This window comes from Penicillium canescens (assembly GCF_028828765.1).
Source record: "Penicillium canescens strain IBT 15451 chromosome Unknown utg000009l_segment0_segment0, whole genome shotgun sequence".
Lineage (NCBI taxonomy): Eukaryota > Fungi > Ascomycota > Eurotiomycetes > Eurotiales > Aspergillaceae > Penicillium > Penicillium canescens.
In genome coordinates, this window is record NW_026703971.1 from 920,542 (window position 1) to 1,060,709 (window position 140,168).

A 140,168-nucleotide genomic window follows, 5' to 3' on the forward strand; every position below is an offset into this window, starting at 1 on the left:
TTTTCCTTCGGCCGGGTTGTGAGGTGTAATCTGGTGAGATGTTGAAAGGAAGTACCTCAGAACTCCGGAGCTCATCAGTTCTGAAAAGGTCGCCCGCATGTTCTAGCCCTAGATACGTCAAGGGTTATTGGGCAAGCATCAAGTTGTCTTAGCTGGCCTAAACTGATCTAACCGATTCCTGACCGCATAGTGAGCCTCAATAACCGACCATACTTGTCAAAGTGTTAATCTCCCATGCACCTCAACTTTGGTCAGCCGACTGACATTTTTAATTCAATATGTGCCCCCTACAGGCGATCTGAAGGCTCTCAGAAATCTCGGTAATCCTATAAAAGCCTCTGTCATCCTTCCTCGTTTTGTTCCACTACACACAACGCTAAATCAATCGGTTAAGAAATACAGGACACGAGACGCAGCACAAAAGATATTTTCGAATTTTAAGCTCCTATAATTCGCCAGAAGACAAGGAAAATGCGCTTCTCCATTGTTATGATTCTCGCCAGTGCCTATGCAAGCGGATCTCTCGGCGGCACCCTTGAGATCATTGATATTGATGGTCAATGCGCGATATGGTCCTATGACAACCATGGCTGCACGGGATCTTCAGCATTCTTTGGCCAGCTTGAGGGAGAAAAATGCTCAAGTAAGTGGACTTCTGGCATAAGAGTCAACAAAAAGAGTTACTAACAAACTCGCAGCGGTGAACGAAGTCGGAGACCGCACCCATCGCTACCCTGTGCACGGGGTGGAGGCTTGTGGCACGGAAGACAATTCGTCAGCTGCATGGATTCAGGTGAAGGATACGGGGGTGGTCACCTTCTCCAATCACGAGGGAGAAACGTCGTCATGTACATTAGACAACGGGCTCAAGCATGGCAGCCGATGTATTGCTTCTGACTCGGGATCTTCCACCAAGGCGTCCTCCGCTTTGACGACACCGAGGTCTTCGTCATCAGTGTCGGAGTCATCCTTGACTACCTCCCAGACCGCACCTTCTTCTGATTGTTCCGCGGATTGAGGAAATATGAAGAACAAGTGCAACTCTCGGGATGTACCAAACATACCCTTCACTACTTTGCAGGTGGATGGAATTTTAGGCTTTCTATTAGTCATGTTATTCAATGTCTGGTTTTGTTTCCTTTTGAACATTATATGTAGGCAAATTAGACGGAATCGTGGACAGCAACGCAATTGAGTTAAACTGGATGGGTGTTCTGATAGATTTATGCTGATTCATAGGTTGTGATTCGATTCTGCATTTTGTTCTTGAGGTTCAGTTGGGAGAGTAGTAATAGCTTGTACTGTAGCTACGCTTTGCTTTCCAATTTGGGCGCTTCTCTTGAAGACTTCCATCGATATGATAGTATTCGAGACCTTGTCCCAATCTGAGGAAAAGTAAATAAGGAAACTCCTATATTCGGAAGACTGGGCCATGGTGATTGAATACGCCCTTTGTTGTTGCGGGTTGGTTTGTGCGTTATATTGTCGTTCCAGGGATTGAATATACATATAATATGACACTTCTTGAGTTTTCCGACGGTCTTCGAGCTCGACGACAAACAGCTCGCCGATCACGGGAGCACGGGTAATGCAAATACCAATGGCAGGCTCAAGGGGTATTTTATTACCCTAGGAATCTGCTAGAATCAGTTCCGAATTCGGATAATTTGCTCCGAGTGTCTGCCTGCTTGTCCTAGCGCATTTTTTTGTCTTTCGATATTCTTTGTTATCATTTGGACCGAGAAATCTCATACAACGGATCGCCCTGTTGGGACTTAGGAGTAAAAAGCTATGTCGATGTAGCAACCGTGCTTGAGATTGCAAGTTGGTGTTTGGTTGTATGCAACTCCCTGCAGTGGTGTTCGACTTCTCACCCGCACGTAAAGTGGTGCTCTAACAGGCGTCGTCCCATTGGAGTTCTGCCTCCCGAATAAAGCGAAAAATTATTCTCTCTAGGGGTACTTTGGTCTAAAATCATTTTTATATGGCCTTCAACGCCGGAACTTAGATAAATCTTTCCTTGTTTTATGCACACTTTCTGTCTCTGTCCGTATAACCAGCAACTAGATATCCATAGCGGTATCCAGATACAAACATGCACATTTTCTTCATCACCATTAAGAAACAGGTCACGCCCCTGTAGATGGTTTCATTGGTGCTAGGAACTTATCTCTTGACCCTGGGAGTTCTCTTGCTCCCGGAAGCCTCTGAGACGTTCCTGGGAGCAAAGAAGCAGCTTCTAGGAGCCACATATCCCCCAGGAAACCCGATGTAGCTTCTGGGGTCTGGTATCCCCACCTCGGGAATCAAAGCCGCGTTCCTGTTGACGATTCTTTTGATTCCTGGGGCTATAATTTGACCCTCTAGGAGTGACTGAATGACGCAGAATTGTGCGCAGGTCCGGTGAAGGTTTTTTGTGAGGGCTGTCGGCGATCTCGGAAGGCAAGATAGTGACTCTAGGACCCTAAAGTAAGCTCCCAGGGGCTCCACAGCTCCCAGATCTGGTCAATGTATTCCCAGAGCCAGTTCCGTATTCATTCAGGAACGTAAAGTGAAGATCCCAGGGGTAGATCTCGTTTTCCTAGAATTAGAAACAGCCCCAGGATCTCAAGAGTATTTCCTAGGGGATCTATTCTAACCATTGCTACACTGGCACAAATGGAGACGGATGAGATATTTTGGCCCGCACGGGGCACCTGCGGTCTGAACACTGGCGATGTAGGCCTCGTTGACGGAGGGCTACAGCGCCGTGAGGGCTGCAGGCGGGCCCAAATGACCCGGTGGGCCAAAAGAGGATGGTGGAGGGGCTGGTGGTATGGAAGATGAGACCGGCGTTGGATGACCGGTCGGGAATTGACGGTTCCAGGCGTACAGTGTTGTCGTAGGTGTTGTGAAGTAAAGGCGGAAGGCTTCGGATGACCATCTCCCGAGGGCTTGGATGTGGTCATTTCTTAAGCCTGCGTTGTGGGCGTGCTGTGCTGCCCCTTTTCTGAAACTGTGACCCTTAAGTCCCGTGGTATCTTCCCCGGCGCGGTTGAGCTTAGAGATAACCGCACGTTGGAAGGCGGATGAGGTGAAGGGGCCAGAGGAGAGCGTAAACAAGGGGGCAGACATAGGCTGTGAGTCGTGGAGGAATAGCTTAGAAAGGCCTTCGACGGGGCAGGCTGCGTCGTTTGTTGCTGCAAGGACAACATTGACACCTTCGTGGTTTCGGTCGGTCTTGCTTCTCTTCAAGGTAAGGAGGACGTGGTCCATGGTGGGGGAGAACCTGATATCCGCCCGGGTTAACTTAGTAGCAGCGAAGACTTGAGTGTTTCTAAGGTCGGCAGCTGAGTATGTAAATTCCCCGACCCGAAGGAATCCAGCGAAGGCAACGCGGGCGGCCACGGCAAGATTAAGGTCATTTTTCTGGGCCGCTGAGAGCCCCAGCGGTTGGGCAGGGATATGTGAGATATTCCCTGAAACGGTTATGACTGAGGCGCGTGAGATTGGGTTGCGAATCCGCTTTTGGCGGGGCGGTTGCAGCCGACGAGCGCCATCGATCATGCGACGAAAATGCTTTGCGTGGAGGTCAAAAATTGTGTCAGGTAGACCGTTATCGATGTGATACGCGCGGAGAGCCGAGAGCTCAGACATAGCTGAATCGGGCTTCACAGGTGGGGAACTACCCGCGCCCAGCAGGCGTTCCGTAAGCCAAGTGCAGATCGACGGGGCAGTGGCTGGCCAGGGCTGCACTCCGATAATAGCGCAGCTACGGGTGTACGAGCGCTGCGCAGAGCGATAGCCTCTTCTGGTTCCCTCTGCAAGGCCATTCCAGACCAACTTTGCATGGCCAGCATTCACGAAAATAGGCTGTCGAGAGAACCAGGCTGGCGGAGCAAGGGAAAGGAGCTCGTCAACTGTGGGCAAATATCAGCGATGATCCTATAATCGGAACGGGACAGTGCATCAGCTAGTAGGTTCTCCGATGAAGGAAGCCAGTGTGGCTGGACTTCGATGTCAAGGGCGGCTGCTATGCTGAAAAGCATGAGCAGAGAGCGATGAGCCGGCCCACGGAGTGCCTGCTTAGACAGGCCATGAAACGCGACGGCGCTGTCCGTGAAAGCGAGGACACGATGATGAGCCCAATGGGGGCTGTGTATGAGGAAGGCCTGCAGGATCGCAGAGACCTCCTTAATGTTAATGTGGGCCACGTCGCCGCAGGCGGAGGAGGCGTCCACAATAGCCGCATGGGTGGAAGGCAGGTGAGGCGCTGCAGACATCCAGTCCCTGGCGGAGTCCCATGAGGGCGCATAGAAGAAGAAGAGGCCCAGACCTGAGTCGCACGCGTCTGTGTAGAGGGCAACTAGGGGGCGGCTCTTCTCGAAGAAATGGATGCCGTTAAATAACGGGAGAGTGTCCCTCCACCACGCGAGATCCCCGCGGCTATCATGGGATAGGCGGCGGACGGAGCGCTGGTGAGGCGGGAAGGATGCGAGATCGCTGTAGAGCGACTGAAGGCGGGCTCTGCCGAGACGGATAACTATTGAGCAGTGTTGGAGGAAACCGACTACACGTTGCAAAGCTTTATGCGAGACACGATCTAGCTGTAGTAGCGACGCGGCTTCGGAAGATGCGCGTGCTAGCTTATCGCGAGGCATACGGGCCTGCAGAAGTGTCGTGTCGATTTCGACCCCAAGGACACTGACCACGGTACCCGCGGCGTCTTTCGAGTCATTCCGTGGGATGCCTAACGCATCCGTGAGAGGAATATATGCGCTATTGAAAGCGGTAAGGGCTTTAGAGAGACCTCCCACGGAGGAAGGAAAAATAACGATGAAATCGTCAAGGTAATGAGCGATAGAGGCCAAAGGCAAGTAAGCGGTTAGGAGCCAGTTAAGGCCCTCAGCAAAAAGGTTAAAGATGAAGGGTGCCGTTGAAAGGCCGAATGGGAGGCAGCACTCCATGTATGTCTTGCTATCCCATGAGAAGGCTAGGAGGGGCCGGTCAGCGGGGGCGACTGGGATATTACGGAAGGCATCCTTGATGTCGCGTTTGATGATATAGCATCCTCGTCCAGACGTGCGTATGAGATCGAAGATGTTACCCATAGATATGTATTGTATAGTAGAAGCAGCGTCGGGGATGGACTCGTTGACACTGCGACCCGGCGGGTAGGAAAGATCATGGATACGGCGCCAGCTCCCGTCGTGTTTAGGCACCAGCCCTAGTGGGGAAACAACGACGGGGCCAGTAGATGGTTGCACCCGACGACATAATAGGTCATCAGAGAGCTTCTGGGTGATAAGAGAGTGTTCCTCGATGCGGTGATTAGGAGTTCGACGGTATCTTGGCTGGATCGTACAACCGAGGCGGCAGCCGAATGTAAGGATGCCGCTCCAGATAGTCCCTAGGTTGCCAGGATAGCGTTCGAGGAGGGTTTTCCACGCCGAAGCAATGAAGGGAGAAGCGGAATCACGCAGAGGCGGGAGGGAAGGGTCGAAGACCTCAAACTGAATAGAAGTGTTGGGACGCGGGGCTGGCCAGCTAGTTGGTGGCGACAAGGTTTGACCTATACCAGGGCCGACCCCGGCGTGCTCCTAACTCACTGGTTTTACTTTGCAGCTTGTCACGGAATGGTCGTTGCCGCACTTAGAGCAGACGTGTCTTCGGTGGCATGTTCGCCAGTGGCAGCCAGCAGAAGAGTTGAATTTTTCACAAATGACAGTGTCATTATTTGGGGCAGCGGTAGAGCGCGTTGACCGTGTGGTTGGGGTAGCCGGCGCTGTCTTTGCTGGGAGCACGTTGTCCGGGCGAAGGTAGGAGCTTTCGAGGGCTTTCCCAATTTCCCAATCGCTAAGAGAAACGGTGAGGTCGCCTTTATCGACGACCATCTGGTGGTGGTCCAGGGCCATTTGCAGGATACAGTCCTGCCATTTATATGCCCAAGCAAGGTCACAAATGCGGCGGTGGAAGAGAACCATTCCACTGATGCATAACGGGTGCTTAGCAGCGAAGAAATCACACCAGACAGCGACGTAATTGCTAAAGCAATGGGCCCAGAGGGATGCGTCATTTCCCCAGTCCTTAATTGAGACTACCTTGCGGAATTGCAGGCCAGATGATGTGGATTTTAAGTCGAAAGACTCGCCATCCGGTGCCGAGGCTTTGAACTCAGGGCTACGGAGTTTTATGAGGTCCTTCTTTGGTCGGAAGGTGTGCTCGAAAACGGCTATAATAGCAGCACGGTCGAGGCCGGGGAAACGGGGAAGGACTGGCAAAACAAGAGACGGGACCCTACCGTCGTCAGCATCCTCTTCCGCAGTGAGGTCTAAACGTGGGCGCTTGCGCTGCCCGTCGCCCGCAACAAGGGACGCGGACACAGTAGAGATGAATGAGTCCTGCTGGGAGTCGGAGAGGGAATTCCATATGTACTCTGGTGGATAGATCGAGGAGCCCAGGGTGGTCTGTCCCCCAGGGGTTAGACTGGGGGCCACCGAACTATGACGCACCATTGTAAAAGGAACTATTGAAGAAACCGTCGCGGAGAGAGCCCGGCTCTCCCTCGAAACGGCGATGTTCTTTTCGAGGGAGGGGAAGGCCAGGCGATATTTGTGTGCGATGTCCAGCACGGGATATCGTGGGCCCGACGCAAGGGGCTCTCACGCAACAGTCCCGAATAGAGCCTATCATAAACAGCCCCTAGGAATGCTGTGAGGGTCTCACGTATACATAGAGGTGGATAGTGTCTCAAGATGAACAATCGATATTAAGAACAACTATAGTTGACTCTAGATACAAGACGTAGCGCGAGGAAGCAAAAGAAAGGTAGCTTCGTCACGTTCAGGGGAACCCATGTACACCATGTGGGTCCCGTGCGGATCATATCTCCATCCGTTCCGCATGCTTCATCTATATCCTTGACAAATGCGTTTGAGGTTCCCAGGGCCAACATATTGGTTCCCAGAGTAGGTTAACAAGCACGAGAGTTTGTCAGTCTCTTGCCTGTGGCTTTTCTGCCAACAATCCCCGCCTTCACGCGACACGGCTCCACTGAGACGAATCCTTCTCTGTGTTTCTTTGGTCACCGCCGTTACTGTAGGTATCATGAAAACAGAACTTTTATCTACCACTACAGTTTCGAGCTCAGACATTTTCGGAATCACCGAAGCAGTCAATAGCTACTGGCTATGGTGTATTGGTGTCCAGCACTTACGAGATGAAACGGTCGCGTTGTACTTCGGAGTTTAACCATCGGTATTTCATTTCTTGCTAATTTGCTTCAAAATTCTATATCACGGCTATAACGGCTGTAACCTGTGATCACCTACGCTGAGTGGAATTGAGTCGTGCCGATCGGCGAAGCGGTGCAGCGGTGGAAGGTTGTCGCGGTAGATGAGTTCCTGCTAGTCTGGCTGAGCGACGGGGCCCACCAGTGGGAGATGGATCGCTTGCCGTGTGGACGGAATATGTCTCGGCATCCGACGAGGGGATTCGTAAGGGGCGAATGATGGCATCTAGGGCTCCTTCGTTTCGGCTGCGGTCATCAGTATCTTGGTCGTCTCAGAAATAAGGTCATCCACACTTACCACACACAGCATGACGTGCCAAACCCTGTATCTCGCTTTTCCAACCATTCTTCGGCGCATGACAGATGACAGAGCGATGTGCACTGACCGCAGTGCAAGATCACGCTCTCGTCCGCATGGTCTTCATCCTCAGTCTGGCAGAACACACAGTAGATGCTGTCGACGTGGATGCTGTCGACCGCTTGGCTCGGCCTGAGACTCTGCAGCGTCAAGTCTTGGACACCCACCCGGATATTAGTTGCCGATGAGAGGATGGCTGGTCGGGTCGGCGAAACGCGCCATGGAACACTGTTCGTCCGCAGCATTGCAGAAGTCACAAATGGATTGAATGGCTGCATTGGCTCGGGGTTGGTTGACAGGGGCACCGGTGGTGGGGATGACCGGGTGTTGTCTGATGCAGGGCGTCGCCTGGAGGCTGACGATGTCTGACGCTGGCCCCGATGTACAATGACTGACGGAGAAGCCATTCTGGAGCCATGTGGTACTCGCGCCTGGTTGCAGACGGCGGCTTCATACCACTGCTGGCCAACTTGGTCGGCCTGCCGTTGCCGGTGCCATCTCGCGCAGAGGAAGTCTCTGGCGACATCACAGAGCTTGGACTGCAACGATGACAAGTCAAATGGCTCTCTGGCGAGAGTGGTCAACTTTTGATGGCCGATCTTGGTGTCTTCAACTTTGATCGAGTTTTTGCACGGCTCGCCTTTTTTCGTCATGCCGCAACCAAGGAACTCCTCCTGTCAGAGCTCAATCATCTAGATAATGCCGGTTGCTCCTAGGACGAAGGAACTCCTTCCTAGGAACTTATCCGGAATCAGCGGACTGTAATCATCAAACCTGGCTACATATCTTGAGTTACTGTATACAGTCTCTGAAACCAACAGACACTATAAGTTCCGGTTTTCCTCTTCTATGGACTCTTTGACTTCTACCCGTATAGCTTCAGTTTACCTTGAACGTGTTGTGCTACAACAATCGCCCCTACATACTGGATTCTTCTGCGTCGCAGTACCACTCGCCCTGAGCTGAAACCGCCTTTCAGAAATACACCTTCCGCTTCTGCGCCTGCTGAGAAGAGCGTTTGACATATCCTATTGCAGTGCATCGGGAGTGACAGTCTATCACCAATTGTTATGTCCACGCGTCCTATAGCTATCACACGTCTTGCTTAAACAGTTGGAATGCAACGGTGGTACAGTAGCTTGCAATATTGACCAGTCTAACCACAATGCCTCTTCATTCCTGCCAATCATGCCGCAGTTTGAAAATTCGATGCAATCGTGAAGTCCCCCATTGTCAAGCTTGTGTCAGGCGTGGTAAATTGTGTGTTTATGCAATGAAAGGGCCAGACCGGAGACCTGCTCTCTCAGAGCTACGGCCAAATCAGCAAAAGCAAGTGCAAGAGGGTGAATTTGGTGATTACCAAACTACATGGAAAGTACAAGAACCGCCAACCGAACAGGCTTTGCAACACGGAACGAGTACAGCTGAGGCTATGCACCACGTCGTAGGGTGTGCAGATGATGAACATATTCAGCACTTGAAGAAGAAGGGTTTCAAGCAAGATCAAAATCCGCCTTACGAGATACTACCAAAGATTGTTGCGGCTACGGTGGCGGAGTCGCTTTCCCAAACAAATGGCCCTACAGCCGCTGAAGATATTATGGAACGGGGTCGAAGCTTGTCAACCTCTCAAACGACAAAGCCGTTTGTGCAGATGACCCCTCCGGTGATAATCACAATTTATGAGGCTTTGAGACCCACGACTGACTGTCAACCAGACCTCTTTGCCTCCACGGCCGAATTTTGATTTTACCATAGCTGGGAAAAGCATTTACGGTCCACCCACAATCCACCAACTCTTGTTGGTTCTAAGTTACCTTTTCATTTCTTCAATGCTTCCTATGGATATAGGAGCTCTGTGGAAGGTCATATGTCGCCGCGGCCGTGACTGGGAAGAGAGCTTCGTCTTGCTGCATGGTCATCTTCAAGGATGGCTAATCAGTGCCCGCGAAGCTTTGACTAAGTCCGACGGGCTGCACACAGTAACATTGGAAGACATAGGACTCCAAACAAGGTATTTATTGTTCCTTATCGGGCAAAATGCATCCCCTCACTCGAGCTTTCTAGCTGAAACCTTGCAAACCGAACACGCTCCGTACCGGCCGTTTGGAGTGAGGGCAAGCGTCGCATTGATTTGTCATGTTTTTCAAGGCATACAGGCTGGTGAACTTGAGGGATATGAATCCAAGGAAATCTGGACTCGCGACCAAACCTTTCTGTCAACGATGGCATGCCGGCTCAAAGAGTCGCCACTGTTTGGTGCCGAGGTCTCAATGTATCATTTGCAGTCTATGATACTAAGCCTACAGAGAGCTTTTCAGTGTGAAGAAATCCGTGTTTCCAGCATGGAACCCCGGATCCTGAGAATTAATAGCCAATTAGAAGTGGCGGGATATTACCGAAGGGCATTTCTAGCTTTGAATCCGATGTTGTTGCCAAAGATATTGGACTCTTTGGGTGAAGCTATTAATATCCCTACCCTGTCTGGTCCGCACCAACTTTGCAATATGGAGAGAGGACTTGAAAGAAGTAAGTAAATTGATATCCAGACTGATACGGCCTTTGACATGGGTATAGCCAACCTGGCCTTACGTCTCGCCGACATTTTCAGGTCACTTACATCACAGCGCCTGGACGTTGCTTTCAAGACCACGCATGAGATCCAGCGGTCCAAGGCGGATAAAGTCGTTGCCATTGAGATGTTTCATGTCAAATTATACGAAGAAACATACATGTTGGACAAAAGCTGTAAGTCACGGCATTACAAATTTTGCCAAAAAGACTTCTAACAGTTGCAGATCCCACGACTGTTCGGATTTTTCATGTTTGACCGTGAAATTATCGGATGAATTGGAACCTCAATATAACCCTTTTGAACCCTATATACCAAGATGATGTGGAAGCTGAGATTGTTGTACTGAAACGTTTTAGACGTGAAGATTAGCGGAGAATGAGATGAAATGTCCATAATTTCGATTTGTAAACTCATGGGAAAACACACCAGTAGAAATAAAAGGTGATGCACCAGGCATCGCGTCATATTGTGGTTGAACTTGACTGACTCCATCTCGGGTTCTGAGAGACCCGTACCTGTTGATGGCTCAATCAGCCTTGGGAACGCACATATTTGCCCTAGGAGTTATCTTGCCCCCGGGGTTTCGTGCGACTATTCCCAGGAGCAACATGGCCGCCAGATCATAGTTGGTTATTAATTGGAACGTGTGGAAGGGAGTTGCATTTCCGGTCCCTCGGCAGTTGTTATTGCGTCTTGATTTGGGTGCCCGAAAGCTACAAAAAGAAACATTCAACCAGCGGAGTCTCTTTGCCGTTCCACGAGCGCTGGGGCCTTTAGGTTTATCGGTTCACAGTCCGCTATTATTGTGCTGATATGAAAATATCAGTTGAGTGTTCTCATTCCAGCACCTTTGGGATGTACGGGTGGTGAATGGTGTCATGTCCATATCAACGTTAAAACATGAAACAACAATGAACACCAAAACATGTGAATCCTCCGCCCATGGAAGATATCTATCTGAGCCGTGTTGCTCACATCTTTGATAGTGGGACTTGGTTTAATTTGATCAGTGCAAACTCGTTCTTGATCGGCCGCGTTGATTCACCAAACAGTGGCAGTTGTCGCACGGTTGGAAACAGATCCTAACATTGTTGGCAAAACAAGCTCAACAGAGGAGACAAAAAATTGGTGGCTACATTTTCCTGAGGAACGGTTCGGGAGTTTGTCAACCAACAGCAAAGCATAGCTTCCTCGTCTCACGATTTCACCGAAATTGATATGGCCTATGTACAACCTGTCACAATCTTGGAGATGTTGAAAGTATTCTTGCCCCGTTCTACAGGACAGTAAACCTGGGAACGCATGGGATGATTCCAGGGCTTGCGTTACTCCCTGTCAGAGATCGAGCATATATAGTAGCTTGGGTGTTTGGTCGCTGACCAAACATTGTGCCTTTTTGGCCAGATGGCGTAGTGGAAAACCCAAGCATCCATGAACCGTCACACTCCCAAGAGATTGGACACGTTTTCCGAAGCCGTCAACCTTTACTGTAAGAGTGCTCCAACTCGGAACATTCTCATCCGGTAAATCCTTATAAGGATTGCCAAGAAGGCAGCAGGTGATTAAAAGGCGTCTGTGGCGGCTCGATATCGGCTGTGCTGCTCTTTGAAAAGGCAGCCTTTGTGTGAAGAGCATATAGCACATATAAACTTCACGCCGCCCGAAGATATTGACCTGCTTCATCTTTCTCCCTCTCACTCCATATTTTGTTCAACTGTTCCCTTAAAACGAGACCTGCATCACCTTCTTGCATTCGATAAATCTGCGCCTGTGTACTCAAAATGCCTCTGAATACTGTTGGGGCCGTGATACGGCTACGTCTCCTGATTTTCTTCCTTACCACCACCTGGCTGGCCCTTGCCAGTCTCAGTTCGGCCATTGTACGCTTTGCAGTCGTCCTGAGGGACTGCGCAAAATCTGACCTCATCACCCCGAGCGACTCTATTTTGGACATCACATTCCAAAACCTCATGAACAACGTCGTCGAGGGCATGGTGATTGTGGCCCTTATCTCAGCCTTGTTTTCCATCTTTGGGTTTGTCCTTGTGATCTACCCAAAGTGGCTACAAGAGAACTGCAACGCTCGAGTTTACTACGGTTGCGTTCAAATCATCGTGAGCTTGGCCGTTCTCTCCCTAGGGGGTTATGTTGCCAGCCACGTCCACGGGTTTCAGACATCCTTCGATTTTTTTGACACTGAGGGCCACTTTCCATACTACAAGATTATGTATTATGGGGCCGTTGGCCAGGCCGCTTTTGGGTCTCTAGTGGTCATCTTGTCTCTTGTCGTTTTGTCGTACGTGACTTGTATGGTCTCTAGTTGAATACGCACACTGAGCCGACAAAACAGTGAAAGTGGCGGTCCGAAGTGCTCCAACAAGTAGGGCTGCGAAGGAAGTAGGTAGCGAGCATTTCGAATGAATACTGTCGCAAATGGTCATGATGAATTTTCGATGGATGAGTGAAGAAGATATGGAACTCGAAAATATTAGAGAAATACGACGGTCAAAGTCATGCAAAGGAATAGATTTACTCCAGAGTTGCTAAAATAATTTAGCAATTGGATTTGATAATTGGAATTAAACCGTGTTCATCTCTTGATCTGACTAGCGGGTCCATCGTGGCCGGTCATGGAGCAGTGCTCTGAGCGGCTTAATTTAAAACACAGATAATAGTTGGCCACCCTTTTGGTAAGTATTCACTAGCATTAGTGTTTTTAAAGACTTCAAAAGCTGACCATGGAAACATGTGAGTAGCCCGGGAATCACAGAGCCCCAGGAAATCAAACGTACAGTAGCTTGTAGGTCTGTCCATGCCCACTATGATCAGTCACGTTTCTGTTGACAGCTCTATCAGTGCTAGGAACACTCATCATGGGCCTGGGAGCTCTCCTGCTCCCAGAGGCTTGTGTGCGGTTTCGGGGAACATATAAACAGCTTCTGGGAGCCATGTAGCCTCCAGGAAACACGACGTAAATTCTGGGGTCCTGTACTTCCGCCTCGAGGAATCGAAAGTCTTGTTCCTGTTGACAGCTTCACTAACTCCTGGGACCACAGCTTGGCCTTCTGGGAATAATTAAATGGCGCGGATTTGTGCGCAGGTCTGGCGAGGGGATCTTGTGAGGACTCCACTTGACCCTCGGAGACAGAAAATTAGCTCTAGGAACCAGAAACAAGGGCCCAGGAGTGCAAGAGCTCCTAGATCCAGCCGAAATGTTCCCAAAGCCATTTCTTATTTATTCAGGAACTGTGTCAGAGATCGAGCATATATAGTAGCTTGGGTGTTTGGTCGCTGACCAAACATTGTGCCTTTTTGGCCAGATGGCGTAGTGGTAAAACCCAAGCATCCATGAACCGTCACAAATTCCCAGAGTCCAATCAAAACTGACAAGAGGATTTGTCAAAGATTATCCCGCCGACCCCAAAGTTGGGTGTCTTCACACTCAACAAGGTTGCACTTAGCTGAAACCCCAGACAAGGTACCAGCGCGTTAGAACTATATTGGGACTAGGTTTCGTTCTGGAAATGAAGCGATACTCCCAACAGCTTTTGGTTCGAATGTGAAAGTATCACGTATACATAGAGGCTGGTATTGTCTAGAGGTGAATTATCAATATTAAGAACAACTATAGTTGACTCGAAGTACAAGACGTGGCGCGAAAGCCGCTTCTGCTTCCTCGCGTTCAAGGGAGCCTGGATGCATGTCCCGCATATCATTTCTCCACGCATCGCGTATGCTTCATATATAACTTTGAACAATGCGACTAGAGCTCCCAGGAATTTATACTGTTTTTCAGGAATGAGACGAGAAATTTCGGTTGCTAAATAAGCCCAGACTTCATCCTCAGGCATGTAAGAGCCCAGCGAGAAGGTAAAGGCCCACTACGTGCTTTCTCAAGCATCTATATATTGCACTCTTCCTACTTGATCACAGATACCACTCGAGAATAGAACTCTCCAAGCGGAAGACTACACCCCAGATCTCACAATCACCCCGAGGCATTTACAGCTATTCCTCATCATGGCCTGGAATCCTACTCATCTCCAACGGGTAGTGGGCCAAGCATTGGGCGATCCCCTGCACCGTGAGCGGTGCATATGGGATCACTGTCAAAACACCGTGCCGATTGATTCCCGGATAAATGGACTATTGTGCTTTCAGCTCTCCCATAACTCTTCTTTCGCATATCCTTTAGCACAGAGATTATCTTTGGCGCAAAGCAATTTCTTTGTTTCGAGTGCAGACGCCATAGCTCTCGACGAAAGGTGTGGGCCAACCGAATTTTGCGTTTGTTAGATGCTCGCCTGGATCAAGCCAAAGATGTCATGGGTCAATCGGAAACTCATGATTCGCCTCTATTGGTACATGCGTGGCCAAGCAGCATGCCCTACAGCGTTGACATGGCCGTGTTCCCCAATGAGGCATTCTCAAAAACAAGGAAAGACTGCCCGAAGAGGCAAATCGAGCGGTGCTTAGGTTGGCCGGAGCCCTGAAAATCCGTCGTCCAATCTTCTCCACACGAGAAACCCCTTCGGTTGAGCTGTATCCGTTACAACCTCCAGTGATAAGCACGGTGTTCTCCGATAAAGAAAGTTGATTGACGTTCTCTGGCAAATGTCACATGTTTCCCACGGAAGTGGCCACCCGAAAGCTTTTGCTTTTTCACAACCCACCCGCCCAGCCTACTACTCTCCTCGCGGGATCTGAGTCAGATGATGAGTTGAGCTTGACTCTGTTTTGTGACGCTCTGTGGTGATGGATTGCAAGTCAATCGAGGTGTCTGTTGTTTCTTTTTCATGGTTTTTTATGTTTGTTGGGGACACCTCTGGGGATGGGGCAGCTGATCGCCGCGTGCGTTCGGATTCAGAAGCGGTGGCAGGGGTATCTGGGAGATATTTTGATCGACAGGGAGAAAAGACTTTGAATGAATTTTGAAGCTTTCGCTTAAGCTTTGGGAAACAAGAAGTTAACATTTTTTTTGATAAGTCCCAATTGTATTTGCGCTTGTAGTGTGTAGAAGACTGACAAAATGGTAGTTTGAGGAGATCTTAGAGTTGGGAAGTGACTATTACATCCGAAGGATTATTGGGAACCGGATAGAAGACGATAACTCCGGTCAAACGATTTTGGCGCCGTTGCCAGGGAGACACATGGGCCGTGGACTGTAAAAGCGAGTGATATTTAATTTAGGTAACTCTCGTGATATGGAGCGCTATCTGAAATCGAAATCTGCATCACCGTCGTTCAGATGGTTCGCAGTCACAATAACGTTACAATTAACTTCAACGAACTCTACTCGATTTAGGATCCAATGCATCAGGAATACACTTGCAGGCCACCATTAGGGATATCATCTGCGATGTGTGTTGTAAGGCTTCACCTGTAGCCCAATTCTTCATATAACTGAGTATTTGGGTGAACAACAGGTGAGATCGAGCATCAACAGTTGAGTAACTGTTTACTGAACTATTCAACGCTGTTGGAAACAGACCTGAGGGGATACGAGTGCAATCACAGCAGCCTTGGCTCACTTTGCCGGTCTATAAAAGGCTCTCGAGTAAACTTTTCCTCCATTTCATTTCTACAGCCACGATGGACCATCCCAGTTCGCCTTCTCCAACTGATCGGCCAGCCAAGAGACAGCGTCTGGTATCCCAAGATGGAGAAGATGAGTCCAAGTTGGAAAACCACGCACAAGAATCTTCAAAGGGCACAATCGTCGAACCCAAGGTCAGTCATACCTCTCCGGCAGGAAATGAACAGAAACACTAATACTCTGCAGATCCCAGTGACACCCGGTGCCCTGACAGCGGAGTTTATGAAAATTCTACAATACAATGACACCCTCGCTACGCCAGCCCTGAAACTGCTCGACTTGTACTTTTGCCTATGGGAATGCTACGTGGTCAAATCTGCCGAGAAGATGCGACTTGAGGATGAGCAGCGACAGCTTCAAGAGTTGAATGAGTGGCTAGCAAGCGACAGTGACATCCTTCTGCAGCTTTGCGAGGAACAGAAACTGGTATTGTGGGATCGAAAACGAGCAGTTCAGGCCCTTTGTAACGGCGTGGTTTCAGCCTTGCAAGCGAGCGATCCTCAAGCCTATCATGTTGATGGGAATTGATAAGGTCTCAGTATTGTTTGACGCGCTTGGGTAAGGACACGTTTGGATATTTCTGCTATGTATTGGTGCTCTCTACCAGTTATTTTCGCTGATTATAGAGAATGCGAATGCAATTGCGGATGAAATTAATTGGGTTCTGTGACGAAGTGTCAACGTTCCACAGCTGTTGATATTTCAAGCGCTTGGTTTTCGAGGCCTTAGGATCTGGCCGTAAAGCCCTCCTAACGTGCCCTGGTCTTCTATAATTGAAGATAAATAAGATCTCTGCTCAGCTTGCGGCATCTTGTCCCTCCCAACCCGTCAAATGCTACTTTAGACACTTCTGTAATTTCCCACTAGCAGATCCTGAATCGAAATGGACGAAATGAGCGAGTATTGTCCGTACATGTTTCTTCAATGCATGTTTTGTGCTAAAATTAGTGACTGTGATTTCGATCTTGACCTTCAGGCTATCTGGCAGAAGTCTTCTGGTATATCGACAACGCCCTCATGTCTTGCCATGGATCTGGATCCGCGACATATTATCTAGGATAAAACCGAGCCTGCAGAATATGGGACCGGGGGTCTCCCTTGAATGAATGTTTTTTAACCCCAATGACGACAATCTCTCCGGCTTCAAGTGGACGGGTCCAGGTTCTCCGTTCATTTCTACTCAGGCTAGCGATAATTTCTACATGTCAGCGTTCGCTTTTTTTCCGAAGAGGTGTAATAGATAGAGGGTCAACTAGCTCGGTTTGGTTCGACATCTGGCGAGACTATAGGAGAGCATATTTTTTCCCTGGGTTGAAACGGCCCTGGGGAATCTGTGTCGGGTACGCAGGCAGGCAGTTGCTAGACACAGTCGCCCGACATAGGATTGGTGTAATAGCCATCAGGCTCCGCATGACCCTATGGCCTCGTATGGAGCCTCTACCGCATTCCACGAAGGCTAGTCTATGCTCTTCTTACTGTAAATACGTGCCAAATATAGAATGCTTCCAAGCGGTAATTCTCTTTCAATTGCGGCTCTGTCGTATCTCCAAGTTGTTAAAGTAAGACATAGGACAGATATAAACATGCAATGCTTCACTCTTCTCTTGCGTTGTCCAAAAGCCCTGGTAGATTGAGTCTGCAAGGGTGATCCCAGTCATTGAGGATCCTAGTCAGTCGACCCCGAGATGATTCCAGTGCCTGCTCAAAGAAGCGCAGCCGAGACAACTGCTTGTCGTGGCGCAGCTGAAGTCCATCCCTCTCTTTAGTCAGGTGTCTGCTAGCCTCCTTCAAGATCTGATTGCTCTGCTCTAGCTTCTGGCCATCGATGTGTTTGGACACGCACGACTCCCATAGGCGTCGATAGAGTCCGACAATTCGACCTGCTGGAAAGGCGAACTTGGGATCGTCGCGTTCGAGGTCTGTTAGCACCTTCAAAATAGGTTGAAAGGGCTCTGTCGCCAAGGTATGTCTTGTTTCTGCTTCCTGTTGCGAGGGAGAGAGCTGCGACGGTCAGCAAGAGCATTGGAAGCTGAGCCGCTTTACTTACCAGTGGAGGGACATGATCAGAAGCCTCCTGCGAATTTTCTTCAGAAACGATTGGCAATGCAGTGGGCTGTTGTTCTCCTTCTTTTTCCTGGTCTGGCGTACTGTTAGGGGCATCCATCTTGGTCGCAGGGGAAGGTCGACTATCTGGGCAATAGTATGTCCACTAATTCTTGGAGCTTTTTATAGACTAGAAGACATCGGGGGGCTAGGTACTCAGTCTCATTTCACCATGAAAGTTAATCAGCGTAGTCAGCATTTCAATCTCAGCACTCTGTTAGCAGTCCGTTTAATGATGGTGCTGGTGATCAGTCTCGTGGTGTTGATGGTTGGTGAATGTGCCTCATATTAGTGGCTTCTGGTGATGAACGGACCGGGAGATATATATTCAATCACAACGCATTTTCCACATTTGTTTGAGAGCTCAGAAATTCCAAAAGTAAATAGAGTAAAACCTAGAGGGCTGAAAAAGAAAATCGAAAAAACAAGGTATCCATCTCAACCATGATCACAAGTTCAAAAGTTGACTCTCGTCAACAAGGACGGCCAAGCTTCAACGGGTTGACGGGTCAAGTACGTACCCGCGCCCGCGCACGACCATGGCCTGACGCTTTCCGCAGCCTAGACGAACAGAACCACACACAGCTCAGACAATCAACACTCGAGCGAGGCCAGAAAATTTCCATCTTCCTTAGATGAAAATGTGAGCGCTCTTGGTAAAATCAAAGAACGCACAGCTTCCGTTGCCTCAATATTAAGACCGTGATTCAACAGTCCCAACGTTTCTTAACCGACTCACTTTGACTCATTTTCAACATGATTTTAGCATGTTTTCTCGATGAGCATCTAAGATCGCACCACGAATTTCGCTGCTAATAGTTGCGGTAGAATGAAGGCATGGGTTGCAACAGGCCTCACTTAGGATAGACATCCTGTTCAATGTTTGCTCTCTGGTAGAGCCCGCGTGCTACAGGAGCCGAGAACCTATAAATACGTCCTCTTCCCCCAGCAATTTGTTCTCCATTACCATCACTTGGCTATGCAGAGTCGAGCAGGTCTTCGATTCCTGATAAGTTCTTCCCTTTGACCTACTGGAATTTCACTGTATTGACATCTACAGTTACATCGTGGACCGACAAGCTAGAAAGTGCTTGTGAGACGCGACGACCACCAGGTCCACTATGTCACTCATGCCAGCCGATCAAAGAAGCAGATTTGGGTTAGCTAGTCAAAGTACCTATGCGAACATCTGTCCACCATAGCAGCCGACCACTGTCCGCTCCTGAATATATCGATGCAAAAGAGCGGTCGAGGTAAGTCTGTCTCAGCGCGACCCTATCCGAGACTAGACTGACTTCAAAGACGATGCGAAACAAAGATCCATCCGTCCAATGCACGCGCAAAGCCACGGAACCCTTTCCGGTGTCTTCTTTCAGAACATGTAAGTCACTTATTGTTTCGCCGACCGAAAAGCTAATGATGGACAGGAAACCGTTGACAGCGCGCCAAAGTGAGCCCGAACCAGCACTCCGTCAGTGCTCCACGCAGTCATGGCTTACACACCATTTCTGGCCCTGTCACTTCAAATCATGCAGCATGTCCTGAAATTCCGCAAACCAGGGCTGTGGGTCAACGACAGGACGCATAAGCCCCAGGCGTTCGTTGTGCACGATGAGGTGAGTGGAATATCGCGCATCCTGCTGCGCCGGTTTTGATTTTGCGCCAAGTCTGTGCCCCAGACACGAACCCCACTGACATCTTCATGCTGTTGTAGGAGCAGCCCATCACCAACCTCGAAAAGTGCTGTGGCGAGTAACCTATTCCCGCCGAGTCAGATAAGACCAAGGGGCCGACGCGCTCCCATCGCGTCTTACCCCCTCCACCTCACCGCCTTCACATCCTCAACAACAGAGTGCCTCTACACGGAGCAGTCTCCCAATAGGGGACTCTGCAATTTCTTGTCACAAGTGGGCTCGTCACGCGCCTTTGCCGTCCTGTGAACTTGCCCGGTGCATCCAGCGCAACTTCTCGAAGCGACAGCCGGAGAGTGCGACGAGCCTGGATACAACATGGCATATTGGCGACTGCATTGCAGAACAGAATTGGCAGTGAACTAGTTGGTAAGCTGGTATGATGACGATCCTAATTGATCATCTGTCTCAACCGTACACTCGGGGAATTCTCCATGAACAACGTAAAGCACAACACCTCGTCCAACTGGATCAACACTTGCTGACTCGGATCTCACCACAGGAAAGACACTCTCAGATTCTCACACTCGTATGCGAAGCGAGCAAATGTCTGGGCTGCTCAACCTCCCCTGCACCAACACCATCGCATGCTCTGTTTCTTCCACATGAATACCGATGGCATCGATGATCGCAACCTCGACCTTCTCGCAGTGGATTTTGTTCATCAGATCATGCGCTGGTATGCCTACCTGATGGAAGACCCAATGGAGCGTATAGCAGTGTCTGCCTCTCGGCATTCGAACAACCTCATAGGATAGCTTGCTTGCGGCTCGGATCCCCGGCGTCCAGTTGGTGACCATCGTTGTCCTCAGATGGCGTCTGCGTCTCTCGAGCCCGAGGAGCCGATGTTTCGCCTTGCTTGAGCCGTACTTTCGCAGACGGCAAGCATAATTTCAAGTTCGCAGTTCAGAATAACCACATTCGAAATCCTCGGTCCTGTCTCTTCTAATAGTCTTAACTCCTGAGGCCTTCGCGAATCCTCATGAGTCATCTGTGATGTAACACCCTCTCATGCTCTGTTGTGTTTCTCTCCGATATCTTGCAGGTTTCGGACTGTAGGATTCCGTCGGTGATGTGTTGTTTTCTTCCAGGAGATTCTTCTTCGTATGGTCCTGAGAGACCATAAGAGGATGATGCTTCAACTATAGGGCCTACAACTCCAGTTTCATTCGGGATAGATTGGGAGTTCGCTATAATACCGCAAAATTTCCTTATGCTTACTGGATTATTGGCCGTAATAATGTCTGAGACTAGTGGCTGTTAAGCAGCGCCACGGTGAACGATGGCAGGGTGTGACTAGAATGTCTCACTGCCCCTTTGTCCTTGTCTCGGGAGTCAATAACACAGCAGAGATGTATGAGAACTAAATGAGACAAAAGCTACCAGGCAGTTTACATGATTATTGTGAGCATAGATGGGCCTTTCTACGCCTCTCTGACTCCCCCGGAACCTACCCAAGCCTATCGCAAAACCGCGCCCACTCGACCTCAAGTGCCTCTGACGTACCTCGAGGAGCGCCTCACATGGTGGCTTGCTGTAGCGGTACCCACGGTACCCCCCGATTATACAAAAAGGCAAAGCGCGAACGTTCCTGTGATAGCCTAGGCAGGGCACATGTTCTTTGCTTTGTCAATCATATATGGAACTCCGAGCGCCCCTGGGGTTTTATACAAATTGTAGATCTGCCCGACCCTGCAGATCCAAGCCATAGTTTGAAGTCCTGTGCAAACTTGTCGGTTGAACAAAGAATCTCCCAGCCGTTTGATCATCCAGATCATTATCTCCTTGTTGCAGGTATGTGCCATCCAATGTATCCTAGAGTACTGCGCAAAGTACCAGGGTATTCACCGCTATCTCTTGCTCGTTGTATTTGTAGATTGCAGTTGTTTCAACTTCACTTCTTTCAGCTCAGACTGAGTAGCACTTCTCGGATGGCTGGGGTATTATTTATTCCCCGGCAACCCTACTTGATTTCCCTCTCCATCGTTCTCAGTCGCAACAATCTACCGTGAAATCGGAATATATTGTTCAACATGCCAGACGTTATAATCGTAAACGACAATGCTTCATTCACCTCGAGCACTACTTTCTCTACACAAGACTCGGAGCAATCGCCACGTCCACTCCGTCGAAGAAACACAGTGACGCAGCTGACGAGGCGCGTTTTTAAGAGGATATCGCAATCAATCCTCAGGGCCGGGGTACAGGAACATCAACTCAGCGAAAAGAACCTTAAGGATCTCAACGAAGCAACACATGTGGGCGCGCTGGGCTCGCCTGGCTCATACCTACCAGATCAATCACACGAGCCAATGGTCTACGAGCCTATCCACGAAGACATCGAGGAGGAAATCCATAGTGTAGATGTGGAAGCAGCAAGAGAAATGCGCCTTCAAGAGTCCTACGCTGCCTTCTGTCGCGACTTCACAATGTCAGGGAAACCAACAGTGAACCGAAAATTCGACTTGAACATGAGAATGGAAGAGGTTTCAGAAGTGCACCAGCAGCCGCGTGCAAACTCGACGCACAGCAACGACAGATCTGGATTGGATTTGCCGCATGACCTTTCTGATCATAGAATGAATATTACAGGGTCACAACCCAGACCCAGACCGAATTCTGTCGCATACCCAGTATCATGTACATCTATGCATCAGGACATGTACATGCAAACGCCTCAGTCAGCAACTACCAGAGAGCCACCTCTCCGATGGCCAGAACTAGCCCCATCAAAATTCGAGCCAGACCACAACAGATACGGATCAGGTTTCCAAATCCCTCACAACCCCAACCCCAACTATCCACAACCACCACCGCGAATTATCACCCCTACTGTGTGGATGGACATGCAACAAACCGAGCGGGAGCGCAAAGAAGCTCAGCGATCCAGACTTCTAGCGCCCTTTCGGTCTTGGTTTATGACGAGTCCGCCCTGGTGGGGGCGGAGATAGGAAGTTGTCCAATAGCGGGTTGATGCAGGTTGGAGCGTTGGGAATTCACTTTACTGGCTGTATTTTAAATCTACAGTGGTGTAATAAAAGTATTTGACCTCGAGTACCTACAATAAAACTGTGCCCTGAAACGAAGGAACGTAGTGAAAGGGTTTACAACCCTGCGCGAGCTGCCCGCCAACCTGCCCTGAAACGAAGGAACGTAGTGAAAGGGTTTACAACCCTGCGCGAGCTGCCCGCCAACCTTTGCTGGCCTCTCACTGCCAAACTCTTCGTTTTTTTCGTTGCTAATTGGTGCTTTCTCGTGCCAAGGAATGCTCCTATTGACTGCCAATACGCTCCTTCTCGTTTGCTGCTGCGACTCTCCAGGCTCTCCTCCGATTGCTGCTCTGTCTCTCCGCGCTCTCTTCTGATTGCTGCTCACCTACTTTCCTTTCCTTCCTCCTTAGGCTTCGTGCTTCCCGAATTCGTATTCGGCCTCTGTTGCTTTTTCTCCGTGTCTAGGGATCCCGGTGTTCCCGCTCGTCTTGGAGTCGGTGTTCCGGCCTTCTCGCCTTTCTATTATGATTCCACCCTTGTTTGTCCTGAGCATCCTGCAGATAGTACTATTATGCACTCATGCGCACGGTGACGTGTTCGACTTCTACTATATGAATGATCAACACGGATCTTTCTCGCTGGCCCCAACTTTTTCCTGTCGCTCCTCTCCTAGTGCGCCTTGGAACGGATGCCGTTTGCTGGTTTCAAGCCATCTCTTCTCTAATGACATCTCTTCCTGCGCAACGTTCTTTCTGCCCTGGTTGCGCCAGACCATGGCGCTCTACACAGTTTCGGTCCTGCGACAATTGCCGCAGGACGGCTTCTCAACGGGCGGTCAGAGCCCGACAGCTTTCAGCTACTGTAGGCACGAGTAATATTTTAACTGGGCCACCTCCGCCTCTAACTTCCCCTACTGTTCCTGCCTTTTCGACGCTACATTTTTCGTGCTCTACATGTGCACGCCCCTGCCGGTCGTTGTATCATAGGACGTGTAATCGCTGCCGCCAGGCAGCTACACGGAGGACGGTAGCATCGTACCAGGTACTGGGAGTGGTCCGTCCTTCTTATCTGCTGCATTGTTGACCCTGTTCAGCACACACTGCAGCCCGTTCGAGACCCTGGAACGTTTTTGCCTGCAGGAGGTTCTACTCTAAGGCCTCTGGCCCCAGTTCCACACACGCCACATCCTGTTCGTGATCCTAGAGCATCCTTGCCCGCAAGGGCATCTCCTTTGAGGCCTCTAGCACCAGCTCTCCGCATACCGAGTCCTGTTAATGACAATTCTGTACATGATACTGTAGCATACTTGCCAGAAAGGAGATCCCGTTTGCGGCCTCTGGCACCAGTTCCGCAAGCGCCGATGGCTCCGCCTCCATCGTTCGATATTCTAAACGCTGCGCTTCGGCCCGTCCCTGTGCCATTATATTCGAGAACCGGGCCGGGACCCCAGAGAGTGCTACTTCCTGCAGGTCCTTTGCCGGTGTCCTCCCCACAGTCGCCACGGATCTCACAGGCATCTCCCATCAATATAGAGACAAGATGCTATCCGAATCCTTTACAGGCCACGGTCAACAGGGAGAGAACGGTAGATTTGGAGAGGTCGCTGGCCAATTTAAATCGAGCGGTAGGTTTCCTGCGTGCTGAGCTAGAGGCTCGTGCCGTCGCCTCCGATGCTTTTCCCCCGGATATCTCCTGTTCGCATATACGAGCATCCATAGCCAGATACGAGGATGAGATTTCTGCGGCTGCGAAGAGATGCGTCTGTTGTTCGTGCGGGGAACTTGTCTCCGACACAGATATCTACCGCGCACATAATGAGGATCCTTTGCTGCTGTCACTGTTGGGGAGTCTTGATCCCTGCGGCCGACATGGTAACACTTGGAATCTGTGCTCGTCGTGCCATGCTTCGCTCAATCGAAATATGATCCCCAAGTTCTCTGCGAAGAACCTTGTGAATGTGACTCGGTGCCAGGACTATCCGTCTGCTCTGGAAGGCCTCACTCTGACAGAAGAATGTCTCATTGCAAAGTGCCATCCTCTCGGTGTCGTTTTGAAACTGCGACCAGGTGGCCGCTCCTCGCCAATCAACTACCGTGCTCTCCGTGGCCATTTCATTGTCATCCCACAGGACCCAGAACCACTTCTCGAGATCCTACCGAGCCCGGAGTTGACATTACATAGTCTGATCAAGGTGTTCTGGTTGGGTCGTCGACCTCCCGTAGATTCGGACCTGATCCAATTCCTACTCGTGCGGAAGGCGAAGGTTCTGGCAGCCTTGGAGTACCTTGTCCAACAGAACCACCTCTACCGTAACACCATAATTAACCGTCCCATGATCGATGACTGGGGCGATGACTTTATCCCGCCGGACCTGCGGGATACCATCATCTATCTCGACGAGCCGGATCACCACGAGCGCGAAGGTTACACCGTAAATCTACAGACAGGGAACTACGAGAACGATCTTCAGGCTGCCCAGGATAGTGCATTCGACGCGAGTGGCGGTAGCCCTTTCAATACCGGCTCTGTCGCCACGGACATAAACGGAGAACGTCAAGACCTGGATCGCCGCGTTTTGGACGCATTGTTCACCGTCCTTACGAACCAACCGGCCCCATCGAGTGAGAGTACCTCAGCCAGAGAACGTGCAAGAGGCACACGGCCCCTTGGTCATCGAAAGATACCATTAATTTCTTACACAATCCGTGGCCAAACCACCCTGGTAAATCACTGGACGGACCCTCGTTACTTTACTGCCGCGTTTCCAACCTTGTTTCCGAGAGGCATTGGGGGCCATCTCGATGAACGAACTGTCCCGGTGTCAATTGGAGCGTTTGCCGAGTGGGCTTTGCGTCACCACAGTAGAAGGTGCGTGGCTTTCTTTGGAAAAAAAAAAAAAATTCTATAGATACTGATCTTTGTCTCTCCTTATTCCTGTAGGTTCGCACGCCACAAAACGTTCATGTACCTGCTGTATGATGTGATCCAACTCCGAAAGTCCTCGCTAGGGAACGCATTCATCATTAAACGGCAGAACTGGCAGTCGGCAGTGGACGACATCGCCTCTCTAACAGTGACCCAACTCCAGAATGCAGCGAAGACCATCGAAAGCGGCCAGAAGATTGAGGATCCGGTCATCCGACGACTGCTGCGAAATATCGAGACTGTCGGGATGCAAGTCCCGGGATCCTTCGCCCAGAAACTAAGAATGCGTTCTGAAATTCGAGGACTGATTACACGGTACGGTATGCCAGCTTTCTGGATCACTATCAACCCCTCTGACCTACGTAATCCTTTGGTCCTGATCCTGGCCGGCGTAGAGTACTCTGGGAACAACTTGGCTTGCGGCAAATGCCGCTATCCGTGAGGCCGCCGTTACCTCTAATCCGGTGGCAGTCGCTGAGTTTTTCCATCAAGTCTGTAAAGCCGTTCTGGACGGCCTTTTCGCTACTAATACTGACCGGATCGGTGTCCTTGGCAATCTCTCGAACCATTTCGCTGTGGTCGAGACGAATGGTCGAGGCATGTTACATCTCCACGGATTAGCATGGGCGCGAGGAAACCTGGCTTTCACTACTTTGCGAGATCGGCTCCTCCAGGACAGCGACTTTGCGGCTCGCATGATTCGCTACTTAGAGTCAATCATTACCCAAGGCGTTGATGAGAGTATTTTACAAGACCCTGAAGTGAACCTTCCCGGCATGCCACCATCGGCCAAAGATTTTGAATCCGATGACGACTTCCATCTTCGACTATCGTATGACAGCAATTGTGTCGCTCGTAAAACACAAGTCCATTCGAAACACCATCTCGCCACATGCTTCAAGTACCGGCAAACAGGTCCCGGAAAGAATGTTTGTCGATTTGGCATGCCTCGAGATCTGGTCCCTGCCTCTAAGGTAGATGATTTTGGACTGATTCACCTCGCTCGAAACCATGCCTGGATAAACCCGTGGAACCCCGCCATTGCTAGTTGTGTTCGTTCTAATCAAGACATCTCCTGGATTCCGACAGTCTCCAAGTCTTTGTCGCTGATCTATTACATCACCAACTACGCCACGAAAGATGACGTCTCTCCCTGGCAGATGGTTGCCAAGGCGGCTTTGTTGAAGCAATCTATTGAGAATGCAAAGGTTGCTGAGCCACCAACAGCGACAGATCTCCGACTTCGAGAAAAAGGTGTCAATAATTTTGCACTACGCTGCTTTAATGCCCTCTCTCATGACCGAGAGATCAGTGGTGTGCAGGTCGCTAGCGTCTTGCTTCAGCTACCAACCTATTACACGATCAGCTACAACTTCGTCCGTATCAACCTCTGGTGGCTAAGGCGTTATATTCGGGCAATCATTCAGCCAGATAACCTTGAAAGCGGCCCCTCTTCTGATCCCATGGCAGAAGAACCTTGCACATATGAAACGGGCGACACCGGCCCCGTAAGCATCTTTGACAATTATAAGTGGCGTGGACCGCACCTGGCTCCTCTTTCATTATTTGAATACTGCATGCTTGTAAAGACTAAGAATATACGCGACGCTGTTGCGAATGACGTGGACTTCGAACCAACCCATCCTAGATATGGCACGCATGTACAGCACTTGGCGCGCACAACGTCCCAGGTGGCCGCCGTGACTTTCAACGGACAGCTAACGGAGTTCCAGGCCGCAGAAGACGCGATTCCCGGAGGCCATCCGAAAACGACTGCGATTATAAATGACATGGCTGAGATATTACTGGGCCTTTTTGTTCCCTGGGATCACTTGGTTGATCTCTTCCGCCGGCATGCGACAAAGCGGGACGCCCATGTTCAAGTATGGGCGGCCGTTGAACCAACCCTCCCATTTCACAATCGGGGATTTGCAAGAAACATCGAGTTGCTGCGGAAGTCTAAGGAAGACTGCCAAGCCGATGCAAGTTTGTGGAAGTCGGCGAATGGCGCAGCTGATTCATTTCACCATGACGTTGACGGATTTGAGCCGCCAAATTTTGCTTCTGATGGCGACGAGGACGATGAATGCTTTCAACTGCAGGATGAGACTTTTAACACCGAGACGTTGGTCGCCGCCTATCACTCCATCAGGAAAGCATGGCATCGAGAGACGCTGGTCACTGGACGCCGGATTCCTCCCTTGCTCCGCGCCATAACCCCAGTGCGAAGCTTGCTACTACAGAACCTCCGGCCGCTGGATATCTTTCATACTCCTGCATACGAAACATCTGGCCTAAAGTACCTCCCACCATCCACTTTACAAGCGTGGGAGGTTCACCTGAAAAGTTTCGCCAATCTTGATCATGGGCAAAGCACAGATCGTAATGCCACCAGCTCTAACTTCGCACTCGACGATTTCGACATCCAGATTGAAGATGGCATCTTGGAACCTACACTGGTTGGCTCATACACGGTCCCTGCTATGGATGACCTCCAGTCCCGGGTTGACCAGAGTCCCACTGGCGCCTCTCTGGCGTCCCTGGTCGTTGAAGTGATTCCCCTAAATCAGAAACAGCTAATGGTCGTGGAGAGGGTGCTATCTGAAGCTTTGGCCTGGGCGGACCATCCTTATGACTCAGCGCAACGCAAACAGACCCTCCTGTATGTCGGAGGTGAAGGGGGCACGGGTAAGAGCCAGATCATCAAGGCAATTGATGCCGGTATGAACCTTATCGGACGAAAACACGAGGTAATCCTCATGGCCCCAACGGGTGCAGCGGCCGATAACATTGGCGGGAATACGTACCACACATCTTTAGGGATCTCTATCGACCGCTCACGGGGAACTGCGATGACATCTCGAGTTAGACGACTCTGGTCTCGCAAGACCATCATGTTCGTGGACGAAGTAAGCATGATGGATCTGACCATGATCAAAGTCATTGATAATCACTGCAAGATCGCCAAATCCCTCGATAGATCCTCCACTGATCTTTTCGGTGGGCTTCCTGTCGTCATCTTCATCGGTGACTTTTTCCAGTTTCCACCTGTTCGGGGACCGGCCCTATGGAAGGAGCCTAGAAGGGGAAGAGATGAGGATGAGAACGGTCGGCTCCTCTGGCATCAGTTCAAACAGGTAATCATCTTGGATGAGCAAATGAGACAATCAGAAGATGCTCCGTTTCGTGATCTCCTTTCACGAGCGAGGGCTGGAACTTTGACAGAAGCCGATCGAGCCTTTCTTAACAGCAAAACCATCACGTCCCTGGTCAGCCCGCTGTTGGAAGACGCCACCACTGTCGTGAAGTTAAACTCTCTGCGTCACCAGGTAAACCGCGTTCGAATTGAGCAATTCGCGCGGACCCGGTGTCAGAATGTATATGTCTTTCCTGCGCATCATACGCGGACCAGGTCCACTGGCCCAATAAACCTGCGACTCCGTGCAGACGACTTGCTGCAACAGCCGGACCAAGGCACCAAGATCCCTTTCCCCGGGCTCTTTTTGTACACGCCGAATATGCCTGCCGCCATACTGACGAACATCTGCACCCTGCTCGGCCTTGTCAATGGAGCAGCGGGGACTGCTATAGGCATCGTGGTAGATCCTACTGGTGGGTTTGTCTTCACGTAGATAGTCGCGAACCTGACCCTCTGACACCTCCCTATAAGCCGAATTCTTTGAGATTGACGACCTCTATATCATGTGCACCAAACCACCTGCCTGCATTTTATTCAAACCGGACAAAGCAAAAGTCACTGGATTTCAGGACCTTGAACCTTCAGTCCTGCCAGTCTTTCCATTAGAGCGATCTATCACCCTGAAAGGCTATTCGGTCCGTAGGAAGCAAGTTCCCATGTGCCCAGCTTTATGCCTCACTGACTATAAAGTGCAAGGCTCGACCCTTGTGGCTGCTGTCCTCGACCTTAAAGATGACCCCACGATCCGGGGACAGGATCGTCACCGGAAGTATTGCTCGATGTATGTGCAGCTATCCCGACTGCGTTCCTCTAAAGGCCTTCATCTCCTGCAGAAACTCGACATGCAAGATCTTCGATTCAGACCTGATCCCCGACTACTAACTGAAATGCAAAGACTTCAGGACCTCGAGAAGGAGACGATTGCTGCTTGGCGTGAAGCTTCAAATAAATGAGACCGTGCTCCACCATAACAGAATAGTCCTTGCGATGAATCAACGTAAAGGTACTCGTTTTAGACCTCAAACTTTTGGTAGACGAACACTCGTAGCAATATATACTAAGGGGCCCCATCCCGTGATAAATACAGTCAACTCTCGCTTATACCACGGTGGGATATTGCACATTCTTGATAATAACACATCCCTTGCTTGGATGGCCCCTTCATTCCAGTTTTTTCCATATAAATTGACAGAATATAACACATTTTGTTTTACCACACTTTCTTCCTCTCAAATCTGCTTAGTCAGCGCAATCAACCAATCAGAATGCCTCAATCTACAAGCTCTCCTACCCTCCCGACCCCACCCAAGCGCGTCAGAATGGGACCAAAGCGTACCAAATTGGGTATATCAGACGCGCAGAAACAGGCACTACGGGCATTTTGGTCTAATACTAGCCCAAAGCCCACGCAGACTGCATGTGCTAAGTGGTTTGAGGACCAATTCAAACAAGTGATTGACCGGTCAACCATATCAAGGATCCTTTCATCCAAATACAATTATCTTGATACGGGCCCTGCAGGGGCAAACAAACGATCTTCATCCTCTCATTGGCCATTATTGGACCAAAAGCTATATGACTGGGCAGATAACCATATTGGCAATGGAATACCAATAAATGGCCCTTTGATCCAAACTAAAGCAGCTGAGCTTTGGAGACAAATACCGGAATACAAAGATCGGACCAAACCTCAATTCTCTGAGGGTTGGTTAACTCGCTTCAAACAACGCCACTCTCTTCAATATCATACTTTCCACGGAGAAGCTGCCTCAGTCCCATCCTCGGTACATGATCAGATCAAAAGCACCAAATCGATTTGCAATCAATTCAAACCGTCCGAAATCTACAATATGGATGAAACTGGCCTATTTTGGCGACGTATGCCAAATGGTGGTCTTTCAAAGGGAAAAATTGCTGGCAAAAAGCTTGATAAAACACGAATCACTATTGTTGTTGCATCAAATGCGGATGGTTCCGATCGAGTCCCTTTATGGTTGATTGGCACAGCAAAAACCCCTCGCGCACTCCGGGGGGTTAATTTCCGAGCTCTGGGATGTGTTTGGCGTCACAACAAGGCAGCATGGATGCGTCATGACATTATGGAGGACTGGTTGCGATCTTTCTATGGGCGTATTCCCTTAGATAAGAAAGCTTTGCTCCTTTTAGACAATGCTTCACCACATGTTATTGGACTCCAGCGAGCGCCACCACCACCCCGGATTACGGTTGTTTTTTTGCCAGCAAACGCAACTTCAATTTATCAACCCTTGGACCAAGGTATTATCCAAAACTTGAAGCACCATTATCGGAAGAAATGGATGCGCTATATGATTGCTTTTCTTGATCGTGGGATAGACCCAAAACAAAGAATGAGCATTTATTATACTGTTACCTGGGTAACGCAAGTTTGGAGAACAAGTGTATCAGACCAAACGATTATCAATTGCTTTAAACAAAGTACTTTGATTAGTCCAAAGTCTATACCTATGCCTGAGTCCGCGCCCGAGTCCGCACCTGAGTCTGCACTATTTTCCGAGCCCGGATTGAGTGATGAGATTGAAAGTCTATATAATCAAGCAATTGATAAGCTTGGTGATAAAGATATTGTGCCATTTGACGAGTTTTTGAACCCTTCGGACGAAGACATGTTAGAAGATGGGACTGAAGGGCGAGATGAGACCAATGAGCAAGATATATATATTGCCCCAACAACCTCAGAAATTCAGGATATTGACATTGATGGGCCCCCACCTGAGCTTCTGTCTAATTCTGCTATATTGGACAGCCTCCAGGATATCCTACTATGGGTTTGTAGCAAAGAAAAGGGTACCTCGGACCATATTAGACAAATTGAGAGCTTAATCAGCGACTTTGGCAGGATTCAGATTGATGAGAAACGTCAGGTGACTTTGGATCAGATGATGGGATGGAAGACTAAATAGGTATTAGGGCTTAGAGTTAGCTTGTCAAATATTATGTCATCCTCTCACCAAAACACAACTCAATTATACCACGTAATTTGGCTTGGATAGTATGCTGTGGTATAAGCGAGAGTTGACTGTAGTCTCAAGTTTCCCACCGAATAATAGAGAATCAATCTTCCTTTGAATTACAACAGTAATGGCCAAGATGGCATTGTCCTTTCCCGAATTTTTCAGGGTTCAACAGGTGCCACTATATTTGAGGATTTCATTGAGCAGCTCCTCCATCATTGTGGGAAATGGCCGGCACAAAAGTCTGTTCTTAAATCGAAAGGAGATAGCTAGCCTAGATTTCTGCAGGAGGAAAAAGGAAGCTGGTCAGGCAAAGGGACGGTTACAAGATAACTAAGAGTAAGAATCATTTTGTTGTTGAGAAGTAAGGGAATCGAGTGTGAGACGAATGGTACACTCATTTGCCATGTAACTATCTCGGATTGCGCAGTAACTGAATCTTGAAGAGATTCAGAATTGACCCTTCGAACCCAGGGTCTTTTTTATGGACAACGCATCTTTCCATCATTCAGAAAGAGATGAATCCCTCATGAACCATCAATTCAACAACCAAATTCTATAAGCCTAGTAGCTCGAGCTAATGTGAGGGCTGGGTATGTCGGCGGTTTCTCAAATGAAGCAGGAACCTGATGCCTGAATGCCGAAATACAAAGGAAATCCAAAATAAAAACGAATGAAATTATACACAACATGGAAGAGTATAGAAAAAGTCAAAAAGTGTGCAAATCCAATCAAACCCTCACGCGTTGCATCCCCGATGAACTATTCAGCGTCGTTGATATGGGAAGACTCTTTTGTTTCTAGCTTGACATGGCGATACCACCAAGGCAGTTTGCCTTACAGGCCAGGAGATCACAGAGCGTAACAAAAGAAGGCCAAGGCACCCAGAATGAGTGCAGTTTTGGAGCTCGCAATTGTGCTAGCAGCACCAGTGTGAGAAGGGCTTGACGCTACAGCGGTGGAAGTTGACCCTGGTCCCCCTGTACTGGAACTGGCGGTGTTACTCGGTAACGCCCCATTGTCAGTGGTATCAACACCCAAGTTTGAGCCGCAGATGTTGCCAACATTTTGTGCCAACTTTGAATAGTCCAGGTTGCTAATGTCCAGGTTACACCCAGAGATACACGTTCCAAACCGTGTCATATCGACATCAGAGAAAATATTGACGTAATTCTTGCAGAAACAGGCGTTTGATGCGGAGCTGCTCGGGTCTCCACAGTCAGCCTTGCTGTCTTTGAACTCGGTAGAAGCACAAGCGCCTCCGCAGTCGCCATAGATCTCACCCAAGATGTCATTGAAGTCATTAGGGGAGGCTAGCGTGGAGACGAGGAGGACAGAGAGGGGTATGAGGAAACGCATGTTGAAGAGAATGTGGATTAACAAAGGTCTTGGAAAGTCGCTGCAAGGAGGGTATGGGTGGCAGAGTGGAGGAGAGATTGAAATGAGAAAAAAAAGTGGGGGGAAGACAGAGGAAGAAAGAGGGTTATGTAGGAAGGGAGTGTACCCATCCATCACTTGGATACAGGATCAATCTAGCCTCAAGTGCCATTTTCCAGGCCTTATCACTCTTCAACCAAGCTGACAATTGGTTGTCGATACGAGAATAAAATTAAGAACCCCACCATGATGATCCTTGACCTCTGGGGAAGAGAGTGAAGAAAAGTTGAAAGCTTATTCGACTGTTGGTTTGATGAATACGAGCATCCCCATTATTCCGGGAAGAATACGATGAGGGTACAGAAAACTGGAAGCCCCTCAAGCCACAGTTATCATTGTGACGAATATCCTGGAATGAGCACTATCCAAACGCCCGGGCAAGCGGCCTTCTGACTCATTTTCTAGCATACCACCCTGTCAAAGGACCTCAAGATGTTCATGTCAGCGCCACCACTGCCGCTCAAGTTTTTCGTATTATCACGCATCCTGCAGGAACATGTTCCGACCCAAATACGGACGCAGACTGGATCATCACTGACTTGGATCTGCGCTAAGGAAGTAACTTAGATCGTAGACTTCAAACAGCTGTTGATATTGTTAAGATATAAGGTCGTAAAAAGCTGAGTTTAAATTGAAGTAGCTGGCTAGGGCTTGTGGCCGACTTGGTAGTGAATCACGTTCCCTGACTTTGGTGTGGTTGTGCAAATTGCATTTGGCCACCAACCGAGAATTAAAACCAGACACCACGAGAACGTACGAATCCATTGTTTGAACAGCTGGGCGAGAGCTGTTGCCTAGCGTCAGATTACAAGGGGCCGAAGTCGTACAAAATGAATTGAAATTCTTTAACCCCTGTTATCACAAAGTCTCTTCCACGAACTCTATTATGACACGTATCATTCTATTTTTGGTTTTAGCACCTTTCAGTGGGTGAACTGGTGCAATACGGTGGGGCAAGACACGCAGCGCCGAAGTAACTGGATGGGTTTCACAAAGCACATAGGTGTTTGAGGCTCTGGGAGTGAAGCAAATTGACTTTTGTCCTCGGCCGTTCCGTCCAATGCCTACGGAGGTTAATAGGGATCACGAGTGCAATAACCCAGAATCCAATATAATTGGGCAATCTGTATACCGCCTCCTTTTCCGCCCGTATTTTATATCCTGTTCGCCCTACCTTAATTAGGTTAGCCACTATGGCGAGGAACAGACTTACAGTGACTGGACATAAGTTTCTACACTGTCTGGCCCCATCCCCTGATTATATAATATACTGCCAGTCAAAAACCTCCATGAATTCATACTATGGAATCTAATACGGTGTATACCGCCTCTGGCTCCCAATAATAGCTTCCATCCGCTGCGGAATCGTCTCAAGGAAATGCTCCCATCCTAGGTTTGCGTCGCTTACTATTTTTAGCATGGTTCTATACTACGCGCTTTAGGTAGGCGGTATAAATCAATAGAGACGGTGAGCTGGCCGGGGTGTAGAAACTTATGTCCAGTCACTGTAGTTCTAGGTCGGAATAACGTAATCCACGGGCGAGTGAAACACACGGGCGTGTGAAATACCCCAAAACTCCATACTAAATGCGATAAATAACAACTTCATATCTCCAAAAATATAGCTCTTTCGGATAGCATATAAAGCTCGTATAACCTAAATAGCATTTGTGACCCAGTGGTGCAGCATAGAAAGTTTAAGAAATAGGAGATATATATATATTGATGTCTCAATATCAAAACTACGCTGTATTTTATGGTAAAGTGTCGAAATAATGGTCTGACTAGCTCAAAATCTAGATATATTATTGCTCTTGCTTGGAAAACTGTTGTTTCAAATTTTAACAAGAATAAACCGCTAGTGGTTGAGATATAGAGGAATCAAAATATGGCATTCAATATGGTATTTTGCGGTGTTTCACTCGCCCGTAGATTACGTTACTAAATCTCCGACTCAGTAGTTACGCTAGTGTAGTGTGTATATAAGACCGTATGACCAGGTAGCCGGCAATCCTTTCTATTGATTTTAACACAGTATAATTCCTACTATTTTGGGCTCGTATGAATAACCTCTATTTTTACCATGCCACGCCCTCCAATTAACCTAGAGTCTTATAGGGAGGAGATTACTCTCTTATATTCTCAGAATACACCTATTGCCAATATCCAGACCATCATACAAAGCTACGGCGTCAATATCTCACTTCGCACGCTCAAAACTCGTCTTTCTTCCTGGGGCCTGCGACGCGAACTACCCAGCCAAAATGAAGCTTTGCACGCTCGCCTTCTCACGCTAGTTACCGAAGCCGGTTTATCTCCTAAAGAGATACTCGAAGTGCTACAAAAGGAGGGATTCCAGGTCTCTGAACCTACACTTAAAAGGTTACGAAAACAGCTTGGAATTCAGCTTCGTACAGACTGCCCGCTTCAGAGGCAGCAGCAGCGGCTCGAAATCGAGGTTATCTTGACCGAGGAGCTTGGGATTGGCGATGCCGAAGGTTATGGGCGTCGCGTTCTCTATCACCACCTTCGCCGTCATGGTTTTCTTTTCCCACAGCACCGAGTATTCGAAGTCTACCGCTCCCTTCGCCCTGACTCACTCCTCCGCCGATCATACGATCTCCAGCGCTCCCGCGGCGAGTATTGGTGCCCTGGGCCGAATTTCGTGTGGCATGTGGATGGTTATATGAAGCTAGCGCAGTTCGGAGTTGAGGTTTATGCCGCTATTGATGGGTACTCTCGGTATATTCTCTGGATATACGTGGGAATTAGTTCTCGTACAGCAGTGAGCGTTCTCTCTCAGTTTCTTGACACCATCGCCGACCTCTGCTACCAACCGGAGATTATTCGGTCTGACCTCGGCTCGGAGACATCCCTAATTGGGGATGCACAATGGGCGCTGCGGCAGGTTTTCGATCCAGAGGCTGCCCATGGAGACTGTTTCTGGCTAGGACGAAGTACAGATAACCAGAGAATAGAGGCTTGGTGGGCGCAGTTATCTAAGTCATGTACTTTCCTCTATTACCAGTATTTCCGGGAGCTCCAGGAACAAGGTAAGTTATCCTGCCCACTATCCGCTGCTGCCGCTAATCCTCTATAGGTCTCTTCTCCGGCTCTATCCCTGAGCAAGTCGCCCTTCTTGCGGTCTATATGCCTACACTCCGCCGGGTTATTAGCGAGTACGCTAAGACCTGGAATATTCATAATATCCGAAAGCAAAAGTCACGGCCGAACGCTGTTACCGGGAAGCCCTTTATGAATTATTTTAATGCATCTAAGCCCGATTACCAGCGTGCAGTTGATCCTATGCTGCTTCGCGAGCTACAGGAGGACGTCCGGGACTGGGATAAAGATGAATATTTACCCCTTGACGTCCTGGCTTGGTGCCACCAGCAGCTTCAGGAGATTGGAGCCGAGCTTTATGGGCCTGGGAATGACTTCAATCCTGAGGACCCCCGTCTCGTGCGCCAGTGGAAGTTAGTCATCCTTACCGTGCAGAATATCTCGAACTCCGCCGCCGTGCCCTTCTCCATGACCAATTGGATGAGTATCCAGTGCTCCGCCTCACTACAAAACCCCTCGGCGCGTGGGATTGGGAGCCTGGAGAGGCACAGGAAAGCTAATTTTCAGCGCCGCTATACAGCATCTCGGCCCAATATCCAAACACAGGCCGATCAGCGAGTGCCATAGCGCTCTTAGGATTTTAGGATAGCCAATTAGTATCTAGGAAGAAGGGGATCGACGGAGGTAATTCGATATATAAACTTTCTTACGTATATATGTCTCAACGCCAAAACACGAGGTTATCACGGCGCTATACTTCCGGCTCTATCCGGATTACCATACGAAACTAATAGGGGAAGGCGCCGACGCTAAATAAGCCTATCCGTGGATTCGTTGTGGTAAGATATCCATGCCTCAGTTCGTCATAAAGTCTTAACTGAGTACTAATTTTACTAGGGGATTTCGTTCTGTTCCAAGCTGACTCGGCTCCCTCCTATGTTCACATTATTTTTGTACCTGATATTCTTCCTCGAAAAACATCCTATTTGTGTTTTTATGGCGCACTACCGCGATACTCAGTCCCACGATACTGGGGAAGATGTTTTTACTTATCCTCCTGTCTCCACTGCCCAGATTACTTCCCCTACGTATAGCACGAGAACTCCTATACAGAATTTATCCTCTTCGGCTAGGGCGACCCTTTACGAGAGAAGCCTAATTACCCCTGAACCACGCTTCCAGGCCTTATCGGGGACGACAAATGAGATCCGGCAGCGCCAGATCCAACAGCGATCGATTCAGCGCCAATTTATTGGTGGGAGAAGCTCCGGAGGTGGCCGCCTCGGCCGAGGGCGACTTCAAGTCCCTACAGCGCCAGCGACAGTCTCATTAATCGTCCACTGCTATCTCTATTGGTGCTTAGCATCGGGAAAGCCAGATAGGCTTGAAAAGCTAAGTATGGAGAGATCCCGCAGCTAAGAGAGATATACTAACTTGTCTCGTTATGAGTAGCTACAGTTACTCCAATCCTTACGCCGGGTACTATTAGTAGCTTCGTCGATTTCATCGAAAACGAGCTTCTAGTAGAGCTCGACCCTGAGGATTACACACGTGAGGAGGGAGATACATTTCGATTTGCAACTGCAGTTAAAAATAAAAAGGAGCCTTGGTTCCTAGGCATGCGGGAAGATCATGAACAGCTCCTCACAGACTTCTGTACGAAATTTACCAAGATCAAGGATAGTTATGAGGTCTTCCTGATTATCAAGAGGAAAAGACCGGAACCGGTGACGATAAAGCTTGAAGCTGAAGCTCCTGTGGCAGCAGGAGCTCCAGCGCCATCTCCTCCGCCGTCAGAGGCATCTATCCCATCATCTCTCCCATCACTAGGAGCAATTATCAGGTCATTATCACCGCAGAGAGCTGTGGAGGCCACTCCGCCACCAGCACCACCGGCACCGCTGCCGCAGCGGCGAAAGCGAGCTCGTGTGCCGCCAGGGATCTCTCCACCACGTACCCGGCGGAGATACCAGCTGCGAGAGTCGGATATGGAGAGAATGACTGAGTCAGGGCCTGTTTCGGAGATCTGGAGGGCAAGCAGGGGGTAATTAGCATAAGACAGAGATGGCGGAGTGGAAGGACTTGGAGAGTATATGTCATTTCGCGTTATTTTTCGATTTTGAGACTCAATCAACTTCAATTTGCGTGTCTTGACTAGTCAGAAAGAGGAGACAGGTGCTTGTTTAGCGAAAACATGTTATTTGGAAGAATTCAGCTTGTTTTAGTGCCTTATAGGCAGGGAAGGGTAGGAAGACGAGTTGGCCGACGTTAGGTCTATTTGTGAGCGCTGGATAGACTAAAGCCTAATTGGGCATAGACGACGTTACTTCGTATTACGCTAGGTTTAATAAGGCTAGACTGGTACCAGCATAACTATTTGTCAGGATGAGGAATTAATGTACTGGCTAGTACTGCACATGTCCAATAGAATCTGATGATTGATTGAAGGTGTGTAGATCGGTTCAGCGATCTCTGGAGTCTACTGTCCGTGCTCTGGCGTGTTATGACACCGTATCCGAATTTAGCCCGAATACCATACAAATACTAGGGGAAATTGGGTGAACGATGAACAAGCCTATCCCAAAAGGCCATAGCGGTATTTGACCGCTCCTTTAGTTTGTCACACCCCCCAGCGTTCGCACAATTCCAACCTCTTCTTGTTAATCTAGCAGATTTCCAATATCCTCAATGCCCATCATTTGAACGAATTCTGCATGCTTCTGACGTGGCAATAGCTTGGTGAGTCCGTCCGCAGCCATACCCTTCGTCTCAGTCCATTTGATGAGAATCCTGCCTGCCTGGACCTCCTGACGAAGCCAGAGGTGGTGTATATCAACATGACGTAGCTTCGTCCGCAGCTGAGGAGCTTCCTTGGTGAGAAGCCGAATTGTCTGTTGATTATCACATCGGATAGCAAGCTCGTGCTTTGGATCAAAGCGAACAGCCTCAAAGAGGCGTTTCCACATGCTCATAGTCCTCGCAGCCTCAGAGATCGCTAGCAGCTCCGCTTCGGTTGTGCTAGTAGTCACCGTGCGCTGTTTGCCAGCTCTCCAGTCAACAGGTCCTCCAAAGATCTTGCAGATATATCCCTCCGAGCTCTTCCGGTCAGGGTTATCGGCGAACGAGGCATCACTAAAGAGAGTAACGGCTTCATCCTCCTCGGATTGGCGTGGGCGATAAGTGAGGGCGTGGAAGCGTGTGTGATAGAGGTATGATATCACGCGGTTGATGGCTTCTAGATGGTCCGGACCCGGATTCGTGAGGAATTGAGCTAATGTGGAGGTTGCTTTGGCTGCATCTGGCCGTGTGATGGTGGTTGCATATTGAGCGGAGCCGACCTTCTCCTGATACTCCTTAATCCGTTCACTTGTGGCTTGCCCAGTATACGGCTTTAATGTAGCTGGCGCAAGGGGTGTATCAAAGCGACGATGGGTGGTAAGGTGATATCTGCTTGCCATAGAGGAGATGTATGAGTCCTGACAGAGCCAGAGGGCCATCTGCTGTCTATCACGGACTATACGAATCCCAAGGAACCATGAAGCTTCACCCATGTGTCTCAATTCCCATGCGGTGTTAAGCTTTTCTCTGATCTCAGCCGCGCGCTGGCGCTGAGATGGGTGATTGACGACAATTATGTCGTCTACATAGAAGAACACAATGATACCGTCTGCTGCGAAGAGACAGAGGTCTTCTTGAACGACTTTGAGACCTAGTTGGGTCAAGATCCTTGAGGCCTCGCGCTGCCAGAGCCTCGGAGATTTCCGTAGGCCATAGAGAGCTCTCAGTAGCTTCCAGCAATAGCCAGACTGCCTAAAACCCTCGGGCATCTCTGTTATCACCGTTTCGTCTAGCAAGCTATTTAGGAAGGCGTTGACAGCATCAAATTGATGTGTATCAAGGTCAAACGCAGGGACCAAGGCGAGGACGGCGCGGGCCGTCCGTGCGGCGAGTGTAGCTGAATACTTCTCTTCTGTAGAGAGTTTCTGGAGGTCTCCTCGCACACAGATTCTCGCCTTTAATTTCACGAGATATCCGTCACTATCGAATTTATAGTTGAAGACCCACTTCAATGGGAGGACCTGCACGCCACGGTCGTTCGGACGCCGTATAACCTCAAAAGTGCCCTTCCGTTCGATGGTTTTGACCTCAAGTCCAGCAGCTGCTAGGAAGCCTTCGTTAAACGGGTGATTCAACATCTCTCTCCAAGATTGAGGCTCTGGGGGTAGATCATCGCGGTGTGTTCTCGTGTGTGAGTAGGATCCGTTGAGGCCAGTTGCGAAGGCAGCGAGTACACCCTCTTCGTCGTCGTCCACTGAGAAGGCTAGATTACTAGTGTCTCTGGAACTTCGCCTGCGTGAGCCAGACACAATGTTGCGAGATGAGATATCTCCCACGATGTCTCTAGGTGCCGTACGAGGCTCTGAGGCTTGCGCTGGCTGAACGGGAGGCGTGGGTGACGGTGACATCATTTGTTGAGTCTCCACTAGTTGCGAAGTAGCTTCTTTCTCCTGGGAAGGCGTATCCAAGCTCTGTGGCTCCGTCACCTGCGAGCCCGCGTTGACTGGTTGAGGAATATCCAGGTTTATTCCGGAGGCAAAGGTGCCGTGGTCGATATCCTCATTTTCTTCAACAACCCATGGCATAGACTCTAGGATGTCACTGATAGACTCCTTCTCTAGCTCTCGAGCGTTGAAGAACACATTTTCATCAAAGACAACATCTCGCACTGATCGTACGGATCCTCTACGTGGAAACCATACCCTCCAGATATTCGATGCTTCATAGCCGACGAGGTAGCCTATCTCGGCACGTGGCTCCATCTTCGCGGCGTTCGGAATACCTTGCTTCCGCACATACGCTCGGCAACCGAAGATCCTTAGATTCGCGAGATTCACACGCTGTTGTGGTTGATTAAGGAAAGCCTCTTGATAAGGGACTATCCACTGGCCGTTTGGTAGCTTTGTGGGCGATCTGTTGATGATCCATACAGCGGCTTTGACAGCTTCAGGCCAAAGACTCTTCGGGAGGCCTGCATCGGCTATAAGAGCGCGAGCCATGGTGATTATCACCCCCCAGATCGCTCTGCGAAGCCGTTCTGCTCTGGAGTGCCCACAACACTATGTTCAATGATGAATCCTTCATTCAACAGAAAGTCCTCTACTGTGCGACCAGCAGATCGTTCGTTATCATATCGGAATGCACGTATGGGAAGATTCCACTGCTTCTTAGCTAGTGCAACAAACTGACTAACCGCGTCTTGGCAGCCATTCTTCTTCTCATGTGTATAGGCCGCGTGGAGACGAACACCTTCAAGGTAAAAGTGCGTCAACCAGCGGTCTCCGTTGTAGCCTGGGTCGATTTGAACAAGGTCGAAGTGGATACGTCCGTATTTTCCATACGGCGTGCCTGTTGCCCGCCGAGAGATCTGACGCTTAGCCTTGGTCAATTGACAGACCTCGCATCTCTCAGGGTTATCGTGTTGATTATCCTCGCATATTCCGTCGATTTTGACCCCATCAACCATCTCCGGTAGCTTCTCTAACTTTTGATCAAAGGCGTGGCCCAACCGACGATGCCAGCGCCTCGCTGAAGCCACTGAGAGGTGAGGCTTCTCCGAATGCCGTCCGGCAAAAGCTGATTGGCGGTTCGGGCTGTAGATGACTGTGTAGAGGCCGTGATATCTCTCGACCTCAAGAACAGCTTCATTGCCTTTGAAGACTGCTTTTTCATCAGATTTGAAGCAGAAGCCCTTGTCCTCGATTACAGAGAGTGAGATCAAGTTTGTATGGAAGCCGGGTGAGTACCACACGTCATCTAGGATGACAGGCACCGCAGCACCTGTATGAGGGTGTCTTCCGGTGATTCTGACTTGCCCATAGCCTATCATCGGTGTCTCGGTTTTACCCGTCTTAACAGTGCTTTTTCGCGGCGCATATGTCAAGAATTGCTCGCGATCGTTGCAGATGTGAACAGTGGATCCAGAATCCAGAATCCAGCTATCTTTGAGAAGGTCTTCGTCCATCGCTGATGATGCGATAGCTTGAGTATCATTGGCGAAGAACACTAGGGGCTGACCCTCTTGTGGAGCCGTACCGGCTAGGTGAGCTGATTCGGCCTTCTTCTGCTGTATTTTCACGATTTTCTCTTGATCTTGAGGACTCATCTGCTTGATGTTTTCAGATATCCGTTCAATAGTGCCCTCTTTCGGTTTCCATCCTTCTGGTCGAATAGATTCATTAAGATAGAAGCACTTAGAGAAGTGATGTTGGGGATGAGTGTTACCACACGGACATTTCTTCCGGTAGGTCTTCTCCACAGGCTTAGCCTCAGGTTCACCGTTCAAAGAAGCAAGAGCTATCTTTGGCTGCTTCCGTCCGCTAGAGATCGCTAGATCCCCCCGGCGGCTACGGTAGCTAGCAATAACCTCATGAAACGTGACAGATTTCTCTTGATCTGCGAGCCTTTCGCGCCAGGCTGTGCACCAAGTGTCATCAACTGATTGAATGGCGTCCAAGAAATCTCGAATCGCGAAGTGATCTCCGTTGGAGCAGTCGGGTATGCCTGCGATCTTGCCCTCTTCAAATAGGCTAACCCACTGAGTTAACCAGTGGTTAGTGTCGCCTTGAGGCTTCTGTCTAATCATTTCTCTCCAAGCTCGGCGAAGTTGTTGCTGGCGGCTTTGAGGCTTTGGTTTAAACGTTTCAGATAACTTTATTAGCTTCTTCCGCGGTGAGTCCTCTCCCACAACAAGATAGTGGTGTTCCGTAGCTAACGAGCGGGTGATGAGGTTATTCAACCGTGACATAGTCTTCAATAGCCTCTGCCGGCGCTGGTCGCGGCGATCATACGCTTGAACGGCGAACGTATATCTCTTGAGTTCGGCATCATCTAGCTCCATGATATCTCTCTCCCGTTGGCGGTTATCCCGTGGTATCGAGGGCTCTTCCTGAGCCTTAGGCACCTGCAGGACCTCGTCATCCGCCTTCTCCGGATCAAGGTAGTCCCATACATCTTCTGCAACAGCCGCTGACTTGATATGGCCTATCCAGACCCTCCACTGCGCTTCTGATTGAAGCTTTTGGTCAAGCGGGACCTGCATCAGATCTTCCCTCGTGATATCGGACATCTTCGCACAAGATGTAGCTCAGATACTCAGATTCTCCTCTTATGTCGATTCCAAAGGCGGCTTTTCTTTGGTGCGGATCTTCGTGCGCTGAACGTAAGAGCTCACAAGAGGTGACTGTCGTTCAGGGGTATCCGACCGAGCGCTTCAGGGGGTTCGTAGACTGCAAGATACAGTGCAAGGTCGTCTAATATCTCTCAGACAGTCTGGCAACCGGGCTCATAACTGTCAGGATGAGGAATTAATGTACTGGCTAGTACTGCACATGTCCAATAGAATCTGATGATTGATTGAAGGTGTGTAGATCGGTTCAGCGATCTCTGGAGTCTACTGTCCGTGCTCTGGCGTGTTATGACACCGTATCCGAATTTAGCCCGAATACCATACAAATACTAGGGGAAATTGGGTGAACGATGAACAAGCCTATCCCAAAAGGCCATAGCGGTATTTGACCGCTCCTTTAGTTTGTCACTATTCTCACTACCTCTTAAGTCGGCCAAGCGGGAATTCTGCCCGACAAAAGCCACCATTTGTCATTCTTGCACTCGTGATCCCTATTAACCTCCGTACAATGCCTGCTGGTCCCACCACCAAGCATGCGTAACTCGGGCAGCGAGATTGTTCGATTCGTTGGGCCACGGCTGATCTTTCCACGAGGTTCCAGCCCTACAAAGGCTTCGAGAAAGCTTGTCAATTCTGCACGAAGAAAAAGAAAGGTCCGCTGCAGGCGTTTCACCTGCACTCTCGCAGAGAGGACTCTGACAAGGCCGACAAGCTCAAGCAGAGCCCGCCCCTAAGTACGTTATCACCAGCCCCAAGTTTCTCCGTATCTGTGATCTAGAGAAACTGGAATGGAGGAGATATCTAGGATGAGCAGGAATACAACCGTGTGACAAAATCGAATGCCCCGAACCTCTGCTGACAACCACTTTCTTCCTCAAACAGCTCTCAAAGCTGACGACATCTCCAAGCGTGGCAAGAAGAAGGCTCTGCAAGGCCACACAACCGGAGCACTGCAGGTTTTTAATATCTTTTGGCATCCCTTATACGCTAGAAGATGAGAACGCCTAAAGATCGTGCTTATCTCCCGAGTGAGATCATTCTCCCTCGCGGCGGAGAATCTCAACCCTCGTGACCAACTATCACTCTTACGTGCCGTTCCTGACCTCGTCCGACTCGTGACATTCCGACACACTTCTATTCAGGATGAAGAAGGGAATTCAATCTTACACCTTCTCTCAATAGAAGCTGAGGGCAGACTAAAAGAGCTGCTACTGGCGAAGAATAGTACTCAAGCGGACCCGAAGAACAAGAATGGTCGAACGCCACTGTCTTACGCAGCTATGTGTGGACATGAAGAATTGGTGAGGCTGCTCCTGGAGCGGGATGATGTGGAGGCAGACTCGGTGGACTACCATGGTCGGACACCACTGTCATTCGCAGCTGAGCGTGGAATTGAAGCGGTGGTGAGGCCGCTTCTGGGGCGAGATGATGTGGAGGCGGACTCGAAGAATAAGTACGGTCGGACACCGCTGTCGTACACAGCCGTGGGTGGACACGAAGAAGCGGTGAAGCTGCTGGTTGAGCGAGATGATGTAGAGGAGGACTTGATGGCCAAGGATGGTGGGACACAACAGTATTATGTTGGTTTTTATGAATATGAAGCGGTGGAGGGGCTTCCGTTATAAATCCCAGCAGAAATCCAAGCACATATGCGAGACGATGATCAGGCTCAAGAATACTGGTGTCATAACAAGCCAATTCTAGGAGGCTATCAGACGCGACATCGATATCCTAGTTGGTTCTGTATTCAGCCCATTCAGTTAGTTCCCTCTACTAGCATGTAAGAGAATTGTGCGACCCGGATACTTTGTCTTTGAAGGCAATAAGCTTCCCCAGTGCTTCCCGAAGCGTTTGGAGAACCAGCGTCAGCAATCAGCATGAGACGTAATGAACGACACCCCCGCTTTTACCTAAAGGTCAATTTCAATTTTGAGCAAATGCAGGCCCATGTTCAGGAAAGCGAATTTATCATATTGAAACGGCTCTGGATGACTCGGATTGAGTTACTGTATAGCCGGGAAAAATCTTGAATGACGAGCAGATGAGAAGACCACAACATTATTTTACCCAAATGTTTAGCAGTACCAACGCTATTTTGAATGAATTGGATTGCGATCTGACAGCCAAGCGCTGTTTCAAATCTTCCGGGATACACTTCGCCACAGCCAGGATTGCACTTATCACCGACTTGTACTTTGGGAACCGCTGTGCAACTTTTCCGAGAACCTGGTCTTGGGTAACATGCGTTGATTGATCAATCTGTTCAGTGAGAAGGTGCAATAGTTGAATGCACTCTGTGAGAGAGGACCTTATTGCTCTTCGACCCAGTGCCATAGTTCCATGATCTGTAGCTTGAACTTGGGCTGCAATTGAGCGAATCCCTTCCCTGGCCAGTTTGCGAAGTAGGCGACGTGCTGGTTTCCTGCAAAAGCGTAGAGCATTCCGAGGATTGAGTTTCCGTTTTGGCTGCCACTGCATTCTGACATGTTGGTAGCCGAACGAAGGAAGGGCTTGTCGTGGAACTCGGAGGGATGGGATTTTTATCGCAGTGCAAGGCTGCTTTGTAAACTCTCCCTTGTCAGAAGCTTCACGCCGCCTGAGGCTCATCAGGACCAGGTATTCTCAAGTGAGGAAGGGTTACAGTATAAAAATCTAGAGTTGACAGATCAAATGTTCCTTGCTGCCTTTTCTAGCAACCTAAGATGGACGACGGACTATTATAATGTGGCAAGATTTACCGACGTACCATACGAAATGGCGAGAACAAGTGCATGCCACTTCAAGAGAATCTTGTTGACTAAAAGCGACTGAAGCGGCCCATGGTTATTGCTGAGCTTGAATGTTGGGTCAGTAGAGCTAACATGCCTTCCCATCATTTTTGTGGTAAATAAACAACATACGTTGATCAATTTCTTTTAGTTTTAATGTGTGGCCTTGTATCAGGACTGAGTGGTAAAGCGCAAATAAGGACACTCGGAGAAGGCATACCAGCTTAGTAAATATTCAGCATCCGTGGCGGTTTTTGAGACCATAGTCTGGCAAAACAGAACGAAATGATACGAAGGAGAGTATGAAAGCAAATGCAATGAGATATCGTTTAATCAGACTGAACCGCTGGGTAAAACCGTCTTCAAAGCCTGCCACATGAATGTTCAAACTGGAGCATACATTTTCCCGATCGACTGGCTTCCCGTATCTGTCCTGACTGAAACAGCCGTGACTTAAATGCCTGCTACAAGTATTGAAAGTGTGACTCTTTGACAGCATCTTGGTTATTCCCGAATTCCTGGAGGAACTGACAGGAGAATAGCCTCTTGGGGTGCATCGACACATCTCGTAAATCAACCGAGTTTCGCGGTATTGTTCGCCCAATTGCGATATTAGGCCTGTACTTGTGTTCCTCACGGGGGCATCACCTACAACGCAGAGCAGCCCCCATCTCTCCAAAGACCAAAGGCGGATTCTGCCTTTTCATGCCCATCACATATGGATGACCAGGCGCCCCAAGTCCCGGTTATACGACACTCAGCATTTGAAGTATCGTGGCCAATGGTGGATCTGGAGTTTAGCCGACAAAGTGAGGATGGAAATTTATTGACTGACACCAACACGTTTCCTGCGACACAAAACTGCAACCACGAATCCTACGATGATATCCCAGTATCCTGGAAATTTTTCTCAAGACATGAAGATACGGGGTCAGCCACTATGCAACTCCTACGGGACAGCTGGAAAATATTCAAAAATATGAGTCTCCAGGATTGGGCTGATGACGCGTTGGATATGCCATCGACCAGGGTCAGGGTTTTCAGGCTATATTACAGCAGACTAGCATTTTCACTGTTTTCTTTCCTCCGCCAAGTTCCTAAGGAGATCGCCAAGTACGATTCTATGGCATCGGTACGGACTCTCTCTCTGTCTCCGGCCCATCCAGACTAAATACAATAGGCTGTTCGAACCCACGACCGTTTCCTTTACGCTACTCTCCGGCATAGTCTCACCTACGCTAAGTGTGGCAACCCGTACCGGGCCTTGACACTTGATACATCGCCTATCACGACACCAGTTAAGGATTTACTGTCAAACCCCGCGAAGGATATCATCTGTCAGTTCGCAGTACTCGAAACTCGCTACAAGCGTTATTGCCGAGGCTCTGACCTTGCGGATGGGCGCTATTTCCAAATTGCCACCCCGCTACTGACTCTTGTCACCGATCAGTGTCCAGTCAATGGCTCGAGAATAATCACTCGCGAAATACTACAATCCTTTCGCCAAATCAGTCTTGAAGGCGTCTGGAATGATGACTGTCATCTGAAAGCCATCGCACGTCGATGGAGCTGTCTCTGTCACGAGGCAGAGGAGATTGCATCTTCAGGACGCCTGAATACCAAACTACTGGAGCTCGCCCAGGTAGGTTACAGCATCATACAGGACCAGCCAATAACTCACACCACCTCCGAGACTTTTTCTCGCTTACGGCAATTTTGAATGGGCTGTCAAACGGAGGCATCAAGCTTGAACCAGTGTTGGCTGGATTCCTTGATGAAAGTCGGAATTATCGACAATATCGCCTTAAGCTACATAAGGAACCCTGTCTTCCATTCATTTATCCATTTATCAGAGACCTGAAAAGGGGAAGTCGTGAGGCTGTTCGGGGCATTTTTAGCTTCCTTTCCTACGATCGAATCTTCATATAATCCAAGTGATCACGTGCTGACATCTACTGTCTGTGACTTTTTATTGTTATCCTTGGCCTGGTTTAGTTCGGTGGTACAGTAAATCAGGAAAGGGAACCGGAGTTTCACGAGTCGTCAACATTCTTTAATTCTGCTATAGGGAAGGTTCTAGAAACTGTTGCAGAAAAGGACAAAAAAAAGTTGTACATTGACTGTTTCGGGTTCTGCTTGCCATCCAACTAATTCAAGCTTTCCCAAGAGCACCAGAGGACTAGATACTCAGTCCTTAACTGGCCATTTCGCATAATTTCCCTTTTTGCTATCGCTTTGATGGGTTTCTTCTCGAGGCTCTGTATCTGGATAACATGGTGAGAAGGACCAGACCCTTACACACTTGCTCTGATCATACCTGTCAATCCCCACGGCTCGAGTAGTCGTGTATAATGATCATTACAGCATCCTCCATATTGGAACTGTTATCTGAGACGTAAGAGAGCTCTTCTGCATCGGAAGCTAGGAATGCTCGATCTTCGCTCATTTCCGAAGGGACATAATCAGAGTCAAGTTCTGAGTCTGAGACATCCTGGGGCTCTGAATCCTGAGAGCCCAGCGTGGCTCCGCTACAAGACGTGTCATCATAGGAACTGGGCGGCGTCATAGGTGCACTTCGAAAGATTCAGTTGTCGCTATAATTATGAACTTTGACCAACGCATGATACTGATTAGAGACCAGCTTTTATAGACAATAGATGGGTCACAGTCGGAACCTGACCGGAGAACGCTTTTCTATGGGTTCAATTAACCGGCCCTCGAGAATGACGTGTAGTTTCCCTATGTCTAATCCAAGGATTGAGCGTTTGGTTTCAATGGGACGAGAAGACATTAACACGCAACCACGCTCTGCATAATCATAAACGGCTTACGATTGAAAGCCAGAGTGCCCGTATTGGAGTCACTCCTTTTTTTGCGAGCAGATAGTTGTACCTAACGATAGAACCTGGATTGCGAGATTACAAGACACTGGAATCCCTGTCATTCGAGGCTCTCCTAGGCAGACGGCTGGGCTTATAAAGAATCTATGTCGGCTACGGTTCTACTAGATACAGGGCCTATCAACATTCTCACTAATACTGTGTTTAAGCAGTATTGCAAATGAATTGTCTGACAATATGGTACTCCGCGTGCTCCCTTGGTTAACTACCGTGTTATTTTCGACCCCAGTAAGTTCCGTTCCAGTTCGTACAGGTCACAGGATGCTCAACTCGATCAGGTCGCTAGTCTGGTCATTGGCCCAGAGTATTGGTCACAAAATGAGAAGGTACGTAACCCGACCTAGAAATTGTGCCGGATAATGCTGAAGACTCTCCAGTCACCGGATCCTTGCAGTTATTGCAACGTTCAGGACAACCTGTTCCATGATACTTCCAAATTGGGAATGTGGAATATGCCCGATCGAGTAGGTTTTGAGACTGAAAAGGGTGCAGAGTTTCATACAGTCCACTTGCATAGAGGGAATTCCCATTCGATACGGCATCATATACGGCAAATTCCGCAAGACCACCATTTGCCCTGATCTCCCGTGCGCATATTTGCCCTCGGTGAGTTTAGAAAGGTCCTGCCACGCTTTTCGTCCCTGAATTATGAATTACAATCTAGAGTCTGGAGCCCCTGCAAAGCTCCAGAGAGAAACATATTACTCTGATACTTGGCCAGATGAATTGAATATCTGACTGAATTAGATTCACCGTGTACCAGGATCTGTCATCGGCGTTTAAAATTTAGGATGCGTCAGCCAAAGATTTAGAACGCGGAGGTTGTGTATCTTCACTTTTCGCCGGGTATAAATCGATACTCGGCCATTCAGCTATGCTGTTTCTTCGGATCGGAAAGGATCATGTGCTGGAAGTCACGCAGTTCCGCCAACAATGGAGCCGGACTGACTCCGATGAGTTAGATAGGCTCTGGTAAAATTAGTCTAATTCGGTAGAATAAAGATGATTCAGCTCGCAGGGAAACATATGGCCAGTGAATTATAGTCTGGCGATGATGAATTGAAAGGCCAACCTCTCAAGTGGGGGGATAGGTGTAAACCTAGCTGAATCCAATTACACAAAAGGGAAGGCAAGTCTTTGAAATGATTAGCTGATGTGGACAGAATTCGGAATGATTATTTCAAATAGACATTAGCACGTTCCGTCAATTTCAACAGTCACCTTTGATGAATGCGGTCCTTAAATGAAGCTAATACCTGTTATTAGCCTACGTGATTAATCTGGAAAAGAATGCATCTGAACTGTTTATGATGGACCGTCTTGACTACCCACGCAAACTGTTCCCTTTGAATTGGGCATGGTCAGTCACCGCAATGGCTTTGGATTGAACGAATTTACCCAGTTAGCCACGAAAGCACTGCGCCGCTTTAATTGGTTAGCGAGCGAACGGTCGGTGAACCTCGTTCCAGCTCGTCATTTAGGGCACCGTTTGGGATGTCTAATAGAGCAAACTTGATAGACTGACATTGTCCTATGTTCAAGTGCCAAGCACACCTCGGCTCTCGATCGCACTCAATACCTCCCTAGGTTCTCTTAAACACTACCCAGCGGTGTTGTCTGCCCTCCGTGGACTCCTCTATTCTAAGGAGAGGACTGGTGGCTTTTTCCCAGCGAATATTTACACTCAGAGCGCAAAGGAACCCCAGCTTTGTGCCAAAAAACGCCCCGGTCGATCAAACACACTTTCTATGTTTAAAACGAGCCAGCCATACACATGACCCGACGAGCTCAAGCAATGAACGGATTGTATTTACTGTGTCGGACTTGATTCTGAATCAACACTCCCACTGATTTATGCGTGGTAGATTGTGTGTGGTCTTCTTATCATTAAGTGTTTCGTGTGATGTGTCCGTTAAATGTGTTTTGATGCATTTTGTTTTCGTCTTGTGAAGAAAAAATTGACCTCCAAGAGGGGAGTGCCTGCTACACAGTTCTCACAAACATCTTAATTTTTCGACTTGGATAATTGGCTTACAGTATGCGTGTACTCCACTGGATCACCTGGATCATCGCCGTTGGCAGTCCTGGAATTTGTTTTCAGGCCTATGATCGACTCCACAATACCGCTATGTCGCGAGTAACTCCAGATAAGGTTCTCGTGGGCTCTAGGGAACAGTATTCGATTCTCGGATTTGGTGCGACCATAAAATCCAGCGGCAGTGGTGTGCAATACTCGGGCAACGTCGGCAGTCCATATGGGAGCAATGTTATTGAAGTCCCAGCTACACAGGCTCACCGATATAAATATGTTGTTCGTTTTGAGCGTCTGGGTAAAGGCGACAACTAGACCGTCGTGATCTGGAACAAAATTGCGCCCGATGGTACAATAGGAGGATGGTATGGAAAGGCCTGCAAAAAGTTTGCCTTAGCAGCGGGCCAAATCCGTTACATCGCGTTCAACGAAGATTCCCAAGGTGGATGGGCTGCAGCGCCCGGTTCTCTCGTTCCAGTTGATGGCAATGGCGGCTACGCTTCGACCTGGGGTGAATTCGACTTCGGTTCCACGGTCAATCTGGGCTGGTCGGGGTTTGATGTTTCTGCCATAGCTGCACAAAACGCTGGCCTTGAGGTTCAGGGTATGAAGATCTGCGAGGTTCTCACCCGTATTTGCTCTTATATTGGTCCAGCAGCCGCCTTTGTCCACAACGCCTACACAAGTGCTGTTGCTGACATCGGTGGTATTGGCGGCAAGCTTGCCCCTGGTCCAGTAAGACTCGCAGTCACTATTGGTTACAATATCACACACGCATAATAATCTAGACGCTCACCCGAATAATCTCTGTTTCAATAATGCTCCTATGCCCAATTTACCATACAAAGCTGTCTCAGGGAGGACGGAGAGCAATAGAAGATCTCAGTCACATGATGTCCATCAAGGAAGCCTCAGCGGTATTAAAGACTAATGAAACTCAACACAGTTATTGAAATCAGCAGCGTGCCGTTTTGTGAATCTGTTCTCATATATATTTACTTGGACATCACTCATGGTGAGCACTAGCGGGGAAGGATCAGGCCACCGTATTTGCTCTTTCCCCTATTGCTGTATTCTGTGCTTCTAGATAGAGGTTCTGCGGACCAGGTTCCCGGAAGGGGCAAGGCCCAAGGGGGGAGAAGGGGAGCTCGCTGCTTTAAGCCTTTATAGTCACACTAGCCCTCCTCGTGGTCGGGGCAGGGACGCCTGCTGGCAGCGCCGGAAGTGACAACCCGGGTCACTCGACCTACTCTAGTGTTGTGTTTAATATGTTTACATTCCCATGGAATGGCACTTTTCACATACAGTAACGTAAATTACGGTACTGTAATTACTGTATTTTATAGAAACTTGAGACGCATGCAGCCTCCATGTCACCCCAATTCCACGCTATAGACATTCCTTCACGCACCAGCTGCAGTGTTGACTAAGGTGGCCTACGCAATATAGCACCCAGAATTTCCTTTTCAAAGCTACACTTTATTCGTGATATAATACAGAACCAGTCGCTCCCCACATCTTAAATGGCTAATGAAGCTGAATGCGGCGAGCGTACGATCAAATATATTCACAGGAACTTACGGCAATTTAGACACGTCCACGCTACTCCAAATCGAATCGGCCGGAGACGTACTATAAAACCATTGATGCTAGAAGCACTAAAAAAGCCCACCCTGTACCTAGATAAGATAGCAGTATTTCTCTGGGATGAATTCCAGACGCTAGTAACAATATCTAGCATCCGGAAGGCCCCCATCTCGAACGGATAGTCGAAAGATGTAGCTTGACAGAAAGCCAGAGAGCAAAAGTCTCATTCACGCGAACATTATTTGCACAAATTATCGGATTTCCAGCCTAACGTGAACGGAAACGGGATACCGTTTAAATGTATTCGAAAGATGCTTTCATCATTCCACACATTGTCTAGAGAAATTTTGTTGTATTCTGTCAACATTATGTATGTTGTAGACTCCTAGTTCTTTCTCCAATCGTTGTTCTAGTACTACCATTAGATCTGAGCGAAGATGACAATTTTCAAGCTCTCAAGGGCCCATTTGTATCGCCACAGAACAAGAATCTACCTACTGAAGCTGAGTTCTCTTTTGTGTCTAGTCATTGGGCTTTTGATCTTAACCGACCTACTCAAGCGAGATGGTATGTTCGTTTTCTGACGCCTGCGAGCAAGATCCTCTCATGTGCTTTCTATGAAACTAACTTAAACAGCATTCGCATATCTCCTACCGCGAATTACACCGCAAAACAGCACCTCAGTCTTAAAAGGTCAAATGGCTGCTCCAAAACCGTCCATCGCCAAGGTGACGATTATATTTGGAGACAATTCTGTCTACCACAGAGCTTTAAAAACACATGAAGAGCACAGTCGCAAGTTTGGATATCCCATGCATGTCTTACAAAGCGGAATTCTGGATGATGTGTGGACAAAACCTGCGTTCCTATTGTCTCTCATACTGGAGGAACTTGTTAAACCGAAAACAGAACGACTAGAATGGATCTTGTGAGTCAATATTTTCTGGTTAGGAATCCAGCGTGACTGACCAGAAATTACAAAGTTGGTTCGATGCTGACACGGTGGTCATGAATCCAAACATTCCGATTGAGCTGTTTCTCCCACCGGCAGATTTTCCTGATATCCACGTTATATTCAGCAAAGACTGGAATGGGCTCAACAATGGCGTCTTTCCCATCAGGGTTCATCCATGGTCCGTCGAGTTGCTAAGTGCAGTTATCGCCTACCCACACTATTTCCCCAACACGCAACTCGTCTTCCGTGACCAGTCCGCATTGGGGAAGCTTCTTGAGAACGACGACTATTTTAGAAACTCCACCATATACGCTCCGCTTCGGTGGTTCAATGCCTATCGAGGGGCTCCTGACGGAAGTCTAAATGACTATATCCCGCCGGAATTTCAACTGCGCAAAGGTGATTTCCTTGTTCACTTCGCGGGAACGTCAGCATCAGACCGAAACAATAGTATGAGCACGTTCCTCGAAGTGGCTGAACTGCACTCCCCCGATTGGCAATTACCGCCGGACGCAACAAGCTATCTAGGTGAGATCGAGGCATTCTGGGCGCAACAACGTATCGAAAGATCAATGTCATACTCGGGCCCTTCCAATGCTTAGCTAAGCTAGTCGCCCCAGACACCTTCGGTGTTGGGGCTCCGGTTTTAGACCATACTTTCGGGCCCGATTTTGGTGCCTAACCATACTTTTCACCCACCTCGTAAAACGTCAATTTTCGTAGCATTTTTGTACAGCAAATTGCTGCCATAAATATTGCATTCAAAAGAGCATTGCGTAAGCTATTTAATGTAAGCAAATCAGAATGCAATACATTATATATTGGTAGGATCTTCGCAGTATTCCTCATGCTCTTGGGTACATGCATTTCTCAGCCTTTTCTCTCTCATTTTTCTCCAGTTTTAGCTCCAATTTTATCTCCACATTCCTCGCTTTCTTGATGGACTCGATTCAGGCATTGGCAGCGGTGGCATCGGTGGCGGCGGCGCCGGCGTATTTAGGCTGGCATTCACCCTCGCAAGAAGCTCTGCTGGCATAGGGTTCTTAGCCGCTTTCCTACCTAGCGATATCGCCTTCTTCTCAGCCTGATCTCTCTCTCTTTGCTCTCGCTTGCGTGTATCCTTATTTGCATCGCCTTTTGTGAGTGGTCCAACTATCCTGATCTGCCAGCCAGAGGGCCTCGTCGTCCGATTGTGGGTATGGGTAAGAAGAAGCTGATTGTCGGCACGGAACTGGGCAAGGCCCTCGGTCGAATTTCCTACACTAAAGGTTAGATACACGTAAAATAACGGGGAGGAAGCGAGAAACCTACCTGCAGTGCTACAAATAAGCGTAGACCGGTGTAAAACTCTCTCCACGATAGATAGGAAGCTCTTTAGACGACGTCTCTCTCCGTCCTCGCGATGATTTCTCTCCTTAGTACTCTCATTATTCCTCTTCCTTATTGACGTGGCCGTCCGCTTAAGGGTAGCTAGACGGCGTCGAGCAGCGGCGATATCTTTGAGAAGCTTCTGAGACGTCGATTTCGTGTCTAGAACGTCTCGCGGCGGTGACATAGTGATAGAGCTAGCGAGCTCGCGGTCTTGAGCTTCATCTCTGTCTCCATCTCTATCAGGAAAGCCGTCTACCCATATATCATTAGTCTCATCATTAGCATCTCTGACCTCTTGCTCCATGGCTAATTGCGCATCAATAGGGACGATTCCAGTAAGGCGAAAACCTTCCTTAATGACGTGCTCCGAGAGAGCATCCATCACCTCTCGAACCTTAACGATTTCGCGAAAAAAGTCGACTTTCCGGGATACTGAGCCACCTCATTGGACAACCTCGACATTATTTCTCCGATACAGCGCTTTATACCGTTGAAATGGAACCGAATCGAGGGGCTGGCATATATGAGAGACATGCGGCCGGAAGGCGTACGGAACAATGCGATTTTCCCAGCATTTCAGGATGAATTCAGGCGTACAGTGAGACTTATGACCGTCGAAAAGAAGAAGGCGATAACCTCGGCAGTGTACCCGGTCTTCTTCTTCGCGTATCGCTTTTATCTCTCGTCGAATCGCTGCATCTTGGTCGTGTCGACGGCGACCGCCATGGCCACGAGCTTCCGCTATTTCATCGTCGCTTTCGGCGTATTTATGGCGATAGACTCGGTGGTTTGTGGCCTCGATAAATGAGTCTAGCCATTCTAATGCTGTGGTATAAGACGAATAGCCCTTCGGTGTCGGTTTTATCGTCCAATATCAGGCATTTCGTCAATATACCAGCATTCCTGATGATACTGAGCTTTCACTAGAAACCACGGCGGCGTCTTCCAACCATCAGCAGCAATACATTCAATAGCGGTAATACTCTCGCTATGGCCCCCGGTTGCAGTGAAGCTAATAGGTAAAGCAGATACCACTTTTTGCGCCTTTCCTTCGCCGATTCGGAAGCCGGTTTCATCCATATATAGATGTCTTTCGGTCGAAACCCGTATTGCTTAATACGCTGCTCTAAGCGGTCGTACCACATCTCCGTGAGACCCACGTCCTCGGCGCCCATTCGTTTTGGGTCCTTTGGCTTCTGCTTAATAAATCGGAGGTGGAGAGCGAGCTTCGGCAGGCGCTTAGTGAATGCGAGGCCCCAGCCATGCCAAAGAGGCTTACGGTCTGGGTCTGATCGATGTATAATGTCATCAGCGCGCTGCTGTATCGACGCTGCCGTCGGCGGGGCGCCACAGCTATCCATGAAGGTAATCCAGTCAAGCAATGCTTCTTCTTGGACGGAGTCCAATGCCTTATTGGGGGCAGGTCGGCCAACTGCTGACCGGGCACCATGGATAGTGCCTAGCAGGGTCTGGTAACTGACGTCGAATTCCCTTGCCAATGGCTTGATCTTCGGCTCATAAACGGTCGTGGTAAGCAGCCAATGCATTGGCGATCTTGAGCTCATTTTCATCAGACATAGTAGCAAAAAAGTGTCGACAAATGAGCTATTTCATGAAGATATTAACGGGAAAACGTCATGCTAAGGCCAATTTTGATGCATTGCATTCTGATTTGCTTACATTGAATACCTCAGGCAATGCTCTTGCGAATGCAGTATTTATGGCAGTAATTTTGCTATACAAAAATGCTACGAAAATTGACGTTTTACTAGGCGGGTGAAAAGTATGGTTAGGCACCAAAATCGGGCCCGAAAGTATGGTCTAAAACCGGAGCCCCAACACCAGAGGTGTTTGGGGCGACTAGCTTAGCTAAGCATTGAAGGGCCCGAGTAAGTTAATACTAGGAATCGAAATAACTCTAGAATGATTCAGTTGCAAGTTTTACCACAATAGTCTAAATAATGCTTTAATCCGAGATCCGGAAAGAAAGGACAGGCTCAGAAGACCCTAAGGTCCTCTCCCTGCTCTGATTCACGCCCACCCAAAAGCCCTCCATCTCCCACCTCCATCTCAAAGCGTAGTTAATTACATCTTGCTGAAGAGTCTCATCCCAATACTTCACATGCAACGAAGCTATAGTCTCCTTCAGATCCTCGGGCGTCACGAAATTCTGGTTCCAGCTATAGTGCAGCTTCTGCCACGGCATATTCCCTTCCACGCGATGAGCATAGTTGAGCAAGTTCTGCTCTGGCATGCCCGGTGAAAATCGACCTTCCAATTCCAGAACGGACATGTAGTATTGCATGATCTCCTCAGAGGGCGAATACACAAAAAACCCTGCGTTGAGATAATTGCTAGACATATCCGGGGGATAAGAATGACTGTAGGTCGTGGCGTCCGGCTTCCCGGCAAACAGATACCTTGTCGGCAGAGGTGCTTCATCCAACCTGCGCTGGTGGGCTACATTCTGTGTGTCTCTGACCTGAGCTGCCGGATCGTCAAATACCCCGGCGATGGGCCGGGTCAGAACAGTGTCCCCGTCCATGAAAAGGACTCTTTCAAACGGGAGGACGTGCGGGTCGAAGAGACGGAGTTTCGTCCAGCAGTTGCGCCAGCGGGGTACGTACACGGTGAGATTGGTCTTGACGTTATCGACTTCAATCACTATCGCGCCGTCGTCGGTGAGTTGCTTGCGTTTCTCATGCCTTACTTCGGGGGTCACCAGGATTATAAAGGGGATGGTTGGGTCAAGACGGGTTCGCGGTGAATGCCGCAGTTGATATGTTAACGTCCGAATGGCGATAAAATAGTTGTCTTCTTGTTCATAATCGTCGGGGGTTGTTTCGCCCGAAAAAAATGTAGCCACGGCAATGTCTTGTCTGTACTTTGTCTTGGTGCGCCATGGTTGATGTAGATGGTGGGTCGCTGAGACTATGATTGAGGCGCTCGATTGCATAACATGTTGCCCTGAGGGCAATAGGGCAATGAGTCCAGTAAGGATAACAATTGCTGTGAGTACTTGAAATCTTCGTCGTTTTGGAGAGGGCATCGTGTTGGTATGAGAGGATGGTACTATTTTGAGGTCGACTGATGGAAGGAGGGAATTCACAGACAGGATATGACCAGCAATCTGTCATGGTCTGCAATTTTCTATTACCCCTAAAGCAGAATTACTGTCCTGTCTACTGTGGCGTAAAGCAGGCTGCACGCGGTATCACTAATCTGGAGAACAGAGCGTTAGCATAATCATAAGCGTTGCTCTTCTAAATCCTAAGTGCATCCTGAATTCGGAAGGTAATGCAGGTTTTCGAGTTTCCCTGCAGCACGATTGTCGAGGTCAAAAGATGGTAAAGGCTTCCGTTTGCATGTTGCCGTATCCACCCACTCACATTCCTCTCAGTCAGCCACCACAGGTTCCTCGCTTTTCTTTCGCATTGGAATCCAACCAATGATAGGAATGTCTCAATCTCCGACCTATTTGTCGGATGCAAGCGGCCACAAGTCCGAGTTCGCCTGCGCCCGTAGGCGCTTAGGTCTTCCGTGTCCTTCACCACGGCCTTCTTGTTGACGGTGACCCGCCATTCTATGAAGTAGTGGATACAACTAGGTGGATCCTCGTCGTAGATCTTGTCCTCCTAGGGCTCCGAAAGGAATAAATGAATGCGAATATAGGGCATATTCATATTCGCACCCCGCGAATATGAATAAATGAATATCGTATTCGCGCGAATAAGCGCATTATTCATATTCGCATTCATATTATTCATATCATGCATTTCGCGCGCATTAATGGATCTTCCGTTTCCCCGGTTTTTGTATTACAGAAAAACACGTTTCCACTAGCCAACTTGTATTTCAAGTGCGATCACGGCCTCGGTCAAGCATAGTAGAAAATATTTCCCATGCAATCCATGTTCTGAAGTATATACCCTATATTGTAGGGCTCGGTAAGCTCTATATATTCTGCGTCATTATTTTTCGTGATTTTTTATAGGTAAATGTCTAGTTTTGGTGACCAACGGTTGCTACAGAAAGTCGAGCGAAATTATATATATCTACAAGTCGTCTTTCCACATCTTTGCTGCTCTAGTTAAATCGACTACCATAACTTCTCTTGTTCCCACTCGATCTACTCCAAAGTTTAGATTTATTATAACCATGACTATTGGCACGTAAAAACGCGTTTATCATGCCACCTTAACTCACTTCTCATGCAGGTTACAGATTGTTTACCATGAGAGTCGCGAGTGAGAAACCGCCGCGTGTAAAGAAAAGACCTATCAACTTTCCACTTTACTGGGATTCGCATCAGGCGAAAGCATAGCTAGTGTTTCCCCATCATTGTTTCATTCTCACCGTTCATTTCCGACCCGCCATGCTATCAAGTATTGTCGAGTGATACTAAAGGTGTGCCCCGCCTCGCTCCCAGGTACCACTTGGACTACTAACACTGAGCAAATACAGAATGGCATCCTCACCTAACCCATTTGTGCGAAAGACGCGTGGTCTTCCGCGTCGCGACTACAATGCTCTGAACAATGGCACACCCTCCCTACTCCCTGAGCCATGGGAAGGAAATATTCGTGAAATAGAGAGCCCCTGCTCACCAGCACCATCCGAGTTTGCAGAAGGCGAAGAGACGTCCCCATCCGTGCTGTCCTTACCCATTCCCAGGTCTTCGCCCGCACCGCTAGATCCCACGCTATCAGGGTTGACTAGCAGTCAGAGTAGCCCACCGACTTACAAGAGACGAAAAGCCAAGTCATATTCTAGCTGGACCCTCGAGCATTTCTGGATCACAGAGCTAGACAACACCTGGCGTCGAAAGGGTGGGCCACCAAAGAAGGATCGGCTCTTAGTCTGTAGGCAGTGCAGTTGGTCATCCAGGGATTCGGCACGCTATGGCTCCACTTCGAATTTGTTGGCCCATCTCCAGGCTAAGCACCGCATCAGTTCCGGATCAGACATCACGTCATCGTCAACTATCGGAACGACCCTGGACAGTTTTTTGACACCTGCAAAAGAAAGGGCGGGCCTTGAACAAATGCTGATACAATGGGTTGTCCAAACGAGACAGCCGTTTACGGTAGTGGAGCATCCGGCATTTAGGGCACTTTTTGAAGCGACAGGGGCTATATTACCCATCAAGACGGCCGACACTCTCTTCAACAGGATCAAGGAGGAATTTCGCAAAAACCGGACTTGCGTGAAAGAAGAATTAGCCAGTAGTAGTCGCACGCTTGCGCTGTCTCTTGATGTTTGGACATCGGAGAATCAGATAGCGATCATGGGCATCATTGGCCATTGGATCTCACCCGAGTTTGAGAAGCGGGAAGAGCTTCTGGAGTTTACTGACATATGTGGACCGCACTCTGGGGAGAACCTTGCGGAAATTGTGATTAGAATGCTCGAGGAACTAGACGTCGCGCCAAAGCTCCTCACAATTACGGGGGATAATGCTGCCAACAATGGAACTCTCTGCGACAGTCTTCACGCCGAGCTTCTCAAGAACTATGACGATAAAGACGACCAATTTCGCATCAGACCTCTTATGCGGTTTCGTGGACGGCAGAGCTTCATTCCTTGCCTTGCCCACGTCATAAATCTCATTTGCAGGGACGTACTTGCTTCCCTGAGGGCCGGCTCAGCTCGAGAGGCGAAGGTTATACTGGACGACATGGCCACACAAAGTAGCCCAACATTCACCTCTGCCCACAGCACGAAGGGAGCAATCATGAAGATCCGGCTGCTGACCCTATGGGTTGCCCGCAGTCCACAGCGCCGCCAAAATTGGAAAGATGTGTCACCAGCCAAGCAAGTGGGCTACGATGTTGACACTCGATGGAACTCAACCTATATCATGATAGCGGACGCCCTTCGGCTACAGAAGGAACTTGGACAATTTGTTCGGATGCATCCAGAAGTTCACGCCCTTCAACTAAACGAGAACGAATGGTCGATTCTTCAACAAGTAGCGAAGGTTCTTAAGCCATTCTGGGATCACACCAACTCCGTATCAAAATCTTGTCCCACGATTGTTGAGAGCTTGCCTATCTATTGGAGTCTAGACGACCTCCTTGACAAGGTTCAAAAAGCCGAAGGTGATTTTGAAGGTGTGGATACTGAGATCCGGGATGCGGTGGAAAGAGGAATCCAAAAGATGAACAAGTTTGCGAGGAAGATGGACACCAATCTTCTTTACTACGTGGCTTCCGTCCTAGACCCGCGTATTAAATCGTCTTTGATTGGATCGCAGATGAGCGAGCAAGATGCGGGACTGATCATCTCTCAAGTGCGGGAGTTCCTAAAGAGGGAGTATCCGCAGGAGTTGTCCATGTCGTGTGTAGTGGATCGCCCGCCGGGAATGTCAGAGACTATGTGGAGGACGCTGCGAAAAGTACAGCCATCACAGCGGACGCTTCTTTCAGACATTGATAGATATCTAGACGCGCCACCGGTGAGTTGGTCCCACCATATGATTGACGATGCAGACGAGGAATGGGTTCTCAAATGGTGGAAGGCAAATGTATTTAGCTTTCCACTCATGGCAAAGGCAGCCCGAGATTACCTGCCAATTCCATCAGCGGAGGTAGGGATTGAACGCGAGTTCAGCAATGCCAGGGATGTATTGGGGCTCAGGAGACACTGTCTAAATGCGGAGACTATGCGGTGGCTTATGCTACTGAAGGGACAGTATCAAAAATAGCGTTCCAAAAAAGTGATTGTGATAATATTAAGATTTATGGGAATGTAATATCTTAGAGATGGTGAACGCATTTGTTATAGAGTCTTAGGCACATGAAAATGGGTTCCTGTATTGAGACGTAACAACATGAACGGTAATGTATGCTCTCTCAGTATATGAATAAATATGATCATTCATGAATATTCATGAATAATGCAATATGAATAAGTCTCTTATTCATATTCATATTATGCAATTCATATTATTCATATTCGCAAATATTCATGAATATTCATGAATGATCATATTCCTTTCGGAGCCCTATGTCCTCCTCCCACTCAGATTCCCGGAGCAGTGGTATTTAGTAGAAGTCGACTTGCGGGATTAGGTTCATCGTCGAGTAAGGTGGATAGGGAGGGACTATAGTTGCATCGTGAGCATAAAGGGCTTCGGAAGTATCCCGGGGTTAGGGGAATATTGAGTAGGGCTGAGAGATATATTGTAGTCAACGTAATACGGACTGTCGCTCATATTTACACGCGATCGAAGTCCTTGAGATCTGCGTCAGCTAACATAGGTAGTTCCACAGGCCAGGAACGAATAGAAGCGGCAGTCCGCGGCAACAGAACCCTGCCTTGAACATTCCGTAGAGATTTACAGTATTTTACAGAGACCTAAATCCAATACATTACAAGACGCGATACAAGGGGGCTGTTCCCAGTAGGGAAGGCAAAATGTAATTTCAATATTTCCAAATTTCTGTAATTTGGCCTCTTGAAATGAAAATTGAAATGCGCCTTGAAATCTTGAAATCGAGCTATTCCGTAAACGGTAAGGTTTATTTTATTTGCTACCAATCAGAACCCTAAATGCGGAGGACGTGAAATCGACATCAGCCTTTATTTACACCCCACCGTTGAGCTGGCTGCTTGCAATGCTCTGCAACTCCTTGAGGCCATTCAGATAAACGCTTCTTCCCTTTAGTGTTGCCAACCTCAACTGTTCTATCGGTACTAGTTCTGATCGAGCTCGGGCGTATAGGATCAGCTGAATTTGGCGTAGATGTCGTTGGAGGACTCGGGAGAGGCTCCGAATTTGGCTTAAGCAAAGAGTTAAGCCTCGAATTCAACGCAGAAACCAGGCAGGATTCGCAGACCCTGAAGCTGAATTCAACGCAGAATTCAACGCAGAAACTAGCGCAGAAGTCGGTGCAGAATTCGGTGCAGAAGTTGGTTCTGGATCTTGTTCCGAATTTGATTCAGGTTCTGGCTCGGGATTCAAGTCGGGACTTATGTCTAAAGTTGACACGAGATTCGACCCTACACCAGGCGTAGGACTTGGCGTAGGACTAGATGCGGGATTCGATGAAGTATCAGAAGTCACAGAACCCTCTGATAGATGGTCCTGCACCTGCTTACGCTGCAAAACCCTCTCTATTTCGTTGTCTTCTTCCTCAAGAAGGAACTCTTGGGTGATTTTAGAAGGCTGTTCTGTCCAGAATTGTCGTTTATTGATCTGGACAAAGAGCAACTTCTCAACGCGATGAGGCTCGAGCCGATTCCGGACTTTTGTGTGCTGAAGGTTCATCTGTGAAAAGGCTCTCTCCGCTGCTGCGGAATTCGCCACAGTATTGCAAAGACGACGGGCAAAAGGAGCAAGAATAGGAGCAAAGTCCGCCTATAAATGGATCTTAATGATAAGTATTTTTTCTCTATAGTTGAAAGCTTCGACTTACGGCTTCAAGCCAAAAGAGAGATGGACAGTTAGCCTTCCAGCAAGAAGCATTATAAAATGCACCTGTCTTCTGCCGAAACGGCAGAAATTCGTGCCAAGCAGACAAGCTTTTATCTTCGTTTTGAAGACGCCGTAGAACACCTTCAATGTGATATCGAGAGCTCTCGTCAACTTTTCCAGGGACTCCAGCAGGGTCAAGATGATAAGTTACCCAGTGAATAGGCTCTAGCTGACGCGTTATACGACTTTGCCAGCCTATGTCATCTAGATATGATAAAAAGTCATCCTTGAGGGATGTTTGGGAAGCCAGCGTTCGTAGACTTTCATGGAGATATAACCACCGTTGCGTTACCTCAATGATTGACGAGTTCCGGGCTTCCGATTCCTTCTGAGCTCTATGCAGAGGCTTAAGTATCTTGACCAACTCCTTTAGTTGCCTCCAGAAAGAATGAGAGTTAGCAGTCCGAACGATCTCCCTCCCCCTTGTAGTCGAAGCAGCAGGAGTTGCGAGAGTCCACTCGCAGATAGCTTCTTGGCAGTCATGAAGTGATGACAGCATATTATATTGCGTTCCCCATCGTGTAATGACCGACGCAATAAGCGCCTTTCTATGACCCCACTTCTCAATCTGCTTTGCTTGCATCCTTGCGTACTCAAGTGGTGAGTGGTGGAAGAAGACAACAACTTCAAGGGCAGACCTAAACACCTCTTTCGCCCGTGGAACCTTTGAGGACTTAGGATCAACGATATCCTTCATAATTAGCTGTAGGCCGTGAGAGCCACAGGGAATCATAAAGTAGTGTCTGAGTTCTGGGGTTGCCTCCAGTTTCTCCCAGACTGATTTCATGACATGACATGTGTCTGTCGAAATAGAATTGATCCTCTTCCAGTCAACGACTTTGACTAGCTGTAGTAGGATGCCTTGGAGCCTGTTTAAGATCCAACTACTAATAGCAGGAGCATCAAGAGTCTTGTTTTCCATGTCATTAAGATGAATAAACCACGACTTCGTCGGCGTTGTTATAGTCATCACAATCACCCGCTGAGATCAGATGTTAGCGGTCTCATCCACCGTCACATTCAGGGACTGGGTTCTTCGCAGCTCCTTAAGCACCTCCTGCTGTAGTCCATGGTATGCTTCATCCAGCAGATCATCGGCGATTCGGTGTCGAGAAGGGAACCTTCTAGTAGTTGATTGTGTTTTCCACGTAGCGACTCGGGCCCGCGTGCAATACCAGTATCACGACAGTATTCTATCGATTTCTCCTCCCACGATAAGTGCTGGTGCTGAGATAGCCAGTCTGGAAGACTTTGCTCTTCTGATGGTGACTACGGAATGTAGCTAGCTTTGGACATGATGAGAGCGAAGAGGAGAGACGAGCAGGCTGCGATGGAAGGATGCTGGCAAATTAGTGATGGATCAACGAGATCAACAAGGAATGACAGGGATTTATGTAATTTTTGAACGGCTCGAACCCCTCCTGAGGGGACACGGGAGTTAAGACGGTTGGTCTCTGCTTGGAAAGGATGTTGTTCGTCTCCGTCAAAATTACACGATTTTGCTCGACCACTTCCATGAGGGTTGGCCATGTGACTGTGTAGTTCGAAATTAGTCTACAAGCCACCAATACTCCTACGAGTGCTATGATTGCCTGTTTAAGACTCAGTTCATGTTGGGGCAGACCGCGAGCAACCACAAGAGTGAAAGCCAGAAATTTACAGTAACTTCACCACGATCTCCCGTCGTCTAACGATATGGTAATATTTACATGGTCCTTTTCTTAGAATAGAGACGAACAGAAGGATGAGCTGAAAATGGTGCTCTATGTACTATATTTGACTCTCCCAAAATAAAGTGCCTCATTCAGCCAGCAAAACCGGCCTGGAAGACTATTGGTCCACAAGGTTCTTGGCGTGACAGTTCTCCTACTTCATGTACGTAGTTGTCATGTTATGATATGCATTACGTCATGATGATAGCATTGCTATTTGGTTGTTCGTCTCATGTGTGTTCCTTGGTTCATTTGTTTGCTTGACTTAACTGCTTTTTTGAAGGTAGCTTCGTGAGCATCGTGCTATATACACAGATAGCCCGTCAACTCACTATTTAAGCAATGGTCTAATGATTGTTGCATGGCATTTGTTAATCAACCGCTGAAGTTAAGCCGTGCAATAACTTACTTCATGTCCAACGATGAAGGCCCGTCCCAGAATTCAATTGCTGCCCAAGCCAGGCAGATAACTCTGCAGGTAGGGGAGCGTCGATTTGTCACTACTCGTGAAACACTCATATCTGAGAGCAGCTTCTTCGCCTCCCTGCTGTCCGGGCGGTGGGACAATGCACTTGCCGACGGCTCTTACTTCATTGATGCTGACCCAACTCTATTTGAACATATCCTGCGTTATCTTCGGCGTAGGGTGCTCCCGATCTTTTATGATATCGACAAAGGACACGACCACGCGTTGTATCTTGCCCTTCTTGAAGAGGCAAGGTATTTCCAAATTGTTCGGCTCCAGGAGTGGCTTGAGGAAAAACGGTATCTCTATGCGTTAACTGTGGAGTGTTCCGTTGAAGAAGTTGAAGGGACTCCGTGTCCTACAACACTGTCCACGGATACGGGAGTGGAATACTACCCTCGATGGGGAACCAAAAAGGTGTATGTGTGTCCGAGAGGAGTATATGCGCACAGGGGACAGCCCGGAGCATGCATTAAGCAATGCATGAAGGCACAAGGAGATGCGGATGCTGTTTATTACGAGGAACCAGTGCTGAGGGTGCTGGTGGTGAAAAAACGGACAGTCTTTGATATGCAAGCTTGTGTGACTGGCAGGTAAGCCCTACCCTAAGCAACATTCTGATGTTTCTTTGCCTAAGTCTGATTTCCAGGTTCGAGATGGACAACGGTATGCGATCTTGATCTGTTGCTCATAGTATACAGTCGTGTGCGTTCAGCTGAGTGGTTTCATAGAAAGTGAATCCCTTTCTGAAAACGAAACTGAAATCAAGACTGAAATCGAGACACACAAGTATCCCAAGGAAGGATCACATTGGTGCCCAGAGCTGTATGGATGGTACGACACCGATGAAGAGGTCGAACAAAATAATATCAACGACGACATAATCAGCCTCATAGAGGATAATTGTTGATGTTACTATTATTATTATTGTTTAATCCAGTTTATTGCCACGGTTCTTTGATGTTTAGCTTCCATTAATCACTTCAATGTCGCATGAGACCTTCCACGTTCATTATACTATTATTTTGTGGCCTTTGGGTAGTGGTAGTGTGCAAATGCCAGGTTTGCCCTTATTTGACGCCGTGCATTTCAATATCTAGCACAACCGCCAGTCCTTTGGCCATTTGAGGCAGAGGTCGCTTCTTTCTCTCGTTTACCTGGTAATAATGCTACTGGAGTACAGTATTAATATCTTCGATGGTGATTCTGAAGTTGGATCTGGGCATAGCCTCAGGCTAAATTTAAAAAGCAGCGCATATTTTGTATACCAGTAGTGCTCTAATTATAATCACCCTTTTCATGAAATTAAGAGCATTCGCGATTGGTCACTGCACTTGAAAATTTTAGGAGTTCTGATTCCGTCATTTATTCCATGGTTCATGCGTGTGAACAAGCCCGTGCGGTTAATCGCCAGAGCCGGATAATCCCCCGGTCCTCCTAGGTTTGACTGTGTGCTTTGTTAACCCGTACAATTTGGTCGCGAATCCTTGAGGATGAAGAAGAACTGCATACCGCAGGTTTCCGCGGAATATGAACGAAAGCTTGTCGCAATGACAGCATTCCTACATGTACCGGGCAATGTCTCTTCTTTTTCTACGCTATGACCCGGTTAGTAATTTATCGCTAGTTCAGATCCTGACCGTTGTTCTTGACCACTCCACCCGACCGCTCTGTTTAACACTTTGCTTAACCGCTCTGCTTAACCGTTCTGTTTAACCACTTAGTTGAACCACCTTGCTTAACCGCTCTGCTTGACCGCTCTGCTTAACCACTTAGTTGAACCACCTTGCTTAACCGCTCTGCTTAACCGCTGTGCTTAACCACCCTTTTGCTAGAATCAAGATCGCTATCTACCTACCAATCGTAATCAATGCGTTGAGCTGACTTGGCATACACCACATCTCGTGGGGACATATCCTTCTTAAGAGCTCTTTTCTCTATAAGTACTTCCGACATGGATCAAAATCCAGTAAAAGTGATGCAGTACACAGAAGATTCCTTTCAATGGCATATACCAGTGGGGTCTGCCTGCGTTGATCTTGCCAATTGATATCCGCTCTCTTATCGACAAGAAGTGTGCGGATAATTGTCTCGTTCTTGATCCGAATTGCATGAAAGATTGGTGTGCGATATTTACCGTCTGTAGTGTTGGCGTCCGCTCGGTAGTCGTCCAACATCATCTTTACAAATTCCGATTTGCCTCTGCGGACCCCCCAAAACAAGGCAGAGCTGCTTTGGTGTCGGACGTTGAACCTGTACAGTTAGTCGAGGAAAAGATCATTCCCTGCTTGATTAAGACAAGCCAGCGCAAGCAAATCTCTGGCTTGATCCAGGCTGTCCGCTATTAATTTTGCTAACCATGTATTCGGCTTCAAGTGATAGAGACCCGCCGTACTTAAAGTTCACCGTTCTCCTGAGAAGCTTAGAGCAATCTAACTGGCTGATATCAGGTCAATTGGTACTTGAATTTAATTTATCTAGTGGTTCAGCCCGTTTTGAATCACGCATTGTCTACTTACCACAAAGTCGAACACTCGGAGAAAACTCGGATCGAACGAGATTGAGATTCTGGTTCCGGAGTCGTCCAAGTCTCCTACAATATAGTCTAGAAATCCCAAGAACGCAATAACGAAGAACACAAGAAAAAGAAAACTATTGCCCCATTGAAAGAACCCACTGCAGGATGCCATTCCATGTTGGACTTTGGAGAATAGCAAAGCCCTCATAACGAGGATATCCCATAAAAGCACAAAATAGAGGCGTTCACCGCCAGATCACACGTCGATGGAAAGACATAACAGCGAAAGGAAAACCAAGGAAAAAAAGCTAACAATGCCTCTCCCGGAATAGTGTACACAAAATGGGAGAGCGTCATGGAGTAAAGAGAACTCATAGCCTCTATTTCTTGGTGGCACGCTTCTTGGTCGCGGCCTTGTGTGTCGGGGGAGCAGTAGTCTTGGTGACGCGGCCGGACTTGGTCTTGCTGACGACCTTGGGCTTCTCTACGATGGCGGGGGCCTGAATTTTGGTAAGTCTCGGTCTGATGGGAGTGTTGGACTGAAACATACCATGGTTGAGGTCTTGCGGGCCTTGCCAGAGGTACCCTTGGGTTTCGCAGCAGCCTTCTTGGCAGCCATCTTTGGCGCGGCCTTGGTCGCGGTCTTTTTAGGAGCAGCTTTAGTGGTAGTTTTCTTGTGGGCATCCCTCTATGAGTATTGTAAGCAACGAGCAGCGAACCCAAGTCGCGACGGTGACGTACTTTGGTAGCAGTTCTCTTGGTGGTAGCCTTTGCCAGATGCTTAGCAGCGGGCTCTGCAACAGGCTTGACAACCGCGTCCTTCTTAGCTAGCTTCACCGGGCCAGAGGGTCCTATGGCACGACGCGTCAGCGAACCATCACAAAACAGAACAGCGATAAAATATTTCTGCTCTTGAATGCCGTGGCAGTGGGAGAAAGCAGAATGGCGACAAGAAAAAGCGACGTTGCGCGCGAAAACAAGGAAACGGAAAACTTACCTTTGGGCTGGGTGAACTCGCCCTTCTCAACGCTAGTCTTTATAGCCTTGTTGAACTGGGCATCAAAAGCGCTCTGAGACGCGAAGGTGACCTTGTTGTTGGAAGTGACATACTTCTTAATGGCCTGGCGGCTGAAAAGCAAAAAGCGTTAGTGCGTGGTTGCGATCGAAAGAACACGCCAACCGTCAGGGCGCCGGCGAGGGAAAAGCACAAATACATACCTGGAACCATTGCGCTCTTTCAGCTACGGGCGAAAGAACAAGTCAGTAATGAACAAAAAAAATAAAAATAAGAACCATCCCAGTCGATTTGGTGGTCCTCCATCCTCAAGGGGCGGACGAGACACGGTCGGACGCGCGACCCGAATCAAAACAAGCCCGGCGCCGACGGTGATCTACTCACGCTGGCAATGGCGTCCTTGATCATTTCTACATGAATGGAATCAGCAGACGTTCGCGACAATGGCGATGTACATCTCATTTTACGCGATGAGATGGTGGTTCAGGATCATAGGAAACATACCGCGGTATGAAGGGTGAGCAACGGGCGCCGCCTTCTTGGACGCGTTGGTTGCTTTCTTGGGAGGCATGGTGATGGGATATGAGAGATATGGATTGAAGGATGGGACCAATAGATGAAGATCTTAGAGGACTCAAGTTGGGGAAAGTTGGAAGAACCAGCAAATGGAAGGGGTTGGGAAGGGCCTGTGGTGCATCCGTGATTTAGACGTTGCCAGTGTTGAGCAAGATCACTTCCGTGCTCTAGATATCCCCTTCTTACTTTTGGGGCTCTTTGTTTTACTAGGTTGATATGTTTTCGTTCTAATGTGTTTATATTGTCTATACCTGATTCCCACAGTCGGTTGTTGTCCCGCTCTTCTGTATAACTCGCCAGTGTCGCGTTCAAACACCTCAAGACCCGCCGAGCTGTCCCACCTTGTGGAGGCTTTACTTTACATACGTCAACTTTTGGCGAAAATTTAGAGAGGCTCAACTCCAACATGGGCATACTTTGCTGACGAGCCGGTTGTGGGATACGTGATCCAGTATCCCTCGTTTTACAGTTGAACCGCAATGATAACCGGTTCGACCGCGACTGACCGTCTCAACCTGTTCTGATGCCCCACATGAACCGTGCGCCGACATGGTTATCGGACCAGTTCTACGCTTTGAACGTTCTTATTATTTTGTACCGAACAGCGACTCCTCGGTCTATCATTTTTCATATTGTGGTTGCCAATTTCGGTTAGATACACCATGTTGTGGTCAGTTGATTGTTTGCCGTTCATATCGAACGACCATTGAGCTTGGCAATGCGCTTCACAAGACTTGGTGGCCTCCGGGTGAAGAGCGGTTACAGAAACGGCGCTGAGCCTGTTTAACATGGGCTGGCCGAACGAGCTTACCATCCAGCGCGATGATGCATGACCTACGAATATTGAACGTCCTCTGCGCAATGTCTGGGCAATTTGACTGGGTGCTCAGATAGATGCGTGCTTATAAGCCTCTTGCTGTCCGGAGCGATTAATGAAGTGAGCACAGAGTACAATGCTGGACACCTTGCCGTGTGAGATTCTGATGCTAATCGCAGATTGGGTGAGTTCCAGTGTGTTTGTTTTGGTCCAGGTACTGACCGCCTGCCAGCTATCAGCTACCACCCTACGCGTTCTCAGCCGAGCCTCGTCCAGATTGTATGCAGTTTTGGTTCCCCGGATATACCGTACCATTTCATTCTGTGCAGCAAGTGAATGGGCGCTGAATGTGTTGAATGTCGAGCCCTTCTTTCTCCGTTTCGGTCCTTCACGGGCCGCGGACTATCTCCAACACGCGCGGCACCTACATATCAAGGCTCCGTTCCACCTTGTTCGGTTTAATCGATGTGCATACTACAACATCTTTCGTGCGGCGGGGCTGCCGGAGTCCCCGGCTACACTGGGAGCCTCGGACGAGGCGACGGCACATCGGCAATTCCTGGATGACGTGAAGGATCAATTGCAGCTGATATTTACCCACCTGAAGCGGAATAGACTGAGCACGTTTGAGTTCGTATAGGCCGGTATCTATCTATCTAGACTTGTGATTGACTAGCAATAGATGGCGTCTAGGGACTTGTATTCCAGTAGGAGTTCTCGACCAAGAAGGCTATCTCACTCGGTACCAACAGCGCCTCGCTCGTCTCTCGCTCATCACTGACGGCACCTGTCCTGAAACATTGCACCGCTTGGAAGGAATGTCTAGACTATCCTGTCTGACGACGTTTGAGTGGGAAGGACTCCAGCATCCGTCCGAGGTTGATTTGTTGCGACAGTGCATCCGTCGGAACTGGAGCCGCCTGGATCAGCTGTCCATCGGCTTCGTTCCATCGGTTTTTGCCCGTGCTCTGCGCTGGGAGAGCCTTGGACTTCAGCAATCGGAGCTCGAGGTCGGAAATATAGGTACTGGCGACACAAGGAAGGGGGATACAGGTGTCGGGAATCTGACAGCTCTTCCCGTTCTGTCCAAGCTGTCACTGTCACAGGTGGCTCTGCCTCCAGATATCTCGTCAGATCACGATGCAATATTCTGTTCCCTGCGAGCGCTTACGCTGCGCGACTGCCCGAATCAGCTGCGTCTCGTGCAATTACTGTCTCGGTCACAAAAGCCGCTCCGACTGACGCATTTCGAATTTTCTTTCGATTGCCTGCTGCATGAGCCTGGCCAAGGACGTAGCCTTTCTGCTGTTGTGCGATTCTTATGTTCGTTTCGCGGGCTGCAGCATCTACATATGAGGTTGTCCAACTTCCCGGCGTCAAAATCTCACATCCAGGACGCCATCCGACACCACCAGTCCACATTGAAAAGCCTTGTCTACCATGAGCGTCAACTCGCTCCCATCGATGCTGATGGCTTATTTGAGGATGACCGGGATGTGTCACCGGCGTGGATTACAAACTTGTCTGCCATTGTAGACCTAGGCCAGGTGTCTGCTCTAGCTCTGTGTGCTAGTCCATCTGCGGCTGTAAGTTTCCCTTGGTCCAGTTGACGTGTGCATACTAATAGAAACAGCGGCGGTGTCTCCGACCTACGGCGAAGCATTCCCAGCTTCAGATCTTACATCTACGCTTCAGCGGCCTCGAGCGAATCCATCGAGACATTCCACGAGAAATCACCACCTTTCTACGTCAGACGCCTAAAAGGTATTCACGGCATCCTTGTTCGTGCTGGGGTTCCGTGAACCGGAATGCCTCCAATGACAACCACAACTACGGTTCTATTTTCGATGAGTACTTTGACAGGTCACAACTCGAGTATCTAGACCCGCAGGAGGCAGTCCTTGCGTCTTCCGCAGCGATTGCAGAGGCCGAGGAGCTCGTGTCGTTTGCTGAATGGGCATTCGGCCCGACGGACTGCCGGCTCTGCAGGTCCTCGCGTTTGGGGACTTCTCCCACGGTGATCGATATCGGAGTCAGCAGTTTCTAATGCGTCGTGTCTATCCCTCATCGGGTGGCAAGGAGCTTGCCAGCCCTGCATGCGACGATACGACTCGGCTGCCCTTTCGTTCGGCAGATATGAGTGACTCTTCGATTTGGGATGGTGCTATGGTGGACGGGGCTCGTTTTCTGTCCGCATGCCCAGGAGGCGGGCTGATGGAGTCACCATACGAGTTGTAGGTCTGCATTGTAGTTCTTCCGTATGGTTCGCGGCGGACTGCTACGCGAAGCAACGCGTCCCATGATGAAATTGGGCAGAAGAAGCAGTTGCTTATGGCCATAAGTTGCCTTACTCGTGCTGATACTTAAAAGATATATCTTTTGCTTCTCTTGATCTTAGTTTACAGTAGTTCACTGTAGGCAAATATGTATGAAGTCGTAAGACCTCTCTTGGCGGTATCCAAGCATGTTCAACAAACCGATACAGAACTCGTAATTCACCAAAGCAATCCGCAAACCGAAGCTCCTCCCACCATTTTGATTTACCACTTTTTGTGACTCTTTTTCTCCCGTGGAATTGAGCGGGTTCGGCGAAGTGCTAACCGGTTTCTGCGCGCTCCCGCGGTTTCTTGCCGGGCCCCATTTATATGGGCGTGACTGGTCATAATCGAACGACAGTACAAGACTATTCACCCCTCGCAAGACATGGTCTTATTGAGCCTGCTAGTGAATGGGGGCATTTCATTGCGGGCGTGTTTATCGTGATAGTCAGCTGTGTGGTAAAAGCCCTTTCCGTGACCATCATGGAATCTCCCTAGAAGCTAGTCTATCGTAATATGATCTTCTTAACTATCGATATAAAGATACTGTTTACCCGAGTAGGCCTTACTCTCTCTTACAGCCAGTTCTCTGCGTCTAAATAACGATCAGCTTTGGAATCCGCACGACTCAATGAACCCTCTTGCTTCTCCCTCTCAGTCAGGAAGAGTCCATAAAAGAAAGCGCGAAACTCCAGATCAGTTTGACAATTCAGTCGGTATGCTAGAGAGCTTCGAACAGATAATAAATTCTTAAAAACGAGCGTCACCGGACGAGACAAAGGTCAGATTCTACTTTGACCCAATATGGCTGGCATTTTCTAGCTAATTTCAGAAATAAATTGGATTCTCAAAGGATTGGAAAAGTGCCAGGACCATCAAACAGCAACCAGGCGCAGGAAGGCCACTCTGCCGGCGACCAACCTATATACCCTCCACTACCATCTGTTGAGTCGGATGAATCGAATAATGATGAAACGTCTTCCAGGAAAATGACACCTACAGAAAGCTCAAGATAATAGAAGCAATTCTAAGCGCACCGGACGACGCCAAAAAAATAGAGGCCATCGAGAAAGCTCTGCCCTAAGATGTGACCTTGAATTTCAGGCAAATCCAAGCAGCTGTCCACTCGGACAGGTTCCCGGACCCTGTCGAGAAAGACAAAGCCACCAAAGCATTTCAAAGTGAGTATATCATTCGCGCAAGACAGTACTGATAACTAACACCTCGGAAAGAACTTGCATTTCTCAGAGATAACGTGGGGGCAAAATCCAGCAAAGTGGACAAAAACGACGCTTTTAACTTCGGAAACAATCCAGATCGCCCACAGCCTCATGTCGAAGGGGAGGTCTCCCCGTACCATGAGGAATCTCATCATAAAGCAACTCCTCATATGCAAGTACTCCTCCAGGCTCTGGTGGACAACCCTTTGCTTCAACCTCGCCAAGCCCCAACGTCAGAGATGCCGTATCCGCGCTGGGTAAAATCAACAGCGTCCTCAGGGAAGAAAATGCAAAACACGGTCAGGATTCCGACTTGGGCATCATCCGTTATAGCGATTTGCTTGCAAAGTGGCGACAATCCTTCTGTTAGAAGATGATGATACAAAGAAAATGTTGCATGAGTCATTATTGGCGTATTGCAAGCAAATGGACTATCCTTTAACATGGGCTAATCAACCACCGTCCAGCGATCCATCCAGAGGTCAAAAAGGAAAAGTGCCAGAATCGCAAAGCACTTCAAATGATGTTGCAAATATTGCACAAGACAAGGATGCAAATTCTCAAGTGCGAAAACCACCATTGGATCCAACTTAGAGTGGTGCAAATGCCGCTGCAGCTATAGTCCCACGAGGATCAACCCCGCAACAAACATTCAATATGCAAGTATCCTCCGGGACAACGATCCCGCAAGCGGGGTCGCCGCACAATGACATAGCACTTCAAGCAGGGAGTGGCCAGAAACGGGTGGTAGCCCTCAGGCCACGTAAAGTACAAAGAGCCATACGGCCGGGCTTCACAACGTCAGGGGAGAAGATTTTGTTCATTCAACCACTCGGACTGAATGCGCGATTTGTTGTCACTGATAGCGAAGGGAAAATACGACTTGTCCCAGGCAGTCAGCCCACTATAGACCTAGCAAACAGTGCTGGAGTCCGACATACGCTTCAGGATCCAGTGGAAATGCAGAAGCTCCGTGGGAGAATACGGGTTGGAGTTTGTAGCTATTGGGGAGTGGGACATAACGAGTAATAGGCTTCTTTTTATCGTTGTTGGCTTTTACCACCAAAATGAGAGTGGGAGGTGTGAGGAAGGTATCTCTCGTTCTGCTCTTGCGAAAATATTGGGAACACGCGAAGGAGAGAAGCTGGTCGTTGAGAGCATCGTTGGCAATACCGACATGTCTTTGAAAGAAGCTCTGAAGTCTCAGATATCACCAGGGACTCAGGAGAACTCACCTAACAACGCGCCTCAGCTTCTTCCATATCGTGAGCAAACTCAGCCGTGGTGGTTCCAACCTGCCCCGCAACACTATGGGTCGAATGTCGATTTCAATGCCGATCCTACCCGGCGGCCGTACTCGAGCCACTTCCAACAAGTTGTTCCTGAGCAGTTTCAACAATTCGCTCCCAAGCAGCATTTACAACAGATTATCCCTCAGCAGCATCAACAGCCATTCCCTTACCAGTACCAAGCTGGGCCATTTGCCATGCCCTCAGCCAATTCTCGATCCCTCGATGATGAAAAACGGAAACTCCCCGGCTGCAAGTTTGATGGAGGTGGCGGAAGTTTGAGAATTAGGACTCACTGAGCGTTTGGCATCACTAAGCGTTTGGCATCACTAAGCGTTTGGCATCACTAAGCGTTTGACACTACTGATTTTCATACTAGGCTTGAATCCGGAAATGAACAATCAGTATGTAACTACAAACAGAAATTAGTCAAATAACAAATGGAATTTGCTAGCATGCTATCGAGAGAATGTTAGCGGACTGAGGCCTGAGCAGAGTATTACAAATAAGCGATGCAGTGTCCGTCATATAGGAGGAAGAATGGCTACGATCACAAAGGCTAGATAGAGCTTCTTGACAAACTAAAGGAGCCGTCAAATACCGCTATGGTCTTTTGGGATAGGCTTGTTCATCGTTCACCCAATTTCCCCTAGTATTTGTATGGTATTCGGACTAAATTCGGATACGGTGTCATAACACGCCAGAGCACGGACAGTAGGCTCCAGAGATCGCTCAACCGATCTACACACCTTCAATCAATCATCAGATTCTATTGGACATGTGCAGTACTAGCCAGTACATTAATTCCTCATCCTGTCACTTCTTTCAACAAGGGATGGAGGAAACAATCGCCGAATTACGACGTCAGCTTTGCATGTTACCAACCAATTAATAAAATTATCAGATGGTGGTCACTCGCGCTGCCAAGAGGGATGGAAGTGCACTTCCTTCTCGCCAAGGGGCCAGCTGAACGTAATATTGTCATGTTCAGGCCTCAATCGGGAAAGGCCACATCGCTTTCGCCTCCTCCGCAGATTTTTCCCCAGAAGACTTTTCGATGTACAAGGCTAGTAGCTCCTCGTTCTGCCTTCTTTTCTCATTTATATCCAACTGAGGCGCAATCCACCCTTCTGCGTCAGTATCAAGGCACTCTTCAGCAAGCGCTTGAACGTCGTGCCAGGCTCGGTATTCAGCGAACTGATATTCATGCGCATCGACTTCGTCTTGGCTAAATGAGTAAGGGCATTTATCAGAAAAGCCGAGGCTTGACCAATTCTGGAAAATCTCTATCAAGCATGCACGAAGCGGAACAATGCCCACTTCCGAGACTTCTCCGCAGCGAGTAAATAGTTCTCGAAAGACACGAGGCACATTCATGGCATTATGCGCTGCTCTGTCTTCGAGATAGGTTGAGACCTCATAAGCCTTTGCCAGTTTCACCTGAGACCATTCGCGGAAAACAGTGGCTCTGTTATCCTCATCTAATTTGTTGAAATCGGCAGGGAGTTGCGGTTGGAATATCCCCTTGACGTAATTGTGCGTTTGCGGAGGCCTGAGGAAAATCGGCCACTGGGCCTGGAGAAATGCAGGAAGTATGGAGGTTGACTGAAAATCGATGAGGGATACTATTCTTGAACACTCGTCTGGGGCGACAAAAATATTTCCCATATGAAGGTCAGTGTGCCACAGTGTAGGCTGACAAACTCCGCTCAATATTTGGTTCGAGTCTAAGAGCTTCATGAGGCTCACTGTGGCTTCTAAAAGCTGGATTTGTTGCTCAACAGTTCCTCTGTAAAAGCCCGATCGGCTTTGTTGGCCTTCCTTTGATATTCGATATAATTCTCGTCTTGCAACAGATACTCCAAAGCTTGAGATTGAATCCCCTGTGATAACGTTAGCATGTGAAATGGCAGGTTGCCCAGGTAACGCACAAGGTCCTTGGTCAATTTCTAGAGGTTTGTCAGAAATGAACGCCCGATCGCAAGAAGGTCCAATGCAAAAAGACTCGGATGGATCAATTGCACCACCAAGGGACCGGTTTGATCGGCTCATATCTTTCCGAAAGTACAACCCTCCGTAAGCTGGGAATTGAATAGACGACAGCTGAGCCTCAAGTTTCGTCAAATTCTTGATTAGCTGTAGCTTTTCGAATTCTGTCATACTGCTCCATCGTTGAAACAGAGGAACTCCGGCAGCTTTTTCCATGATTATATATTCGGCACCAACGGCACTTGAATTATCCGACGACCATGAAAGGACACGAGGGACAGGAATTCCGGTGTGCCTCCCGACTGTGTTGTATGGTGATGTTAACTTATCAAATTCATGCGCAATAATAACCAACATACCGTATTCTAAGACTCCTACTTCACCAGCTGTTGTTAATGAAGGGGGGCCAGCAATGCGGCACGGAATTTTGGCTATCACTTCCGTTCCATTTAATTTTTTCATCAAAAAAGCCTTGCTGAAACCCCCTTCCATCTTCTCGATAGCGGTGACCTGACTGGTGGTCCCACCGGTTGTGGCAACGGTATCGCAAAGCGCATCTAAATCGAACTGGACATATCGTCGACTAAATTGATGTTTCTCATCGACAAGGAAATGGCCATTGGTGTAAGCGAAAAGGTCTTCACGGACTATTGGTATGCCTTCTTGAACCATTAGCGACTGTCTTCGCAGTGGACTTCCATTCTTACCTCGACACGTCATCGACAGAGGCGCTCTTGGCCGGCCATAACACAACTTCAAAAACCTTCCGAGAATTGACAGCATTTCGTGTACCTAACTCATCATGGGTTCGAGGGAAAGGACGAAGAAAATGAAGACAAAAGACGTTAAGCTGGAATGGGCGGCAGGGCGTTCTTTTATCCCTGCCAAGTATGTTGAGCGCCCCTGTCGGACCGACATTATACCGAGAGACGCACTATCCCATAAACGGTAACATTAGTGAAATTTACAAGATACAGTAAGCAAACGTGTCTGATATGTCTTGCGTCATATTTATGAGCAAGTCTTTCCATCAGCCCAGTATATGAAACGGATACTTGAATGGCATCAATCCTTGTCTCGTTTAGGCATTATGTCAAGCAAAGAATAGCTACTATAAATACGCGAGAATACACCATCAAATTTGCCATTACCTCCGGTATTTACGCGCATAGAGAAAGCATCGAGTGTAAGGTCGTATTCCATTTCTCATTCAATCGCAAGGAGCAACAAGCAATATCACTTATTCAACCGCTCCCAACCGTTTGCCTTGCAAAGAGCTCATATGAGAGGTAAAAAAATCCTCGATTTGTTATTGCCGCTCAGCTTGCTATTTCGAGCATCTTGTACAAGCAGGTACCCCTACCAAAATTTAGCCTCCGGATGGCCTTTCAAGTCAGTATTCGATGGATTTTTGTAGGAAGTAATAGAAAAACGAACTTCTTAGACCTAGAGGTTCTCCTTTGCCTGGCGCTCCATCTCCTGCCACCATTTTCTGGCAGCTTCTTCTTGTGATTCTTCGGGCGTATTTTCATCAATCTGACCAGACGCCAAATTGGCGTCGGTCCCTTTCTTCTTCCGGAATTTGACCAGAGAGTCGTTCTTCGCTTGGGAATTGACTTGCAAATAAACATTCTTTATACCATCTTGGGACTCGCCAGCGTCCAGTCGCATTTGAAATTTCGAATCGTTGTCTCTAGCCTGTACAGGTGCAATCCGCTTTCCCGGAGTTTGCTTTTGGAACAGCTTTTTGTAGAGCCCTCCTTTGAAGATTGCATCTTCAAACTGCTTAAGCACTTTGGACATTTTGGGAAAGTAGAATAAAGTAAATCTGAGGAATATCAACGAGGAGCTATGTTGAGCACTTCCTCAAGTTGGAGACGCAGCGGAGGCTGTATTTATAAGTATACGCTGGGTTCTCTTCTAAGTATTGGAGCCCCGAGCGCTCGAGAACCCTTCATTATTGGCGCCGCAGAGTTAGGGGCGGCAATACTGGAGTCTTGAGTCGTCAGCTATCTTCAGATGAACAGTGTCACTGCAGTTCTTGTGGTTGCTTTGGCGGCTATCTTGGAAATTGACTGTAAGGAGTTTAGTAGATGATACCGAATTTTTTGGCTTCAGATAGCCTTTTAAAATCCAAATCAGCTTGCGTTGGGTACTATACTGAGCCTGGGGTCGCAATTTTGAGCCCAGGGGCCCAAATGTCAACCGTGGTTTACCAGTACATGCACACGATATAATGAACTACGGCGCTTAGTGATTGGGTGCTCGTGGACTGGCGTTTTGGTACGAGCGGGGACGAATAGCGGACGCTTTGACACCAGACCACTTTTCTATCACTCAAGTCACTTAAGCCGTTATGCACTGATTTTGATCGTGATGTCGCAAATGATATCGCACACTTCCTGGTAAACGAGAGGCAATTTCAGCCAGCGCTGCCCAAAATGAGTTAAAAGTTATTTAACGTGGTGGGATGTATTACGCCTGTCTGCAGCATCGTATTTCCTCATTCACCAATCCCTGTCGGATTCCCATGGATCCCGCACAAACTGTATAACTTGTAACCTGAAGTAGTCAGATAAATGGGATAAAGCTTTAACTAATCATGCCACTGTGGCTGATATAAGCAGGTGGGGCTCTCAGAGCACCACGTGATGAATTTTCGCGCGGGGCAGTCGAAAACCTAACCTTGTTGCCAGACAGGCCGTTAGGCAGATCGGAATCAGCAGTCGTGCCATACCTTATACAAAGCCTTCATGAAGTCAATATCTGCCAACTAATCAACTTGATCGCATTGTCTGGCGAGCGCTCTGAGATTAACTGCTTTTGCCTTGCGGTGACGCGCAGGATACACATTTTGGTGTCTTATAATTTTGTAGCATTTTGAAGGTAAGTTGCCAGCGCAGGTGTTCTCGCGATAAGGGCTTACACGTTCTCATAAGTTCATCTTCTCTTACCTTTCCATATGAGTTTGCCCAACAGCGACGAGATCCTCCAGCAAAACCTTGAGCCTGTTGAACACACGGTTGTGGAGGAGTTGAAAACCTGGCTGGATGCGAATTTACACGCGGAATGGAAGCAGTCTCCTCGGTTCAAACTTGTAGAGCAATGTTCGGAAATCAAATTACGGGAAATTCTCCAGCAGCTCGCGCAGGTCAGTACGCGTCGTATTTCTAAGTAGGTTTCGTGCTGACAAATGCAGAACTCCAGCGTCGCTCTTTTTCGGTCATCACACTCAGGCTGGGAGCTGAAAGAAGGAGAACTCATTCCCATATCTCACAGTCAAGGCTGTACCGTTAGATACGAAGACCGAACGTATCCTCTGGCCAATGGAACAAAGATGTGCATATCAAAGAAAGTTCGGGTGGAGATCCCCGAGGGAAATATTTTGTATCTAGTATGGAAGGTTAAGAACTCGAGTCGCTGAGAAGTCTGCAATCAAACCCTAGCTAATTTTGATTTTGAGCAAGCGGTACATTTTGTTCAAAAGAATAAAAGTGGGGGAAGAAAGAGGACTGCGGATCAACAAAATCCAGGTCGGTCATATCAAGCAAGGGAGCAACAAAATCGAGATCCGCTAGATCAAGGACATTCCCATTATTCGATATAGGACACTGCGGGGTCACGAAATCAAGAGCAGTGAGGTCAAGAACTGTTTCTTCAACTTGTGGTGACTGCGGACGGACGAAATCCATAGATGACCTCTCTTGGCTGGGGTTTGCAGAGCATGCAGCCGAAACCAAAGTGTTGAACCGGGACGGAACTTCACTGCTGACTGATTCCTGTGTGTCATTCCCAGATCCATGCTCCGCTTGCTCCGCTGGTCCTGCTCTGGATTGACTGGCTCCTGAGGCCTGCCACGCAAGAGAGTTTGAAGCAGACCCTATAGTAACGGGCACACACGATCCCTCACTTGGCAATCCCGCGAGAAGCTGCGCGCCTGGAATAAATTCACCAAGTCGTTTGGTACTCCCTGGGTGGCAGGTCTCGACAGCAGAAAAGGATCTTGGATTCCGTTTCTTACTTCTCTTTCCGCCAGCTCTTGCGTGCATCTTTGTATCATGCTTTCTTTTGCCTGTCAAACTTTGCCCTGGGTCGATTTCGGCAATCCAAATGAACTTAGCATGAAAATCTAACAAGTACTTAGCCATAGAGGTTGCGTTTGATTCTTCGGACTTCTTTATGATGTCAATTCCACGAAGATATTTGATGGTCAGATTGAAATCTTCTCCAACGAGACCTTTATCGTCCCATCTTTAAAGCAGTTAGCAGAGAAGTGATTGTGCGTCGAATAGAAGCTCACATGCTATCTGGAATAGATGAGAAAAATAAGGGCCCGTAAATCTCATTGTATTCTTCCCTGTTTACCACACCACCATCGCTAATGTCATCGGCTTCCATATTTTTATGGACCAATACACCGGCTGCAAGCTCCTGGCAGAAGTTGGTGTGTCTTTGCCCTCGTCGAATGATGTCACCGTATTTGTCAACGTCATTGTCTGAAATAGAAAGACCCGCACGAATCAAAAATCGCTTCACGCTTGTTGTCACAACCCGAGACTCTGACGTCGGAATCGCTCGTCTAAAGAGCTTGTAGGCGGAGACAGCCACGAATCTTCGCAGAATACGTTGCTCATCGATATTATTATCTAACTGAGCTGCACCTTCCAGGAAAGTCTTTGCCCTATTTCGTTCTGCTTGCTCGCTATATCGTGGTAATGACTCAATGGGACTTTCCCAGAACTCAAAGGGGTTTTCCTCAAAGCGGGGGAAACGGTCACGTAGGGTTTGAAGCACCTCGAGACGATTGATGCTCTTGACTCGGTCGCGGTTCGCTTTGGAACTAGTTGTAGTGGTATTGAACAGTCTGCGAAGAGGCACATATAGCTGACGCAGAAACTCGAGCTTCTGTTTGTCATCCACAACACCGAAAGGACGGTCTTTTGGCAGGGTCTTCAAAACTGCGATAACATCACCGTTAGAAGGGCCGCTCGTGTTATTGTTTACCGATGCCGGTGGTTGGGAGTGATGCTGCTGGAGACAGGCCATAGTAGGATAATAAACAGAGAAGGGAGAAGGGGCAATGTCATAGCTGAGAAAAGGACGTCCAAACATGTGACTTGGCTTTTGAGACTAAGCGGTATTGCAGGACACTAATCCAAAATGGTCTTTCATAAGACTGCGCGAACTCCTATATGTTACTTTGGGTTTAGTGTTAACCAAGATATGTCTTTTGCACCATGGCCAGTTCTCTCATAGTGGCATTTGGCATTCACCAAAGTCAGTCCATAGTGGCTGGTACTCACGCTCCCACGTTTATTTCAGTCTTACTGGCGAACGCAATAGTTTGCGCTTCATTCGAGTTGGTGGAATATGTTTCTCGATCAATTTAATATTTCAAAATTCCGCTGATTTGCTCTTTGCTCTGTCGCAGATCTAAATCACTGGCATCTGAACAAGAAATGACAAGTCAGTGGCCATGAGATAAAGAGACTATTGTTTCTCTGGCTCATCCCACCTCTGAAACTCGACCAAGAATTTACCGCAGCGAGCTATGATCTGTTTGAGCTTACGAAGTATCCGTAAACTGCTTTCAAATTGCATGACCCGATTCTTTTCTCCAGGAAGCTCGCGCGAGACCGTTCTATTTGGTGGTCCAGATCCCAATCCAAATCCGTTGAGTGGATTCTCGAAATCCGGTATGCCTAAGATGTCGAAAGAGCAGGTTACCCTTTCTGGTGGCTCAGGTTCTGGTGTTCTTGCCAGAGACTCACCCCCAATTCGCTTGCACGTGGGTCATCCTTACCTCCTCATTGCTACAGAGCTCTAACCAAACAAGACCGTACGAATTTAGTTTCCTCCCAATGAACTCACACTTATGGAAGACATCAAAAGAAGGGGTCTCGATGATGTGGTTTTTGATGCCATTGCTCTTCAAGAGCTTGGCGATCAGCATCAAGCCCAGGATGACCATGGCATCACGCATGAAGCATTCCTAGTGGATCTAGCGGTGCTTGAAGTCGGTATTTCACGGGTCTTAGGAAATATGGGATTACGAAGTTCGTTCCTCTGAGCGGCGATGATCCGATTATTTTGCAACAACCAGTGGAAGATCTCGACTTAAAGAAAGCTCTTTGCTATCAACGCCTACATTCAAAATACTCACAGGAGTATGTAAAAAGGCAGCGTCTCACCGAAATTTTAGGTGTTGAAATGAACAAACTTTGGACTGACTGGTATGATGACTGTCTTAGAGAAATTGGTAACCGCTTTAGAAAGCTCGGTTATTGTTGATCAAAGCAAATGTAATTCATTTCATGTTTACCAATTACGCTGATCACTAGATAGGGCTCAATTCTGGACAAGCAAAAAGTCGAAGTTTGAAGAGTCCATTTCACACATTATGCTTCGATATCGACTCTGGAATATTCCCTTTACTTCACTGTTGTAAGGCCATCTCAAGAAAATAATCAAGCCGTGCGATGCTTCAGAAGAAGAAGTATCAAAATGCCAAGTCATCAGCGCTAGCATTAGAACAGTACCATAACTGAGATCGGGTAATATATTTCCCACGTGGAGGTGTAGGTCATTTTCGAGACAGGGTTCCTGGGATCTCCTGCTTCTCAGAGTGTTGCAGACATCTAGCAACATTTTAGCATTTTGGCTGAGGTTTTCTGAGGGTCTCCATTCCAAGAGTGATGGAGATGCGATGCTCAAGAAGAGCATTACCTCCAAAGCAATTTTTGCCGGCACATAGAGGAGTTGGGCAGGAATCGGGGCGGGCTACTGATGTGAGCATACCATCGTCACCAGAGAGAGGGGCGGATACTCACCATGGCTAGATCTTTGGTAATGACCAGGCGCAGTTGATAGCCACCTTGGACAGTAGAAACATGTCCATTTATAGCCTCCTGGGTTGAATAAAAAGCACCAGCTTAAGCTCGAAACCTCTCCATTGATGCTGTTACCACATACTCGTCTACATGATTTGAATCTGTTTGACAAATTAACTCCATGAAGTGCTTGTCTCTATCTCGCTTCGATTGCTTCTACAAAGCTACATACAAGCATTTTTTGGACCGGAAATCGAGTAGAAAATAAATGAGGACCTAGAGCAAACGAGCTCAATTGCTGCCGGCCCCTATAAGCTGACTAAACCTGCTGTAAATGACCCGGAAAATACTAAATCCTCAAAAGACCTCTACCAATTCGTAATCCAACGGCTGGTTATCAGGGGTGAAGCACTAAAATAATCAACGACCTATTCTGTCAGCGGGTATTGTACATAATGATTATGAGGAAAGAATTAATTAATTTCAGTCACCCTAAATCTCGCGGCGTTGCCTAGACCTGTTGTCCACCGACAGCTTGAATATATATAGTTCTCCTCGCTCTGCACCTATATTTTCCCCAAACAAGTCTATTTTCATTCCTCTATGAGGCCTCTTCCTCGAGCCCTGAACTATAGCAAAATCTCTCAACACAAAGCAGACTTGCCAGAATGTCCTCCCCTTCATTCTTCAACATTGGAATTATCGATGTTAATCCAGAATTTAACCTCCTTTCTAACGTCCCAATGGCCGACCTAAGCCGTGCTTTCTTCATTTGTTGGCAAGAATATTCTACAGAAGGCATGCCACTGTGAGTATCACCCCGCTAGCGCCATAACCTATTTATCTGACGAAAGCGTAAGAGACGAAGAGACTACCACTGGGGTGGAGTTTCGAGAAGAGTCACTCACTCCCCTAGGTTGTTTCATTCCTGCTATATTGCAGGATCCGCTGGTTGTCCGTAATATCCAGAATGATCCGCGCATTGGAGGGCTGAAGCTTGTCGTATATGAGTGTGTCGTCTATCAATTTTTCATAGGCTTAATGACTGACATAGTTATTTATGAAGCAGAAACCAGGGTATATCAAGAGGCCCTTCTTTTCTGTAAGCACAAAGACTGTCCCCTCATACATCCGAAATCAGCTAACATTGCAGGGCATTTTCGATCAAAATGGCTGCTTCGCGGCTCAATGCCCGACCTATCTTGAACTATGTATCCTTTCCGGAACGCGTACGGGATATCATCCTTATACAATCTGCCCTAGGTAACATGTGCTAGCGAGGATATTGGTGTTCTTCCGTATTAAATAGTATTATTAGCTTTGTCGACAATCAACAATCTGAAATATACATTTCGATGTCTTCTCCACAAGTGTACAGCCTCCACAGATCCCTTCGATGAAACGAGATTCACTTTTTTTGATTCCAGTGAGCCTCGCTTTGCGCCTTCAAAAGTTGCTAGATAGGCCTTTGCAGGGGCTTCTCGGGTATCTTGGTGATAGCACGAAAACCACTAACGTAGCACCTTCTCGAGGGTAATTGGTAGCCATTCAAATCCGCAACTTCACCAATCATTCCCGTACTAGACCCTAGTACTCAAAAGGTAGATGCTCCAGGCTGACATAAGTTTGAATGATCATCTGGCAGCCAGATATAGCTTCTTGCCCGGAACAATTGATAGCCATCTAATCTCCGGCTTCGCCGATCAGCCATATCTTAGACCCAGATACCCATACGCTTAACACTCTTAGGCTGGGCCTTGTCCCATGCAGCCTGGCATGGGGGAGCCCTAAGACTGGATGTCGATGTCTTTGTCCCCGTCTAGAAAGATCGATCTTGCTTAATATAGAAAGTTGGCTATCTCGGCCATACTATTTGTACGAGACGATTCCGAAGACCACGCCTAGACTGCGACAAGCACATCATCGTCACCCACTTCTGGTACTTACTTTAGTTCCATGATAAGGTGTGATCGTGACCACCTTGGACAGTATAAATAGGTCCCCTTGTATCCTCCTGGTTTGAATAAAATAGCACCAACAAAGTCTGAAGCCTATATATTGATGCTTTTACCATATACTCGTCCATATTATTTGAATTTGTTTGACAAATCAGCCCCGTGGAGTGCTTGTCTTCTATATCGCTTCGATCGCTTCTACCAAACTGCATGCAGGCATTTTGGAAACCGAAAATCGAGCAGAAAAGAGACGAGGACCTAGAGCAAATGATCCCAAATGCTGCCAACCTCTACAGGTTGACTGAACCTGCGATATATGAGCCGGAAAATACCAAATCTACATCTAGCCTCAAAAGGCCTCTAGCAGTTTGCAATCTAAAGCAAACGGAGAAGGGAAGAGCGTCGCAAATTAGTCTAATTAGAGACTGTTATAGTGAGTTTTTCCTGCTAAGCGCGAAACCTTTGATAATGCCTTCTCACTTTGCAACCTTTCAGAAAACAGACCTCAAACAGACTCTATACAATCATACGGCAACACAGATAGCAACATCATTGTGCTCCCTTACATCCCTCCAAACTTTCGATTTGTCAACGGCAGGATTATTGATGGGGAGCGAGATACACTGATTTCCTAAATGGTCAATCACACATTGGAAAAAAGATCATCCTCGAATATGGTGCTTAGACTTGGTCAGTTTACTGAGCTTCCAGTACATCTCCTTCTGATTTCACTTTATTCTCAGGAGCGTTAATTTTTATTGGCTTCTTGATATCTAAATCTCCGATATCCCCTATTGACTGAGGTGAAATAGTCCCGGAACTTCTGTAGCATAATATACCACCAGAATATGTCAATAATCCAGGCATGCTCTTCCAAGTGATATATCATGATGGACATTGCGAAGTGATTCGCTGTGAATAGTGGGTACATAGGAGACCAGAAATGTGCGAGATAGTTCCGGCTCCACATGAAAAAAGGGACTGGTGAATTGGAATTTTGTTGGAAAACAATGCGCAAACAAAGCGTGTAAGGAAAGAGGGAAAAATGCTTCGCATTGCATGGCAGATGTTTCGTGGCCAAATCAATGATTCTTGGTTCATGTATTACCTGTCAGAGAGCAAAGGTGTCAGCCTACTTCTCATTATTAATGGGTAGTTCTCGATATAGTTAGGTCCCTTTGGAAGCGAGATAATTCCTATAATATCACAAATGAAGGCACAAATATAGTAACCGACAGGAAATATATGCGATAGGTGTGGTATTCTGTTTCTTTTTGGCTCAATAGACACGAGACGTTGCAACTGCCACCAACCGTGCAGACTCTTTTCTTTGGGGTAACAAGTTTCGTTATTATGGGATTCCGTTCGTAATACAGAATGATGCGTAGAGGGATGTCAAAACTTGCTGCTGTATAGCTAAAAGATAGTGACATATATGGCATCCGATGTGAGAAGCGGTGTGATCTGGTGGATGATATTAGCTACGCTTGCTTATCGTAGTTTAGCAATGGTTCTGTCATACCAGTTACTAAGTATGTGTGGTCGCTTTCAGGCATGTCGGTGTGACATTCGTCTCGGAGCCCTGAGTCGAGGTGCACGTCCAAGTCTGTCTCATGCGTTTCCTGGCCGTTTTGCGTCACAGCTCTCTCTATTCCGATATCAAATTCATTTCCTGCACGAGAATCCAAATTTTCCTTCAGGGCATCTCGAGATGCCAGAGAGATATCAGTGCTGGCACCAAATGCTGAGCTGAAGGTCGCTTCTTGATTATACGGCCTCGGCGGAAGGGCACGGGGAAGAGGTTGAGGAGCCACAGAGGCATTATAGGCCCTCCAACAGGAAGCAGGGAGCGCACGCGAGGAAGTCTTTGTAGGAGGGTGAGATTAGAAGCTAATGTTGTCAAGGCTGATATGCATGGCGGTCAAATCAACAGACGGTAAATGAGAAGTGATCAGCGAAATGGAAAAGGAGTGCGAACCGCTTATAAATTATCTGAAATAACTTCTTTAAACAACGCCAAGTAGCTCCGCCGCATCGCCGTATCGCCACTCGGAGGTTGCACATGCCAGCATCCTCATTCAGCTACCATATCTCCTGAGCTACATTGGGATCCATAAGAAAGTGGACCCACAAGCAAAGAGATACAGATACTAGTCAAATGTTCCTTCCCACTCCGCCCCACTATATTGGCCCAACAACCAACCCAAGTTTTTTTTTCACTCCTACACCTCCCCTATTGCTCCGATTGTAATGAAATTAGGACCAAAAAGTAGCAAAACGGCGCAGCTATCTACGTCCCAAAGGTCAGCTATTATCTATGCTCACGAGAATGGCGCTACGCAAGTGCAATTAGCTAATGACTTTGGCTGCTCTCGGCGTACAATCTACAATACGCTAAAACGCTATTCAGAAGGCGAAAAGCTAGAGAATCGCGAAAAAAGCGGCCGTCCCGCTATTATTAGTGAGCGCGCTTGCTCTCATCTCTATTTACAGGCACGTCGGCATCCGTTTTGGACCTATAAACAGCTAAGTGCTGCTACAGCTCAGCATCCGTCACCCTCCACTATACGTCGAATTTTGAAGCGATTCGGACTCGGAAAACGGCGATCGAAACAGAAAATACCAATTAAGCCTCCTCTTGCAAGGAAGAGGCTAAAATTTGCGCGAAAATGGCGACGCGAAAGCTTCCAATCGTGGATCTTCTCGGACGAGTGTTCGGTGCAACGAACCTCGAACTTTGGACCACAATGGTGCTTTCGTACAACCTCGGAGGGCCTTCGTAAGGACCTTGTGAATGCTAAGGCTCACGTTAAAGATATTTCACAAATGGTTTGGGCCGGAATCTGGCTAGGAGGTCGAACAGAATTAATAATTATGGAACGGGACAAAGAATCGCGGTCGGGGAGGGGTTATACTGCGAAGTCTTATATTTCGACGCTCGAAAAAGGTCTGATGCCAATCTACACCCCTAATTTAGTATTTCAGCAAGATAACGCGAGGATTCATCTAGCGAAGGACACGCAAGAGTGGTTTGAAACTCACGGAGTATACGTCGAAGACTGGCCCGCGCACTCACCCGATTTGAACCCAATTGAACCGGTATGGCGCTGGTTAAAAGTGAAGCTTTTTGCATTATTTCCGGAGCTTATTGGCATGGGAAGGTCGGAGGCAGACTGGCATTATTTTAAAAAATGCCTAGTGGAAGCTTGGAAGGCATTAGATCAGGCAAAGATAGATACGCTAATATTGAGCATGGGAAGACGTTTGAAGGCAGTGCGGAAGGCTAAGGGGTACAGTCAACTCTCGCTTATACCACAGCATACTATCCAAGCCAAATTACGTGGTATAATTGAGTTGTGTTTTGGTGAGAGGATGACATAATATTTGACAAGCTAACTCTAAGCCCTAATACCTATTTAGTCTTCCATCCCATCATCTGATCCAAAGTCACCTGACGTTTCTCATCAATCTGAATCCTGCCAAAGTCGCTGATTAAGCTCTCAATTTGTCTAATATGGTCCGAGGTACCCTTTTCTTTGCTACAAACCCATAGTAGGATATCCTGGAGGCTGTCCAATATAGCAGAATTAGACAGAAGCTCAGGTGGGGGCCCATCAATGTCAATATCCTGAATTTCTGAGGTTGTTGGGGCAATATATATATCTTGCTCATTGGTCTCATCTCGCCCTTCAGTCCCATCTTCTAACATGTCTTCGTCCGAAGGGTTCAAAAACTCGTCAAATGGCACAATATCTTTATCACCAAGCTTATCAATTGCTTGATTATATAGACTTTCAATCTCATCACTCAATCCGGGCTCGGAAAATAGTGCAGACTCAGGTGCGGACTCGGGCGCGGACTCAGGCATAGGTATAGACTTTGGACTAATCAAAGTACTTTGTTTAAAGCAATTGATAATCGTTTGGTCTGATACACTTGTTCTCCAAACTTGCGTTACCCAGGTAACAGTATAATAAATGCTCATTCTTTGTTTTGGGTCTATCCCACGATCAAGAAAAGCAATCATATAGCGCATCCATTTCTTCCGATAATGGTGCTTCAAGTTTTGGATAATACCTTGGTCCAAGGGTTGATAAATTGAAGTTGCGTTTGCTGGCAAAAAAACAACCGTAATCCGGGGTGGTGGTGGCGCTCGCTGGAGTCCAATAACATGTGGTGAAGCATTGTCTAAAAGGAGCAAAGCTTTCTTATCTAAGGGAATACGCCCATAGAAAGATCGCAACCAGTCCTCCATAATGTCATGACGCATCCATGCTGCCTTGTTGTGACGCCAAACACATCCCAGAGCTCGGAAATTAACCCCCCGGAGTGCGCGAGGGGTTTTGCTGTGCCAATCAACCATAAAGGGACTCGATCGGAACCATCCGCATTTGATGCAACAACAATAGTGATTCGTGTTTTATCAAGCTTTTTGCCAGCAATTTTTCCCTTTGAAAGACCACCATTTGGCATACGTCGCCAAAATAGGCCAGTTTCATCCATATTGTAGATTTCGGACGGTTTGAATTGATTGCAAATCGATTTGGTGCTTTTGATCTGATCATGTACCGAGGATGGGACTGAGGCAGCTTCTCCGTGGAAAGTATGATATTGAAGAGAGTGGCGTTGTTTGAAGCGAGTTAACCAACCCTCAGAGAATTGAGGTTTGGTCCGATCTTTGTATTCCGGTATTTGTCTCCAAAGCTCAGCTGCTTTAGTTTGGATCAAAGGGCCATTTATTGGTATTCCATTGCCAATATGGTTATCTGCCCAGTCATATAGCTTTTGGTCCAATAATGGCCAATGAGAGGATGAAGATCGTTTGTTTGCCCCTGCAGGGCCCGTATCAAGATAATTGTATTTGGATGAAAGGATCCTTGATATGGTTGACCGGTCAATCACTTGTTTGAATTGGTCCTCAAACCACTTAGCACATGCAGTCTGCGTGGGCTTTGGGCTAGTATTAGACCAAAATGCCCGTAGTGCCTGTTTCTGCGCGTCTGATATACCCAATTTGGTACGCTTTGGTCCCATTCTGACGCGCTTGGGTGGGGTCGGGAGGGTAGGAGAGCTTGTAGATTGAGGCATTCTGATTGGTTGATTGCGCTGACTAAGCAGATTTGAGAGGAAGAAAGTGTGGTAAAACAAAATGTGTTATATTCTGTCAATTTATATGGAAAAAACTGGAATGAAGGGGCCATCCAAGCAAGGGATGTGTTATTATCAAGAATGTGCAATATCCCACCGTGGTATAAGCGAGAGTTGACTGTATATATACAACGAGAAGAACAAGTTGATTTCCAATCAACTTGCTTCTTCGTATACATATCTCGGGACTAATTTCGATGCTTCGGCTTGCTTCCTGATCTGCACCAGCCTCATATCACAACATTCCCCCCTCAGAATCGCTTTGCTGGCAGGGCGATACTGGAATTGCGCAGAGCAGTCAGGCCTCGGTAAAACCACTCAAAAAAACCCCTTTCTGGGAAAACAAAGTGGAAAGAGCGCCTGTGCTGTCTCATGCATATTGCCTTGGAGTCTCTGAGGCGTCGATTCCTAAGAGACTACAAAACTTGACAAAGGACGCAGGCCCCAATGGCTTGGTGAGACCATCTGCGGCCTGTTCCTCAGTTGGAACATATTGAAGCCCAATCTCGCCTGCATCCAGCACGGCTCGCTGATAGTGAAATTTCACTTTGAAATGCTTCGTCCGCTTGTGGAACTCAGGATTGCGAGAAAGTGCAATGGCAGATTGGTTGTCAGCCATGATATTAGTGACCGGAGACCGATATAATTGCGTTTCAGCTAGAAAGGTGCGGAGCCACTGCAGATGCAGAATAGCATTGTACTGTCCGATGTATTCGGCGTGTGTCGTAGACGTGGCCACTTCCCCCTGCCTTTTGGACGACCAGGAAACTGGCGCACCTGCAAGTTGGAATACATAGCCAGACGTCGAGTATGCACCGTCAGTGACGACGGAGCCACCAAAGTCGGCGTCTGTATACCCGATCAGCTGCCCACTGCGGTAGGTAATGCGATGAGATTGCGTGGCTTTGATGTAGCGAAGCAATCGCTGCAGAGCGACTTGGTGGTGCGATTGCGGCTGAGCCGTGAAACGACTCAACTTGCCCAGCGCAAACGCAATATCCGGTCGCGTGCCAACCATCAGATACATCAACGAACCAATGGCAGTCGCATAACGAGCTTTTGCTTCCTCGTCCGGAGGTTCCTCGTCTGGACGATGATTCAGGATGTGCTTGGGATTCATCGGCGTAGACTTCGGTTGACAACTCTCCATGCCAAACTCGGAGAGCACCTTCTGGATGTACTGGTGTTGGTGAATGGACACGGACCCATCGACGTGATAGTCGAACTGGATCCCGAGGAACGAACGCGGGGTGTCCAGATCGTTCAGTCGGAACTCTGTTTGCAATGCTTGTTGCACTTTTTCGATTTCGTGCGTGTTTGCCGCAGCAACAAGGAAATCATCGACATGGACACAAACGACGCAATTCGATTTGTAGAACACACAGTTGTCCGATTGGGCCATGGTGAAGCCATGAGAAGCCAGGACGCGGTGGACGCATTGGTACCAAATCCGCGGAGCCTGCTTCAGCCCATACAGTGAGCGGCGCAGCCGACACACGTACCCTGGCTCTTCAAAGCCTTGGGGCAACTCCATATAAATAGACGAATCGACGTCTCCATGGAGAAATGTGGTGACCGCATCGAATTGGTGGAGTTTCCATCCGCGCAACACGGCGCTGGCTACAATGCAGCGGACGGAGTCCATTCGCGACACAGCAGCAAACGTTTCGTGATAGTCGATGCCATGTTTCTGCCGGTAACCTCTGATGACCAATCGCGCCTTGCGCGTTCCGTTGGCTTTGGTCTTGACGACCCATTTACAGCCAATCACATGATCTCCGGCTGGGATGTCCTCTCGCCGAACCTTTTCCCATGTTCCGTGTTCGAGAAGCGACGCATATTCTTTCTGGATGGCGGCCCACCATTCCAGCTGGGTTGGGCCTGACACGGCCTCGTGGAAGGTCGCCGGGTCGACTTGTCTGGCCGGTGCGGTATTCAATGTGCCTGCCGAGTACACCTTGCCTAGTGACTCCAGGAGTCGCCGCGACGGTCTTCGTCTGCGACCATAGATCGAATACCCAAGATCCGATGTCAAGTCGTTTCCTTGTTGGCTTGGATTGACCACTGGAAGTGTCTCCTCTTCACGCCCAGGTGTCGTTTTCTCTCGCTCACTCGCCAGAGGTACTGGCGATGCCGGTGGTGTTAGCAGCCCTCTGGCTAAACGTGGCATTGATGGAAAGACAGGTGATGGAGGAGCGTTGTCCGGGAGGCCGTTGCCTGTTTCCCCCTCGATGAGTGGCGCCACCGGGGTCCTCTCATCGAACTCGACATCACGGGAAAAGACTGTCTTTCCAGAATGTATCTCATAGAGCTTGTACTGGTTCGGTTCACAATAGCCTAGCAATCGACACTCGGATGATCTCGGTCCGAGTTTTGCTTGATGTTCCTTTGGGATTAAGACCCATGCACGGGAGCCGATCCGTCGCAGATGCAAGAGCGAGGGCGGCTTCCCATATAGAATTTCAAACGGTGTCTTCTTCTGTAAGATCGATGCTGGCGCGCGTAGCTTCAGATAGACCACCGTGTCCAAGAGCTCGACCCACCAGGAAGGAGAAAGGTTCGCATCGGACAGGAGCGTGTTGATCCGCTCCCGGATAGTACGATTGGTGCGTTCGGCCAGCCCATTCTGCCCTTTGCAGTATGGCGGCGATGTGTCGAACTCAACTCCCTGGGATTCGAGATGTGTTCCAATTGGCAGATATTCTCTCCCGTTATCGGTGAGGAATCTTCTGATCTGGGCGCCGAACTGTCGGTGCACCCAGGCCTCAAAATGTCGGAACTTCTGGAGCGCTTCATGCTTCCATCTCATGGCATAGGCCCACGAGCCACGAGAATAATCGTCAGTAAAGGTGATCACGTACCTGGAGCCATCTTTGGCAATCGGCATCTCCATGATGTCCGAATGGATCAATTCAAATATTCTCGTTGAATGCAGACGTGGCCGTCTTGCGCGGGAGTTCCTCTTCTGATGCTGCTTACCCGACATGCACGCCGGGCACTGCGGCGTTGCCAGCAGCTGCGCCTGTGTCAGCGGTCGGTACGGAGTGCCGGTCTGCCGGAGGACCACCCTCAAGTCTCCCCGGTTCAGATGTCCCATCCGAGCGTGCCACAACGCTTCGGAGGCCTGGTCCACTCGCTCGGCGCATCTAAGAAACATAGGCCCCCACGCCCATAGCTGGTGTTCTTTTTTTCAGGGTACCGTCATCGCTAGAGACTCGCACGTCAAATTCTATTTGCTCGATCCAGCCACCGGGTTCGAGGGCGCTATAGCGAGAGTAAACAGATATGAGCGTTGGTGACACAAAAGATCGAGAAATAAGGATTGAAACTCACTCGTAAGCCTGTTTGTATAACTGGTCCCATCCCTCAGGAGGAAAGGCGCCATACATTAGGCGCATATGGATAAAGTCAAACGAGTCTCTCCATGTCCACTCGCGGAGCACATCATCCACTTCGAACACGCAGTTTGGAGGCATCCATGACACTGGCGGGGGAAAAATATCCACGCCGCGGACGGTAGCTAGCCGGTGTCAGCCCAGAACAGAAGGAGTCGTCTCGCGAAATCTAATACCCGACGGATAGCGATCGGCAACATCACTAAGGACTCGTTAATGGTTTTCTTGAAACGTGTTGCTCATCGGATTACATTGCCCAACTCCCTTGACCAGTTCCGATGTCCAGAATATGCTACATTGTGATGTTAACGGGAGTTCAAGTGAGTGTCGCCTTGGGAAGTTCACCTTGGGTGAATCGCCGATAGGGGCGCAGAAAAGAGGATTCGGCTGGTTGAAATCTAGAACAAGAAACACCATATGGCTGAGTTCGTTATAATCACAGACCTTCTATTAGTGAGACATGAAAGATATGAGGATGAGATGCGATTTACCCAATCTCAAACGCCTCAAATTGCTGCTCGTCAGAAGGTCCCCTGGACATGGTTACTTCATATATACACAAACCAATGCTTCGTAACTAACCAATAATCATCTTCTTTTATGGCCTGGTATCTACTTCTCAGGTTAGAATCAGGAAACGAACTTGGGCTGGATTAGACTGACCTTCGGCCGTTTTCTAACCGTCCCCTCGCGATCGAGGACGCAATAGAGGTGGTCTCTCTGAACACGTACTAGAGTGAGAATACGACAGTAGGTATGCTGTAGTTGCACTCACGACTGAAAGTCCTGCGGGTCTGTGCCAAAGCCAATAGCTATAGAGTAGAAGTCCGGGTCCTAGTCGAGACATGAGAATGACCGCATCAGAACGTGAAACACTATTTACCACTGCGATTGGCTCCATATCTTCAGTCGTGGTCGTGATGATTTCCCAAAGACTTGGGTGAAAGCTGTCGACGTCGGAGCAATTTGAGAAAACGGTTGGGCGAAAAATGGAGGCCGGGGAAAGTGGGACGTTGGGGCGAAGTGTGACCAACTCACGCTTATACTAGGTACTAACAAAGAAAAAGGTAAAAAAAGTACCAGGCGGGGAAGGCGGGAGCTGCTAGTGATTAGCCAGGTGTTGACTTGTCAGGGAAGTGGAGCGCCAACTTACTGCGAGGACAGGATAATCACCAATTAATCTACAGTGGTACTTCGGGCGTCGACCGCTGTTCATACCGCCTACTTAACTAGGTCATGAACCTCGCGCGTCTCAACGTGATAGCTAGACCTCGCCAAAATCGCGGGTTGGGTTTCGACCCTTGACCCAAAACCCGCCAAGAAACTTGAATACAGGTAATATATACCATATTACATATCATTAGCCGTGTCACGGGACGACCCCCCACCCTCTCGGGTAGGGGGTGTCCCTCAGCCATAATGCAATTCTCAGCCATAATGCAATTCTCAGCCATAATGCAAATTCTCTACTTTTTCAACTTTACGCGTATTCCTACCCACCAAAAATGCCTAAAAAACCTCGTGATGAAGAGGATCTGCTAGCTAAGGCACTACATGCTTATACTACGCGAGAATTTTCATCCCTACGTAAGGCTGCGGACCATTATCGCGTGTCTTATTCGAAGCTTCGCGGTCGCAAAAACGGACAGACATCTCTCTCCGATCGCCCTACCACCAACAATGCATTGAATTCGAATCAGGAAAATGCATTAATTAGCTGGACCGAATTGCTAAATTCTTGCTATACACCTCCAAAGGCAAAAGACATTGAAATTGCCGCAAATCGCCTATTGAAAATGGCAGGGCCGGAGAGAGTTGTCGGCCCAATGTATAGCTATCGGCTTATACGGCGTCTACCTCCATATATCAAGCTTATTACCCAAAAACCAAAGGAATCTTTACGAATTCAAGCTGAGGATCCTGGAGTTATTAGCCATTGTATGATAGGCTTGAGTATCTCTACTGTGAGCATGGTTTTGAACCTCATGAGATCTATAATTGGGATGAAACCGGCTTCCAAAACGGCGAAGGACTTAACCAACATGTCGTCTCTACGCGTCAAACTGCTAGCATTGCTACTAGAGATCGAGGTGAAACTATTACTGGCATTGAATGTATTGCCGCTGATGGCTGGGTGATGTTTCCATGGTTTCTAGTCAAAGGCAGCGTCCACATAGAAGACTAGTATAGCAATATGTCAACCTCTTCTTCGGCGTACAAAATCATCCATTTAACGTCTAGTGGCTGGACAGATAGTGAGACTGCCTACCGATGGCTCTGCTCGTTTCATGAAGCTACAAAAAACCGCGTACGACGCGGGCGACCGAGGCTTTTGCTAATGGATAATCATGCATCTCATACAACTATCGAATTTCTCGATTTTTGTAAGGAAAACTTGATTATTCCTTGGTATTTCGTACCTCACACGACTCATCTATATCAGCCGCTTGATGCTGAGGCTTTTTTAAGCTTAAAGCATCATTTTAAAATGGCGAATACTGAAGTTATGGCGTAGGGTAGAAGCAATGAAAAACGCGACTTTTTCCGCGAAATTGATGCCGTCCGACACCGCGCCCTAAGGTGCAAAACTATCCAAACCTCGTTTAAATCTACTGGTATCTAGCCACTAGATCCTAAACAAGTTTTGGATAATTTGGGGCAGTATTCGGATGAAGAAACCCTACGCATGTATGACGAGCCGTCACCGTCACCCGCCCGCGAGTTTCCAAGTTTAGCAACAAATTCCCCGCCTAATTCTTATTCGCGTATTGCGAAATTAGAGAAGGCGGTTTTTCCACTACTTGATGACACGAGTCCTGATTTACGGAAAATTCGGAAGCATATACGGCGCGCAATTGATGCCGGAAAATCGTCTCTATACAATGCGGAACTTGCGGAGATGAGCCTTACGCGCGCCCTTAGCCACAAAACGCCTGGAAAAAAACCAAAAAGTAAGCGATGGGTAAAGGGAGCTACGAAAAGTCCCCTTTCATCAATTTCAGGTAATAAGCTAGTACAGCGGAGGTGTGAGAAAGAAGATGAATCGAAGCTTCGTGCTTGGCGGAAAGACGCAGTGAAAATGGCGGCCGATTTGGCGGCTAAGGAATTGGAGGAAACCCTTGAAAATGAGGAGGATGATACATTATTGGCTAATGAGGCTATTGACGGGCTTTATTTCATGGATCCTGGACCTTATACGTCTAGAAAATAAGCTAGAAGTTGAAAAAATTGAAAATTTGCATTATGGCTGAGAATTGCATTATGGCTGAGGGACACCCCCTACCCGCAAGGGTGGGGGGCGGTCCTGTGACACGGCTATATGAGTTACGGTCTGTATTACAACTGTTATTCCGTAATATACGGGCTCATGGGTTCTTGGCGGGTTCGCGGGTACCCGCAGGGTACCCAAAAAAGCAATATGGCGAGGTCTAGTGATAGCATTCACGCCAACGCGTTCTAATACAATTCTTGCATTCTAGTGTTGAAACATGCCTTTGACACCTAGGCGTCTCATGAAGTGATAAGGCCAATTTTTGCTGACCTGCTGGTCAGCCTTCCCAGCGCGTGCAAGGGCTCGATTCGCCCGAGCCCCTGGCAGACCAGGGGTGACAGGCATATTCCAATTATCTATGTGTACAACTCACTGTACCAAAGCTCCCTCCTGATACCCATCGAGAGTACAATTTACCGGTCTGTAGTTGCCACACGGAAAGATCTGCAAGATTCCGTGCTGGATGCAGGAACTGAAGCGGTTTGCGGCTTAAGTGAACCAGCAACTGCCCCGGAACGGCTCGCTAATGTCTCGATTTTCTGGCAATTCGGTGTCACTTTGCCTGTGGCGTTCGTTTGACGTAGACTGGTGTACTACAAATGCTTATTAGGTCACGGTACTCAAAAGAGAACAATATTATATTGAGCCAGCTAGAACTTCCTTTCTCTAGTAGGGTATACTGCCAAGTGGTCTTCTATAAAGCATCTCAATAGAGCGTACGTGAAGGGGCATATGCGTTAGTTAATATGAGGCCCGACTAAGCGGTCCTGATTCCGGACGTGTTAGGTAGGCGAGAGAACAATCCATCAGCCGCTGCCTCATACCCTGCTCCAAATACGTTGGCCAGAGCGGAAGTCCTAAGAGTATAGCAGAAATCCCGTTGCTGTGCATTATAAGAGGCAGTGGATGTTCCCACACGTATGGGGGAAGTCGATAGGAGCCAGGTGGGACGCTAGCGCGCTATTCTGAAGGTATCGCATAGTGAGAAGCGACGGCGCCACTAAATACAGGCACGTTGTCTGGCGCTCACACTCATGGCCGGCGTACATGGTCCCATTTTCAATCGTAGATTATATTCCGAAATCCTCGAGATATAAAAACGACATGAGCCTGTATTTGTGCCGACGGATTATCTCCTGTGTTCGTCTTAGCGTTAGCCAGAACCCTTTAGGACCTCTCTTTTTATGAAGTACTAACTTGCTGAAAAATGGAATTATAGGTGAAAGAAACGGAATAATTACAATTGAAAGCATTTCCAGCTTATCCTGTTCTGAAAGTGAGCTTCGGCATTTAGAGTCACACGCTCCTTCGTATATTGGTCATTCCGCCGGAACTAAGGTCAGAATACAGGAGGTCAAATATGTACTTATGATAACTTACACCAACTATTTGGTTTGTCATGTGACTCTGGATGATTCCTGAGAGTAGTTAGATAGTCCTCGAGGGGTCTCTCTCACAATAAATCCATCATTTATTGCCCGTTTCTTTCCCCTGTCAAGAGAAAGGCACGGACCTAGGGTTTGGGGTGGAGAACAGCTTGTAGGTTAGCCAATAATTTCAGTCCTTACAGTACACCATCTACCGAACTCCACCGCGTCCTCGGCGAAAGTATAAACATCAGGGATTCGGCTGTGTATACAAAGTGTCAACCAGAATTCTCGCAGCGATGCCGCAGAAAAGGTATCATGGGTCACCTATCCCATACTAATTTAGTTTTATGCAAAGTCCAATCCCCTTTTCCAAATCCCAAGCCAAACACCCAGCCACCACCACATATACACACCCAGTGGACATGACTACACCAAACTATCGAAACTGGCATGCTTCCCATCCCGCGACAGATTATCGGGGGTCACTTCACCAACAGTATACTTTACCGACACATCCATCGTCTTAACAATTCCCGCAACCCCATTCTCACTACCACTGCTAATACTCGGACTATCCCCGCCCCGGCGATACTTGCGCATATCGAAGCGGCCGCTACCGCTTCGGCCAATACTCACAGTATTCCCAGCATTCGGTCCGCCATCTCGTATCCGTCGTCCGCGTTGCAGTGCAGCGGCGACATGTTGCTCGTAAATAGCTTCGAGCCAGGGAATCGCCCGCGCGAGCCGCTGGTGCCGATGGCGTAGCTGGAGGTTTCACGGCGGGATGTGCCGAGGAGACGGGGGAGGTATCGGCTGGCAATGGCTTTCATGGAGGGGCCGCAGGCGGTGATCACGGCGACGTTGACTTCGATGGCGGAGCTGCAGAAGCCGATGTTGTAGGTTGGGTCGAGGTTGACTTTGTGGGTGAGGAAAACCTGGGCGAGGATGACGATGCGCCAGACGCCGATGGCGGTTGCACTGTAGGAAGGGGGTTAAATTTAGAATTGCAATTGCGATTGGTTTGAAGCGGATCGTATCGTCTGTTCGAGACACAGGGAACTTACACTCCACCCAGGCATAGGATGACGCAGACGGCAATCTTCCGTCGCAGGGGCATCTGCAGGCTCCACGTGATAATGATGGGAATTGACAGCACCACCAGGTCCGTGAGCAGATTAAGCGCCGCAGTCGACACGTAGAAGCCGCCTTGGTCAATGCACGTGCCGCCTGGAATCGACATATCATAGACATAGGCGATTGGACGACATTGGAAGATATCAACGAATAGTGTCGCGATGAAGAGCCCGACGATGAAAGCCATGGCGCCCCAGATCAGGCCGTTAACCACGCGCGACTGAGATTCAAGCCTACGCAGGAGAAACAAGATGGACAGCTTGACGACGGTCAAGGCGGGATTGTAGACCAGCTGGTTGACATAGTTCCACTGTTCAATGACTCAGGGTAAGTTAGAGCATCCATCGTTGACAGCCGCCAGAATACTGACAATGAACCCCGTCTTGACATCACGGTCTTTTGGAATATCGTGGTAGTGTATCCCGATGTAGTTGGTTTTGATATCTGAGGGCGCTGGGGTCAGTACATGCTGCGAACCTTCTTTTCTTTTGGCATTGGTATACCCACAAATTATCATCCACACACACGTAGCCTGGGCCAGATGCTTCCGCTGGCTGGTTCACTATTCCCCTCCCGCTTGATGCTCGGTTATATATATTGCGGGGCCGATCCCTCAGCTGTTTACATGGGCTTCCAACAGGCAAATCGTGGCAGGTGACCATAACACCACAACGCCCGGATGGAAAGCACTTTAGTATGATTAGAAAGCTCGCATCCACCAGATTCCAAAACTAGTTTTCTTTTTACATATTATTGAAAATTAGTGACAGGGAAGTGAAATACTCTCAGCCAATAGAAACTCGAACGAAAAACCCAGACGAAGGTCACGTGTAGGAAACTCAAGACACAAACAACCAGCGCCACGACGCTTGTTGTACATTGAATGTAGCATCATTAGAATCAAAACAGTAGTCTTCTTCCGCAATTCCTCTATCTTTTAATCGCCCTCGAAATTGGTGGCAGGATAGGGCGGATAGTGGTTCAGCCAATAGAAACTCGGACGAAAACCCCAGATGAGTCACGTGCCATCGCATCTACTGGCCAGGGTCTGTTGTGCTGGGGCACAAACAGGAGGCAGTTGTTGAGATAGGTAATTGTAGTGTTCTTGTTGAGGTTACTATCAAAAGTGGGAACCCCGTCTATTTAAATGTCCATCGCTAGTCCTGCCATAAGCTTTGACCACCGCAATACTCAACAGTTCGATTCGATTCGATTCGTGCGGAGCGGTACCTTGAATTAGAGATTTGTTCGCGAGAGTTCGAGGGTATAGAGTGTTGAATTTCAGCTCGTTCTTTTGCATTATTATAAATACCCTGGAAGCGATTACCCTAGAAAAGCAACTAACTATGAAGTATAGCATAATCAAAATATCCCTCCAGGCGATCTCTAGCGACACCCCGCACTTTTGATTGACGCTGCGTCACCTGATCTTCAAAACGACAGCTTTTCCGGAATTCCTCATTTTTACCACCCTCCTCGATATCCATACAGACAACGTGCCTTCTAGGCCTTGATGCCATCTGTACTCGTGCTATCTGGGTTAAAGTTGGCTATGCTTGCAAGATGTCGTCAGTTGTGAAATGTTCGGCCAAGGGATGCCACGTCTCCTCCGAATTGGGCGAATACGACTCGATGATGCTTAGGCTCGGCTTTTCCAACTGCTGCAAGCACCTCGAATTCGAATCGAACGAGGTCACGACGCGGATCGAATACAGTACTCAGCAGTTGAACGTGGACATGATTACAGTGGTTTTTTACGATATTGGTCTGAGCATGGATGGTCAGGTCGAACAATTGACCGCATTTTCTCTCACTGGCGAAATATTCTCCTCTTTCATAAAAACGACCCTCAGGGCAAACAAGAAGTCGGCTCAAAGGAAACTCCCGAATGACCTCTACAACGCGTTGTCAGAGGAACCCAAGGTTGCGATGGAGAGGTTCCACCAGTGGATCAAAATGATACACTCTATGAACACAAGGGGCAACTCAGACTTAAGGAATGTTGTACTCACAGCGCATTTCGGCTCCTGCCACTACCACATATATTTATTAAGAACAATGCTTGGCTGTGGCGTTGTACCCCCTGATTTCAGGCTCGCGGACTCCCTAGCGCTTTTTATGCTGATTAAGGGATCTGATGAGGACGCGGGCATTGCTTTGCTAGTGGCTAAATACGCCACCTGGATGCAATATGATCCAAATAATGCCGACAATGATGCGCGGGCGCTGAGAACTTTAATCATGACTGTATTCCCGGAAACAAAGGCGGCTTGCTACGCATTCAGTATCAGCTGCGAGGAATTTTTGGAGAGGACTAGATTGAACGAGCTGGAGTTTGGTCACTTGGGGTACACTCATTACCCGATGGGAGAGGGAGCAATTATTTGCGAGGAAAGTGGAAATTTACTTGGGTGGCGAGATAGAGCCAACGGAGTATAAGCGTCGAAAATCAGCTAACACATTAATTGCATTCCTTTCGCGAATTTGAGGGGAACGACTCCAGAGAAGCGGCACTGACCGACGCGAAACCAGTATAGTGTCAAATCAGTGAGTATTAAACCTTCTTCGACCTTTTCGAAGCGTATGTGCCGTAAGTTCTCGAAAGAAAGATGATGTAAAATTGAGAACAAACCCAATTTTGTCTGCCTCCATTCAGGCGTCGTTCAAAATCGGTATAGTTTGAGACCCGAAAGATGTTGAAATCGTCCCAAGGCCCTTGCTGTCTCGGTTTCAGCACCGGCGTTGTAAACCATGTCTCTGACGTGTTAAGATCCTTCACTTCGACATGCAAATCGGCAAGTATTTTGTCAAATCGAAGCACCTTAATGAACACATCCAAAAGTCAGCTAATATCGTGACGGCACTCGTATTATAACTTACTTCTCGAAAAACTTGTGTAGGTCAAGTATAATTATTCTCGCATCCTAGAATTTTAGACTGCAGGAGCATTCCAGTTGTAGCACAGAGAAAATGTCAGTATTGGGTAAGAATACCATGAGCAAATCCATGTTCGGCGGCTTGATTCTGTCGTTGCCTGTCCGGAGCCAGTGTTATGGCTATCCGGATATGCATAGCTTTCTGCTGTGTTATTCTAAAAGAACTTCGCGGAGTGCCTCCAACCGGTATCGTTCCTATTTCCTAAGAGCAAACGCAGGTTACTGTGTCGAACTGAAGGGGTAGTATTTTACCACTAAGGACAGGGTTATTCTGTCCAGTCCTACTCTCCGAATCTTACCCTTTTCTACCTATCGGCCATCTATAAAGCTCTGCCATTCCATTTGCAACACTGTACAAACAAGTCTTTCTTGATCCATCCAGTCTAACTTGTTCGTTTACTTTGCGTTTGCTGCTCGCTCTGCTTCGTGCCTCGCGTTCTCTGGTCGTCATTGGATTGAAGTCGCTCCGTTGCTTCGATTTCAACGTATCGTTATTATACTAAAAACTCAAGCCGAACCTCCAGCCTGCATCTTAGAATACGCCATTTTATAAGTCATTGGTAGCTCGCTTATACTACTCTAAAAGCAATACAAACACGAATCGTTGATTTGAGTATTCGTTGCCCGGAGTTTGAACTACAATCATGGAATCACTGCTCAAGGAGCAAGATGCGTTGCTGGAAGAAGTTGCAGTTGTTTTGCTCAAACTCAAGACCAAACTCGGTCTGCGCGGCACTACCTCTAGCAGTACGTGGGAATCTGTCAAACTCTTGATGCCTGACACCTGGAAATTGGTTCGGTTCTTTAAGAACCATTACACAACAACTCTCGATTTCAACAATTTAGAGTCCTGCGTGGAGCAGATTAAGAAGAAGATATCCAAGTATAAGGAAAATTTTGAGGATCTTTCCGAGCATGAGGTCAATTTCAACGCTCTATCTGATATGAATAAGCTCTGCGCAGGATTCGAGATAGCTCATATTCTATCTCAGCGGGATCTTCTTCTCTGGGAACACACACGGGTGATGATGTTATTCCCACGCTGTCTCCTCTTCTCGTTTGGCGGAGGGGGAAACCATCTTTCGTGGAGCTTTGTTTGTTGGTAAGACGTTCGAGACCGGCCTCCCTCTGATAATGAACTTGATGACGAGCAGCCTATTAAATCAGCGGACCGTCGCTGGGAAGGAATTGGGATGAATGTTACCTAGAGAGGACAGGCTACGCATGGTTTCTCAATAAGATCGACTGGGAGACCATGTTCTTCCACACTGCCCACCGCCCGTACATACAGCTCCACACCCCGAGCGTCCTTGGTCGATATATCAAACGATAGCATGCCCTGCGCAGTGCTAAGCAGCAGTCTTTAGAATTAGAAAGCTATTTGCTTGCGCTAGATACTGCACTTTATACCGCAGATCCTGTGCGGATCTACGCTCTCTTATCGTTGTTGGTGGGCTTCTGCCTGCGCGTTTCGAAAGGACATTTTCGAGAGCATTCAGTCTATTATCCTTCCGGCTAGTCGAGAAGCAGCGCTTGCCGGATCTATTCCTTTGCGGACCGGCCTTGGATAATCATATTGATCCGGCCTACCTACCGCTCTTTGTCACCCCAGGCCCCTCGCGCCGAAGTCCGTGTGGGATATCGGATATTGTGCACCGGTTCTGGGATCGGCAGCTAGACTCTGAGCTAGATTCAGAAAATAATGATTACGACGCTAACTCGGAGCTGAATGAACGTTATGGAGTACGAGAAAGTTGCCAGCATGCCCACCCCCTGATAATCGAGAACAAAATATACTAGACGCTATCTCACCGTTGTCTCAAGAGAATCGGCCAAATCCTTGGAAGCCGTCAACAGCAATCCTGGTGTGAAAACCTCCAACGCCGCCTCATTACCACACACTTGGTGCTTCCACATCCGAGCTTGGATTCTTTTGTTTCGAAGATACATGTTCGGAAGACGGGGAAATGTAAATACCGTTGGTGGTCTAGTCATCATCCCGCTGTGATGCAGGCCTTTCCATATACAGATGACGCTTTTCCCGCCCCTAGTTACAGCAGCGGTGGTTCTGGATCTCCCAGTAGATGGGTGGATAGCGTCAAAAGCAATCATGGACATTCGCATTGATCTACCTCGAATACGTTCGAACCTTTCTGCTTTCTCTTCAAGCTATCTGCGTGTGCTACCCTAGACCCTATACCCTAGTAGGAAAGCAACTCGGCACCCGGTACATTTCTTCCTCTCATAATTCGTCCATTCTGCTTGTTCCCGTCAACCGCGGCGCGTGTCAACAAGCCGCCCCATCCAAATCCTCTACACCCGACAGCAACGAGGTTGCCCAGATATAATAACATAGGAAGGTCACAATGAATGTTAAGAGGTATTCCATATGATATAAGTCAAGAATGATTAGTAGAAACTAATTCCATGACCATGCTGGAGCTGAGTCTTACTAGGAGTAAGGATAGGGTTTAATTCTTTGACCACATTTGACCATGGCTCGCAATACAAAAACGGTGGCCAGCTGCGAGTATAAAAACCACCATTACGCTTTATCCCTTCGTGGCTTTCGACCTCGAAAATTACGTATTTTCCACTAATTCATGCATATTTAGGAGGTTCATTTCCTATCTCCGGTTCTACATTCCACCAGACTGCTAGCTAATCAGGAGTGACACTTTGAGGCATCTCTTATTGATGGAAGTATTATCTTAGGAATGGGTACCGTATCTCCCACCCGATCGAATCGATCTAGTCAGAACTAAAACAGGGCCCTCGCAAATCAAGCCTCATGGAAAAGGCACGCGAGTATAGCCAGATGTGCGATGCAGATGTCTGTTTGGGCATACATCTCCGGAAAACAGGCCAAATCTACATACATCCTGTCGGTGGACGCTTCAGGACTTTGGGCTTTTTTTAGCTCGCAATTATAATCTCACCAATTTCTTCTCCGAGGGAAAGACGGCTAATTTTTGTAGGCTTCTCAATATCAAACCCCGAATTTAGTAACAGACCAGGACTTAGCGCTCGTTGAACGGGGGACATATGGGGGGGAATGTCACGCCCAAACCGATTAGTTGACAATCGGGCTACCCTCAGGGCCCCTTTTAATGGACACACCTACGTGAAACGCGTCTATTGCTGTGTCCATACCGATACTGTGCCGTTCAGCACCACTATGGTGATTTTACACAGTATGCTACAGTTTGTATAACAATAGTACATGTGGTCTTGGATACGTTTCGTCCCCTTCCTACGCCACATCACGCATGCGATAGATCCTGGTAGCAGTTGACCGCCATTTCATGATGGAGATGCAGGGCCTTTGATGTATGTGATGAAAGTGCCTGGCCGGGGTTCCGGTTGTGTTTGCTGTCTGATGTGTTTACAGGTGGTTCGGTATTGGGGTGTTGGGGTGTCTGATGCTCCGCATGTGAAGGGCTCATGTTATACACTCGGATCCATATTAATGGCAAATATCTACACGATGGAGGCTGAGAAGAACCTCTTTTTGCGGCGACGCGGCGAGGATAGCGGCCTGGGTAAAGGACTGACCCTCGCTGTGTTAAACGCCCCTCGACTACCCTTCGTCCCCTTTCGCATTGAGCGGTAAGTTCACCAGTACAGAAATAATGGCAACCGCACGAGGGTATCAGGCCAACGCGCGTATGACGTGTTAGCTGCAGGTGTGGCTTTGATTGGGTACCAATATGCGCGAATTGGGCACCAGCAAAGTTCATGCAGTGGGCCTCCAGAGAGGAATATGAAGGATGCATAGAACCTGTGGTAGATCCCTAGATCCTCAGAATACCAGTCCATTCAAAATTGCACTACAACGGTCACGTTCCTCCCATTCTCAAAAAAAAAAAAAAACTGTTCAAAGCGCGGGGAGTCTCGGCATGTCGACCAAAACCCCTGAAAAGCTATACACCATCAAAGACATCCCTTATAAGGGCTTGGGTTTCATAGCCGCTAGAAAGATTGAAAAAGGCGAGCGCATTCTTTCTGAAGCTCCCTTGATACGGGTACCAAGGTCCACAGTCTCCAAGACACAGGTGCAAGAATGGATATGCAGGGAGGTCGCCGCGCTGAGCCAAGACGAGCGGCAGTCGTTCTTTGCTCTACACAACGCGTTCAAGGACAAAGAAAACCGCGAGCTGGGCATTGTACACACAAATGCCCTGCCATTTGGATCTAATGCCTCTGCAGGCGGTGTCTTTGTTCAAGCGTCACGAATCAATCATGCTTGTTTGCAGAACAGCCAGAATACATGGAATGAAGATCTTCAGCAACTGACTATCCACGCTTTTCGTGACATTGAAGAAGGCGAAGAGATCACTATATGTTATCTCCATGATCGCACAAACTATTCCCAACGTCGTCGAGCTCTGCAGCAGCGCTTCCGATTCACCTGCTCCTGCCAGCTATGTTCCATGCCACCGCCCCAACGAGCTATCAGCGACGCAAAACTAGATGAAATACAGCGCCTGGACGAATTGATCGGCGACGGAGCACGTATGACTGTTTCACCCCTAGATTCTCTACGCGACATACGTAAGCTGCTCCAGCTATGCGAAGAGGAAGACCTTGAGGATGCGAGCGTGCCACGAGCATACTATGACGCCTTTCAGATTGCCATTTATAATGGAGACGAGGCGCGAGCAAGATTATTCGCTGATAGAGCCTATAAATCTCGGGTTATACTGGAAGGTAGCGATAGTCCCACAGTGCGCAAAATGAGTGACCTGGCCAGAGATCCCACCAACCATTCATCCCATGGCTCCTCTTCGCGGTGGCGAAGCTCGACCAACGATATCCCTTCTGGTCTGTCATCAAAAGATTTTGACGCCTGGCTTTGGAAGGAAAATAGTAAAATGCCAAGTCACAACCAGACAATGGGCGAGACGCCGTATGCCAATCTACGTAACGACGCGACGTTTCCTTCGTTTGATGCGCTCCCAGAGGAGAACAGCCTCGACCTAAGTTTTTTTGAGTCCGAAGACGGATATTCTTATCACCCCCGCAAGCATTGGTGCTTCCTTGCAGAGATTGTCAGTATTGAAATTTTCATGCGGCTTAGGCTCTACATTAAGGACAAAACAAAACAGAAAACCTCGGTGTCTTTTTACACTGACGACCGTGGCCATGAACTAAAACCTTCAGCCTTAAAAGAGGGATACACAGTTGCCATTCTTTACCCGGAGCAGCATGGATTCCTTGATATGACAGTAGGAATCCGGCATGAAAATCGCAGCTTGCTGAAGGTAAGCTTGCTTGCACTTTTACCCTTTTAACCCATTTACCCGCCTGCTAACTATATAAGGTCTTTCCCGTCGCGCTTGACGATCTATTCAAACTGAGCGATAAGATACGAAAGTATACCACAGGGGCGGATGGGGAGAGGATTTGCCAGGGTTGTGATCAAAAGGCAGCTCAGCTGAAAATGTGCGCCAGGTGCAGCTTTTTCTGGTATTGTGACAAGGCAGGCAGATCCTTTTGTGTCAACTGCAAATCTAGACTCTGCTGACTTCGCTTGTCGATCAGACCTGCCAGACTCTTGCCTGGAATGAGAAGGGCCACAGGGCGGATTGCAAGCTGCTCAAAGATCCGGATTTGCGAATGCTACTTCTTCTTGAAGAAGAAGGCTTTGATCAGTTTCACCACTTTTCGGCCCTATAGTGTTTATGGACATGTTCCGATCTTGTATTTGCAACAGTATAAGGGCCGACGGGCTCTCATGGCAGGGGCAGGCTCATTTGCCGCCTGCTGGCACCATCGGCTGGGGACTATGGCCGCTTTCCTCCGCCTTTTTTGGGCCTGTGAACCCTTACGATTCCTGGCAGACAATGCTAGTCACGAGACCACAGTGCTATTATGAAAACACATATCTAGACCTCGCCAAACGCGGGTTTGGGGCGGGTTGTCGCTTTCTCCTACCCGCCCACGGGTAACCCGCGCGGGTTTTGGCCTTCATGAACCCGCCCGTGGGTTCTTGGCGGGTACCCGTGGGTTACCCATATAACCCACCAAAATGCATAATAAGTGAACAAAAGTGTATTAGTCAGTATTGGTAATATTGGTAATTTAATTTTGTCACAACTTTATATGGGAGATACCGTCTCATGAAATGTCTCACCACCTCAATAATATATATATTATATATGTACAGGCAATTGTCCAGCCAGAGCGCGCTCTCCGAACACTCTTGCATCCCACCGTTGGCACTAAGAACATCCATCGACCCTTATTGATATCAAGCCTCTCGAGGACACTTTAAGCTATAATATCCAGAAAAATGATTGACCAGCCAGTGAAGAAGCATCCTCGCCATCGTTTTACTGTCGCACGAGTTTTGGGTACCCGTGGGTTTAGGGTACCCGCGGGTTGACGCGACCCACTATCTCATACAAAAAACCACCGCGACGCGTTGGGAAAAAAAATCACTCTGATCCCACGAAAATTCCAATTCTTGGAACTCCAACGAGCTTGAGCTATGAGCATCGAATCTCCAAAAGCCATGTCCTCGCGGTCAATTCATCGGTCTTTGAGCCCCTTGCTCTCCATTGAGCCATCATTGTCAAGGAGGTTGGATGGATGGTGGGAGGTGCCAAAATCACTCGTCCGTTGTCCGCGTGGTTTTGGTGGGGAGGCGGAGGGAACAGAGTTCATCTGAGTCTTCGCATCGTGGTTGCGTAAATAAAAAACCGTACGGTAAATTATCATGCAGGATGATGATGACGATGATGTCTCGATTGACTGACTGGCCTGGAGTGATGATTGTAAGTGTTATCGCCAAGACATAACCCAATGCAGAATTGATTGAGGTTACCATACCCAATACCACACCCTATCTCACCCCCAGACTGTCCGAGCTGGGTGCGGAGGAAGGATAGCATGGTCTTTCGTAGAGGCTCATCCTCCTGCAGCCTATGTCTTGGGCTGCTATCTGTCTCTAGATGGGGAACCTTTGATCGTGAGCCTTTAAACTGCAAAGGCATTATGCGATTTCCATCTCAGGCGCAGAGACGAAGGCAAGGCTTTTTTCTTTTTTCGCAAAAGAGCCATTCTCGCCTGCTCCTGTTAGAGAGGGAGAAGACTGCCCTTTTAAGTAGCCTTGCGTCACACGGAAAGATGTGAAGAACCGAGGTTTTGAATGAGGCTGTTCTGAACCGCGAACTTGAAAGTATTCTCGACCACAGGTTAGTAGGGAACTTGTGGTTCTCTTGAAGGCTGACTGGACATAGTTATTTGGCGGTTTGAAACTGCGATAACACGAGCCTCATAACAGTTTTCTGACATCATAGCTGGTTGCTAACCAACTAGTTAATTGGAAGGCAGGTGATTCATCAAATCCCGGAACGACCGCCTCTCAAGTATACAAAGGGAACATTGAAGATTCCTGTTGATATTACAGTATCTAGACATGCTCAATCTTCAGCGCCAGGCACTTTCATTAAGTCTCCAAAACAACACATTTATTGTTTTCTTGGCAGCAAGTAGAAAAAAACCGTGTTATACAATAAAATGTGATGATTGTATAGGCGACACACGGTTCAGAACATCCATCTTTAGAAGTTAAGAATTGGGGAAATGCAAATCCCAAGAGTGCTGCGGACAATACCCAACCGCGACCAGTTGCAACTTTGTCTCTGTATACAGGTCTTCGTTTTACTTTACTAATCTTCATGATGATATGCTTTACCACCTTGTTGATTGTTGGTCAACGCTTTGGATATCTCCCTGGTCGAAATCTGCTGCTGAGCTTTTGCTTCAACTTGTAGAATGTCTATACCACTCGATAGTGAACCCAAGTTGCTCTGGTTCTCCCAAAGAAAGCATATGAAGAAGTCCGCACTTCTCCAGGTTCTGACAGAATGATTTTTTCGGAGAGAAATCCACTGCAGAGTCGTGTTGTCCGATGCCACCGCTACAGCCATCCGGCACTCCATCACTAGCTTCTTCAGGCTTGCTTGCCTCTCTGGTGCGACAGAGCACGAAAACCCACCAAGATCTGAAACTTTTCAATAACCCGCGAATAACGCGGCCTATGACTGTACGTCATTGCGGGGTGGAAATATTTTCTATTTTTTCGGCTTCGGTGTCTCTCCAGTTGTTTCTTCCAGGGAGGAGCGTCTCTGCGTATGCAGCCAATTCCGCAATCGTGGCATATTTGTTGTGCCAAAATTCGATGATGATGTCGCCAATTAACAGATCATTTCAAGACAGTGAGAAGCAGTCGCCGGGCAGCCCAACAGAGAAAGTTACAAAATTCTGTCCAGTGTTGGATCCGGACCCAGTGTTGGACCAGCCGTCGGTCGTCATCTCCAACTGCCGTTCCCAAGCGCGAGGAACGAAGAACACTGTCTCAACAACACGAATGGCCTCTTCGAACAGGAAGCGAGACCGGGATGAGTATATATCTGATGACAGAAGCGATGACCCTGATGGCCTCGACGATGCGGACTACGTGGGCGAAAACGGTGAAGACGCACATGGAAACAGCGTTCCTTTCCATTGACTGAAAAGAGCAAGGCGACCTGCAGTGCAGCTTAAGCCTAGACCTCCCCGGCAGAACACGAAACGCCTCTCGGTCGCGAGGCAGTTCAATCCAAAGTGGCCGCAGATCAGCTTCGCCAACAAGCTTGCACGATATCGAAACCATTCCTATCCGAGGTTTCCTTACGCGACAGATACTTTTGTCAATGGTCAGATATTCAGTTACCTTTGAAGAGCAGGCAGAGCATTCCTGCACTCAGAGATCGGGCAGAGCTACTTCACATTATGAAAACAAAATTGGCAGCCAGCATTCCAAGCAACCCCCTCAGAAAGGGTCCCGCGCTGGGAAAACGAACGGGCCAACCAGATTCCTGTCTAAGGACGACCAGCTTTCAATTGAATTGAAGGAAGAGCGGAGCCTGCCATGAAAGCGAATCGCAGAGTATTTTCCTGGAAGGTCGGAAGGCTCCCTCCAGGTGCGCTATTGCACACGCTTCAAGGGCTGCAAGGCTGGAAATTTTGGGCATTCTGGGCGGAGTTTCAACGTGAGGAGCGAATCTTCATATAGAGGCGCACCTTGCGAGGCAGTTCAAGCCGCAGGTAGCAAGAGCAAAGACACCGAAGAAGGTGTGTCAAGACCGCGATACGGTCCACCTCGGCGCAGGCAAACGGTGGACCTCTATTCCCCGGTTTGAGTTGGCAATAGTTCTTAGTCTTTGTCGAATATCAGTCAAATGGATCGCCAAAAACAAGACCGTCCCGCTGTGTCCAGCGCCCGTAGTGCGTTGGGCAACAGTTGAACCTTACCAGGTTTCACAGTTTCAAAGAGCGGCAATAGTCTCTCTGCAGAGTTGCTAAGCCGCTCTGGCACTGAAACACAGTTTTAATCTCACTTTTTGCTACTGGTGACACTGTTTTCGACTGTAATGTGAGTGCCCTGAAACGAACGAAGTGAGAGAAAGGGTTGTTGAACACGCTGACAATGTGGTGCGTGAGGCGTGGAAAGAAGAAGTTAATAGGTTGTTCTGCCACGCACTTCTCTGATTTGTTCCCGTCCGCTACTCCACACCCCTGCTGGTGCCACCTGTATTTCCTTCCTCTGGCCTGTCTTTGGCTTAGGGTTGTAGGGTGATATCTCTGTCATCTAATATTCAACCCCCAAGGTGTCCTGCTTGTCGCCTGTCTAGTTCACAGCCCCATATTGACACCGAACCGCCCGATGTGAGTCCAGAAATAACGACCCGCGGCGTGGACGGCGATACGGTCCAGAAGATCCACTGTGGCTTCGCGGACAACTTGGTCTGGATGAAACAGGCCCATGCTCACGTAGAACAGACCAGCTTGGTTCTCTGGAGCGACGCATAGGAGCTGGCAGATACCCGCGTAGTCTTTGACGGAGTGCGACAGGGCTAAGTAAACAGATGCTGCTTCGGAGTGGGAGAGATTTAGGGCTCGAAGTCGGTCGTGATGGTGGTGGATATCTGGTCGTTGGATTAGGCGAGCGGGATAGTACATGGCGGCAATGTCTTGGATGTAGGAGTAGTAGGAGCGGGTGTTGCGCCAGCCTTCGATTCGGGATACCGATGCTGAGAGCTCGCGCTGTTTTGCGTTCTCGTCGACCCAGAACATGCTGTCAGCTATTTCCTGACCCATAATCGGTTGCCGGCGCGTCCCACTCCCGATGATGTTCGGAAAATGATCAGGATTCACAATTCAATGACAGCAATCGTAGATTAACATGGATGGACAGGTTGAAGATTGCCATGTTCTCTTCATATGAATATCAGGTCTGATTTTGGCTTGCAAAGTTGGAGTTCAACCAGGATTGGGCTTGCGCTATTTATGCGTTTGATTTTGCTTGGTCGAACTCTTTTCAGTTATCTGCAAATAGACGAATCAATAGGTCCCGCCTTACCGCGTCCGTGCAGTAGATCCTGTCACTCACTGCGTAGTACCCCAGGAAGAATGAGGAGCTTCGGGCAAATCCGCCGTTCAAGGACGAGGGGTTTTAAGCTAAAAGGTAAATGAAAATTGGGATTGCTGTGAAGAACCTGATAGTCTTCACGGAAAGAATTTTTTCTGGGAGTATGCCTCTTTTTGTATGCACCACCAAGAGTGGAGTTAAAACTCGTATATAGCAACGAGAAGCACCCGGGAAGGAGCTTTGTATGGTACCGAACCACCGATTGAATTTGGTGGTTCGGGGTAAATACTGTGTGTCCATTGGTCGGACACCCCTGTTGGCGGTTCAGAATTGTGACATTTGAAGGGCCTGTGCAGCCGCGATTCCTCTTTGTACCAAACCATACGATCTCCTTCCAGGAGTTTCCATCGCGTTAAGATCCGAGGAGCGTACAGTAACATCCCCAAGGACGGAAGCAATGTTTCTGGTTTCTTACAATTAGCTGCATCGAAAGGCCAGAGCGAGGGCTGAACAAGAATGTACTGTACAGTAAAATGGGACTCCAACATAAAGGACGTACACATGGAATCATCTGCCCACAAGTTACAACCAGGCTAGTATTCCACTGACTTTACACTGTATTTCTAGAGTATCGGTCGAGCGCCCTTTCAGCGGTTTAAAACAGCGACTCCGAAAAAAGCAATTTCGAACTGCCACTTCCTCATGCCACCAAACCTTACTTAAAAGAACAGAATCCTCGTCTGTTGATACTTCACCCTCATGCTTTCAAATGAGATTCAGAAAATGAACCCCATCTTCAACAGTGCTCTAGAGCTGAGTCTTAGGGGCCGAGCCATACACTCATGACAACTGGCAGTCGTGCGTGCTTTCTTTATCCACTGATCATTATCATTATGTCAACTAAATATTGTTCGTGGCGAATAGAGAGACAACATCCATTGCATCGGCCCTGTATAAGGGGTTCATGGAAAATGGGAGACGGTGACTACCCTGGCCACCAAGAATTCCTGTAGGACTGATAGCTTTCTCAGGTATCAGACACTGAAAAATACCGATTCTTTGTTCGTCGCCACTTGAAGTCCGCTATAGTATGTAACTCACATTTGTGCAGTGTTCCTTCAGATGAGCAGCAATTTGAGGCCTACGAAGCGGGGTATTTTCGGAGTCCTTTATTCGCAGGGGTTGGACGATTTTGTTAACACTCGAGAAAGTCACATCACCGCTGTACTTATGGAGTCTGACCGGCCGAATCCGTTATTCAGGGCCCCCGTCGGCCCTGACCCACAAGTATGTTAACTAACTAGATACTGAACGATACTGACATCTCTAAGCATATTCTCGACGTTGGAACTGGAAAGGGCTCGTGGGCAATGTAAGTGAAGATTCTCCCTTGGTGGAGAGACGTACTAACATCCGTTCAGTGATGTCGCCGACATGTTTCCAAGTGGTACGAACCCCAGACTCGCACTATCGATAGTGTCTTTTTATTGGATGGATTCAAGCTAAAATATGCAGCAACCGTCCGCGGCGTTGGTCTTTTCCCACCCCCCGTGTCTTGGGTCCCTCCAAACTGCATTCTTGAGATTGATGACGTGTTGCAAGAGTGGACCTGGCAACAGCCGTTTGATTTGATTCATATACGGATCCTTGATGCTGCTTTTACTCATGAGGAGCAAGAGCGGTTATATCGACAGTGTTACGAGTATGTTCATGCGTCAAGAAAACTGAATGAAACAGACGAGGTCAACTAAATCTTTGCAGAAGCATCCACCCGGGCGGATGGGTAGAACAACTCGAAATGTCTCCAAATTTCCTGTCTGACGATGGAAGTCTTCCTCCGGATAGTCTTGCTGCCAATTTGGGCAAAATTTGTGTCCGCGCTGCCGCGAAGTCTGGCCGACCCATGGATCTATACTACCGATGCACAGAGCTGATAGAAAAAGCCGGGTTTACAGACATTCATGTCCATGAATGCAAGTGGCCACTTGGTCCTTGGGCGCGGGACAAGCAGCTCAAGGAGGTTGGAACTGTGAATTTTGCGCAATGGGCAGCAGGCATGGAGGGATATGCTATGCATCTTCTTACGAAATATGGAGAACCGAAGCCATGGTCGAAGGAAGAGGTTATGGTCTACGTTGCGAAAGTCAAGAATGAGTTAGCTGACCTTCGCCATCATGTCTACCATAAAGCGCAAGTCTTCGTCTTCATTACATTCCTGTGGAAGCTAGGGCGATATGCTAACAATGTTATAGGAAACGAGTGTGGGCTCGGAAACCCCTCTCCAACTCCAAAGAGAGCCCCACGACTACAGCTATCAAAAAAGAAAACAAGGATTAGCGAGGACAGTAAGAGACGCCAAATATGACAATATTCGCTGGGCGGAGGTCCACTCATTTCACCTTTCTCCTGTGTTACGCGATGTGGGTCGGTGTCCTTTGGGTATCGTGCATGCCTCATGTCTATATCTGACAATCTCAACACTTTAGCCCCACAATGGAGGTCAGTCTTGTTCTGTAAATTCTACATTGGCCTGACTGTTCATAGACACACACCTCTTCTCTTGCAGGTTGCTGAAAAACACAGATGGTTAACTACCAGAATTTCTTTCCTTCGTGTCTCTTTGCTTTCCATCACCCCACCCTCCTTTTACCACCTAGTTTCCAGAGAGGGATAATGGTGGTTTGTAGTTCTAGGTGGAAGAAGAGTAAAGTATTAGCGGCGCATCAGGATGCTTTGGAAGGTTCATCCCAAGAGGCCTCTTAAATCGCTTCAGCAAGGCTGTACCGACTAGTCAAACTTTAGTCGTACCTGGAAGTCTTTTCGGCGGACAATACGGTCCTGAACCCTCGGTATTATAGACTCTGCACCTCGTGAGGTCGTTCCTTCGATACTCACGTTCCTGCTGCATAATGAAAATTTCAATATCAAGGTCCATAATGGCCTTTCGAGCCCGGTCCATCGAGGCGAACATCGCAGTACCTTCACGCTCCCACCGTCCCAGGCGACCTTCCTCGGCCCTTCGTCGCCGATATTTGGTCTCGATTTTCTTGCAGAGGTGGCACTTGCTATTGCAGTTTTCGGTCTCGTTGATGAGTCTTATACCACAAGTTTCACCAATCCGGTACTCGTAATCACATCTGTGTGCAAAGCGAGTCCAGTTCCAGTCCCCGCATGAAAACCGTTTCTGGTTGTAAAAGCAAATGTCTAACAGATATGTTAGCGCCTCCTACTTTTCAGATCGATTGCTATTGCACGTCTGGAGGCTCTTTTTCAGGTCAAACAAGATTGTATGATGAGATCCTACCTGACAAGTTCCAAGGTCACCTGCCTATTTCAAAAACCATTAATGAATCCGGACACACGGCCTCCGTAGGATGTTTAGAAACAATGAGAAAATGTCCTAATGGTTTGCTGCTTGGAAGGTCCAAGGAACTGGCGGGATGGGATATTTGGACTTTGAGATAGGAAAACTGTGATTTCGAAGTCCAATGTTAGAGGCAGAAGTCAAGATTTAAGGTAATGCATCGAAGTCCCAGGCTGGAATTTGTGCGCCTACCCACGAGAATTGAGCTACTCGTGCATCAGAAGGACCGAAATTGGTTTAACCCCATGAGCACCTTGGGCGCTCGGACTACCAGGAAGGGACAGTTGGATATACCCTGTTGGAAGAAACTCCCACAGCTGGCATCATGCTTCAGATATTGATATTTATCTGATTTAAGTCGTCGGGGAACACGGAAAGTGGGTCCCTCCTGTTCTAGCGCCAAAGAGGAAAACTACACGAGCTGTTCTGGCCTCAATCTTTTTCTCTGCTCTTCCGTTTTGCCTTCCACAAGCAGCCAATCGTGACCCCTCCAGCCTTCTACTTTGCTTTGCAACAAATAAAATGGGACATGCTCCTATGAAATCAGAGATCCTGGAGACTGGCAGGTTCGTCTCCAGGAATACAAGAACTGTCCCCAGGAACGCTGCCATGCGCTCCCCGACACGTCAGAGCTCCTGGAGCCCAATGTCAAGGATATACATAAAGCATGCGGAACGGATGGAGATATGATCTGCGCGGGACCCACATGGTGTATATGGGTTCCCCTGAACGCGAGGAAGCTATCTTTCTTTTGCTTTCTCGCGCTACGTCTTGTATCTAGGGTCAACTATAGTTGTTCTTAATATCGATTGTTCATCTTGAAACACTATCCACCTCTATGTATACAGCTAAATTCGAAATTGCCTTCCATGTTTTACACAGAGAAACTATCTGAAACCCTAACGCCAAGGCAATGGTGAAACTACTTAGTCCCGTTCTGGCTAGCTTGCAGATCTCCCTTCCGCGTCAGTACAGAACTGTAAAATACCTGACAAGTCTAATACGCCACAGCTCCCTGTACTCATGCATTTCTTTAGTACGCTTTTGCCAAGGTTGTCCCACTCGCCGAGGCGGCGGCTCCTCTGACCACGTTGTCCCCTACTACCCACACCATGAGACAAAGGCATAATGGCTCCGAACCTGCCAGATTCTAGTCGAGAATTTATCCGAGATATGACCCTGAGCAAATCACTAACCACGACCGAGATTGCTGATGCTGCTGGATGTAGCCCGCGTTCTGTCACCGCAATCTGCAGTAACCTGCGGTAATTCGGTGATACTCGAGCGCCTCCCATTCAAGCAGGCAGACCACGAAGTATTACACCGCCGATGTTGGAGGCTCTCTGCGACCACTTACAGGAAAAGCCTGATCTCTATCTCGATGAGATGGCGATTTTCCTCTGGGATGAATTTGGCACGAAGGCAACGACTTCCAGCATACGGCGAGCGCTGATCTCTAAGAATTGGTCAAAGAAGGTTGCTCGTCAGAAGGGGAGGGAGCAGAATCAGGATCTTCGGGATTGCTACCTCCACAACCTGTCCGACTTCAGGTCGTACCATCTGGTATACGTTGACGAGTTTGGCTGTGATAAACGGGTTGGCTTCCGGAGGACAGGTTGGTAACCGCTTGGTACTGCACCGATCCAGGTCTCCAAATTTCACCGCGATCAACGCTACCAGATCTTGCCAGCGTACTCTCAAGATGGTATCATCTTGTCAAGAATATTTCGAGGCTCGACGGATGCGTCACTTTTTGAGGATTTCATTGAGGAGCTCCTTCAGCACTGTGGGAAATGGCCAGAGCCCAGATCTGTTCTGGTGATGGATAACGCGTCTTTCCACCATTCTGGTCGCATAGAACAACTGTGCTCAGACGCGGGTGTGAAACTGATGTACTTGCCTCCTTACTCTCCAGACCTAATTCCGTACATACCATGTAACGGAATTCCAGTGTGTTCTGTATGGGTATGTAAAGATATGGCACGATCTTCCGGTATCGTAACGATTTTCCTCGTTTTATGTGCGGGCCTTCGAATTCTGCGGGCGGATTCCTCTTGCGTCAAGTCTGCTTTATAGACGCCACTGTAATAGTGCTGGACATTATCTTGCATTCGGTGCTGGTGCGCATTCGAATCGAATGTAAGGATAGGGAAAGATTCACCCCGAGTACAGGTCTGTGCGAATGAAGCAATGACTGCTTGCTCGATTGTTATTGAAAGCAATCAAACCTTACGGAACGCTTGGTACTTTCGATCTGGGCGATAAAAGTATTACAAGAGAACACAAAACCATGGATCTGCAGTGTATATGTAAGCTGCGCACAAAAGACAGTGGAGAATTGTGATATGACAGCAGCGATGTGAGCAATAAAACCTGGGCTGTCTAGAGACAGATATAAATAATTAGTAGGTCTAACTACTACTGTGTGTCCGTGGTCTTTCAATACACGCCTAGGTACGTACATATTTGAAACAACAGTCAATATCTCGCCAAGAATGGAGACCCCGTCTCCGTAGTCAATACTTGCATTCCAAATCGTACTGCATAATAATTAGGTGCATTGGTTAAGGTCTGGGATGTATTTTGATCAGCACTGCATGGACAGAAGAGGTGTAGTAAAAGAGGGGTGTTTCTTCTCTCCCCTTTCCTTGCATTATCACACATTGAATACACGTTATCGTTTATTTATTTTTTTTAGAAACATAGTGATTGCTCTCTTCCTCTACGGACGCACTGCAAGATGCCTAATCTACTGTGAACAGCTAGTTGAAGGAAGTTCTGCAGACAGCAGACCTCATATCAACAGGAATCTACACCCTCTTGCTTGAAATTGTTTTGCACTTATGCTTTTTCCGCCGCGAAGACTACCTTGCGTTTTTCCTTTGGACTTATGTCGTGATCTATGAGCAATCACTTAACAGATGACTCTATAGGTGCATATGGCTGCGCCGGTGAGAACCTGGCCATGCATGCAAAGTCTGCGAATCGCTATCTCCGTTTTTGTACAGAAGTTCAACGTCAGCTTGGCTGCTAGAGAGACTGGCTTGATGATAGGCGTAATTGTCAGTAACACTGCTTTGCTGATATGGAGGAACCCCCTCATCTGTATAGATTCTGCTGCATAGTCTACTTAATATACTACCCCACTCAGCGATGTGCAGTATACAGCTACACCCAACAAAGTGGTTGTAATATGACCAGTCACTTCTAGCTGTTGAACCTTCCTTTTTTGTGCAATACGCTGTCAATATATGCATGGGGTTAGATTTACGTCACAATACCATTTCGCTAAGGGATTTACTTGGAAGTGATTCTCCAATGAGAACGCGGCAAATTCCTAGGTAAAGCACAGAACAGAGCCCAAATCAGTAATAAACATCAACATTAGGGTTGAAAGGAGCAAGTCCTATCATCAGATCATAATCTGTAGCCCACGAGCATGTATAAAAATGCCTATGCGCGAAAATTAGAGAGCGAAATTGTGGACAACACCAAGATTGCTCCAATACGCATACCATTTCGCTAGTTTAGCCTCCACTATTGTTCTATGAATAGGACCCCTTCCTTAAAGGCAACAAACTCCACCTCAGCCACGGAGGAGCATTCCGCAAAATAAGCTGCTGCTCCAGTGCAGATGACACAGAGCTCAGCTGCTATCCCTATATATGGATATGATTGTCATGTAGGCAACCGATATCTAGGCATTATGACCTTTAATCTTGTGATACGAGGAACATTCGACACTAGCTTAAAAGATCATGGAGTTAGGGGAGTGAAGTCACAGTATTACACCGATGGCCTCGAGCATGGGTATATAGTGCTCAATCAGAATGTCTCTCTCTCAATTTTCCAAATTTATTTCTAGTGGGCCATCACTCATTTCAAGCTGCATCATTGGGCATCATTAAAAGTCTGCACTGACAGCCTATATGATGAGATACCGAATGCCAGCTTGTCTTGCGCGTTCGGCAGGGTCGGATACGATGCTACCCACAGCGACAAGCCACGTATGCACCTTTTAGCTGAAGTTTCTTGCACTTGTGGTATAAGTGGACTGAGAGCCAATTTTTGCATACGACCACTATACCAACCCCACCATCGCCCCCCACAATATGGGCTGTATGCCAAGGATGAGGGACACGGGATCTCGTAATATTGTCGTACGAGGTCTAATGGTTTACGTTGGATAATGATAGAAATGCGGCTAGAAGCATGAAGAGTCCAGAATCCCTCAAAGCGAAAAAAACAAATATCTTCATTTATGAGAAACGTGTGTAGCGCCAAGCGGTGGCGGTGACCATAGTCATTTGTACAATTCACCGTGGAAGAATTATGCATATGCGACGTACACTTCAGTCTGTAGCCACCAGTGTGTGTCCTCTCAAATACTACAGATAACTCACATAGCCGAGGGTTGGTAGCAAACACCCCTAACTCTGGGGATATTATTTTTGCAACAATTTGTTCCTGACAACCCCAACCCCTACATTGGAGTCTGATAGGACACAAAAATCATCACCGAACAATGGGTTTGAATACTACAAGGCTCTCAAAAATGGCCAAGGCGCGAGTTTTCATATCACTGGGGTCGCTTGCACTTCTCTTCATACTTGTTTTTGCAATCTTTCTGATCTACCCGCGGACGCCTCCAAGCCCACTCTTGAGTGCGGAGGCGGTTGTGCATCATTGCCACGAAATCAAAATAGGCGCCCAAGTTGGAATCATGTGTATGCAATTGGCAGCAGCCATATGGCCAATCTACTCGGTTGCAATCAGTACACAGCGGGCACGCATCCCAAGGGTCAGCCCGTTAGCTTTGGGACTGCAGGTGTGCACTGGCGCAATTGTAGGTGTTGCAATGATGCTCATAGCAATTGTTTGGGCGGTCCTGCTGTACAAACTCGACCGGGACCCCGAATTGACCGTTCTGCTCCATGACTTTGCGTGGATCACCTTTTCCATGACAACACCTCCGTGGTTTTCACAGGAAATCGCAATCACATATTTAATCCTGTCAGATCCACGTCCGCGGCCTTCGATTCCTCGCTGGGTAGCATGGCTGTGTTCACTTGCCTCTGTGGTGATGCTGCCCGGATTGGGTTCGCTCTGTCTAAGTCCCTGACAAGGGCAACCAAAATCGTTCAGTAGCCAATGTCCGCGACGAACATAGACGAGTGCATATACTCAGCTCCGGAATTGCTTCTCGTCTGATGGAATGCTCATTGAACGAAGTGGCGGTCCCTCGACCAAGAAATTCGTGCATACAGATATTCTTTGTGGCTCAATGTTTGATAACTAAGAAAGCATGAGCTATGAACGCGACAGATTATTAAGAACCCCTACTGACGACCATTCTCTTCAAGTTCGCCGTTTTTTCCTCAGATTCTTGGTGATACTTACTTGATTAGAAGTGGGCAACACTCCACGAACAGTTCAATACTCTAGTATAGGACTATTTGGCGCTCTATCTGGCATTGTTCCTCAATACCCTCAATAACACTTAGCCGGTATAAAGCCTGATAGGGAACGGTACACTTGAGAGACAGATCGTTGACGTTGAAGGACAACGAACATAAGGCAAGTATAACCCACAATTCTTCTAACATGACGACGACCAGATAGTCGTGCATAGCACACCATGCACCCATTATGTAGTTAAAAATTGCCTAATAAATAGCTAGAAATAGGGGTAATGAAATACGGAGTCATTGATATCTCCAATTGGTCGGATACGATACGGAAGTTGACATTTCTCCGATGCCACAGGCGCTTCAGATGCCTGAGAATAGAACGAGCTCAAATATTTGGCTAGTCTTAGTAATCTTATCTTATAATGCGCGGGTTCAGAACTTACGGTACACTAAACCATATCCATTGAGCTTTTCTGCGCTACATAAGTACTCTGATGTATGGGGCGCAGAGTGAAGATAGAGTTGAGCTAAGAGAGTTATGTACTTGATGATCAGCCATTTGCTTCGTCGGAAATATTCCCGGCCACGCCCATCATCGACAATATGAATGTCAGCCTGTTAAGTGTCTCAATGCGAGTCAGCTGACAGGAACACAGAACAAAACCACGTGATCCGTCACAACATCATCAGCCGGCGGTTGCTCCAGCAACAGTCAAGGCGTTAAGGGCGTGCCGAAGAAACTCATCTTGTCCAAATTTTGACTTACCGCGCATCCTCCGACGAGAGAGAATAAATCAGTAAACTTTGGGGCATACCATGTTACGTCCAATCCACCCTGATGTGTACTGGGCAAAACGTCGCGATATTGTCCTGGATCGAGGGAGTTGCGAGGAGCGTGCCCAAAACCCCGCCCAACAGTGATCGGTTCGAGAACCTGGTGAGCAATCTGACGACGCCTCCTTCAACCCCAGTGATCCAGCACAAACGCAAAAGGTCGTTACCTGGAGCCGAAAATTCGATGCCGCAGCCAGATCCTTCGAAGAGACCATATCGACCTGGTTCCGAAACTGGATCCACCGTTTCCGTCCGCCTACCTGACGACATCACCTCTCTGGCCCCATCAAGTTCCGTGGCTAGTCGGGGTGGGAGGTCACGTTCACCTAGTCCATCACGCGTGAAAGCAGAACTAGCCGCCGCCACCCCCAGGGTCGTCTACATACATGAATCTACCGACCCCAATAGCGTCGCTGCGAGTCTGCTACTGGCAACTCTAACAAAGGGTTCTGAGTACGGCCCAGATGAAGAGGTTGCTCGGAAAGTTGCAAATGCGTCGTGTCAGTGTGCTACTGAACTGCGCAGTGAAGGTTCCTGGTTGAACAAGGTCGCACTGCCGCTGTTGGAAGGGGCCATTGCGGAACTGCCGTTAGAGTGTTGGAGCATGTATGTTTTAACCACGAAGCTTCTTGTGTGCCCTACTGCTTCGTTGCTAATTGCTTGTAGTCAAACAGAATCCGTTGATCCTCAGTACCAACCTCGCTACACAGCCCGCGATACATACACTCGCAAAGTGGACCTAGTTGTCGGTCTGCCTGTGGACTTTTGGAAAGTAGACTATGAACAGGCGGGGCTCAATACACCAGGGAAATGCTTCAGCCATATGACCCATCCGCACACTGGGAAACGTGTTCTAGGCCCTGGTGTTGAGATCAAAGCCGCGGACGGAAACTTGGTAGAGGCACAAGTCCAGCTTGGGGTATGGATGACAGGACTACTGATGTGGGCCTTCGCACAACGCAAGATTGTGACAGACTTGCCTCCACTTGTTGGTTGTACTGCTGTTGGGGAGGATTGGAAATTCTATATTGCAATCGGGGTCGAAGGATCGGGCACTCTGGAAGAAGTAGTAAGTAATATGCTTCAGTGACTGTTTCAATGGCTAAGTATTTTTTTTTCTTCAGCGCATCTGGGGCCCTTTGTCTGATTTGGACGGCCGCACCACAAGTATTAAACATGCCAAATCTCTTTTGAGAACACTTCGCGGAGTCATGGAATACACAATCGGGCAGTACAGGGAAACAATTTTCCGATCGGTTACTTCTGGAGCTTAGATGGCTTAAAGTCTTTCATTCCGGCCTTGCCAGCAGGGAAAGAACTGTACTCTCTCAAGCCGTTAGGTTGCTCAAACCACTCTTGGCGGGAAATTACCTTTGCAAAAGCCTCTGCTTGGGCACGGTAGAATAATTGGAATAACTTGGAAAATATGCATTATATATAGGGGATTGATACAGACACCACCCTTTGGATGCTAACGTATTTCACTACCGAGTGGATCACACCACCGAGTGGATCAGCGACGCGAAAACGCGTCATTTTATTAGACCTTCCTTCTTCAACCACCCACTATGCCACCAATTCGTACTCAATCCTCTCGAAATTTAGTAGAGCAGGAGGGTAGGATCTTATTAGCTATCCAGGCTATTAAAAGGCAAGAAATCAACTCTATACGCGAAGCATCACGTTATTTTGAAGTACCATTCTCTTCTTTACGGAACCGCCTTAACGGCCTCACAAATCGCTCCGAAACTCGCGCTAATAGCCATAAATTGACCGAAATTGAAGAAGAAACTCTTCTAAAATGGATACTCTCAATGGATTCTCGTGGATCAGCCCCTCGGCCGTCTACTGTACGAGAAATGGCTAATATTTTACTCGCGTCGCGTGGATCTACCCCGGTTACTTCGGTCGGCGAAAATTGGGTTACAAAATTTGTGAAAAGGCATCCAATCCTATCATCTCGGTTCTCAAAACGATACAATTTCGATCGTGCGCAATGCGAAGACCCGAAGGCTATTAGCGATTGGTTTTCTCTCGTCCAAAACACAGTCCTTTCCTATGGTATCGATCCCGATGATATCTATAACTTCGACGAGACTGGTTTTGCAATGGGCTTAATTGCGACAGCGAAGGTTATTACGAGAAGGGAATACTATGGTCGCCGAGCACTTTTACAGCCCGGAAATCGCGCGTGGGTGACTACAATTGAATGTATAAATGCTTCGGGGTGGGCGCTTCCTCCGTGCGTGATCTTTAAGGGCAAAGTCTATTCGAATCTTGGTTCGACGGCCTCCCGGAGGACTGGCGCTTCGAGGTTAGTCCGAATGGATGGACTTCCGATGAAATTGGCCTTCGGTGGCTCGAAAAGCTCTTTATTCCGTCTACTTCTTCGCGTACGAAGGGGAAGTATAGATTTTTGATACTCGACGGCCACGGAAGTCATTTAACCGCGGAGTTCGATCGAATTTGCGAAAAGAACGATATTATCGCAATTTGTCCAACAGGCAAATCGTGGCAGGTGACCATAACACCACAACGCCCGGATGGAAAAGCACTTTAGTATGATTAGAAAGCTCGCATCCACCAGATTCCAAAACTAGTTTTCTTTTTACATATTATTGAAAATTAGTGACAGGGAAGTGAAATACTCTCAGCCAATAGAAACTCGAACGAAAAACCGAGACGAAGGTCACGTGTAGGAAACTCAAGACACAAACAACCAGCGCCACGACGCTTGTTGTACATTGAATGTAGCATCATTAGAATCAAAACAGTAGTCTTCTTCCGCAATTCCTCTATCTTTTAATCGCCCTCGAAATTGGTGGCAGGATAGGGCGGATAGTGGTTCAGCCAATAGAAACTCGGACGAAAACCCCAGATGAGTCACGTGCCATCGCATCTACTGGCCAGGCTCTGTTGTGCTGGGGTACAAACAGGAGGCAGTTGTTGAGATAGGTAATTGTAGTGTTCTTGTTGAGGTTACTATCACAAGTGGGAACCCCGTCTATTTAAATGTCCATCGCTAGTCATGCCATAAGCTTTGACCACCGCAATACTCAACAGTTCGATTCGATTCGATTCGTGCGGAGCGGTACCTTGAATTAGAGATTTGTTCGCGAGAGTTCGAGGGTATAGAGTGTTGAATTTCAGCTCGTTCTTTTGCATTATTATAAATACCCTGGAAGCGATTACTAGGGCTGTTCCCGATATCGGTTTTTACCGATAATTCCGATACAAACCTGTACCGATATTATCGGCCGTTAATTATTGACAGGATGAGGAATTGATGTACTGGCTAGTACTGAACATGTCCAATAGAATCTGATGATTGATTGAAGGTGTGTAGATCGGTTGAGCGATCTCTGGAGCCTACTGTCCGTGCTCTGGCGTGTTATGACACCGTATCCGAATTTAGTCCGAATACCATACAAATACTAGGGGAAATTGGGTGAACGATGAACAAGCCTATCCCTAAAGGCCATAGCGGTATTTGACCGCTCCTTTAGTTTGTCAATTATCGGTATAGGTTTTTAGTAGCCGATAAAAAAACCGATAACTTTGAGAAGTTGTTAGTAGTAGCCGATAATTTATCGGTTTTTTATCGGCTACTAAAAACCTGCGCCGATAATATCGGTAGACCTGTAAACTAGCCTAATTAGGCTTGTTTATAACTAGTTACTGCATCCATGCATGTATTGCCTCTCTTGAATAGTCCAACAATCTTAGATTCCTAATCCTACTCTGCTCCTAGCTACTGCAATAACCAACTGTAGCTAATCAATTAATAAATTCATTCAACGAACTAACCAAACTAAGCAATAAATTCAACTAGTTAACTAAACAATATCTTTCATCAGCATCAACATCCTCATAGTATCTGCCCCTAAACTATGCCTTCGAACTCCCAAAAGATCTCTCCCTCCACTAAATAATCTCTCAACTGATACCTCTGAAGCTGGGATCGCAAGAAATTCCCTTGCAGCCTCTGCCATTTGAGGGTATTCGCCCTTATGGGTACGCCACCAATTGCAGAGCCAGTCTGGATCCTCTGCACCTGTGATAGTAACCCGAGGACTATCAAAGTACTGATCAATATCAGAAACAAATTGATATTCCTGAGGCTGTAGCTTTTTCAGCATCCATAACCGCATTGTTTTGCGATTGAGAGAATCTTCCTGAGTCAAGTCTAGAATTGACTGTGGATTCGAGTCTAAATTTGTCTGTGGAAGCGAGGATGGAATTGATTGTGGAAGTGGTGGATATCTCTTATGGAGCATCCGACGAGTCTCCCGTATAATCAATTGGGCAGCCTCTTGATCTACCATCTCATGAAGTATGAGATCACCTTTGAGCTGAGGATCAAGCATTAATGCCGTATAATAAGCTTCAGAGTTATCCATGAAGTCATAGTACTTTTGGTACTTCTTCATGCCTGCCCTTATTGCATTAGCAATATCATCATCATATCCCACTAAGGCATCATCCCGTAAAAGATCATGAAGCTTATAGTAAACTGGGACAGTGAGACTGATTTGTGGCCTTGATATAGATACCAAGTGCGTCAAGTCATTAAAGGTTTTGAGAGCTTTATGAATCTGACTAAGTCGTTCCCATTCTGCATTGGTAAAGGGAGGAATTTCACCCTGTACAGCACAGAATCGATTAATCTGAGGTCGAGCTTGTATCCCATCATTTAGCATTCGAAAGGTAGAATTCCACCGTGTTTCTACATCATACTCGATGAATTTATCATCGAGCTTCATCTCATCACAGATTGACTTCCAGTCTTGCCTCCGTTGAGGACTGCGAGAAATCCAAATAGCAAGAATCCGGAGTTTAGCTAATGCTGATTGAGATGAGATCGATGGAGAGGTTGATGATGAGCTCGATTGGGAATTCCTGGATTGTAGATTATCACAGATCGAATTGGCCTCTGAAACACTTCCAGCTTTCAAGGAACGAAGAATATCTTTCACAATGAGGTTCAAGATATGAGCCAGACAGCGAATATAGCTATTAGGTCCAGAGAATCGAATTGGTTGTAAATAATTCTGATTCTGTTCCAAAAGATACCATAACTCAGAAACCATCTCTTGAACATTTGAGGCATTATCCCCAGTAATTGTAGTCAACTTTGACGTGAGATCCAATTCCACTAAGGCTTTGTAAACCACAGTAGCAATATTCTCCCCTGTATGAGGTCCAAAGATTTCACAGAACTCTAGAGTCTCTTCACGATAGTGAAAATCCTCTGTAAGCCAGTGGCCAATGATACCGAGGATAGGATAGTGATTCTGACTTGTCCATATATCAAGAGATAATGCAATTGTTTTGCATGTAGTAGCTAAGTCCTCCTTCAACATTGATCGTTGGGTTTTGAATTGCTCTTGTAATCGCCGACTCACAGTTGATCGAGATGTGAATGGTAGAGTGATTCCTGGAATATCTTCAAAGATTTGCTGAAAAGCCTGAGATTCAATGACTAGAAAAGCTTGCTTGTCTTGAATAACCCATCGAAGGATGTTGCGTTCAAGATGCTCTTGGATTGAGAGGTTCCCTTGTTTTTTGAAGACTTGGCGGATATCTTGGATTTTTTGCTTTGAATTTGAACTTTGAGGTGGAAGAACTGAGTGTTTTCTCTCAAGATGACGCTGCATATTCGAGGTTGATGACTGCCTTTGTGATTCCGAGGTTTTCCAACTAACCGGCCCTTACATTTTTTACAAAAATTACAGACCCTCCTAGCGGAGGGTCTGCCACCCATATGAAAGGGATCACCCAAATGACAGATTTTTCCTACATTTTACTTTAACCTCAATTTACTACACCACCACATAGTAAATTAATTAATTTAATAAGAGATATAGATGAATTAGTCAACTTAATACTAGAATACAAAAGCAATTTAATTTCCACTGCGTTTTTTGGCCCTCCCATGCTTCCTGATTTCGACCAATACCTTCTTCCACTTCCGCCTCGTTTTCTCTTGATCGGCTTTTTCGCTCAGTTTATATTCTTTTCGCTTTATTTCTTTGAGCTGGTTTGAATTCATGATGCCGGTAATCCGTACATGACGGCGAGATGCATCATACCGGGCGTGGCGAGCTCCCATGATAGCTTGTGTTCGATCGAATTCCCGCTGTAGCTGGAGAGCTAAAGTAGCCTGCGCCTCAGCACCTTTTGCAAGCTTTGCCAACCCCTCTTTGAAATGCTGAGTTGTAGGATCATATTGATTAAGCCGTAGGCTTATTCTTCTCACTTTTTCAGCGGTTTTTGGGGTGCTAAACTCAGTGTTTTGTGAGTTTATTGATGGTGTATTCGACCGGTATAGATTGTCATAGTATGGATCGTATGACTCTAATTCGTCGGTAATAAGCTTAGAATTAATAGGCCAAAGGCCTGTCAATTTAAATCCAAGCTTAATTGTATGCGGTTTGAAGGTTTTTCGACGAATTTCCCCTATGGAATGTAGGAATTCATCCTTTGAGAACTTGCGGCATCCAGTCATTGTTGCGGCCTCGACAGCCTCACTATGCCAGTGTTTATAAACACTAAACACTCCGACATCGAGAGGCTGTAATACATGACTAGTATGCGAGAGTAAAAAGAATAAAATGATATTATTCTTCTCACAAAATTGGACGAATTGACGCGTCATATGGGCTCCAAAACGGTCGCATAACACAAGCCTTTTTGCACCTAGTGTACGGCCAATAGTCCACTTATGGAATAGCTGAATCCACTGGAATGCTAAGGTATCATTGATATAGCCGGTGTCAGTGACAGCTAGATGCTCATCTTCCTTAATAGCATCAAACCAGCGTGCTAAGGCTTGCTTTGCACTTAGAATAATAAGCGGCGGGCAGGCAAAACCATCAGCAGAGACAGCCTCCAAAACAGTCACAGATTCTCGGTTTGTGATAGATCCATTGAATAGCTTCTTTTTTGGATGTCTAGTAATGATAAATTGATCACGTCCGACACCAATTTGAAAGCCAGTTTCATCAAAATTGTAGATGTCTTGCTGGCATATACCGTGCTCAGTCACCACTTGTTTATAGTCTTGAAACCACCTCTCAACAACAGATTTATCAAGTGCAGCACTTCTTTCAACATCAAGAGCCTTCCTCCGTCGTACATAGTACTCAGGATTACGTTTGAGAAAACGTTTTAGCCAGTGGTCGCCGATTTGAGGGGGCGGTTCGCTCTCGTCATGGTGGTCTTCTTCGAGGATTGAATTGGCTGCAATAGCAATTTGACGGCGATTTATCGAGGCTCCGACCGTATCAAAGTAATTGATATATTCACATAAAGCCTGCTCTTGTATGGAATTAAGCCTCCGGCCATTGGGTTGTCTTTGAAAAAGCGATTTTCCACCTTTCCATCGCCGTCGGAGTCGACCTTCGGGGACCGCGAATTCTCGCGCAGTTTTTGCAATATTGGGTTTAGATTGCTCAGAGAGAGAGTCCATTGCTTTCTCAATCTGGATCTCTATTTCTTTATTGGTTTTAGGCATGGTGGGCTGCGTGGTGGAGGATCAATGTGAAAATGGTAAATTTAAAAAAAATCTGTCATTTGGGTGATCCCTTTCATATGGGTGGCGGACCCTCCGCTAGGAGGGTCTGTAATTTTTGTAAAAAATGTAAGGGCCGGTTACATTGTAGGCCAGTTTTTTCATCGATGACTGTACATTGGATATCCATGTCGACAGTCCTTGGTTTCCCTGTACGGAGGACTTTCCACTCACGGGATACCTCAGTTGTAGAGAAGTAATCCCAAATCCAATCGGTAGTCGGTGCTGGGCGAGGTTTCTTGATCTTCCGGGTAAAGGTTTGTGAGGCAGATTCATGAGGTGAAATCTCTGAGAAGGCTAGAGATTCTTGATCGGTAGAGGGAGAATTGAATTGCCATGGCGATTGTGAAAAAAACTGAGATATATCAGACTCAGTGATTTGGTCTGATGGTAGAACTCCTTCAGGGGAATCAGGGCCACCATTAAGCAATTCATAGTCAACTCGTGCCTGCCTTCGTGTAGTCATTTGCAGGTCCTCATTGCCTTGATGATGATGATGATGATGATGATGATGATGATGATGATGATGTATTCATTTGCCCGATGTAGCTCGCTCTATATATATGCTGCTATGCGGGAGTGCTGTCAGGCCTGCCGACAGCTGGAAGGTGGTCGCCAGCCCACTGGGCGACCGTCAGGGAACTCGCCTTGCGAATTTCTGATCGATCGCCCTCGAATCGAAAGACGTAGACTAAACAAAAGAAATGCACGGATGCAAACATGATAAACACAAAGCCAAAATGAACGTCATTTACCCCTGGTCGCGGGTAGGACCAGGGCCCCGCTTCAACACACCATTCCCACGCCCTCTTCTCTCCAACTGTCCAGTCTTGTCGGCTGCCGCTTGCGCGCTCGCTTGGATCAAGGGAGTACAGTGGACCTGGCACTGCACTCCTAATGGGCGCCATCCTTCTTCTTCCGTCACACTGTCTAAGGGATCATTGTCTCCGCTCCTTTGTCGTCCCCTTCCTCGCCCAGAGCCGTAGGGTCGACTGTCTGAAATTGGCCTAGGAGGCCGGTCTTGACCATGAATTCGGCCACAACTGTGCGGGCCTCCGGTCGTGTGAGGAGTTCGTCCCGGTGGAGAGCGACTCCCTGGTATGAGAGAGCGCTTCTCATCCAGTCTCGCTCGTCCTGGTGCAAGGGGCATTCCAGTAGGACGTGTGTTACTGTTTGGCTGCCAAGATCGCAATCACACCGCGCTGTTTCGCGTCGGTTGATACGATTCAGGTAAGCCCCTAGGCCAATTCGCCCAGTTCTAAGCTGCATCAGAATCGATGTCGTCGCTTTGCGCAAGCCCGTCCAGTATTCCAGCGTCTTCTTTGTTGGTGCTTCAATCAAGCGTTTCGTCGGACGACTGGTCGCTTCCTTGGCCCACGTTCTGTCCCACTCCAGCTTCGCTTCTCTGCGAATTCGTCGTCTCGCTGCGGCTGCGAGACATATGTCTCGGTTGAGGGGGTTATGCAGCCCGTCCTGTTCCTGCGCCGCTTCTTTTGCGTGTTGGTCCACGATCTCGTTGCCAATGACTCCTTGGTGCGCAGGAATCCATCTGAGTTCTGTCCGAATGCTTCTGCCCGCAAGTTGTCGGATCAGGTTGAGGCATCCTGCTAGATAGACCTGTCCTGACGGCATCCGCGGTCGTCTCAGCGCCTTCAGCGCTGCTTGGCTGTCTACAAAGATGACTACCCCGTTTTTCGCCTGCTTAGCCCATGGCTCTGTGCTTTCCAGAACCATTTCAAGTGCCATCTCAATGGCTCGAAGCTCTGCCGCATATACGGTGGACGTATTATCATCTCCCATCTGGCTATGAGCATGTTGATCCTCAAGGTCCACGACCGCTGCCGCTCCGATCCTTCCATCAATTCCGCTCCCGTCGGTGTACAGAATCAAGGGTCTTTCTCTTGGGTCTTTCATCAGGATCTGGTTGTGATTGTTCACCGCAGCTTCTCTGTCCTCGATGATTACCTCTGGTGGCGCTTGCCATGGTGCCAGGACGAATGCCTTTCGACTCTCCCATTTCCTCGTCAAAGTATCCGGGGGAGCCATAAGACATCCGCCCGCCTTCCAAGCTTGCGCCTCCATCGGTGACCATCCAGCCCAGTCTCTCTCATCTGCCGGTCGTCGACGTAACATCGTTGGCGGGACAGCGAACTTTGGTCCTGTCCGTAGTCGAAGGGCCGTTTCTTTCACCAGTCGATTCATGTGAACAGAAATAGGCGGTAGGTGAAGCTCTGCATTCAGTGCCTCTGCTGCCGTAGTTCTGAAAGCTCCACTGATGAGACATGCTGCCTGCTTCTGGATTGCCACGAAAGGCCGACTGATTATGCGTGCCTTGGAGTGACTGATGAGCATAGGTTGATACCACGCGGAAACCCCAAAGAGCATCTGCGGGATTATCACCGCTTGGTAGATCTTTCGCATTGCATAGAGTGAGGCTCCCCACGTTGATCCTGCCAGGCTTCGTAGTGCGTGGAGAGAGACACCGGCCTTGGCCACCGCTTTCTCGCGGTGATGGTGGAATTCCAGACCCGGATCCAGCCAATAGCCTAGGTACCGCTCAGCCGTCCTCGTCGCTGTCACCGTGTGTCCTCGTAGAGAAAGCGATGTGTGTTGTGGGTCGACTTCCCTGGTGTTTACAAAATGCACGAGTGCATACTTCTTCGGGTCAAAAACTGATGCATGTTTCTCGGCCCATTGGTCGGCTTTGCGGCATGCCGCTCTGAGTTTCTTGATGGTTTCGCGTTCGCTGTCTCCCTTTGTCATGAAGCAAACATCGTCGACCCACCCGTTGCTTGTCACACCGTTGCTGCAGTTCTCAACGAGGTCTGCGTTGTAGATGAGATATAGAATGGGTGAGATCGGTGATCCTTGAGGGATGCCTGTAGGTGTCAGGATTCGATCGGATGTGCCCTCGGGCATGCGGATCCTTGTGCTTCGATTGGTCAAGAAGGCCCTCACCCAGGGAACGAAATGTCCCAAGCGACGTTTCTTGAGGTTGTGTAGTAGACGTTCATGGGAGACATTGTCGTACGCTCCGGACACGTCCAGCATCAGCAGAGATACCACTGGCTTGCCCTTTCCCCATGCAGTCTTGATTCGGTCGATGATAGTGTGGATAGCATGATCGGTGGATATGCCCTTTCGCCCGCCTAGATGGTTTCGTGGGAGTAAACCGTTGGTTTCTGCTGCGTAGCTGATCCGTCGCGCGACAACTGCCTCCAGAAACTTTCCGAGCGTGTTCAGCAACGCGACGGGTCTGTAGGATTTTGCGAGCTGGTAGTCACTTTTGCCTTGCTTCCGGAGCACCACCGTGATTGAGCGCTGGAAATGTGACGGGTTGTATCCCGTGTTTATGCATGCGTTGAATAACTGGACCATTGTTGCTAGAACCACCGGTATCTCGATAAGCTTGTGCCAGAGAGAGTTTGGTATACCGTCTTCTCCGGGTGCTTTCCCTGCTTTCGCTCCTCGCACCGCCTCCTGTATCTCTTGAGCGGTGACTGCTGGAAACTCGATTTGCTGTGGGTACTGGAATGAGTCCGTGTCGGATAGATCGGCTGGCGGCGGTTTGGGGAAGAAGGCAATCCGGAATGCCTCTGCCTTTTGATCAACTGTTTCTGCGAGAGTTCCAGGCATTTGGGGATCCTGTATTTTCAGCGAAGGGGTGATACCCTTCTCGTAGGCCCCATCTCGGTTTCTTGCCCATTTAGCCAATCGCCACATACCCTGTGGGCCATCTTCAATGACCTGCTGGACTCGGCGCCGGTGCGCCCTTGACAAGGTTCTCTTGACGAGTCGTGTTTTTCTGTTGCGTGCTTCAGAGTAGCACATCCAGTCGTAGGGGTCTTGAGTTCTCGTATGTTTGCGACGGAGGCGACGAACCTCTTTGACCGCAACTTTACACTCGTCGTCAAAGTCGGGGTTCGACCACGCGGATGGTTTTGCCCATGGGGTTGATTCCTCGATTGCTGTTTGGATCGCTCCCATCAGCTCCTGGCATTTGGCTTCTATCCTTTGCGGATTTGCCCGGTATAGGCCTCCTGTCCGTAGACCTCCTTCGATCTTCTGGATGAGTTTCTGATCATCGGTTGCGTTCCAGTTTCTTCTCTTCTGTTGTACTGCAATGGGTGTAATAATATCAAGCACAGTCCTGATCGGGAAATGATCGGATGCGTGTTCGATGTCATCCGCCCTCTCGCAATTGATAAGCCTGTTGACAAGGTTGGATGTGATGAAGGTGAGGTCAATCACCGACGACTGATCGTTTCGAGACCAGGTAGGTCTGCCTTGTTGGGTCGTCAACTCGAGTCCCCATTCATTGGCGATTTCTAGGAGTTGCTCGGCCTCCTGATCGAGCCTGGTCCCTGTTCCTCCCCATCTCGGGTGATGCGCGTTCATATCTCCAAGGATGATGTGTTCTCCATGAGGTCGTTTTGACAGCTCATTTCTCAGATGTCTAAGAGTATTGCTGCCCGGCCTATTGTATATGTTGTGTATGAAGAGATCTGTCCAGTCTCTGCCCTGATGAGCCTTTCTAAGTTTCAGTAACTGGTAGTCCTGTGAGACGAGTTGACACGACCAAGTGCTCGGGTCAAGCCTTTTAGACACAAACAGGCATACGCCCGGTTGGGAGAGATCCGAGGCTTGGACTTGATTGTCCTGGCCTTGGGTTGTTCCGTCGGCAGCTGCTTTTGGTGGGTAAATTAGCTGGAATGTTGCCGTCGCTGGTTGGTGTGTTGTGTGTTGCATTTCGTTCTTCCATGGCTCCTGCACCGCGACGACGTCCGCCGCGAGGACATTTCTGTCTCTGAGGAACGTTGCCATCACTGGCCACGATTTGTGTACGTTGTATTGAAGAATCTCAAACGATTTCATTGATGAGTTTGTTCGTCATCGCTTCGTTCGCTGGCCTCATGCCATACTTCATCATTTGGGTCTTCGATTGTTGGTGCATCCGTCGTAAAAATCGGCGGAGAAGATCCGATTGGTATCGCTTGTCGCTGCTTGTATTTCAGAACCACCAATTTGCGGTATTCGGGGCTCTCCGGGTCCAGTTCGTCCTCGTCATCAGGCTCGGACGTGTTACCGGCCATGTTGACAGAGGTGACCTCGTTAATGAATTGGGTAAGTCGGTGTTCCCGGCTATCCTGCGGAGTGTCAGGTTGAGGGAGATCGGCCGGAGTGGGTTGAATGCTGAGCCATTCATTGTCGTCTGGTTGCTCGTCCATGGTGTCGTCCGGCTCGCCTGTGCGGCGCCTTTTCGAGGCCGCTTGGAGCCTTGTTGACCCTTGGCATGCTAGTGGTATCATTGCTGGTTTCGGATTCTTTGGCCTCGTTCTTGAGCCTTTTGGGCGACCAGGACCTCTTTTGAGCTGAGTAGGCTGAATAGGCTCAGTGTTTTCCTCTGGTGATGTTTCTACTTCTATTGCTGCAGCCTCCACGTCGATTACAGCATCCTGGGGGTTCCGCCGGGGCTCTTCCCCCCGTTGCTCCTCTGGAGCGTGTATCGACGCTTCGAGTCCATTCGTGGCCATGGGGTCTGCCCTGGTCGAAGTTGCTTCGTTGCCAGTGCTTGCCGTCACTCGGAGGTGCAGAGGAACGCGGTGATATGCAGGGCAGTTGGCCAGCGCTTGCTTGGCTTCGTTCATCGCTGCAACCTTCACCGGACATTCCCGACTTGTAGGGCGATGCCCTTCACCACAGTTGGCGCACTTGACTGGTATCGCTTGCCCCTTCGTCGACGGACACTCCCAGGTCGGGTGTCCGTTGGCGCAGTGACCGCATTTGAATAAGTTGGAACAGTGTGACTGGATATGCCCCGGCTTTTGGCATTTTCTGCATAGCTTTATCCGCCCCTCACGACAGAATCGTGATGCATTGTGAATTTGCTTCCCCCACACGACTCCCGAGATGATCGCGCGATTAGCCACGACTGGGCTGGTGAACTCGATCAGGATGGAGCCCTCCGCCCTCTCACCCGGACGGGTCATCCATCCTAGATACTGAATCTTAGCGCCTTCGCCCCAGTTGTTCTGCCTGAGCAGCTCAGCCGCAACGTCAGCCATCGTCTCCGGAGTAACCTTCATGGACCTCACGGGAATATGGTACGCCACCACTCCCCATGACGGTTCTTGGACCACCGAGCCTGGTCCAAAGGCTCTCAGCCACGCAGCATGTTTGCGGAGGACCTCTGCCCCTGCCGCACTGTTGGCGATCATTGCCACATCCCCCGACGGCAATTTTCGAGCAGCGACAAAGAAAGCCTGTCCGGCCAGTACCCCTGAATTCTTCTGACGGGCATTTGATACCCTCTGTCGTTCAGCCCTCTCGACCAGATCTTTTGGTGTCAATCCACGGATTTGCTCGCGGTTCATTCCGACCTTGACGATGACCTCTCGGTCCTCGCGAAGTTCCATTTCCGGTACTCCTGGAGACGATGTGCCGCCGCTCCGGGTGATAGGAGCCGCAGCCGTAGCCAAGTCGCGCTGCCATTCTTTGGCCCGGAAGTTGCGCCACGCTGCCGCAGAGTTCGCCGCGGGGGTAGATAGTGCCGTCGATAATGTGTTCGTTGTCTTTTCAATGGTATTAATTCGCTGGTTCAGGCGTTCAGTACCGGCGTTGATCTTGGTCAGCGCCTCAAGCACCTTGGCCATCCCCTGACCGTCTCCCCGTTGGGCGTTTAGTGCGTACTGGCGGACGGCACGAATATATCCAGTGACGTACCGGTCCTCCGTGCCATTGTTCTCGATGTGGTTAAGCACCCGGCGGGCCCCTTCCGCGATGTCGTCCATGGATCGGGGCGGATCCGCGAGGGCCGTGGTTTTTGGTGTTCCTCTCCTGTCAGGGGGCAAAATCTGTGCGTTCGCACCCGTCCCAACCATCGCTGCCATCTCCCCTATGAAAAGGGTATCAGGCCGTAGCGCTTGAGGTTACGATTACGATGAACTAATTCACGAGGCCTTGGGACCTCTGATTGGTTAGATATTTCAAGAAAACGTTTTTGCCAAGAAAGAGTTCCGCAATGAAATCGATAGTAATTTATTTGTATATAGGTTTATTAGTATAGGTAATGATATCTCCTTCGCTTTTAGGTATATTAAACGATAGACGGTTGAAATTGTTAGGTTTTAAATATTCTTCCATGTTTATTGCGGGAATATATATCTGGTGTTGAGATATTGGCTCAGTGAGCCTGAGGCATCAACATCTCTGAATTCATGCGCAACGACCATATAGGGCTTATTAGATGTTTTGTACCATGGAACTCTTGCAGTTCCATCGCACTCGCTTATTGTATTTTTACTACTACAAATAGCTGTAGAAGTACCTCTTCAGAGAGTCAGAATTAAAACACCTCATTTCAATGACAAAACTTCTTGCCAAGAGAACCTCCATAGTCAGATATTTCAACATCCCCCACTAACTTGTTCTCCCCAACCTGTAATAACTCACACGCATCCGGGTCTAACAAAAACGACTGATTAGGGCTGTTCCCGATATCAGTTTTTACCGATAATTCCGATACAAACCTGTACCGATATTATCGGCCGTTAATTATCGGTATAGGTTTTTAGTAGCCGATAAAAAAACCGATAACTTTGAGAAGTTGTTAGTAGTAGCCGATAATTTATCGGTTTTTTATCGGCTACTAAAAACCTGCGCCGATAATATCGGTAGACCTGTAAACTAGCCTAATTAGGCTTGTTTATAACTAGTTACTGCATGCATACATGTATATATATATATATATCATCCATGCATGTATTGCCTCTCTTGAATAGTCCAACAATCTTAGATTCTTAATCCTACTCTGCTCCTAGCTACTGCAATAACCAACTGTAACTAATCAATTAATAAATTCATTCAACGAACTAACCAAACTAAGCAATAAATTCAACTAGTTAACTAAACAATATCTTTCATCAGCATCAACATCCTCATAGTATCTGCCCCTAAACTATGCCTTCGAACTCCCAAAAGATCTCTCCCTCCACTAAATAATCTCTCAACTGATACCTCTGAAGCTGGGATCGCAAGAAATTCCCTTGCAGCCTCTGCCATTTGAGGGTATTCGCCCTTATGGGTACGCCACCAATTGCAGAGCCAGTCTGGATCCTCTGCACCTGTGATAGTAACCCGAGGACTATCAAAGTACTGATCAATATCAGAAACAAATTGATATTCCTGAGGCTGTAGCTTTTTCAGCATCCATAACCGCATTGTTTTGCGATTGAGAGAATCTTCCTGAGTCAAGTCTAGAATTGACTGTGGATTCGAGTCTAAATTTGTCTGTGGAAGCGAGGATGGAATTGATTGTGGAAGTGGTGGATATCTCTTATGGAGCATCCGACGAGTCTCCCGTATAATCAATTGGGCAGCCTCTTGATCTACCATCTCATGAAGTATGAGATCACCTTTGAGCTGAGGATCAAGCATTAATGCCGTATAATAAGCTTCAGAGTTATCCATGAAGTCATAGTACTTTTGGTACTTCTTCATGCCTGCCCTTATTGCATTAGCAATATCATCATCATATCCCACTAAGGCATCATCCCGTAAAAGATCATGAAGCTTATAGTAAACTGGGACAGTGAGACTGATTTGTGGCCTTGATATAGATACCAAGTGCGTCAAGTCATTAAAGGTTTTGAGAGCTTTATGAATCTGACTAAGTCGTTCCCATTCTGCATTGGTAAAGGGAGGAATTTCACCCTGTACAGCACAGAATCGATTAATCTGAGGTCGAGCTTGTATCCCATCATTTAGCATTCGAAAGGTAGAATTCCACCGTGTTTCTACATCATACTCGATGAATTTATCATCGAGCTTCATCTCATCACAGATTGACTTCCAGTCTTGCCTCCGTTGAGGACTGCGAGAAATCCAAATAGCAAGAATCCGGAGTTTAGCTAATGCTGATTGAGATGAGATCGATGGAGAGGTTGATGATGAGCTCGATTGGGAATTCCTGGATTGTAGATTATCACAGATCGAATTGGCCTCTGAAACACTTCCAGCTTTCAAGGAACGAAGAATATCTTTCACAATGAGGTTCAAGATATGAGCCAGACAGCGAATATAGCTATTAGGTCCAGAGAATCGAATTGGTTGTAAATAATTCTGATTCTG

General features: G+C 48.1%; 28 protein-coding genes across 28 annotated transcripts; 17 read left to right on the forward strand and 11 right to left on the reverse strand.

Moving 5' to 3' along the window:
* Window positions 1-471: 471 nt before the first annotated feature.
* On the forward strand, window positions 472-1,018 carry N7446_011881 (uncharacterized protein; the record flags this gene model as incomplete). Its single annotated transcript, XM_058520623.1, has 2 exons — window positions 472-643; window positions 699-1,018. The coding sequence occupies 2 exons, from the start codon at window positions 472-474 to the stop codon at window positions 1,016-1,018; spliced, it is 492 nt and encodes a 163-aa protein (XP_058366909.1).
* A 20,608-nt stretch (window positions 1,019-21,626) lies between these two features.
* N7446_011882 (uncharacterized protein) lies at window positions 21,627-22,544 on the forward strand (the record flags this gene model as incomplete). Its single annotated transcript, XM_058520624.1, has 1 exon — window positions 21,627-22,544. The coding sequence occupies one exon, from the start codon at window positions 21,627-21,629 to the stop codon at window positions 22,542-22,544; it is 918 nt and encodes a 305-aa protein (XP_058366910.1).
* Window positions 22,545-32,552: 10,008 nt separating this feature from the next.
* Window positions 32,553-33,059, reverse strand: N7446_011883 (uncharacterized protein; the record flags this gene model as incomplete). Its single annotated transcript, XM_058520625.1, has 1 exon — window positions 32,553-33,059. One exon carries the CDS (start codon window positions 33,057-33,059, stop codon window positions 32,553-32,555), a length of 507 nt encoding a protein of 168 aa, XP_058366911.1.
* A 15,415-nt stretch (window positions 33,060-48,474) lies between these two features.
* N7446_011884 (uncharacterized protein) lies at window positions 48,475-48,720 on the reverse strand (the record flags this gene model as incomplete). Its single annotated transcript, XM_058520626.1, has 1 exon — window positions 48,475-48,720. One exon carries the CDS (start codon window positions 48,718-48,720, stop codon window positions 48,475-48,477), a length of 246 nt encoding a protein of 81 aa, XP_058366912.1.
* Window positions 48,721-51,182: 2,462 nt separating this feature from the next.
* N7446_011885 (Allergen) lies at window positions 51,183-51,866 on the forward strand (the record flags this gene model as incomplete). The annotated part of the gene is made up of 2 exons (XM_058520627.1): window positions 51,183-51,384; window positions 51,445-51,866. 2 exons carry the CDS (start codon window positions 51,183-51,185, stop codon window positions 51,864-51,866), a joined length of 624 nt encoding a protein of 207 aa, XP_058366913.1.
* Window positions 51,867-53,371: 1,505 nt separating this feature from the next.
* On the forward strand, window positions 53,372-54,716 carry N7446_011886 (uncharacterized protein; the record flags this gene model as incomplete). Its single annotated transcript, XM_058520628.1, has 3 exons — window positions 53,372-53,601; window positions 53,657-54,156; window positions 54,583-54,716. The coding sequence occupies 3 exons, from the start codon at window positions 53,372-53,374 to the stop codon at window positions 54,714-54,716; spliced, it is 864 nt and encodes a 287-aa protein (XP_058366914.1).
* A 2,249-nt stretch (window positions 54,717-56,965) lies between these two features.
* On the reverse strand, window positions 56,966-58,048 carry N7446_011887 (uncharacterized protein; the record flags this gene model as incomplete). The annotated part of the gene is made up of 1 exon (XM_058520629.1): window positions 56,966-58,048. The coding sequence occupies one exon, from the start codon at window positions 58,046-58,048 to the stop codon at window positions 56,966-56,968; it is 1,083 nt and encodes a 360-aa protein (XP_058366915.1).
* A 4,761-nt stretch (window positions 58,049-62,809) lies between these two features.
* N7446_011888 (uncharacterized protein) lies at window positions 62,810-64,400 on the reverse strand (the record flags this gene model as incomplete). Its single annotated transcript, XM_058520630.1, has 2 exons — window positions 62,810-63,361; window positions 63,420-64,400. 2 exons carry the CDS (start codon window positions 64,398-64,400, stop codon window positions 62,810-62,812), a joined length of 1,533 nt encoding a protein of 510 aa, XP_058366916.1.
* Window positions 64,401-65,602: 1,202 nt separating this feature from the next.
* On the forward strand, window positions 65,603-66,566 carry N7446_011889 (BTB/POZ domain-containing protein; the record flags this gene model as incomplete). Its single annotated transcript, XM_058520631.1, has 3 exons — window positions 65,603-66,249; window positions 66,306-66,322; window positions 66,388-66,566. 3 exons carry the CDS (start codon window positions 65,603-65,605, stop codon window positions 66,564-66,566), a joined length of 843 nt encoding a protein of 280 aa, XP_058366917.1.
* Window positions 66,567-68,554: 1,988 nt separating this feature from the next.
* On the reverse strand, window positions 68,555-69,760 carry N7446_011890 (histone H1/H5 family protein; the record flags this gene model as incomplete). The annotated part of the gene is made up of 7 exons (XM_058520632.1): window positions 68,555-68,674; window positions 68,725-68,862; window positions 68,916-69,025; window positions 69,172-69,302; window positions 69,393-69,415; window positions 69,574-69,599; window positions 69,694-69,760. The coding sequence occupies 7 exons, from the start codon at window positions 69,758-69,760 to the stop codon at window positions 68,555-68,557; spliced, it is 615 nt and encodes a 204-aa protein (XP_058366918.1).
* Window positions 69,761-75,297: 5,537 nt separating this feature from the next.
* N7446_011891 (uncharacterized protein) lies at window positions 75,298-75,708 on the forward strand (the record flags this gene model as incomplete). The annotated part of the gene is made up of 1 exon (XM_058520633.1): window positions 75,298-75,708. One exon carries the CDS (start codon window positions 75,298-75,300, stop codon window positions 75,706-75,708), a length of 411 nt encoding a protein of 136 aa, XP_058366919.1.
* Window positions 75,709-76,396: 688 nt separating this feature from the next.
* Window positions 76,397-78,181, reverse strand: N7446_011892 (phosphotransferase family protein; the record flags this gene model as incomplete). Its single annotated transcript, XM_058520634.1, has 4 exons — window positions 76,397-77,292; window positions 77,341-77,700; window positions 77,758-78,057; window positions 78,106-78,181. 4 exons carry the CDS (start codon window positions 78,179-78,181, stop codon window positions 76,397-76,399), a joined length of 1,632 nt encoding a protein of 543 aa, XP_058366920.1.
* A 663-nt stretch (window positions 78,182-78,844) lies between these two features.
* Window positions 78,845-79,201, reverse strand: N7446_011893 (uncharacterized protein; the record flags this gene model as incomplete). Its single annotated transcript, XM_058520635.1, has 1 exon — window positions 78,845-79,201. The coding sequence occupies one exon, from the start codon at window positions 79,199-79,201 to the stop codon at window positions 78,845-78,847; it is 357 nt and encodes a 118-aa protein (XP_058366921.1).
* Window positions 79,202-80,360: 1,159 nt separating this feature from the next.
* Window positions 80,361-80,822, forward strand: N7446_011894 (uncharacterized protein; the record flags this gene model as incomplete). The annotated part of the gene is made up of 2 exons (XM_058520636.1): window positions 80,361-80,549; window positions 80,598-80,822. The coding sequence occupies 2 exons, from the start codon at window positions 80,361-80,363 to the stop codon at window positions 80,820-80,822; spliced, it is 414 nt and encodes a 137-aa protein (XP_058366922.1).
* A 22-nt stretch (window positions 80,823-80,844) lies between these two features.
* On the reverse strand, window positions 80,845-82,510 carry N7446_011895 (uncharacterized protein; the record flags this gene model as incomplete). The annotated part of the gene is made up of 2 exons (XM_058520637.1): window positions 80,845-81,649; window positions 81,699-82,510. 2 exons carry the CDS (start codon window positions 82,508-82,510, stop codon window positions 80,845-80,847), a joined length of 1,617 nt encoding a protein of 538 aa, XP_058366923.1.
* Window positions 82,511-82,997: 487 nt separating this feature from the next.
* Window positions 82,998-83,689, forward strand: N7446_011896 (uncharacterized protein; the record flags this gene model as incomplete). The annotated part of the gene is made up of 3 exons (XM_058520638.1): window positions 82,998-83,186; window positions 83,250-83,429; window positions 83,456-83,689. The coding sequence occupies 3 exons, from the start codon at window positions 82,998-83,000 to the stop codon at window positions 83,687-83,689; spliced, it is 603 nt and encodes a 200-aa protein (XP_058366924.1).
* A 1,207-nt stretch (window positions 83,690-84,896) lies between these two features.
* N7446_011897 (uncharacterized protein) lies at window positions 84,897-85,495 on the forward strand (the record flags this gene model as incomplete). The annotated part of the gene is made up of 3 exons (XM_058520639.1): window positions 84,897-85,036; window positions 85,089-85,245; window positions 85,283-85,495. The coding sequence occupies 3 exons, from the start codon at window positions 84,897-84,899 to the stop codon at window positions 85,493-85,495; spliced, it is 510 nt and encodes a 169-aa protein (XP_058366925.1).
* Window positions 85,496-91,701: 6,206 nt separating this feature from the next.
* On the reverse strand, window positions 91,702-94,224 carry N7446_011898 (Ty1/Copia family ribonuclease HI; the record flags this gene model as incomplete). Its single annotated transcript, XM_058520640.1, has 1 exon — window positions 91,702-94,224. The coding sequence occupies one exon, from the start codon at window positions 94,222-94,224 to the stop codon at window positions 91,702-91,704; it is 2,523 nt and encodes an 840-aa protein (XP_058366926.1).
* A 5,569-nt stretch (window positions 94,225-99,793) lies between these two features.
* Window positions 99,794-101,018, reverse strand: N7446_011899 (uncharacterized protein; the record flags this gene model as incomplete). The annotated part of the gene is made up of 4 exons (XM_058520641.1): window positions 99,794-99,938; window positions 100,004-100,345; window positions 100,432-100,811; window positions 100,872-101,018. 4 exons carry the CDS (start codon window positions 101,016-101,018, stop codon window positions 99,794-99,796), a joined length of 1,014 nt encoding a protein of 337 aa, XP_058366927.1.
* Window positions 101,019-102,064: 1,046 nt separating this feature from the next.
* On the forward strand, window positions 102,065-102,940 carry N7446_011900 (uncharacterized protein; the record flags this gene model as incomplete). Its single annotated transcript, XM_058520642.1, has 1 exon — window positions 102,065-102,940. One exon carries the CDS (start codon window positions 102,065-102,067, stop codon window positions 102,938-102,940), a length of 876 nt encoding a protein of 291 aa, XP_058366928.1.
* Window positions 102,941-104,081: 1,141 nt separating this feature from the next.
* N7446_011901 (uncharacterized protein) lies at window positions 104,082-104,543 on the forward strand (the record flags this gene model as incomplete). Its single annotated transcript, XM_058520643.1, has 1 exon — window positions 104,082-104,543. The coding sequence occupies one exon, from the start codon at window positions 104,082-104,084 to the stop codon at window positions 104,541-104,543; it is 462 nt and encodes a 153-aa protein (XP_058366929.1).
* A 2,381-nt stretch (window positions 104,544-106,924) lies between these two features.
* On the forward strand, window positions 106,925-107,215 carry N7446_011902 (uncharacterized protein; the record flags this gene model as incomplete). The annotated part of the gene is given in 2 exon segments (XM_058520644.1): window positions 106,925-107,046; window positions 107,065-107,215. 2 exon segments carry the CDS (start codon window positions 106,925-106,927, stop codon window positions 107,213-107,215), a joined length of 273 nt encoding a protein of 90 aa, XP_058366930.1.
* Window positions 107,216-107,336: 121 nt separating this feature from the next.
* N7446_011903 (SET domain-containing protein) lies at window positions 107,337-108,731 on the forward strand (the record flags this gene model as incomplete). The annotated part of the gene is made up of 1 exon (XM_058520645.1): window positions 107,337-108,731. One exon carries the CDS (start codon window positions 107,337-107,339, stop codon window positions 108,729-108,731), a length of 1,395 nt encoding a protein of 464 aa, XP_058366931.1.
* A 2,900-nt stretch (window positions 108,732-111,631) lies between these two features.
* On the forward strand, window positions 111,632-111,955 carry N7446_011904 (uncharacterized protein; the record flags this gene model as incomplete). Its single annotated transcript, XM_058520646.1, has 1 exon — window positions 111,632-111,955. One exon carries the CDS (start codon window positions 111,632-111,634, stop codon window positions 111,953-111,955), a length of 324 nt encoding a protein of 107 aa, XP_058366932.1.
* Window positions 111,956-112,357: 402 nt separating this feature from the next.
* On the forward strand, window positions 112,358-112,733 carry N7446_011905 (uncharacterized protein; the record flags this gene model as incomplete). The annotated part of the gene is made up of 3 exons (XM_058520647.1): window positions 112,358-112,478; window positions 112,502-112,622; window positions 112,664-112,733. 3 exons carry the CDS (start codon window positions 112,358-112,360, stop codon window positions 112,731-112,733), a joined length of 312 nt encoding a protein of 103 aa, XP_058366933.1.
* A 2,354-nt stretch (window positions 112,734-115,087) lies between these two features.
* N7446_011906 (uncharacterized protein) lies at window positions 115,088-116,194 on the forward strand (the record flags this gene model as incomplete). Its single annotated transcript, XM_058520648.1, has 6 exons — window positions 115,088-115,144; window positions 115,189-115,229; window positions 115,279-115,304; window positions 115,373-115,559; window positions 115,619-116,011; window positions 116,110-116,194. 6 exons carry the CDS (start codon window positions 115,088-115,090, stop codon window positions 116,192-116,194), a joined length of 789 nt encoding a protein of 262 aa, XP_058366934.1.
* A 7,276-nt stretch (window positions 116,195-123,470) lies between these two features.
* Window positions 123,471-124,740, forward strand: N7446_011907 (uncharacterized protein; the record flags this gene model as incomplete). Its single annotated transcript, XM_058520649.1, has 3 exons — window positions 123,471-124,072; window positions 124,133-124,535; window positions 124,591-124,740. 3 exons carry the CDS (start codon window positions 123,471-123,473, stop codon window positions 124,738-124,740), a joined length of 1,155 nt encoding a protein of 384 aa, XP_058366935.1.
* Window positions 124,741-129,371: 4,631 nt separating this feature from the next.
* N7446_011908 (transposase) lies at window positions 129,372-130,982 on the reverse strand (the record flags this gene model as incomplete). The annotated part of the gene is made up of 1 exon (XM_058520650.1): window positions 129,372-130,982. One exon carries the CDS (start codon window positions 130,980-130,982, stop codon window positions 129,372-129,374), a length of 1,611 nt encoding a protein of 536 aa, XP_058366936.1.
* Window positions 130,983-140,168: the final 9,186 nt, after the last annotated feature.